The sequence below is a fragment of the Ambystoma mexicanum genome, unplaced genomic scaffold, assembly GCF_040938575.1.
Source record: "Ambystoma mexicanum isolate Mex_15411 unplaced genomic scaffold, UKY_AmexF1_1 Mex_scaf31, whole genome shotgun sequence".
Classification (NCBI taxonomy): Eukaryota; Metazoa; Chordata; class Amphibia; order Caudata; family Ambystomatidae; genus Ambystoma; species Ambystoma mexicanum.
The window spans coordinates 1,262,554-1,406,732 of NW_027182446.1; the positions used below are offsets into that span (position 1 = coordinate 1,262,554).

Below are 144,179 nucleotides of genomic sequence, written 5' to 3' on the forward strand. Positions count from 1 at the left end.
TTGCACTGGATTTAAGGATGATGCAGAAGGATAACTTCCTCCTGGAGCGGGCAAAGGTGTCTGTCCTGTCTGCGTTTGTAGCAATTGCCTAGCGAGGTCCTCTGTTCGCTCCTTGGAAATTATCAGCTCTCTTCTTAGAGAGTTTGTTTCCTGACGAGCTGCATGTACTTCTGCTCTTAGTTCCCCAAGCAACTGGGCTAATTGATCAGTGTCTGAGGTTTCCATTGCGCCTGGGTAGGAGTTTTGCGGTGGGCTTCGCGTTCTGTAACGCTCACCTGATTCCCACGGAGGCGCTGGTCTTGGCAGGAAGGTGTCTGTGACCCGAAAAGTGATGTGCAGGACTTGATTTGCTTCTGGGCCGAACCTCTTCGCACTGTGTGTCGAACTCGAAGAGTGATATTTCTGCAGGTGAAAGAATATGGGGGTTAAAGATCTGGGTTGTTGAATGTCCCTCTCTCTCTCTTCCTAGCTTCTCCGTAGAGCCCCCAGGTCAACGTGCTCACCTTAGATAGGTGAATGCTGGACTCTCCATCTGCGTCTGGTGCAGGGTGCCGTTGCCAGTTCCTTCACTGGTGAAACATAGGCCTCTTGACATCAGAGGATCGCTACCGTCGTTAACTGCACGAGCGGTGAGTTTCCGGACACCTTTTTAGTCCTTATAGTCTTTAGGTGCGTGGGCACGTTAATATAGAACAGGGCTCAGTATAATGCTTTTTCCTATTTGTCTTGCAGGGCTCTTGAGATAGGAGATGGTGTGAAGAGAGCCGAAGTTGGAGCCAGAGCCTTGGAATGAAGCGCTTGGAAATGCGTAAGTAAATGCAAGCGCTCTAACTGTCTCTTTTCCCTTGCAGCTGTGAGTTCGTGCTGAAGAGATGTTGGAAAACGCCAGAGTATTTGCAGGCGTTCAATTGTGGCGAGCGCGATGGACGTGAGTAAATACCTGTCTAATGTCTCTTCGTTTGTCTTTCAGATGCTGGGTTGCAGCGTTGAAGAAATCCGGAATTCGCGGAGTGCTGTTAAGTAATACCAATGCTTTTGTCTTCACAGGCGTAGGTGCAGCGTGAAGAAATGTTCGCTGCCAATGGATCAGGTGAGGAAAGCGATGCGTGTAAAGGTTGCCGTGCTAACCTGTTGTTTCTTGTCTTTGCAGGTGCTGCTGAATACTGGATACAGGAGTGGTAAGTATTGTTCTTGCAGGTTCAGGATCGGAAGGAAGAAAGGCTGGAATAGACTCGGTGAGCGTTCTGCTGAAGATGCAGAATAACGCGAAGCACGTTTGTTCAATCGGGTGTGGTTTAAATAGCCTTGGAGTGATGAGGCGTCTTCCTCCACGGCCCCGCCTAGGTAAGAAAAGAGTTCCAGAAGAGTTCCCGTGTTGTATCCAGGGACTGGAGCTTGCCCCACCCAGGTAAGAAAGTAGTTCCTGTTCACAGAGGATTCCTATGTGGCTGGTAAGTAAGCAGCATTGTCTGCTGCAGGTAAGTCCAACCAAGCATCTTCATACATATTATGAGCCCGGCGCTTCCAGTGCCGGGACCGATGGCTTTGATGAGCCTGGTGCCACCGGCGCCAGGACAAGGTCCAAAAGGTCCCAGTGGGGACCGGCTGGTGCCTAAGATAACGGTTAGGGGCCTGCTTCCAAGGACGTTGGGCTGTTCCTGACTCCTTGGAAGCAGTGATCATGACAGCAACCCCCCTCCCCCCCATCCCTCTCCCCCCCCCTCTCCCCCCCCTCTCCCCCCAGGCCCCTCCCAAGAGTGTCTTCTCCGGGGGTTTTGGCTTGTCGGGGTGATTCAAATGGAATTTCTTGACCAGACGAGGTGCGTGGACATGCTCTGAGGGTTCCCAAGACCTTTCCTGGGGGCCGTATCCTTTCCAATCAACCAGGTAATATAATTTAGATTTGGAGATTTTGGAGTCTAGGATGTTCTTTACTTCGAACTCAAGTTCTCCATCTACTAAAACAGGTTCCGGGAGTTCGGTCAATCGGGTTCCTGGTTGCACTGGTTTTAGTAAGGAGACATGGAATACTGGATGTATTTTCATATGCGAAGGCAATTCCAATTTAACAGACACCGGATTAATTATGGTAGAGATAAGATAGGGTCCAAGGTATCTCGGGATGAAAGTGCGGGGTCCTTTTAGAGGTAGGTGCTTAGTGGATAACCAGACCTGATCTCCCACTGTGTAGAGGGGGTCCTCTTCACGGTGCTGATCTGCTCCTTTCTTAAATTGAGCTTTAGCTCTTTGCAGATGGGCAGTGGCTTCCTTAAAAGCACGAGTGATCTCCGAGTGCAAGTGATCCACAGCAGGTGTTTCGAATTCTTGGGGAGGATCCAGGTTAGAGGTTCTAGGATGGTGTCCGTATAATAGGAAGAAGGGAGTCTTCCCGGTTCCAGAATGTGTCGAATTGTTATAGGCGTATTCAGCGATCCAAAGAATGTCCTTCCAAGGGTTTTCAGTTTTTTGGAGCATGCAACGTAGATATTGCTCTAGAGTTTGATTTGTCCTCTCGGTTTGTCCGTCAGTTTGGGGATGGTGACTGGTAGAAAGTCTCACATCAATTTGGGCTAAACGACAGCAACTTCGCCAAAAGTGGGAGATGAATTGACTTCCCCCTATCGGAGACCAAAACCGAGGGGAAACCGTGTAACCGAACAATGTTTTCTAAGAATTCTCAGGCTAATACTGAAGCTGAAGGTAGGCCCTTCAGGGGAATGAAGTGAGCCATCTTGGAGAATAGATCCACGACTGCTAAAATGGTATTATACCCTGAGCATGGAGGTAAATCCGTGATGAAATCCATGGACAGGGTATGCCATGGACACGGAGGGATGTCTAGTGGGTGTAAGAGACCGGCTGGTTTCTCCTTCTGACTCTTATTCTGGGCACACACACCGCAGGAGATTACAAAGTCTCTAATGTCCTTCTTCCATGATGGCCACCAGAAATGTCTTTTGACCTTTTCCATGGTTTTGGTTATGCCAGGGTGACCCTCCATTAGTGAATCGTGATAACAGGAGATTACCTGTTTTTGTATTTTCTCACTGGGCAAGTACAATCGTCCTCGGAAATATGGTAGGTCTCGGTCAACTGAGAATTCTTTTCCTTTTAATTGCCAATCCTGTAAGTCGGCCGGAGTTAAAAGTGATTTGACTGTAGTCTTAATGTCTTCAAAGGATTGAGCGCTGACCAAGCCCAAAATCCTTTGTTCTGGGATTATGGGTATTGGTTCTGGATTGGTCAAATGTTCATCTATTCCCATCCGGGAGAGGGCATCTGCTTTTCCATTTTTACTGCCTGGTCGATAAGTAATTCTAAAGTCAAACTCAGACAAAAACAGAGCCCAGCGAAGCTGCCTGGAAGACTGAGCTTTGGCTGTCTTCAGATACTGTAAGTTGCGGTGATCAGTCATTACGGTGACTGTGTGTCTGGCACCCAAAAGATAATGCCGCCAGGCTTTAAAAGCCGATCTGATAGCTAAAAGTTCCTTGTCTGTAATTGAATAGTTGATCTCGGGAGCCGAGAATTTGCGGGACCAAAAGGCTACAGGATGTAATTGGTGTGTGACCGGATCCCTTTGTGATAAAACTGCCCCCATAGCAAGACTAGAAGCATCTGTTTCTATGATGTAGGGGAGTTCTGGGCGAGGATGTTTTAGAACAGTTGCAGAAATGAATTTAGTCTTTAAGTCCTGAAAAGCTTGTTCTGCCTCAGTAGACCACTCAAAACGTTTGTTTTTCTTTAACAGAGCGGTGATGGGCTGGACTATTCGAGAGAATTCAGGGATGAATCTGCGGTAAAAGTTAGCGAAGCCTAGCATGCTTTGGACTCCTTTTACAGAGGTTGGTGAAGGCCACTTGATGATTGCATCGACTTTCTTTGAATCCATATGGACTTCGTTAGGTGACAATATGAATCCCAGGAACTCAACTTCAGTTACGTTGAAAACGCATTTTTCGAGCTTAGCAAAAAGGTTATGTTGACGCAATCTCTCGAGGACCTCTCTAACGTGTTTCTGATGTTCTTCTTCAGATGATGAATAGACGAGGATGTCATCAATGTAGACAACAACACACACATCAATGAGTTCTCTAAGGACATCATTCATAAAATACTGGAAGGCGGCAGGAGCGTTGAAAAGTCCAAAGGGCATAACTTGATATTCAAACAGCCCATACTTGGTGCGGAAGGCCGTCTTCCATTCATCGCCATCTTTTATTCGTACCAAATGGTAGGCTCCTCTGAGATCCAACTTTGTATATATACATGCGTCTTTGACTTGGTCCAGGAGTTCAGGGATCAAAGGTAACGGGTATCTGTTTTTAACAGTGATTTGATTCAGGGCGCGGTAATCTATACAAGTCCTAAGGTCTCCTTCCTTTTTTGGAACGAAGAACAAAGCCGAGGAAGCTGGAGATTTTGAAGGACCGATAAACCCGTTAGCTAGGTATGGGTCCAGATATTGTCTGAGGTGAAGATTCTGTGGCTCGGTGAGGGCATAAATGCTACTGCAAGGAGGAGTTGTTCCGGGTATCAGATCTATTTGACAGTCGTAAGACCTATGAGGAGGCAGGGTGTTAGCTTGGTCCTTCTGAAAGACGTCTTGGAATTCCTGGTATTCGGGAGGTAATTTGGGAACCTCAGAAGAGGTTGCTGCCAGTGAAACATCAGGCCGAGGATAACAAGTGGTAAAACATTCTGGAAACTGAACAGTCTTTGCTCGCCTATCGATCTGAGGATTGTGCTTCTCTAACCAAGGGATTCCCAGAATGATCTGGAACTGAGGGGCCTTGATCACATCGAACACTATTTTCTCCCGGTGTTCATCTTGGCTCACTAACGTCACTTCTTGGGTGGCGTGCGTTACTGGTCCGGAGGCTATCTCCGTGCCATCCACTGTAGTAATGACGTCTTTTACTGCCTTAGGGACAAGAGGTAGATTCATCCTTGATACCATTTCAGGGTCCACATAATTACCGATTGCTCCGCTGTCGATGTAAGTTTCAATTGCATGCAAACGATCCGGACGTTCAGGACTAATGAGGACCATAGGCACCACGAATTAACGCTCGGCAAGAGGACCTCTACACTTGTCGGGCTAGGTCGTTTCCCTGCTCAGAATTTGTGGTACAGGTATCTGCGGCTCCTACAGCCTGCGGCTGGTTTCACTGGACAGTCTCGAAGAAAAGTGCCCCGAGTTTCCGCAATAGAGGCATAATTGCAGCTGTCTTCTTCTTTCCCACTCCTTTTGGGTTAAAGGTCCTTTCATGCCCCCTATTTGCATGGGTTCCAAGGTGTCAGCTCCCCTAGTAGAGGTCTGTGGTTTAGAAAACATTCGGGTATCAAATTTGGAACGATCGGCCTTCCTGTTCTGTAATCTGTGGTCCAATTGGACAACTAAGTCAATATAGTCTGAGCAATCTTGTGGAGGATTCACGACTTGAGCTAACACATCCTTGAGCTCTCCACGCAGGCCTCTGTAGAAGAGCGTTATTCTCTTATCCTCAGGCCATTGAGTTTCCACTATAAGTCTGTTGAATGAGGCTATATAAGTCAAGAGGTCTTGATTACCCTGTCGTAACAAAAGAAGTTCATTGTCCAAGGCCTGCCCGTGTGCATGTCTTGCGAACAGTTTCTCCATGCTGGACTGGAAGGCCTGGAAATCATGCAGAACTGGATCATCCTGAGTGACTAAAGGGATCGACCAATCTGCGGCGCTGCCACTGAGATAAGAAAGCACGAAAGCCACCTTGGTCTGATCTGTTGGGAAGGCAGCTGGTCGACATAAGAAGTGTAGGCGGCACTGGTTAATGAACACTGCAAATTTCTTTGGGTCACCAAAAAAGCGTTCGGGCGGAGCCAAGGGCACATTGCCGGGTAGATTGATTTCACTGGATTTAAGGATGATGCAGAAGGATAACTTCCTCCTGGAGCGGGCAAAGGTGTCTGTCCTGTCTGCGTTTGTAGCAATTGCCTAGCGAGGTCCTCTGTTTGCTCCTTGGAAATTATCAGCTCTCTTCTTAGAGAGTTTGTTTCCTGACGAGCTGCATGTACTTCTGCTCTTAGTTCCCCAAGCAACTGGGCTAATTGATCAGTGTCTGAGGTTTCCATTGCGCCTGGGTAGGAGTTTTGCGGTGGGCTTCGCGTTCTGTAACGCTCACCTGATTCCCACAGAGGCGCTGGTCTTGGCAGGAAGGTGTCTGTGACCCGAAAAGTGATGTGCAGGACTCGATTTGCTTCTGGGCCGAACCTCTTCGCACTGTGTGTCGAACTCGAAGAGTGATATTTCTGCAGGTGAAAGAATATGGGGGTTAATGATCTGGGTTGTTGAATGTCCCTCTCTCTCTCTTCCTAGCTTCTCCGTAGAGCCCCCAGGTCAAAGTGCTCACCTTAGATAGGTGAATGCTGGACTCTCCATCTGCGTCTGGTGCAGGGTGCCGTTGCCAGTTCCTTCACTGGTGAAACATAGGCCTCTTGACATCAGAGGATCGCTACCGTCGTTAACTGCACGAGCGGTGAGTTTCCGGACACCTTTTTAGTCCTTATAGTCTTTAGGTGCGTGGGCACGTTAATATAGAACAGGGCTCAGTATAATGCTTTTTCCTATTTGTCTTGCAGGGCTCTTGAGATAGGAGATGGTGTGAAGAGAGCCGAAGTTGGAGCCAGAGCCTTGGAATGAAGCGCTTGGAAATGCGCAAGTAAATGCAAGCGCTCTGTCTCTTTTCCCTTGCAGCTGTGAGTTCGTGCTGAAGAGATGTTGGAAAACGCCAGAGTATTTGCAGGCGTTCAATTGTGGCGAGCGCGATGGACGTGAGTAAATACCTGTCTAATGTCTCTACGTTTGTCTTTCAGATGCTGGGTTGCAGCGTTGAAGAAATCCGGAATTCGCGGAGTGCCGGTAAGTAATAACAATGCTTTTGTCTTCACAGGCGGAGGTGCAGCGTGAAGAAATGTTCGCTGCCGATGGAACAGGTGAGGAAAGCGCTGCGTGTAAAGGTTGCCGTGCTAACCTGTTGTTTCTTGTCTTTGCAGGTGCTGCTGAATACTGGATACAGGAGTGGTAAGTATTGTTCTTGCAGGTTCAGGATCGGAAGGAAGAAAGGCTGGAACAGACTCGGTGAGCGTTCTGCTGCAGATGCAGAATAACGCGAAGCACGTTTGTTCAATCGGGTGTGGTTTAAATAGCCTTGGAGTGATGAGGCATCTTCCTCCACGGCCCCGCCTAGGTAAGAAAAGAGTTCCAGTTCCAGAAGAGTTCCCGTGTTGTATCCAGGGAGTGGAGCTTGCCCCACCCAGGTAAGAAAGTAGTTCCTGTTCACAGAGGATTCCTATGTGGCTGGTAAGTAAGCAGCATGGTCTGCTGCAGGTAAGTCCACCCAAGCATCTTCATACATATTATGAGCCCGGCGCTTCTAGTGCCGGGACCGATGGCTTTGATGAACCTGGTGCCACCGGCGCCAGGACAAGGTCCAAAAGGTCCCAGTGGGGACCGGCTGGTGCCTAAGATAACGGTTAGGGGCCTGCTTCCAAGGACGTTGGGCTGTTCCTGACTCCTTGGAAGCAGTGATCATGACAGGTAGTTCGCGGACATCGGGAGTTACATCCGGGGATTTTTGGGTTCAGAAGTCATGCAAATGAGAATGAACAGTGAAATGATTGGTCAGGAAAGCTTAGTGGGTGTGTTGTGCCAGGAGAGAGTTTCTCAGATGCTCTTTTTGCTGAGAAAACAAAATATAGCTATGGCTGTGTGTTTCAGAAAACAGATTGTTTGGATTTTGGGAGATTCGTGGATACATTGGTTGAAGGTGCATGCAGAAAGCTGTGGAGTAGCTGTAGATCTTGGATTTCCACATGTGGAAGTACACTGGCATGGAGTACATGGAACGAAGTGGTTGGACTTGCTACCTCTCTGTGCTACTTTGGAAACAAAGCAACATCCAGACATAATTGTAATTCATTGTGGAGGGAACAGTTTAGGACATGTGTCTGGAATTTCTTTGCAATTTGCTATGAAAGAAGGACTTGGGAAAGTCATGGACATGTTTCCTAATTCTCAAGTAATATTTTCACGGATTGCGCAGAGACAAATGTGGCTTTGTTCTTCTTTATTTGGTCCACAAATGGAAAAAGCAAGGCGCAATGTTAATAAGGCTGTTTGTGCATTTCTAAGAGATTTTGGCATGTCCTCTTTTTCACAATGAAAATATTATGTTTCGTAGTGCATACATTTTTCGCAGAGATGGAGTCCATGTTACTTATGCTGGCAATCAGATTTTTCTGAGAAATGTACAAAATGCATTGCAACTTTTTTTTAGAAATACAGGATCCATTTTGAAGTAGGTGTTAAGTATTTATAATTTTTGACATACAAACACCTCCCAAAGGCTCTTTTCAGAGCCACCACTTCCTCCCAGAGAAAAATGCAATGGTAACAATGGGGTACACCCCAATTTTTTTAATGTTCACGAACTGTCCGCAGACTTTTAAGAAATACAAAGGGCCCTGCTTTATTTATCTTCACTTCTATTTTTTAACTGTGAAAGGCGGCTCTGAAAAGAGCCTTATTTTTTTTTATTTTTGTATTTCATTTTTATTTTATTTTGGTTTTTTAGACACAACACACTAGGAGAGGAGGGGAAAGGAGGGTTAAGGGGGGACACCAACCACAGGGATAAGAAAGGGCGAGCTGAGAGAGGAAGATGTAGAGTGGGTTTTATTTGGGTAGTGAGCAGGTCTTCTCATGCTCTGAGACGATTGTCTCAAAAGCACTCTGAAGTTGCTCCCCCCTGCAGAGTACTGTGTCACAGTACATACATACAACTGTGACCCTCGAAAGGTAAGGGTCATCAGCATTCTGTATGGCCTGTGAGGCAGCTTGAGGAAGACGCTGTCCCACAGAGGTGGACCTTGTGGTAACAGGATCAGAAACGGAGGATGAAGTAGATGAAATCAACATACTATGTTCTTCGCAAGGTACAACCTTGCAAATAGCCCCAGAGTGAAATGACCTCAGGTGTCGCTTTATGGTCATGGTCCCAAAGCTGTACGAACCGTGCTTCCCGCGACTGAGTATCATTTTGCACTCATTGCAGATAACACGGTTCGCACGAGCCTTAGGACCATTCCCATAAATGGAAAATAACCGCCACACCCAAGACTCACGCCTACTGCGGGTAGTAGGGATTTCCTCTACCTCATTCTCGTCATCCTCTTCTTCCTCCTGTTCCCCTCTTCAGGCCCTTGGGAAGGTGGTGGTGGAGGGGGTGGGGTTGGTGCTGAAGCAGGTGCAGCACCAGGTGGCATTTCTGCAGCCAGGGATGCCATCTCGATGGTGTAATCAGCAAGTTGCTGGAGAAATAGCTGTGCTCTGAAGAATAGCCAGAAACACAATGAGAATAAGCTCTAGGGTGTGGTCCTTCATAGGGGTGCTTGTACGCGGTTCGCAGACATGCGCGCTGTCCGCGGACAGATCGAACACAAAAAAGGGTCCAAAAAGTTTCAAAAGATATGTAGAAACTCAGGATTACTATGTGGGACTTGTGCCATGGTGAGGTTTTATGGAAAAATATTGTGGATTACTCGAAAATGTACTTTTGAATGTTCTGGGACACAAACAGTGTCCACATTCAGAACACGCGATCAGCATGGGTGCGGTCACATGATCCCTTCGCGAACAGGTCCGCGAAGGAAGCTCCTGTCCGCAGGACACCAAATGCACGGACATTGGTTTGCGCATGCGCGCTGATGTTCTGCGGACAGTGTTCGGGTCCTGAATTAATTAAAAGTGCGTCACACATCAAACGAACATTTCTGGACATCATGTATGTTCTAGAACAGTTTAAACTTGCTAGCGAACACTACGGACAGATATAGTGTTCTTTAGGACACTTCCATTTTCGTTTGATTACGAAACTTTTCAGGACATCAATTGGGTTCTTAGAACAGTTTGAACTTGCTAGCGAACAATACGGACAGGTATAGTGTTCTTCAGGACACCTCCACTTTCGTTTATTTATGAACATTTCAGAACACGCGCGCTGTCCGCGGACATCTACATTGTTTTAAAAAAAAATAAAAATAGAAAGTAATTACAACACAATATAAAAATGTAATTTTATTTCACATATATTAATTTATGACAGAGAAGGTGAGGCAGAAACAGAAACAAAAACAGGAGAATTGGGGGTTTCAACATGATTGGTATCAGGTGAAGAAGGGATGGAAGACTCATCAAAACATTTTGGATTATGGAGAGGGTTTGGGGATAATTGACTGGGATATGGTGAGGGGGACAAGTACATGTGGGACAATGGTATGAGGTTTTTGTTTTAAAATGGTCCTCAACAAAAGTTTTCAAATTATTAAAATTGCTCAATAATAAATCATTTTTTTCTTTTAAGCTGCCAAGCGTGTTTTCCATAAGTTTCTTCAGACATATTTTCTATTTTGGTATGCTCTGTACAAAAAGAAATATATATATATGTTAAATATATATAAAATAATAATAATTAAATGGTTTATATTGTAACGTGTGTACCTTAGCTTTACTATTTTCTGACATTTCATCACCTGGGAAGTGCTCCTCTAGCCATTCTACTACTAGACATTTCTGTGAAAAAAAAAATATATATAATATTTTTTTTTAATCTAATACAGAAAGTTTATAATGATATGAGTAAAATGAAGTGCACTTACTATTTCAGGTAAGATATGTTCTGAGGACTCTGTAGGTCTGGTCTTGGTCTTAGTTGTGGAATGTCTGTGAGGTAATTATGTTGGAAGCCTATTTATCTTCTCTGGGTATATTCCATTTTAGAATATATTGTATTTAAATGAGTGGTTAGTGTGGTACATATAGGAGTTACATTTATTATGTATTACTACATATAATATGTATGTGTACTACTTTGTGAATTTTTTAAATGTTATCATGTTGTAATATAACAATTAAACATACCCCCCCATACTTTTTAGGTAGTGGTACTGTTATCCGAATATGTCCACGGACATCAAAAATGTTTGCGACATTACATTCAGTAGAAGTGGTTCAGTATGTTCCATATTACATGTACATAAAGTCAAAGTTACTATTAAGCTTTGCTACTAAAAACCTATGAAATTCAGTGACAAAAACGTTGTTAAAGGGATGTTATGGTTCCAAGTAAAACCGAAAAACCCTTGAAATTCGCCAGTTATGGTAAGCTGCGCAACCATAACTCACGCCATCACCTTGCACTGCTAAGACTAATACCCACAACATCAAAGATGACATCACAAATGTCATTGATGACATCACTGATGACATCACATGTCTGGCACCCTCTTTTTTCCTTTACTGATATATCTAGGCCAGTTACAATCAGGAACTAAAAATTCACTATACTATAATACAAAGTACTATGTTTGTAGACTTATACTACAAATATGTTCTTACAGTAATTCAATTAGGGTCCACTCAAAGCATATGAACCATATACAAGGTAGAAAACACAGACTTGGAAGACAACAATGCTTTCTATGTATGAAGATGATTTGTACGGTTATCAACACTGTGTGTTATAGTTCTGTTGTTTTTTTATTACTGTACTTTCCCTGTATATGCTCTATTTGTATGTGTTATTGTCTGTTTGTGTTTGGTGTGCAGTAATGCAATAATGTAGTAATTGGGTTTTATTCGCTATCTATGACATGTTTCACATTATGCAAAACTCTAATAAGAAAGCAGTTATCATTTCATTATACAACATGGCAAGATTATGAATATTGCACCTTCATTTATGCTGCACACACTGCTTATGTTTCTGCACGAATAGCTTAGTATACTGGATAGAACTTCATAATTGAATGCTATTTATATCAACACATTGCTTAATGCACTAATTAGCTCATGATATTTATTCCAATGATCCTTGACACTTTTTTGTCAATATTACAATAAGAATCCCTTCTACAGAGTTTTCATGCAAAGTAAATGCACATGTGATGTCATCTTTGATGTCCTGGGTGTTAGTCTTAGCACGGTGGGGGCGTGAGTTATGGTTGCTTATCTTACCATAACTGCCGAATTTCTGGGGTTTTTCGGTTTTACTTTGAACCATAACGTCCCTTTAACAAAGTTTTTTCACTGAATTTTATATATATATATATATATACCTTTTTTCAATAGTGATTTAATCTTATACATACAATGTAATAAGCAACTATCACTAAAATCAAATGATCATTTGATGAATATTTTTTCCCAGGTAGACAACAGAGTCATAACCTGTTTCTTTTCCATCTTTGCATATGCCGATATTAATTCGACCACAAATGTGCCATTATTTAACTGCTGCAATTTTGCATATTAGATCGCTATCATATATTGCATTTTACTATTGACACTAGTAAGGTGTTTATGCAGTCGGAGACCATGTCGGCCTGGTGGTACAAGAGGGTTCTGGGCTTCATGGCCTTGTTTATTTTTTATTTATTTATTTTATTTATTTATAAAGCGCAGCCAGGCCCGGAGGCATACGGGCGTGTAAGTTTAGATCTGGTTACAGTTACATTTGAATGCGGTAAGCAAAGGTTACAATGGTTACGGTTACAGATAAGTACAGACATTAGTAATACAGATACATACATACATGTTGCAATGTTCATGGGGCAGGTAATGGAGGCTGCCGATAAAACATAGTATAAAATAGATTAAATTAAATTATTTACAATATGTACAGTAGGCAGTCAGTAATTCAAGGATCTGGGAAGTTTAGGCTATCATTGTGTCCAAGTCGTGTAGCCAACGCTTTGTGTTGCGTTTGAATAGGTTAAAGGAAGGTTCTGACCTAAGGCACGCGGGGAGTGTGTTCCATTATTTCTATGCTTGTACAGGGAAACTAGCTCCACCCGAGTTATGGAGTTTGAATCTTGGTATGGACATGGTGTTTGCTTGAGCTGCTCTGAGTGGTCTTGATGATGTATGTGGTGTGAGTTGGTTGGTGAGGTAGGCTTGTGCAAGGTTGGCCCTGGCTTTGTGTGTGAGGGCCAAGGTTTTGAGGGATATTCTATGCTCTACTGGGAGCCAGTGCAGATTATGTCTAACCTCAGAAATATGCGACTTTTTAGGGATGTTGAGAGCTGCCCTGATGGCATTATTTTGAATTACTTGTAGTTTGTTGATATTTTTGTGGCTCGTGCCTAAATAAAGGGCATTACAATAGTCTACTTTGGACAAGACTAACGCTCTGGCAAGAGTAATGCAATTTGGTGTGGAGATGAACAGCCTTACATTCAGTGATCAATTTGCAGGTGTAAGCGGCTGATGATGCTACTGCATTAGTTTGTTTGGTGAAGGATAAGGTGGCATCAAGGTAGATACCAAGGGTTTTCATGTTGTGTGAAATGGGGATAGGATTACCATCTATGGTGAAAGATTTGAAAGCAGGGGTGAGATTTTTTAGTTTAGCGTGAGTGCCAAGGATGAGCAACTCCGTTTTTTCGTCAAAGTCCATTATGTGCATCCATGCTTGTATTACTGAGCAGATTTCATTGAGGGTTTTGCTGTCTGTTGCATAGTCACCTGAGATAGGAATGAGTATCTGGGTGTCGTCGGCATAGTTAGTATACGTGACACCCTGATAGTCAAGGATATCGATGAGGGGCTTTGTGAACACATTATAGAGCGTCGGGGACACACAAGAGCCTTGCGGGACCCCACAAGGTACCGCTGAAGGTTCAGCTGAATCAGTGGGAGATAAGACCCTCATGGTTCTGTTCACCAAGAAGGAACTGATCCAGGCAGTGGCTGCGTCTGAAAAGTGTGCTGCAGTTTTAAAGTGGTGACAGAGTGTTTGGTGGTTGACCAAATCAAAAGCTGCTGACAGATCAAGCAGTAAGTGGAGTGAAAGTTTACCGTTGTCTTTTAGGATTTGGATCTGGGTAGTGAGATCTATTAATGCAGTTTCCATGCCGTGTCTGGGACGGAAGCCGGATTGCCTGAGTCCCAAGAGATTGTTCGATTCTAGATAAGCCTATTTGAGGTAAGCTGCTCTATCCAGTATTTTTAATAAGGAGGGTACAGTTGTTATTGGCCCATAGTTAGATGGGTTGGCTGGGTCAAGAGATGTTTTTTTGAGTAGAGGAATGACCCAAGCGTCTTTTATGTTATCAGGCACTACTACGGATTTGAAGGAGGCATTGATAAGGTTAGTAATAAATGGTGCCAGGTAATGTGCTGCTGCTTTGATGATCGGGGCAGGGCAGGCGTCACCTTGGCAATTTGATGGCTTGAGTTTCCTGATGATGTTTTCTACTTCCCAAATTGAGAGGGGTGAGAAGCTGAATGGCTTGCAAGTTGACTTAAAGGTGGTGACTTGTTAGGGAGTTGTTTGTAGTCAGGGTCAGTGAGTAACAGCGATTATTTTTATTTTTTATTTTTGCATTGATTTTAGATTGTAAGTAAGCTATTTTATCTAATAAGGCTTTCTGAATGTTAATGCACCATAGTGCATCTGTGCCACATTTGTCAATAGGGGCAATAGGGGATTCTAATTCTCTTAGAATCTTGAAAAGTTCTTTTGTATTGGATTCCGCTTACGTAATGTAGGTGTCTTTTTTAGCGAGTAAGATGGCTATAGCTAGAGGATGCTAAGGCTAGTGCAATCTTGTTGGTTACTGTAGGGCACTTTTTCCAATGTGCTTCTGCAGTTCTCTTAGTTTTGCGTAATTCTCTTAGATACGGCGTGAACCATGTATTCAAGTGATGTTGTGGTTTAGATTTCCGCAATTTTTGGGGGACGATGGTATTCAGTGCTTTAAGAATTGCCTGATTGTACATATCCACTAAGACTGTAGGTTGAGAGTCAGAGTAAATGTTGTTGAGAAGGGGGAGCAATAGCGGTAGGAGTTTATCCGGTGTAATGTCTTTCTTGTTTCTCGTGCTGGTAGCTGGAGCGATGATAGGAGCCGGGTGTTGTGTGTTGGCTTTGATTGAAAAGGTTATTTTATGATGATCCGACCAGATACAACGATCATTAGATAAGAGATCAATAGAGCAGTTGAGGTTAGTGAGCCAGTCCAGTGTTCTTCCTTGTGCGTGCTGGCCTTTCCTCTTGCTCATCTCAAGATGAGGAGAACGCAGATGGCTCTTTGGAGCTCGTGGCATCAAGCAGTGGATCCAGATTCCAAAATAATATTGGTTCCACCTTTCATGAGGACAGACCTCCTGTGGTGGTCGTCTCGCAGAAATCTGTTGATGGGCACTCCTTTTCAGGACCCCTGTCCACTGTTGACTGTCAAGACGGATTCCTCCCTTCTGGGTTGGGGTTTGACATTGGGTCTTCTTCAGGTTTCAGATCTTTGGTCGCCACAGGACAGACCGCTTCATATAAACTATCTGGAGCTCCTGGCGATATTCCTGGCGCTGAAAGTGTTCAAACCAGGCATTGTCAACAAGGTGGTTCGTGTCCTCACGGACAATGCAGTGTCCATGTTCTATATCAACAAGCTGGGGGTACCAGGTCTCCTCCTCTTGTGGATCTTGCCATTCAGATTTGGGAATGGGCCATTCAGCATGGTATCTGGCTAGTAGCAGTACACATCCCGGGGCAGCTGAATATCACTGCAGATGCCCTCAGCTGATGGTCAATTGTCAGCTACAAGTGGGAACCGAACAAAGAGATCCTCTTGGATATTTTTTGCTGTTGGGACACCCCAGAAGTGGGCCTCTTTGCGACTTCTACAAACAGCAAGCATCCCCTGTATGCCTCCAGGAATGGGCTCGGAGCCTCTTCAGTGGGGGTTGCTCTCGAGATTCCATGGCACAACATGAGGGCCTACGCTTTTCCGCCTCTTCCTCTCATCCATCGGGTGCTTTGCAAGCTGAGGAACACGCTGAATTGCTCCCTGCTGTTCATAGCCCGTTGGTGGCTGGCCAGGTTTTGTTTTTTGGAGCTTCAGCATCTGTCGGTGTGCCCGCCACTCAAGCTTCTGCTGGTCCCCTATCTGCTACACCAGAGCGGTCAGCAACTATGGCACCCCGCCCCGCAATCGTTCAGCTTGGCGGCCTGGTGCCCGAGTTCAGATCTTTAGAGCATTTCAATTTGTCCGCGGATAACATGCGCATTATTTTGAAAGCCCTTTATTCTGCTCCCCTCCATGGTGGTGGTGTTTCTTCCAGGGCTTTGAAATCCCCTCATTCTGCTCCCCTCCGTGGTGATGATGGTGATGGTGATGGTGGTGGTGGTGGTGTTGGTTCCAGGGCTTTGAAAGCCCCTCATTCTGCTCCCCTCTGTGGTGGTGGTGTTTCTTCCAGGGCTTTGAAAGCCCCTCATTCTGTTCCCCGTGGTGGTGGTGGTGTTTCTTCCAGGGCTTTGAAAGCCCCTCATTCTGCTCCCCTATGTGTTGGTGGCTTTAGACTGTTGCTTCCAGGGTTTTGAAAGCCCCTCATTCTGCTTCCATCTGTGGTGGTGGTTTTAAAACTGAAGGGGCTTGATGTGCCCTTTCCTTTATGTGGTGGCACCCTGCCACTTAATGCTGGCAGGGACATTGCTTTCAGGCCGCTGGCAGCCAAGCGCTAGCCGTCGGGAGGAACCCTTGCTGCCATTTTTTCATCTGGCCCACACAGCACACGTGGCCCTGGCTTTCACCTTCTCTGGTGTGCCCGGATTGGCCACCGTGTACCCCATTCCCCTCAGGCCACGCTATGGTCCGGGTCGGGTCACAGGACCCGTGGCCCTAGACTGGGGCATTATCTTCACCCACGGCCCCAGGCACAGGCGTTACTCTTCACCCAGGCCGCACCGCACACGTGACCCAGGGCTTTCACCTTCTCTGCTCTGGCCCAGCCCGCAGCCCAGCTCAACCCCTTCAGGTTGCCCAGGGGTAGGGGTGCTCAAGGCTGTGACCCCCAGGGCTACAGCTCTTTCCTTTCTTTCTGTCCTTTTTACATTCACCTTTGGTTTCTCTGCCTTTCAACTGTCACCTTCTAACGGTTCTTCCCTCTTCTGGTAATTCTAGTCCATGTCTCTGTCTGTTGGCCGGGAGGCCTGCTGATTATCCCTCAGCCTCAAGGTTCCATGTGTCTCCACTGGTGGGGACCGTGGTACAGTCGGGTAAGTTCATGTTACACACATACACATTTAATAAAAGCTTTAAAACTCCTTCTAGTGGCTTGTCTTTTGTTATATATTTATTTATTTTTCCATAACCCCCTATCTGTAAGGGCCCCATTTGGGCAAGGGGTTACATTCATCTCATTTTTGAATTATTTTTAAATCCTTTTAAAGATGCACAAAATGAAAATGTAATTTGTCAAAGTTGGCATTTCTTACTGGAGAGAGTATTGCACACTTGCTATTTCTATGCAGAATGGGACTGAAATACCAGCGGTAACTGGCAAATCTATTTAATGACACTAGAGAAGGTTTTGCATGACAGAAGCAAGCAATTGATGGATGCATTATGTGGCCATACATTGACACTGTTTAATACACTGCAGCACTCAAGATCCATGTCTGGGGCAGGCCACTCATCCAGTCCCGTTTTTATTTGCATTCTAATTTTCAGGTTATCTGTAAATGTTCTCCTCACTGCTTACTCCATGAGCCACCTGGGAATGGTTACAAGTGAGGTATGTTTCCCCCTTTGAATGGATCTTCTTATGACGCCCAAAATCCCATCCAAGAGGCTTTTCTAATGTTCATAAAAGTCACAGCTCGGAGAGGAACTTGTCTTCCATTTCATACGCTATTAAAATTTCTCACTAGGAGTGATTGTCTGACAGTGGCAAGGAGCAGACCTCTGAGCAAAGCTGTTCTTGCACTTTGTGCTCTGGTTCAGTTTCTCGGGAACGTGAACCATTTGATGTTTGTACAGGTCAGAGCCCAGAGTGAAGCTTTGCATGCAGTTTGTATGCTGTTTCTCTTCAGTGTGTGATGCCTGTACAGAGAACTGGGACTGAACCCTTTCTTGCACTGGTATGGTTTCACCCATGTATACAGCATCTGATGTGATGACAGCGGAGAGCTCTGAATGCAGCTTCCCTCACTCTCTGGTATGCAGCTTTTGATGCCTGCATAGATTAGAGCTGTATTTGAAGCTTTTCCTGCGCTTTGTGCATTGGTATGGCCTCCCCCCTGTATGGATCCTCTGATGTAATAAGAGATTTGAGCACCAAGTGAAAATGTTCTCACACACTGTGCACTGGTGTGGTACCTGCCCACCCTCCCCCACCCCCATATGCAACATACGAGTCCTGGACAAAGAAGAGCTCTGAGTGAAGGTTTATTCGCACTCCTGTTGGGGCAGACCCCCAATTAATTCTGTCAAAACTGAGTTCCCCACCTGAGGAACAAGTGCACTTTTTGTACGTAAAGCAAGGTTTATTGTAAACATATCCAGGGAGCACTTAGATGGTACTGTAGGACCAAACTAACCCAAGTCTCAGAAAATTACATCAGTTGATATATTTGTATACATTTTAGCAACAGTTGAAACACTCCAAGATATTTTATGACCACCCACCCCTCAAACATGATTGGACAAAACATTTACAAAGTACCACCATCTTTTGCCCAGTTCATTCTTTCTCATTGATCATTGACAATCTTTACTAACATCTTCTGATCATGTTCGAAATCTGCCTTTACTGGGGATTGGTCTGTGGTAGGTCGTGACATCATGGCACAATGAAACATTCACATACAACATTATTCATTACTTGGTAACAACTGGCCTAGAGCCCTTTAACCTTAAGTGTGATTGCACATGGTCAACTTGGATATCTTAGCAATACGAGGAAGGGCTCAACAAACAGGTTCTCTTTGAACTACTGATTGCGATCTCATCTGCCCCAGCATCCCTGTTCCTCTTTAGACATTCTAATTTATGCAACTAATACTCCAACATGTACACCCGCTAGTTTTACCCTGAGAAAACAATTGAACACCGGGCACCCTGGCCTTAGGCCCTATCTTTATTGCTGGCCCAAACTCCTCTGCACAACTTCAATGCAATGGGCAAGATTGCATCTGTTATTTGCGGAACTGTTAAGCCATAAACCATTATGTCCTGCTTGATGGTTGACCTTCTACTGGATTACTTATTCTTCCCCTATCAATCCCCAAGCAGAAGAAATTCAGCTGTGAGTCTTCATCCCAACTCCCCAGTCCTTCAGGGAACTGGGGACTTCCTTCACACTGACCTCAAGTGTAGCACATTCTAATGTAGTGCCAGTTACAGCCGCTGCCCGGGATTATCCGTTCTAAGAGGAATCACTGCTGCTGCCTGGGAATGCACATAACACGCTGTCCCGCCGTGCCTCATAGCAATAATTACCAGCACCTGACACGGAAGGTCAGCTCCCTTATGAACAACGATATGTGCACATGCTGCGTGCGCACATGCTTCCCACAGCATTAAGGAAATTGTAGTTCCTCGCCACCAGAGCAGTCTGGGCCCCAGCGCAAGACACCTCAAGGGCTTGTTAGCCTGCGCTTGGTGGCTCTGGCCACAGGAGACCCTAGATGTTGCCCCAAGTGCCCCCATCCACCTAACAATGGACCAAAATTAGATGTTCCTCAGGTGTTACAAGAAAGGCCACATAAAGGGTAGAGGAACTGCACACACCTCACCAGGCTGGAGGCAACTGCCTGTATGCGTTGTGTCCACAGGTCTAGACGTTATCTGGCAGAGCAGCCACACGTCGAGACATATATGCAATGAAAAGCAAGCAGCTGCAGTTCTCACTTGTGCCAACAGGCACTGTGCTATTGCCCATAAAACATGATCCCGTTGGGCTATGGGTGGTAAATCGAGCACAACCTTTGCTTGATCCCTTTGAGCAAAGTTATTTTTTCAAACAAAACATTAAAGAAGTGGGTTCCATTGTCGGATTATAAGATCTCACAAATTCCCCACTGCGGAAATGCCTCTCTCACCAGAAATCTCGCTGCCAATTTAGCATCAGCATGTACAAAGGGACCAACCTCAAGCCACCAGGAGAATGGACAAGCTACCATGGTTAAATATCTAAAATGACTGCACCGCATGATCATGTCCACGATAGTGATGTGGAGTACCTTGAATGGACCAGAGGGCCTGGGCAAGGCCCCCCATCTTTGACCCCATGGTATTTCTGGGATTGAACTCCTTGCACACTACACAATTCCTTATGAATCTATTTACATGTTCTTGTAAGTTAGGGATAAACCAGTCCTCCTGCATCGCCACTGCGGTTTGTTGTAGAGAAGTATACAATGGGTAGTGCAGAGCCAAAAGAGGCAGCTCTACAGGCATTACTATGTTCCCCGTCACCCCCTGTCTTCACAGCAAATCCGTGTGTTAGAGAACACATCTTTCCTTTTTCCAGAGCTCCTGTTCTTCTATAGGGGCTTCTCTTACATTTCTATAATCTAAAGCACCGGGACTGCAGTATATGAGGCTGGTAACCGAATGTGTTGGGACACGGGTTCCATGTACTGGAAAATGTAAATATGCTGCTTCCTTCACGGCCTTGTCTGCGACATCATTCACAAGAGCTATTGAACCTGTGCGGTTAGTATGGGCAATGTATTTAACTAAACCTATCTCTTCTGGCAAAGTTATTGCTTCAATTAATTGGGATAGCAGCGCAGCATGCTGGACAGGGAAGGTGTCACGCCTCCTAACCCCTCTTCTCTATAATCTTGATATCCGAGCATGGACAGTGGACGTGACATACTCGGAGCCAGAATAAATGGTGACTGCCTTCCCCTTACTAATTGCTAGTGTCTCTATGATTGCCACTAATTCCGCCGCTTGCATAGAGTATGAGAAGGCAACCATCTCTTCAATCTGACCATGTGTTCCCCATCCACAAGACCTATGACAGCTGCACCTGTGCCTCTCACCCATCTCCTGGTTGATGGGTGAAGTCCCAGCAACAAAAATCAACTTGAGCCCCTCCAGGGAATCCTCTTTCACATTCACCCTCTCTTCCTCTTCTCCCTCATACATGGCACAACCATGAACAATGTCTTCAGGCTGCAGTGGCTCGGCTACAAATGTTGAAGGATTCGGGAGGAATCGATGCATTTGACAAATGACCTCATATCCTGAAACACGAATGTGAAAAAATATCAAATGGCTTCTTGTAATTCAGGGTCAATAAAACCAGAGCATTGCTGATTGCAGCCTTGAGTTCCCACAAACAAGTCCCTGTTTCTTCTGACCACTCTATCGGACCATTCTTTTTTTATTGTATTATGTATGGTTCATTTCAAACCTTTCATACATTATCCATACACTTTAAAACTATTTTCATCATCTTCACAACCAAGAATTTCAAAGTTACTCTTCTTTAACATCCACCCGAATAATGTTACATTCTTTTTCAAACAAACAATCCATACAAAAAACAAGAGGTGGTAAAACGCAAACACAGGGATGATTACAAAAGCAGCCTATGGATATCCTAAAGCAGATGGCGCAGATCCTCCAGCCAGTCCCTTTCAATGGAAGATCCGCAGCACCTCTTACACAAATTTATGTATTTGTATGTCTGTGCAGTGTATGTTGTGATGCAGGGTTGGGGGGGTGTCGGGTTTGTATGGGTGTTTGTATTTGTATGTCTGTGCAGTGTATGTTGTGATGCGGGGGTGGGGGGTGTCGGGTCTGCCTGAGTGTTTGTTTTTGTGTGAAAGTGCAGTGTATGTTGTGATGCGGGTGTGGGGGGGTGTCGGGTCTGCCTGAGTGTTTATTTTTTTGTGAAAGTGCAGTGTATGTTGTGATGCGGGTGTGGGGGGGTGTCGGGTCTGCCTGAGTGTTTGTTTTTGTGTGAAAGTGCAGTGTATGTTGAGATGCAGGGGTGTCAGGTCTGACTGAGTGTTTTTGTGTGAAAGTGCAGTCTATGTTGTGATGCGGGTGTGGGGGAGTGTCAGCTCCGCCTGAGTGTTTGTGTGAAAATGCAGTGTATGTTGTGATGCGGGTGTGTCGGGTCTGCCTGAGTGTTTGTTTTTGTGTGAAAGAACAGTGTATGTTGTGATGCGGGTGTGGGGGGGTGTCGGGTCTGCCTGAGTGTTTGTTTTTTGTGTGAAAGTGCAGTGTATGTTGTCATGCGGGGGTGGAGTGGGGGTGGAGGGTCTGCCTGAGTGTTTGTTTTTGTGTGAAAGTGCAGTGTATGTTGTGATTCAGGGGTGGGTTTGGGGGAGGCGGGGTGGATGGTCTTCCTGAGTGTTTGTTTTTGTGTGAAAGTGCAGTGTATGTTGTGATGCGTGGGTGGAGTGGGGGGTGGAGGGTCTGCCTGAGTGTTTGTTTTTGTGTGAAAGTGCAGTGTCTGTTGTGATGCGGGGAGGAGTGTCGGGTCTGCCTGAGTGTTTGTTTTTGTGTGAAAGTGCAGTGAAAGTTGAGATGTGGGGGTGGGGTGTCGGGTCTGCCTGAGTGTTTGTTTTTGTGTGGAAGTGCAGTGTATATTGTGATGCGGGGGTGGGGGGAGTGTCTGGTCTGCCTGAGTGTTTTTTTTGTGTGAAAGTTGGGGGTTTGGTGTTTGGGCCTGTATGGGTGCATAGTGTATTGGTGTATACTTGTGAGTTTGTGTGCTGGGGTGGGGGTTCGGGTCTGTATGGGTGTATGGTGTACACTTATGAGTTTGTGTGCTGAGTGGGTGGTGGGGGGTTCGGGTGTTTATGGGTGCATGGTGTATGCTTCTGAGTTTGTGTGCTGAGTTGGTGGGGTGGGGGGTTTGGGTCTGTATGGGTGCATAGTGTTTTGGTGTACGCTTGTGAGTGTGTATGCTGAGTTGGGGGTTGGAGGTTCGGTCTGCATGGGTGCATGGTGTATGCATGTTAGTCTGTACGCCAGGGTGGGGTTTGGGGTCTGCATGGGTATATATGCATGGTGCATGCTTGGTGGCATGGGGCATAGTGTTTGGTTGGGGGTGGGGGCCATGGGGCATAGAGTTTGGTTTAGGGGTGGGTGACTTGGGGCATAATGTTTGGTTGGGGGAGCGGGCCATGGGGCATAGTGTTTGGTTGGGCAGTGGGGCCCATGGTGCATAGTGTTTGGTTGGGGAGTGGGGGTCATGGAGCATAGTGTTTGGTTGAGGGGTGGGAGCCATGGGGCATAGTGTTTGCTTGGGGGGTGAGGGCCATGGGGCATAGTGTTTGGTTGGGGTGGGGGCCATGGGGCATCGTGTCGCACTCCAAGAGTGAACCCAATAATAAAGCTAAAACAGGCACAGTTAGGAGACGTACATCCTTTGCTTTTTGAGGAAACCTGACTCACCGAAGGCCATACTCCATACATGCTAACCCTCCCGATTTAGGCGGGAGACTCCTGACTTTTTAGTGAGAAATATTGCTTTTTCTCACGTTCTCCCGCCTAAGATAATTCCAGCGCCAATACATTTCTATAAGAAAAACTATGCCTCCCGATTTTCTCTCTCAAAAGTCCCTCTTAGGTGGGCCTGAATGTTGGCATGTATGATACTCCTCTTGGGCAACCCAAACAGCAAAGTATATCAGTCCAAAATAACGGAATGTCCAATCAAGGGTCAATAAAATATATATATAATTTAAACAGACGATATGCAATAACTAAATAGAAATACATGATAACAAGGGAAAATGTGTAGTACAAAATGTAAGTTTGAAATACAAATAAAAATCGTTACACCTCAAAACATATTCTTTTTCCATGTGTTTAATAAAAATTGGGGGTTGAAAAAGCCTTTTTTCCACGCCACGCCCCGCCCCGCCCCGCCCCACCACGCCTATCACCCAACCCACATTTACTTTTCAGCCCACTACAGCCATCATGTCAAAATCAGTTGTGCATTCCTGGCTTAAATGCTGGGACCTGGAGGATGTGGGGCTGTTTCTGTACATGTCCTGGAGAGCAGTGTCTTAAACTCTGGACTTGTGCATTAGATTATATAATGGGTCTCTGAGGCTGAGGTGCTGCCTCTGTGCATGTCCCGGGGAGCAGTGTCTCATAGTCTGGACTTGTGCATTAGATTATATAATGGGTCTCTGAGGCTGTGGTGCTGCCTCTGTGCATGTCCCGGGGAGCAGTGTCTCAGGGTCTGGGTTTGTGCATTAGATAATATAATGGGTCTCTGAGGCTGAGGTGCTGCCTCTGTGCATGTCCTGGGGAGCAGTGTCTCATAGTCTGGACTTGTGCATTAGATTATATAATGGGTCATGAGGCTGTGGGGCTGCCTCTGGGGAGCAGTGTCTCAGGGTCTGGACTTGTGCATTAGATTATATAATGGGTCTCTGAGGCTGTGGGGCTGCCTCTGAGCATGTCGTGATGAGCAGTGTCTCATGCTGTGGGCTTGTGCATTAGATTATATATTGGGGCTCTGAGGCTGAGGTGCTGCCTCTGTGCATGTCCTGGGGAGCGGTGCCCGGTGCCTCAGGGTCTGGGCTTGTGCATTAGATTATATAATGGGTCTCTGAGGCTGTGGGGCTGCCTCTGTGCATGTCCTGGGGAGCAGTGTATTATGCTCGGGGTTTGCGCAGTACCTTGGACATGATTCCGATACAAGGCTCCCATATTTCGGATAAGCTCCTGTTTGTAGGAGTGCGTGTCTGGAGTCTGCACCCCGCCTTCTGCTCAGTTACAGCCCCAGAAACTCCTTCCAGCTGCAGGAAATCCCAGCTGAGAGAGGAAAGGCACATCAGCTCCTGATCAGGTGAGTGATGGGCTGTGCAAGGTGTGCTGTGGGATGGGCTGTACAGGGTGTTCTGTGTGATGGGCTGTGCAGGATTGTGCTGTGTGATGGGCTGTGCAAGGTGCGCTGTGTCATGGGCTGTGCAGGAGTGTGCTGCGTGATGGGTAGTGCTGAGTGTGCTGTGTGATGGGCTGTGCAGATTGTGCTATCGTGATGGGAGGATGTTGGGATACTCACTGGAAGATGAGTGTGCACGGAATTCATCCCAATATCACACACCTAGGGCACGGGTGTGTGATCTCCCCATTGAATAGCACACTTGCCACATTAGGAAACGCTGGGAACTATATTAATCTGTATTTGTTCGTCCAGCCCCCAATCTGGAGGATGGGGTCAATTATCTCCACAACGCGAGGGCATCTCAGGGGGCAAAGTTTGTTTTCCCAAGAAAGGGAGCAGAATAATGTTAATAGGACAAAGGAGGAAAGGGGGTGCTAGAGGCAGGAGGTGGGAGGTATATTGTATTTACATATATATTATCATTGTGACTTTTCACAGACACTCCTATCAGTAGGAAAATCGGACAGGAAAGGTCTTGTCATTTTTTCATACCTGTCAGAAATTGCTATCTGCAGGAAATGTACAAAATACAGATCCATGAAAATTTGACAGTGTAGGACAATCTGACAGCAAAGGTCAAGTCATTTTCTCGGAGTGTGGCGTGGGAGTGTGCAGTCTACTGCAGTCCTCCCTTCATTTCCTGGTTGCATTGTTGTTTTCTGGAGGCGGAGCAACGTCCTTGGCGTAAGCAGAAGGCTGCTTTAAAGTCTACCCCCTCCCTCCCCCCCCTACCGCGGCGCGGACACGGAGTGTGGCGTGGGAGTGTGCAGTCTGCGAAGGCGGTGAAGTCTGCGAAGGGAATGGACACCTTTTAAATGAACGTTGTTTGTTACATGCGGTTCGGCTGAATTGTGAACCTCCCTGGTCCTCTTTCAGCGAACTGTGTGGTTGGAACTGTGTGCCCCCAAGTACTGGAGATACAAAACCAAAGCCAATTGACATTAATGGCATATGGTGCTGCCTGTAGCCATTCTTTTTAAAAGACACCCTTTGGCTGCATTGTGAACATTGTGAACCAGTACCAGTGCTCCAGTGGCATTATGTTGAAAGGACTCTTCTACGCATTTAAAAACGTGCCGAGTGGGGGTCGAGCCTTCTAGTGACTGGTGCTGTGGGCAAAGGGTTAGGGGTGCTGGTATAGTCCCACCACCCTCCTCCATCTCATTACCCACTCTGTGTAGCCCTGCACCACACTGTAAGGTTGGAGCTCCCAATTTATCTGCAGTTGTAAAGTGATGACGCGCAAAGCAACGCTTCGTAGTGCCATCAATCACAATAAGCGTCATTCTACAGGAAATGAAACTAAACATGACTTAACAGAAAATACTAAGCACAATTTGCCCTCACAAGCAGAGGTGACCTTTTTTGGAGCTAAACCTTCCTAATCACCGCGTCACTCATCTATATCACTGGATGAGGTTCAAGAACATTCCCTCACACAGGCAATAGATAATAACAACTCTTTGTTGAAACTGGTGGTTAATTTGAAACGGGCGTCAATGGGTGGTGAACCATTGTTGCCAGGGACAAATAATCTTGAAGATGCCATTGATATTAATCTCTCGACACACCTGACCTGGTGGTTTTTGCATCACATTCCGAATCGGCTAGTACAGACGACTCTGTGAGTGATCGTGATAGTATCAATCGGAGTGACCTCTCTCGGAGCGAACAGACTGATCTTAAGGCTTCCATTGCCCTATTATCGACCAAGATGGACACTCAATCTGATACCCTGGCCCTTATATTGGAGGAACAGCGCCATAGTAAGAAACATATGCTGAAATTAATCTTATCACTTCCTCCATAAAAAATACAGAGCTTCAATTACTTAAGCAGAATTATGGGTAGCCCGCAGGGAGGTAAAAGCAGCCCACCATGTCGCTCAACAAAGATTCCGACTGACAAGAAAGGTCAAAACGATTCAAAAAGATCATTAATCCCCGAGAAGAGTAAGAAAATAAATTCGGTGGACTGGGATTTTGAGGAGGTACATATTCCCCCGCCGACGGAATTAAAAACGGCCCCCACGAACAAGTGCCAACCACACAATCTCCACTTATTCAATGAAAGTTGGAGAGTATAACAAAAATGTCAAAACATACCAAAACCTACGCTATCAAGAGTAGCTGTTGCAATAAGGGGACATTAATTTACAACCGTGCCACAGACGGTATCATACGTCAGACATATTTGAAGGGCCCGTTGAAAATTGGGGGGACAAGACCCTCTGGAATTTTTTTTTCCAGAGAAAGAGATTTCTAAAGAAGGGCATACAACTAGGGTGAAGGATGCCCCCGCTCCGGAATTAGTTTTCACTGAAGATTGGTCAGCTATGACAGAGAGGGTGCAAACTCAAATAAATCACATGACCCCAGAAGCCATGGGTATTAAGATTTCACTGCCTATTATACACCCTAATGCTTTAAAAGATGAGGGCACCTGGATTATTTTGGTGGCGAATGCTCAAACAACTGAAAGTACCTTTCTAAACAGGTCTACCCTTCTGTCTATCTTTAAACAACTGCCTTACCTGGAAGTAATTCAATCAGGCAATATCTTAAAAATGGAGCGTTGGTGGAGTTTGTGTCCCCTCTAATGGTGGCTCTCCTGAAAACACATACTGAGCAGCTGATGTACGCCAGTTACACCCTGATTGCCTGTAGAAAAATGCGAGGTCCTAATCAACGTGAAGAAAAACTACTTTCCGCTGGGGGCAGCCACGTAAATACGCAGTTGACGGAGCATGATGTGCTGAGAGCCTTGCAATCTCAGAGTTCCCAAGCACGTGAAAAAGCACCCACGACTGAATATTGGATACCATCGTGCCCATTTAATGGGGAAAACTGACCATTTGAACTAACATCTTGTTTATCCTGGAATACGCGGTGCATTAAACGTTTTTACATCGATGGCTGTCAAATATTATTTACATATGCTACTCCCTATAAGAAGGGTAGGCTAGCGGGGGCTCAGCAATAGGTGTAAAATCAAATCTGAAATGGACCTGCTTCCTAATGTGATGAAATCTGCAACTATTTGAATGGGTGTCCTGCAGTAGCCTCAAGCCACGTGAAGAAACCCTGGTTATAAATATGTATGACCCTCCTGGTGGTGTGCAAACCTGCAGAATTCAGAATATGGTGTTAGAGGCTATCTCTAATTGGTTTGAGCGAACACCTAATGGTCATGTCTTATTTGTGGGTGATTTTAATAAGAGAGATCTACATTTATTTTAAAATTCTTCAATTAGGAGTCCTAACTCTTGGTCAAGAATCATAGATTTCTTTGAGCTAAAGTTCTTGGAACTGCCTCATGATTCTGATTACGAATTGCAACATACTTGGTCGAATGGAATAGCAACATTTTTTGTCACGTGATGACTGATCCTGAGCTTGGCCTTTTATGTAGTTCTGTTTCTATCACTCACAATAAGTTAAGTGACCATGGTGTACTAAGTTGGACTATGAGGGTCAAAACAAGTTTCCCATCGGTGGGTAAATGCTCCAAGGTTATGGTTAACCATGCGGGCAATAGACTCCGGTGGGTACCTAGTAATATCAAATTTATAAACGGGTTTATATAGCAAAGTTCGTCTGATATGGAGGAGATATTGATTGCACTCGGATGGGATTTGGGAAATATGGTTATTGCCGCAATGCAATTGCCCAGAAATGCAAAGTTTGAAAGTAAAAGGAAAGTTAATGCAAAAAATCCAAACCACTGTGATCACATTATCTCGGAAAGAAGGAAACAATATCGCCAAGATTGTAAGGGGATTAGATCTAATGTCAGTGTTTATCCTCTTCAGAGATCAAAAATATTAATAAATCCGCCCACTAAGTATCGATATTGGCTTAAATTGTATAAATCTTCAATTGGAGGATCTAACTGGTTGAAAGTATTTCAGTGTTTAAAGATGCATAATACGGGCACATTTTGGCGCTGCTATAACTACCGTACGTCAATCTCACCGGTTGAAATAAACCCCATATCTAAGAGGTATGGTTGATATATATCCAAAGCCTTTACTACTCCTTGGAGAACTCTCACAGTGAGACTGGCTGAGACCGGCTGTTCCGTCAATTTCGAGTCCTCGTTTAGTGAGGAAAAGAAATGGAGTATACTGGGCGATGACATCAAGGAGGAGGATTTGGTTTGCCTTCTTGACAAAGTCAAAGCATCTAGGGCCCCCGCCCCTGATGGAATGCCAAACCTCGTTTTTAAGAGTGACAGCAATCTGTGGGCTAGGGTTTTGGGTGTCTTGTTTAAGTACATAGTACAGATGGCGGAGATCCATCATGGTCCTGATTTTTAAAAAAGGCGGAAGATTAGAATCATGAAATTACCGCCTTTTGGCCATGATGGACTCCAGCCAGAAACTGTCTGCCGATATTCTACTGGAGCAAGTGTCTAGTTGGTTGGAAGATAGGAATATCCTGAGTATATTCCAGACGGGTTTCCGAAAGAGATATACTACTATTACAAGTATGGCCACGCTACATTTTCTTATCCATGAAAGCACTAAAGGGGTTGGCAGACTCCATTGTTGCTATGTGGACTTCTCCAATGCTTTCAACTGTGTCTCAATACCTACATTATGGACCAAATTCAAAGAATGGGGTATCAACCCTCAATTGTTGTATTTCATATACAAATAAATCAATTGCTATTCGTTTTAGCTCTGAGGGCCAACATTCTGAATTTGTAGCAACAAATCTTGGCTACAAGCAAGGCTGTGCACTCTGCCCAATTCTATACAATGCTTACACAGCAGATATGGAAATAGCCTTGAAGTACGTACATAATTTCCCACCGAGAATAAATGTCATAGAAGCAGTCAGTGTGCTTTACGCCGATGATATTATCATCTTCGACCAAACAAAAATTGGGTTGCAGCGTACACTGAATGTGTTGTCTATTTATGCCAGGGAAAATTAAATGGTCATTAACAAAATAAAGACCAAGACGATGAGCCTTGGGGGGTCCCATAGAGCTGTAGAGAGATTTAAATGGCAGATGGAGACGACCTTTTTAGAAAGTGCCCAAGAGTTCCTCTACCTGGGTTTTCCTACAATGATTAGACCATCCGCATCATATTATGAGTCCTTTGGAAACCGTGGCTGGACATGAAAAATTACATAGAGCATCGTGGGGGGTGTAATATACAGGGATTTGTAGAGATTTCCGGGCCGAGCATTGCTCCCTCAGTATTGTATGCTCTAGAAGCCCTACCGCTGGCTCATGTCATTTGGCTGGAAAAACTTGAGGCCAAATTATTACGATCAATCAAAACCTTGCTAAAGGAGTACCAGTTGAGGCACAGAGATGTGAATATGTGAATATGTTCTCAGTTGATCAGTCCTCCAATGACTTACTGAAGTTGCTGGGTCAAAAGAGGCAAGGAGACTGTGAAAACCACGTTTAACCTTCACCAAAAGATATTTGTCAGAATTAGTATTATGTTTGGCGGTCTTTGAAACCTGCCCAGATTACGAAAGGGTTATTAAAAGCAAGGCACAGCAAATGGATGAATTGCATACATTGAAAAGATATAGGGAACACTCGCTCCAAAGGTTTCAGGGCGCAGTACCACATAGCTACCTAACCAAATGCTGTAGCCCAGAGTTGAGGCGTTTCACAATGCAGCTCCGTCTTAATATCTTGCAGACTAAAGAATATGTTAGTCACCGGCAAAGTGTTATAGCACAGGATGAACTTTGCAGGGGCTGTAATTTGGTGCCAGAGACCTCTGGACCCATATTGACCTCCTGTCCGGCTTTAATGGGGATACTACTAGAAAAGGGGATCTGGCAGATATGTCAGTTCATTGGAAAGCATTAGGGGAGATCAATGTTGAGCCACATTGCTGGGGGCGCAGTCAGTAGTGATACATTCTGCAGCCTTTTTCATCTGGAAATTGGTTTTGAATCTAAAAATTGATGAATAAGCACATGTCACACTTAACATGAATCTTTAAGGATGATGAAATGTACTTATGATTCTCGGTTATTATTAGAGTGTTTAATGAGTGTATGTCTGTTATATTGTAATTTTAGCTGTCGTGTTTTTACGGTAATCGTAAATGTATTTGTTTTTTTTAAGCAATGTGGATGCATTGTAGATGTTTCACTGTATAACTTGAGAATAGGTGATCTTTTTAAATGTGCTTAAAGTCTAAAAAATTAACTAGTGCACAATACATTTTTTTTTAAGTCATTTTCTCCGACCTATCAGAAATTCCTACCTGCAGGCAGATGTACAAAATACAGAGGTAGGAAAATTTGACAGTGTAGGAAAACCTGACAGCAAAGGTCTCTGCATTTTTTCCTACCCATCAGAAATTCCCACCTGCAGGAAAATGTAAAAAATACTGAGGTAGGAAAATTGGACAGGGTAGGAAAATATGACAGCAAAGGCCTGGGATAGAGAGTGGCATCGCTGGACCCACATGGGCATCCACTAATTAGAGGTGGGTGCTCTACCAGAGAGTTGTGCCCAATCGTAGACTACCAGGGACATCAATGAGGGTCCTGACATCTTCCAGAGGCTATATTTACCAGCGAGAATGGCAGCCATTGAACCCCTGACACAGACTGGGACCCCGAGCTCACAGACCCGTCATGGACGAACTATGGTGGCTCCATGTGAAAAAAGTGGGTGGGGCTTAAACCTTATTTTTACTCCAGTATATCATCCCCAGATGGATGCACTAGTTGAGCATTTTAATAAGACTCTCAAAAACAGTCCTCCAAAAGTTTGTGGAAGCCGATGAAAGGGACTGCGATATAATAATACCGTGGGCTCTCTTTGCATTAAGAAAAGCTTCCCAGTCCCTACGTTTCTCGCTATTTGAACTTCTATATGGACGTGAACCAAGGGACGTACTAGATATGCTTAGAGCGACCTGGGAAGAGAGGGAGGAAGCCGCATTACTTTTATCTCAGACAGCACAGAACATAAAGGAAGATAAGAAAATTGTTCGAGATCAAGTCCATTCCCACTTAGCCAAGAATATCGAAAGGCCATGCATGACCTGAAAACAGCTACTCGCTCCCTTTCCATAGGACAGAAAGTATTAGTGTTGCTCCCTACAAAACTGAAAATAAAATGCTGTACTGCGGCATGGTCCATACAAGGTCTTAGAACAGACTGGCCCATGTAATTGTAGGGCATCTAACCCAGATAGAAGACTCAATCTACCATATTTATAGTAAGCACGAGGTGTGTCAGCGGAATCAAAACTCAAGTTAAGGAGGAAACCGGCAAAGAGTCAGGGAGAGGGGCTCCTAAATTCAGAATCACAGATCAAACCACGCAAAAAAGAAAATAATTAGAAAACATAAATATTTTATTTAAATTTCATTTGTTTAAAACATAACATATTAAATCTTGTTTCGAGCTCATATCTAAATAGCAGCATTTTGTTGGTGAATAAAGTGCATAATCAAACAAAGTGCTTGTATAAAAACAAGACTGATAATTCACTCAGTGCTGGCTTCATGTTACCGAGCTGTCTGGACATCAAACCGGTTGAAGGCATCATCCGACTGATGGTCGGAGGCTGCGGCCACGTTTGACAATATAGGAAAAACCACAATTATTTAGACAAGGCAACAATGGTTCATTCTAACGCAAAAACTAAACAGGAGTGCCATACGTCGACTACTAAACTGTCATGACCTACTATATGCACTAGGTCTGACATGTAAACAGGAAATAGTTTCGATGGTGCAGAGCATCTAAGCTGTTTCACAGTCGATGCCCATCTTCTTCAGGACGGCGCACTCCCATCAGAATATTTGCCACTAGAAATTTAAATATATATAATATATATATAGGGCAATAATGCATTCGGCTATAAAGGTTTGTGCAAGCTAAATCCACAGTTTTGCCTAAAACATCGGAAAAAAGGAGTCAAGAAAAAAGACAAAAAAACAGTCAAACAAACCCGTAAATTATTATATCACAGACTAAAAAACTGAATCAATGACCAAAAAATAAATTATAATAAAAATGATCTGTGAATAACGAACAGGATGCCCGCCTCCCTCTGGAATTGTCCGGAAAACATCCTCCATACTTGAGAAAGGGAGAAAGAAGGTTTGACAATTAAATTATCGAATTTACCATCATCTCAACCTTAAGGCTGGTCGCTTTTTCACGAATGTAGATCCTGTGAAATGGATGAGGACCAACACAGCAAGTTCTCTACCAAGTAGAACTGCAGAAAACGAAAACAGGAACACGTTATAATAAAAGAGGGGTAGTGAATAACTAATAACCACTCCAAAAGACAGGGGTACACCATCAAGTGGCAGTCCTTCCCAATATGACAGTTAAATCAAGAAATAGTGCTCATCTGAGTAAAAGTGGACAGAAAGCAATGGAATTCAGTCTCAATGTTGTCTCGCGAACGACAATTGGCAATTAGGCGTCTGGAAAGGTGTATCCTACCAGGGCATAGTAATGTTCAACATTGTGTAATTTAACACGCTAATAGCTGTAATAGTATAAATAAACAGTGTAAGCAACCGATGTTTAGGGTTATCGACCAGCCCAATTGTAATTAAGTTATATTCCACAATGTTGCAAAAATTAGTTAAAGCAGTGAGACCACTGCAGCAACCACGAGAATTGCGGCATTTAAGAAACGCAGTAAAAAGAAGCAGCAACGGTTTCCCGATTATTGAGAAAGCATAGAGTACCACTAAAGTGTAGCCTGTAAAATGGTATCAAGCGTCTCAGCATGTAGCCGAGGTCGCTGCGGCCCATGTTGGGCTAAGCCAAAAGCGGCTGCCGGCAGGCGCAAGTTGCAAAAGCCACTGCAGCCGTGCCTGAGACTCAGCGTAAAGCTGAGCGCCTGTCCAATGCTTGAACAAACGCCCCCAGTGCCCCGGTTCTCATCATATAACTGAGCGCCTTGCAAGCACTAGAGGAACACCCCTGACATCCAGACTCACCGTAAGTATATTCGCCCGTAGTCCTGCATGCAAACTCTGCACTGGGGCCTGAACGGATCTCCCGCGAGACATCGGATGGAAACATTTAAATGAGCAAATGGGTGGGTCCTGACGTCCTGCGTCATATGTTTTTGCAGGGTTGCGGGTTTGCTTGTTTGCTGACGCGAGACGGGCCGATACCGGGCGCAGGAAGTCGCCAACTTTTATTGGGAAAGAGTGCCCTATCCAATACTACATAGTCTTGAGCCACAAGCCAGATTAGGTGAAAAAATAATAATTGCATCACCAACTCAGGGCGCAAGAACAGGGCCATAAACTATAAGAAATTGGACCCGACACATGAGTTAAGTGCAATCGCAAATTATGAATGGATATTGAGCGCCCAAACCTACAGTATTGCAGTGTGTCTGTAAATGCTGACAACTCAAAGCTAAAGAGAAAAGGAAAAAGCAACTGAAATTGAATGAAAATAAAATAGCAATGTACAAATATGTTGTATTTACAAACTACTGGAAGAGTGAACCCATCCAGAAATACAGTGTGTCTAGACTAGACGAATAGTGCAACCAAAAAGGTGGAGCAGAACAAGAAATTCAGTAAATGTGAATATAAATAAGAACGACAATAGATTTCTAATAGAAAAAAACTAGAAACAAAGTAGTCTAGCTGCGGAAGAAATTCTTCTAAATTTAAGCAAATGTAGAGGCAGTGGCAGCCCACTCTTCCTGTGAGTTCAGGCCCACTTTATGACTTTGAGTATTATAGATCCACCAGTTTTCACGAGTGGACAGTCTATTAGCCGAGGTGTGAGGATCAAAGACTCTTACGTGTTCCACAGCCCACCAACGTAAATCATCACAGCCGTGATGATGTTCTAAGAAGTGGAGTGCAAGGGGAGATGTAAGGTTGCCTGTGCGAATCCTAGACTTGTGTTCAGAAATTCTGAGTTTCACAGGTCTAGACGTCTTGCCAATATAGGTCTTATTGCAGGGACATGTAATCACATATATAACATTCTTGGAGTTACATGTTGTATGGTCCCTAAGGTTCCATACCCTGTTGTTAATATTCACAGTGGTGGTAGCTGTAGTTGACCCGCAGTGGCAACAATACCCACATGGAAAATGACCATGGACTTTGTTCATACCCCACATTTCAGTGATGGTTTTGGGTCCTGTTGGAAATGAGGACCTATCAGCCTTAGAAAGCCAGCTCTTGAGATTTTTACCTTTTCTTAAAGCAAACATGGGAGGAGTCAAATCTGAATGGTTCAACTGCAAAAGATGCCAATGCTTGCTAATTGCTTTCTTAATGACCGAATGATGGGTGTTATAAATCATTGCACAAACCATTCTTGACTGATTTGATTTGTCACGAGTATTCTTAGCTAAGAGAATCTCACGATGCTGGTGGCGTGCCCTCTTGCGGGATTGACGCAATATATGATGTGGATATCCTCGATCGACAAGTCTGCTTTCGATAATGTCGGCCTATTTGGAAAAGTCTTTTTTGTCCGTACAATTACGCCTTGCCCTTAAAAATTGGCCATAGGGAATGCTGACTCTTAAAGATTGGGGGTGGAAGCTTTCAAAGTGAAGGATGGTATTTCTGTCCGTGGTCTTATGATATAGATCTACTGCAATTGCCCCATCCTTAACTTTCAACAAAAGGTCCAAAAAGGGTATTGACATATTGTCAACAGTCATGGTGAAGCGAAGATGATCGTTCAATGAATTCATCCATGTAAGAAAAGTTTCATGATTACCCAAAGTTTTGTCTTCGGTAGAAGATAATAGATTGAAGGTAAGGGTTGGATTCATCGCAGATGGAAACCTTCTCAAAAGCCCACATAAATAGAGTGGCATAGTTTGGAGCAAATGAGGTTCCCATGGCGGTCCCCTTGATTTGTAAAAAGAAATCCTGCTTGAACCGAAAGTAGTTCTTTGTAAGTTCAATTTCTAAGAGGTCAATGAGGAATTCAGTAGGGACCTGCTGTGGGTCGCTTCTCATGTCCAAAAAGAATTTTATGATGGGAAGAGATTCTGACTGTGGAATGTTGGACTATAACGACCCCACGTCTAAAGTGATGAATAAGTTGGTGGCAATGTTGAAAGGTAGGCCCTCTAAATGTACAATGGCATCCGTTGTATCTGCCAAGTAGGTGGGAGTATCGGCAGCAAGAGGTTTGAGAAAGAAATCGAGATACTTGTCCAAAGGCTCTAAAATAGAGCTGCAATTCCTGGTGGATTCAATCTATCCTTGTGGATTTTAGGAAGGATATAGAAGAGTGGAGCTCTAGTGCCTTTAATGGTAAGTTATTGAAATTCCTTAGGGCTCAAAATGTTGATATCACGTGCCCGTGTAGCCAGGGAAAGGATCTCATCCTGTATGCTATCTGTCGGGTCTCCTCTGAGTTTCAGATAGAAAGAGGTATTATTAAGTTGTCTCATCACCTCAGAGTCATAGTACGTAGAGTCACAGACAACCACCCCTCCCCCTTTGTCAGCCTGCTTAATAATGATAGAAGAATCTTCTTTGAGTTTTTTAAGACATTCCCATTCCCTCTTAGAGAAATTGTATGACCTGTTGTGTTTGGCATCAGTAGGAATGGAAAAGATAGAGTGGAAATCCCTGAGTACTGACTGTTCAAAAATAACAGTTTCAGGAGAAACCATTTGGGAAGTCGGTGTAAATGTGGACTTCAAATGGAATGGAGTGTTGTTCTCTTCTAGCATCTCAGAATTACTTGTACCGAAGTAGTCTTTTAGGCGGACCTTCCAAAAAAGTTCCGGAGTTCTATTTCTAGGTCCATGTGACTAGGATTCTTCATAGGAATGAATGAAAAGCCCTTTTCTAAGATGTCAGTTTCCTGTGTAGAAAGAATGCGTTTGGAAATGTTATAGACGGCTGAAAAATTATTGTTAGGAGTGTTCACCGCCGGTAAGCCTTCCTCCTGGTTTGGAATACATTTTCTATGGGCAGAGGCCCTAGATCGGTTGGAGGAAAAGGAAGATTAGGTGGAGGGAACCCAGAATATGGGCCCTGAGGGACATACATGAGCATCTGAAGATATTGTTGAAATTGCCAATTTTGGCGTCCTCTTCGCCCCCTGTATTGGCCTCTATTCAATCTAACATATTAACATCTCAAAAGAATGGAAGGAAGATCCGGTAGAGACTTCTTTGGTAGTGATGGCCAGTCTGTTAACTGAGGAAGGGGAGAAACATAATCTAATACCATCTGACCGTCCTGTAGCCCAACATCATAACATCCATCCCACACTTTCTCGTCATCAAATCATAACACTTAAATCATCATTGAATCATCATTAAAATGTGTAACGTTTCCAATTTCATAAAAGAATAAGATCTTCCCCAGGATTTAGCTGCGCTCTGGAGCCATTTGCTCCTCACTTAAACGTTCTTTTAGAGCACGCAGAAAAGTTGTTAAAGCAAATAACACTGATTTGTTTGATCCGTCAAACATAGCTTTCCACCAGTCTTCCGCACTCAGTGATTGATGTTTGTTGATCATAGGACCGAAGATAGTTGTTCATTGGGGCTGGAGTGCAGGACAGGAAAGCGTTACATGTTTTAGCGTCTCCTTAGTTGCTCCACAAAGACGACATGTAAGATCTATGTTGGCAAACTGAGTCCAGGAACTTAGACGTTCCTTGGTTGCCAATGAGATGAGCTTAAATTGCATGTATAATAATCTTGCTTGTTGATCTGGAAAGCGATTTAAATAGGCTTGGAGCTGGCCATATGCTCTTGCTTTGCCAGGGACCTCATTCATTAGTTTTGATTTGGATCTTAAGTTACATGTATTAATCCAGTCTGTTCTCCAAAGCTTCCTCTTGGCCAGATCTGGATTTTCTATCAAAGTTTGTAAAGTAATTTTGGAAACTTTCATCACATCAAGACATTGGGCGTTCCATTTAAAAGGGATAGTATACTCCTTTGCCGTATCTAACTTGTGCAGTATTTGAAATTGTGGCACTGGAACCGGTAACGCTGTTTTTCTGAACAGGTTTAACAGGTTCCAGCATACTCTTGCTTGAATTGAGATGAGGCCCAGTTCGTAACATATGCAAACCGTTAATATTCCCTTAGGCAGATAAAGCACTCGAGTCCAAAATATGTTTTTGAGTGTGTTCCACAACTCGTAAGAACAACCAAAAGCATTCTCTGCACCGTAAATCAGTGCCAGCACCACCTTTTGTTTGAAAAAAGTGACAGTTTGCTTCAATGAGAAGTTACCATATTTTTTATTGATCATTGCAGCTTGGCATGCCAGCTGTCGACATTTGCTCTTCGTGCTCTCAATCCAAGGGGCATCGTTTCTACTAGCCCTGATCCTCATACCTAAATAGGTGGCGTTGTTTACAATCTTAAGAGCATCTTTGTCAAGGTGGCAGTTGAATTTTCTCCTTTTTCCACTGTTCCCAGTCAGTTTCTCCATCACCAATATTTCACATTTTTATTTGTTGATGCAGAGACCATTAGATGTTATATAGGTTTCAAGAATAGCGAGTTTTTCGCTGAAGCCCTATAGGGGTCAGATCTAAAAGAATAAGTTCATCTGCATAAACTAGATAGTCAATGTGGGAATCGTGAATTTTCAGTGGAAAAGTGTCAGCTCCGTTGAATACACCATTGACGTCGGATATAAACAAGTTGAAAGTAATGGCTGCCAAAGGGCATCCCTGTTTGACGCCTTTGTGTGTACTAATTGGCGTGGGTAACTTGCCTTTGGAGTCTAGTCTGATCCTTATTGAGGTGTCTGCGTGTAGCTCCCTGATTGCGTCCAACAAGCTGGGGGGACAGTTCCACTTGCTCAGTTTTTCCCACATCAGGTCTCGATTAATACTGTCAAAAGCCTGAGAAAGGTCAATTAGAGCCAAATAGACCTTGGTGTCAGTTCTTAATGCTTCCATCTTTAGCAACTTCAACAGTAGCAGGTTGAGTCCACACCCAACTCCCTTTACAAACCCTGCTTGTCTTGGGTCTACGTGATTGGTTTCCATAGACCATTTTAGCAGTTTCTTTTGTAGGAGAGTGTGTAAACCTTTCCTAACACGTCGAGAAGTGCTATAGGTCTGTAGTTTTTTGGATTGGTTCTGTCGCCCTTTTTAAAAATTGGGACCACCACGGCACTCTTCCACGATTTTGGAGTGGCACAGCTTTTAACAATTCTATCGAATAAGATTACACAAAAGTCTGCCCACAAGTCTGGGTTACGTTTGATGGTGTTGTTTGTGAGGCCGTCTGGGCCAGGTGCTCTTGAGTCACGCACGTTTTTAATTGCGTGTAGAATGTCTTCTCTCTGGAACACCAAGTCCCAGTGGTTCATAGCCGGGGCGTTCCAATCCTTGCTCCCTACATCCTTACGGAAAAGGTTTGTGTAGCACAGCACCCACTCAGCTTCTGGGACTGAATTGGCCTGTAAAGCATGTTGGGGAGCCAAGTTGTTATTTATTTATCAGTCTCCAGTAGTCAGAGGAGTTTTTATTTTCCAGTTCAGAATTGTTCTGTAACATATCAGCCTTATGCGCTTTGATCCAGTTCTTATATTTCTGCTTGATCACTCTTTTGCAGACATAAAAGGTGGTGTTATCGAGGCCTGCTAGCTTTCTTAGGTCGAGCCTCATTGTTCTTTTTCGCTGCAAAATTTGTAAGTCAAATTTATGTTTTGGAACAAACTCTTTGTTTTTGTTCATCAAATTGAGTCAGAAGGTGTTGATATTCAGGTGTATCTGGCTCTTGTTGAAAATCCGATGTAATATGAGTTACCTCAGCATCTCGAAGGTTTAGACGAATCCTGCTAGCTCCAGTGTTCACCACGTATGGAAATGTTATATATTTTAATGATGATTTAAGTGTTATGATTTGATGACGAGAAAGTGCGGGATGGAAAAATGTGTTTTATGTTGTATTCATTCACCTTTTTTTGGCTTTGGCTTGGGTTCTTTTAAAGGTTTGAATAAACCAATAAAAAAAACTAAAACAAAAGAAAATAACATCCACAACCTCTTGAACAAATTCCTAGATGTTTTCAATGAGGAACCAGGAAGGGTTAAGGTTTTCTTTCCCTGCATCCGTACCTCCTGTGATTAATCCTATGGACCCCTCACTAACCCCCTGCCTAAAGTCTCCTCCCAGGTGGCCAGGGAAAGACAGATGCTTCCTGATCCTGGCCTTGACGGTGGTGCTCTGCGGGAGGATCACCTGGAAGGAGACAAGGCTCAGGGTGGTGAGGCCATTCCATGGCATGAGACACAGTATTTGTCTCCCAATGGGAAGAACCTTTTACAAATACCAAGGCATGTAATGGCTTATTGTTGTTGTCATTTGTCTGATCCACAAATTAAACATCTTAATGTGGGTAAAGCTAATGTGAAATCCCTAAACACCTTAAGAAATGAAAGCCAGTCTGAGACGGATAATGTTAAAAAATCATCCTAACTCCAGAGGTACAGTGAAAGGAAATCTGTAAATAATGGCTTAAATTAACTGCCTTGCACTTAGCAAGTACATTCTTGTGATGTTTCCTTAAATACACTTAATAGAAATGAACTTAAGTTCTAAAGTGGAAAGCTTGTTAAGGCAAACGACCCACACCTGAGGGAGGCAGAGGGGCTTAAAAGGCCCCTTCAGGTGCACAAGCATTGGGAGGAGCAACAGCAGTATCAGAAGGAATCTGAAGGAGGTACGTTGTTGGCAGTCACAGCAGAGGTTGGAGTAAAGAGAGGGCGCTGAGACCATTGCAGTACAGAGTTCAGCTGCTGGTCCTGAGAGGGTCCTTTTCTCCCTAAATCTGAAGGGCAGAGGTGTTGATGCAGAAAGTGTGCAGGAATTAGGCTTTTCCTCATCTGAACCAAATTGCATAGACTGCAGAGAAGGAAGTGTGCAGGAGACTGTTGCTGGGGGCTGGTATGCACCTGGGGTTCTCAGGAGCAAACCGAGCTCTGTGTCTGTGTGATGGGAATGAAGGCAACATCAATGAGGAAGTGTGTCCATTCTTGAGAAGCCACAGCAATGGAAGTCCTGCAGCATGCAAAAGGATGAATTGAGAAGGAAGAAGCCGGTGAGTGTTACTGAGCGCTCCAATCCCTTTTGCGTAATAAGGGCAGGCAAAAGTAACAAGAGAGAATCACTCGGTGCGAGTGAAATTGCTGTTAACCTTACTGTTGATTGTCGGACAATGGAGTGCAACAAAGGTAACACTCGCGTATGAGTGAAACTGCTTTGCTCATGTTATTGGAATATCGAACTGAAGAAATAACCTAAATACTAATCGCGCATACCTAAAAGTGATTCTAAAGTGAAAGCAGAATCCTTTAGAAGCATCAGAAATGTTGAATCAGTTAAGCCCAACTGAGCAAACTTTAAGGTTGTGAGTTTCATTGAACATACACGTATTGCCCAAAGCCATTAGTGATACAAGCATTGCCCAAAGCCAAGAGACTAACATCAAGGCATATCATTAAATGAGTATAACCAATAGGTAGAAAAGGGGAAAATGTAATGTTTCCAAAGATGAAGTTTGTTGACTTATGAATGTTTCATGACATTTAAAGTTATTATTACATCTCACATTGCGAAAGCCAGAAGGAGGAAAGTCAAAGTCATATCTTTAATGGTACTTGGTTACTGGAATACAAGCATGGCAAAGAGACTGCCCTTCTGGAAGGTGAATGTTCAGAAGAAGATTTCCTTGCTTGCATTGACGTGTTGAAGAGCAATAATGTAAAACTTGTCTTTTCTGAAAATTTTTTGAAAGTCCTAAAAATGAAAACTGCTGAAGCTGTAGATCTAGAACTTCAGAAGCACTGTTGGTTGTGTAAAACAGTCGGGAAAGGGAGTAAACCCATGCAGTGGATCTTTGTAGAAGTAGACCTGGTGTGAGAGTACTATGAAGTTATCCTGACAGATATACAAACTGTGATTTGTGGTGTTAAAAGGAGAGCTAAGAGTAGCTGATATCAAGAAACTGCGTTTCTTTGAATCTTATATGTTGTGGCAAATCATCCTGACCAAGAATATCATTGATGCTATTTGATGGACTGAAAATATCTATTCGAGGGAGAAGAGGAATCTTTACGTTGTTGAACATTGGATTAGTGGAACTTTCTTTTGACAAGTTGAAGGTGCAAAGAACTGTGTTGGAACTTTGTTACAAACCCAGATGTCCTTGTCCTTTTTGTTGAACAGTGAACTGAATCCAACGGAAAGCCTGGGGAAGGGGAATTCACCCATGTTATAAAGAGAGGCTGTGATTACGTTACAAATACAATTGTTGTTGTTGTGAATTGCCATATATTTTCTTGTGTATTTTATGTGCAAGTGTGAGGGCCAGATATCCCTTGTTTGAATGTTTCCTTTAGTTTATTTCAGGCAGGGAAATCCTCGTCAGGGTAGGAATAGTGAGGTGTTTATTGACATTTATAATTTAATAAAATGGCATTTATTGATAAATCATCTAATGTTGCCCGCCTCAAATTTTGACCCTTAAGACCTTATAGGAAAAGTGGTGAATCTAAAATCATACGGGATCCCAGAAACTAGAAAAGAAGTAATCCTGAAGGAAGTGGAGAAGATGCTAGCAGCCAACATTATAGAGCCCTCTCCGAGTCTGTGATCCTCGCCAATAGTCTTGGTAGCTAAGCCTGATCAATCATGGAGATTCTGTATTGATTTTCAAAAACTAAACGCTGTGTCCCAGTTCGATAACTATCCCATGCCCAGGATAGATGACCTGATTCATTGACAGGGCGCAGCCGTTTATATTTCCACGACTGATCTCCTCTGAGCCCTGAATACAAGGAAAAGACTGCATTCTCCACCTCTGTGAGATTATTTAAATATAAGGTACTTCCGTATAGCCTTCATGGTGCACCAGCACCCTTCCAAAGGATAACGGATTGTGTACTAAGACCATATTCTAGTTTCTGTGGGGCATATATAGATGATATCATCATCCCCACTTAAACCTAGGAGGAGCATATGACACACCTGTATAAAATCAACAAAGCCCCAATGGGCTGGTTTGGCTGCCAGCCCAAAGAAGTGTCACTTAGCCCAATCCACCGAGAAGTATCTGGGCTTCTTTGTGGGCAATGGGTTCTTTAAGGGCTTTCTTTGGGCTGGTAGGATACGCTTTATTCCCAATACATTGGGAAATGCGGAACCTGAGAAGATAAAGTGGGGTAAGAAAGAACAAGGCTGTTTTGATAGTCTTAAAACCATACTATGTCGTGAGCCCGCTGTTAAGGTCCCTAACTCTATTAAAGCAAGGCATAAAATAAGCAGTGTCGCAGAGCAATTTGCTATGCAATTTTGTAGGTTTGCTAATTAAATTAGCACTTGTGTAGCAAAGGTAGCTATTTAAGTTACCCTGTTCAATGAAAGCACAGCTCACCCTGCATTCCTTTCTTGCCTTCAGAGCTCTCTCCACCCTATTTTCTCTGTTCACTGCAAGTTCAAAGGGGCTAATGAAGAGAGAGTGCAGCAGTAATCACCCCCTTCACTCATGTGCCAAAAGGCCTGTGTGGGAGTGCTACGCACATTTTAGTTTTCAAATAATTGCAAACCAGAAATAATCGGGATAATACTGTCATTAAGCTAACTGTATCCTGTCTGGCAAAGACCAGGTTGTGTTTTTTTAAAAAAAAAAATGTTTAAAGGCTTTCAATTCCTTTTCTAAAAATGTAATGGGTTACATAATGCATAATTACGATATTGCTACTGTAAAACACTGCATTGGCTCCATGTTTTACAGTGAAGTGTACCTACATCTCAGTGTCAACTAGATTTCATTTTGTTGGGGAAGATGCATCATATTGACAAGTGGACACTTTTGAAAATGTACATGAACACGCGGCCACAGGCTTTGATGGCAAACCTAGTCCTGTGGCCTGCTGGTTACATACATCTTGCAACTGGTGCTCAACCCATGAGCTGATCCCATACTCCTTGACATTCTATCTTACCGTGTTAGTTTATACCCGCTACCCTGAAAGTGAGATGGCTGCAAACTACAATATTCTGCCTAGTTCGCCCAGTTCTCTGCCTGCTATGCCATTCACTCTTAGTTTTTTACATAATGAATACACAAAGCTAACTTGATATTTACTTAAAGTAGCAATCAATAGGTTCATCCAGTCTGTACATCTACAGACCCACTGCAAAACTGTACACTGTAGTTGGCCTCCAGAGCTCAGTTTGCTCTATGATTATGATTGCATTATATAGTTGCACCTGCAGTGGAGAGAGTTGGCCAAACTGTTCTAAAGAGTCTTTTTATCATATCTATTTATTTGTGTCCATTCATGCAGCTAACCTTTTTACAGAGACTCATCCAGGGCTCGCAAATTATTTTCGCCCACTCGCATATGCTGGTAGATTTTAAGAAGGGCCAGTACCCTTTTTAGGGGATGTTGGAAACTTTTATTTAAACTTTACTTAGTTTGCAGTAAATGTCAAATAAACGTTTCACTGTGCATGGGTGGCAGCAGTGTGCCAAACTAAAGTGGGTTTGTGGTGGCATGCACCATTTTACAGAAAGAATTTGCAAGGCCTGACTTATCTCACTAATGTCTTACTTCAGCGGTATACAAAACAAAACTGCTGTATTGTTATTTTATATCTTGGGTACAAGTATCTTCTGGTGGCATTAAAAACATTAGTACAAAATTGATAATCAAATGGGTGTGTTTGCTAATCAAGAAAAATTTGATGAGCAAATTCTGCTAATCAATTTATGAAAACTAAATTATGCCTCGTAAAGATGTTATACTCCTAACTGACTCCTCCCAGGTGGGCCTGGGAGCAGTGCTTTCACAGACCTAGGAGGGAATAGAGCATTCAGTGATGTATATTAGTAGAACATTGTTTCCTCGGGAACAAAACTATGGACCCATTCAGCTAGAGGCCCTGGTGATAAAGTGGGCAATGGGACATCTAAAACATTACCTCACTGGCAGGAAGTTTACCTTAATCACAGATCAATCGCCCTTTACGTGGATTAATTTGAGGACACATAAGAATCCTTGGATCATGCGCTGGATTTTCGATTTGCAACCTTTTTGATTTAGCGTGAAACATTGCAAAGGTAAGGAACAGGGTAATGTGGATTTCTTGTCCTTATTTCCTTTACCCGATGGAGAAGCCAGCTGCACGAGGGGAAGGGTATGCAAGGAATCTGAGTGTATTGTCACTGCTTCCATGGGGGAAGCCCCTTCCCATGAGGCCGGGGAGGTGAGGCTGCTACCCGACATTCCCCTAGGGTAATACTCAGCAGGTGGATCGCATGGGGGATGAAACCTTTCATGGGCCAGGGACTATCACCTTGGGAGAATGCATTATTCCCCTCCTTTGTTTATGTCCCTTCCTTCTTTTCCCCCCACTCAGGACCCTGTGGTCCCCCACACGTCCATTTGTGTAGAGTTGAGGAAACCAAGTGCCAGGAACATGCTGAGATGAGGAAGAGTGCTACTGGACTCAATAATTATTATCAGTTCAGTACTGTGACAAGGAGGAAGGACGGAGCAATATGGAATGCCTGTGGGAACCATAATATGCAGACTAGTGGCCGGAGACTGCCTATTGGAAACTCATCATACAAATTAGAAGGACTAGATTATTGCTCAAACCTGTCCCGGAGGAAGGGAGAGCAAAGGTTGAATGCTGCAGACAGAGAGAGATGCAGGGAAGCTGCAGACCGGGATGGCTGTGAAACAGAGACGCCGTCCCGGAGGGTGCTGCCAAGAACCAGCAGACCATGAGAAGTCAAAGGGATGGCAAGTACGCAGAAGCCGAAGGAGAACCGTGCAGCCTGACTCGCTGAAGCCAATGTAGAGACGTGAACAGCAGCGGGAGCGGAGTGAGGAAGATCGAGAGGTTTCCATGGAGCGGAAACCAAGAAACAAGGTACGGGTGCTGCTTGGGTCCTTGGGAGGGGCTGGGAACCAAATGAGGGAGACATAAGAAGGGTCATGGACTTGATACAAACTGAAGCTGGTAAGACATGGCTCAAGGACCCTAATAGAAATATAAGGACAGAGCCCTCCACCACATCCATAGACATTTGGCAGGAGAGTGAACCAAGCATCCTGGAAGACCAATAGAAAGGGGTCTGGGACCCAAGTGAATCACAGAGGCAAAATCTATATAAGGGGGACACGGACCCCGAGATTGTCCAAAGGGAAGTAAGTCAAAACTATATTTGGTGGGAGAAACCATAACCGTTGGCAGCAGAGTATACAAGATCTGTTCAGGTGGACCTTAGCTGAAGCAAGAGAACCTGTGAAGGCAATACACCAGGGTCGGGGACCCATATGAAGTTGGGCAAGGCTCACAACAGCCAGGCATATGTGTCAGGGACCCCTAGAAGAGCAAGGGAACATCTAGTCCAGGGGCCTAGACCCAGAGTGAATTGGAGACAACCCAGAGGAATCTGGAAACCAGGTGAAAGAGAAAGAAAAGTGCAAGAGACGGAAATCAGGGGTGGAGATCCCATTTCCAAAGGAAGAGACATTTCCTGGAATTCTGAGTTATCCAGCCAAGCCAGTTGGATAGTGCACCAGACTTGACCCTACAATCCTAAGGCTTGTGAAAGGTACAATAATGTCTGAGCAGTTTGAAGTTTGAAGAGAAACCGGGGAAAAGGATAGGAGGTAGGGTAGCATTCCCCTAATAGTGTGAACCGATGACCAGAGGGGAGGGAGTCATCTCCTGGTTGACCAAAGAAAATTTGAAGTCTGTCGGACCGCCCTAGTGGGGCAACTAAGGTGGACAAGAAACACTGAAGCATCAGTGAACTGTGTTCTGAGAAATTATTTGGAACTGATTTTTTTTTCGAGTGAGAAAGAAGGCTATTTGTGGGAAGGGAGACCTTTCCTAAACACATTGAACTTTTGGAAGACCCACCTTTTCTTTAGTTCAGTTTAGAGTGTACGGGAAGGAAATAGATTTTGGCACAGGAGGGTGAACCGTTTTACTTTGGACTGACATGCTGACTGAGTCATTAGTGTATTAGTTGATGTACGGAAACCCCTCTTAGTGATAGGGCATGATAGGATTTTCTTTTCCTTTTGTTACTTGAATAAAAGTATTTGCCAACAAATATGCCACCACTGTGTTAGGCTCGTGCTTCTGCACCCTTACAGCTGTAGGGGAGACATGGTATCACAAGTAGGACACTGACACAAAATATACAATTTGTAAAACCTTTATTAACTTTGTGGGGTTTGGAAAAACTCCTACTTTGCCCTATAATTACAACGGGAGTCATCTCAACCATCAAATAATGAAGAACAAAGTCGTGTCTGTCAAATCAAAAAGGCCTATGCTAACAAAACCTAATGCCTAACCTATCTCATGTACAAAACATTGTGTAAAGGATAAATGTGTATGAAAGGAAAATCTGTGTTTGACAAAGTATAAATGCATGTGAATTTGCTTGCCTTTCACGATTAGAAAGCAAAGAATAAGGCAGTCTCCATACGCAGGATGACACACTCTGGCTCGGGCTGTAACTCTGAAACAGTTTGGAACATGGATCGAGGCCACCTGGCCTTCTACATCAAAGGATCTGATTCCAGTCTTCCCATGTTCACACCGGTCCCTCAAGGAAAACAAAAGTTTCACGTTGGTCCCCCTCTGCCGGGCTCAGACCTCTTCAAAGAAAACACAGTTCAACGAAGGTCCCCTCTGCTGGGGTCAGACCTTTCACAGTTTAACAATAATTTGCTGGGGTTCCCTTCCCCAAATCTTTTACCTTTTGGGTCTCCCTCAGTCAGACTCAAACCACTTTTCGGATGTTGAAGACTTTGGAATGTGCAGGGCTTACCTTTAAGGCCACCGCAGGACCACTTCCACTTAGAATTCAATGTCCAGCTTTTCCTCTCCCCTTCTCTCTGGGTTCTGTTCGTTCACTTCCCCATGCTTTTTACAGTTCAGGTCACCCTCAGTTGGGCTCAGGCTGCTTTTCGGGTGTCAAAGGTTTTCAAATGTGCAGGGCTTCCTTTACAGACCACCACAAGACCACTTTGACTTAGAATTCAATGTTCAGCTTTCCCTCTCCCCTTCTATCAGGGTTCACTTCATTCACTTCTCCATTTACCGTTAATTTACTTTTATCACATCAGACAATGCACCTTTCACTGAGATTTTCAAATGGGCTACTCCTTATCACCAGACCACTCAGTTACTCAGTATCATTAATTCCACAGCTATCTTTACTTTAAAGTTCATTCGCAGGTCTGCCTTTCCTAGCCTCTCAACCACATGCATTCAGCCTTCACTTGTGATATACTGTTACAAACTTCATTCTTTCTTGGTACACACATGTCTCTCAGGTTGCTTGCCAACTGACCGGCTGTGTGTGGTTCTTTATTGCTTTTTCGATATCCAATTCACAAGTCAAGGTTCGTACCACAGGCTTGGCCTCTCTTCCCCAGCTCTGTTGGTCACCCGGGAGGGTCGCTGACATCCTTGAAACACTCTGCAGTCTTCGATATTGGGATATGGCTTTCTCCACATGTCCTTCACCGCCCTGAGGAGGCAACGACTTCCTGAAGGGAAGTCTTGAGGTTCCTGATCCGCTACTCTCGTCCCTAGGTCCGTCAGTCTGCTCCAGTAGGTTTGCCTTTCCCCCAGAAGTTCTGCTCGTACTGGTGTTCCACCTTGCTCAGAGTGGCTCTCTAGGTTCTGCCTTTTATCCGTGTCAGTAGAGCTAATTGGAATCAGGTGTATGTATTTGAAGTCAAGTGCCTGACTTTGCCTGACCCAATAGTGGGACATGTCCAGTACGATGTGCACGGTCTAGTTTACATCCATTTAACCTTGCAGTCAATGGGGTATATTACTATAAATGGTCAGTGGCAGCAGAGTCTTTGTTCAAAGGTAAGTGATTGGCATTACACCATTCACAGGTGTTCTAGCCTCTCAAATCTTCAAGACTACAATTAAAACATCCAAAACCTGACTCTCCAGGACGTGCAAGTGCTGTCCAAAAACAAACAAATGAAAGTTACCAAATGAAAGTTACATTTGCAATTGAAATAGAAACTCAGCAAAACCTCTCCCTGTGATAATCCAGATAGGTATTTAACGTTATGGTTCTTCCAACATCTAGGCACTGTGATTATCATACACCAGTCGATACTTAGTTAACCGACCTCTGAAGAATGTTAGCAAATAAGATAGCTCAGCCGGTTGAACAGTCGTTGCTGCGATCTGTGCATGATCTGTAGGTTGCAGGTTCGAATTCCGACAAGGCCAACTCAGCTTTTCATCCTTTCAAGGTCGATAAACGAGTACCGACTTCGGTTTGGTGATAATTGTGATAAATATGTTCTATGTACATCGATTTGCCAAAAGTGCTATATGAATTACCATTTAACCATGAGATTAGATATAGAATTTAGCATTGAGTCCTTGCCTCTCTGCACTGTTGTATCTTAACATTGGCATACCATTAGGTAGTAATAGTTTCAGGAAACAAGGATTTCATTAAACATCAAAAGACAATTCTGCTATCAAACCTCAAAACACACAACACAATTCATGCTTGCTTTAGTATGTAATTGGCTAGGTGTTTGTGTTTTCAACATTTAAATATATACAGGAGAGATCAAATGTCCAGACCTTGCAGAAAACTGCTGCATAGTAGGGATTTCCATACAGTTTTTGCACACGTCGACTGGATGTCACATACATTTTACTCTCTTGCAAAGGAGAAAAGTCATTTTTACTCTCTTAAAATCACATTTACTCTCAAAGTTTAAAAATAGGGAGTAAAACACTCCCACCTCAAAATCTTATCTGGAGCACTGCCTGTGTGTATTAAAGGAAAATCAGTGTTTGACAAAGAATAAATGTGTCTGAATCAGCTCTCATCCCCACGTTTAGACAGCACGGAATAAGGCAGTCTCTATGGGCAGGATGACACACTCTGGCTCGGGCTGTAACACTGAAACAGTTTGGAACGTGAATCGAGGCCCGGCTGGCCTTCCACGTCAAAGGCTCTGCTTCTTGTCTTCCCAACAAAACAAAACATTTACACCGGCCCCCCTCTGTCGGGCTCAGACATCTTCAAAGAAAACACAAGTTCAACATCGGTCCCCCTCTGCCAGCCTCAGACCACTACAAAGAAAACACACATCAACGTTGGTCCTCCTACGCTGTGCTCAGACCTTTCACAGTTTAACAATACTTTGTTGGGGCTCCCTTCCCCAAGTCTTTTAGCCTTTGGGTCTCCCTCAGTCAGACTCAAACCACTTTTCGGATGTCGAAGACTTTTGAATGTGCAGGGCTTACCTTTAAGGCCACCGCAGGACCACTTTGACTTAGAATTCAATGTCCAGCTTTTCCTCTCCCCTTCTCCCTGGGTTCTGTTCGTTCACTTTCACTTTTACAGTTCGTTCACTTTTATCACCTTAGACAGTGCACCTTTCACTGAGACTTTCAAATGGGCCACTCCTTTTTGCCAGACCACTCTGTGTTAGTACCTGATGTTGGTTTCCACTGGTTTCTCCAGGCCGGGATAGGGTGAAAGTACTGGAAACTGAGAGTCTAGAACCCAAAGGTTCTGTTAGAACACTATCGGGTCCCCAGTCTGATGTGTGATCCAGAGCAGTCAACAGTGAGCAGCTTACCCATAGGTACCTGGCTTGGATAGGTTGACCTATAACAGAAAGGTTAGATTTAGAACTCTGTTCTATATATTATCCGGTTCCATGTCATTTCATCGCGGGATGTTTTTTCGCTGGGTCCCCCCCCCATTTTCTAAAAAATGTGATGGTTTTTTTCTAAAACAAATTTGCGGTAAAAAACCCAGTGAAAAAAATGTCCGCGACGAAAGGACGTCGTACCGTCTTATCCTCCCCTTCCTCAACTAGCCCTTAAGTAATATACTTACTGTATTAGTTTGTGGATCTAGCTTAGGAAGATTGGACGAAAAAGGAATCATAGGCATGAATCACTTGGAGAGGGGAGTATGGCATAGGAAGGTAACAACAAGGTAACTCTATTAGGTATGAAGAAAAGAAATGTCTCTCTGAGAACTAGGCAAAGTTCTCTGAACTGTCCCTATCTAGTGTTACTTGAATAACCCAGGATTGAGAGTGGGATCTGGATCTGGCATAGATCATGAAGAAAGGTACTCAGTGAGGACCGTAAGGAAAAGAGTCGACTTGAGAAGTTGATTGGACACCCTTTTTTCTTGTGCGTCCGATCTTTATAATTGCGACCCGGAAGTACTTCAGGGTCTTCTGGGTCATGAGTGGGGCTTTGGCATGGGAGAACTGTGAATCTGGCGCTGTCCCCATTTCTGCCATCTTGGGTACAGGCGCCAGGTCTTAGCATGCTGCAGTTGCTTCGTGTCTGTGCCCCTTCGGGGAAGAGTTCACCATCCGCTCTCCAGGACAACCATGATGTCTCCCAAAACCGGGAGTTAGGAGCCGGGCACAGGTGGGCCTTTGTCACATTCTGTCTGGGCCACTGCAGTGATTTCAGACCCAAGGTGGGGGTGTTCCTAACACTCCGAAACTCAGTATCGTTAATTCCACAGTTATCTTTACTTTAAAGTTCATTCGCAGGTCTGCCTTTCCTTGCGTCTCAACCACCACACGTGCAGCCTTCACGTGTGATATATTGTTGCAAACGTCACTCTTTCTTAGCACACAGAGGTCTCTCAGGTCGCTTGCCAACTCACCGGCTGTGTGCGGTTCTTTATTTCTTTTCCGATATCCAATTCACGAGTCAAGGTTAGTACCAAAGGTTTGGCCTCTCCTCCCCAACTCTGTCATTGGCCCAGGAGGGTCGCTGGTGTCTTTGAAACACTCTGCAGTCTTCGATATTGGGATCTGGCTTTCTCCACGTGTCTTTTGCGGCCCTGTGGAGGCAACAACCTAATGTTGGGAAATCTTGGGGTTTTGGACCTGCTGCTCTAGTCCCTTGCTCCATTGTTCTGCTCCAGTAGGTTTGCCTTCGCCCCAGAAGTTCTGCTTGTGCTTGTGTTCCACCTTGCTCAAAGTATGTCTCTGGGTTCCACCTTTTATCCTTGTAAGGAGAGCTAATTGGAATCAGGTGTATGTATTTGAAGTCAAGTGCCTGATTTGCCTGATCCGATTAGCGGGACATGTCCAGAGTTGGTTTTGTTACTCTGTCACCCTCTTCCTCGGCCTAGTGATTGTGCAGGAGGGGGCGGGGGAGCTGGGACATCAGTTCCTAAAGAATTGGAAGGGTTGGATGTACAAAAAAGGGTGGAATACTGCGTCTCACCATCGGCTGCCGCACCCCTCCTTCCCAAAGACCTCTCACCCAGGTGATCCTCACACACTGGTCCGCCCCCAGGGTCTGGATCCAAAGGCGATGGCTGTGCCCTGGCTACCTGAGAGAGAGATCCCCGGGAACTAGTGGGTGAGACACCCTGTGGTTTCTCACACAGCAGACACAACTGGAGGGACCAAAAAAGAAGATATGCCCTCAACCAAACTCCTTTCAATCTCCTCTGTGCTGGGTACGCTTTTATAGCCTAGCCTATCCTCTTCCAAGGGAAGGGAGTGTAGACTTCTCCCGGCTCTGAGTTTTCTCTCTTGTCACAGGCTCCCCTTGGCCAGTTTCTGGCAAATCTATACTGGGGCGGCTTTAAGAAGTCATTTAGACCTGCCCCTTTTCAATCTCTATTGTGGGGTGGCAGCAATGTGCTCAGGCTTCTCTTTTCCCTTGTGGCTTTCTTCATATTCTGGTGAGGTTTGTTTTCAGTTGGGTTTTGGGTGAATTTCTGTGTCTCCACTGCTCCCCTGCAATCCTTTCTTCCTCTCAGTTCATTTTTCCTTGCCCCACCATTCCCCCTGGGCTCTGTATTGGGTTGTTGGGCTGGGTGTTGGGTGTTTTCAGCCCTTTTTGGCATGAAAAATCCTAGTTCATCATTCTATGTATGGTTTCGATTCCACTCGGCTCATTCCAGTCTTTCTTTTTGGTTGTGCCCAGGTGCATTCTGGGAGTTGCAATTCTTAAAATGACAAAAGAGATCTATGACAAATCCAGGGAGTTTCTCACCTCTCCCCAATGGGGAGGTGGGCAAGGTGGCATTGTGACTAAGGACCTCATTATGAGGTTGCAGTAACCCCATAACACTGAATCCGGTGCCTGACTCCCGGTGCCACTGGGACATTACAAGTACCGGCAGTGCAGGAAGTCGGGCACCCCGTTTTGTAAGTCCCCATTCCCGTGGAGTCTGATAGGGGACATTGAAACACTGGCACCGTTGATTACGGTGCTGGTGCTTCTGTGACAAGTCTGCCTGCAGGAGCTGTTGTGCCTGGCAGGGTCAGACCTGCCGGGCACTACGGCCCCTGCAGCCAGACTTGTAGTGTGGTGGTCCGTAAACAAGGGTGCCGGTAAGATTACCGGCAGCCTTGTTTCCAGACAGCCACACTCGTACTGAGGCCCTAAATGTATTTTATTACCATCTAAAAACCTCTTCCATCCCTAGTCCTCGGATCTTGGCCCTATTCTACAAAAGAAACTGTCCAATGGTGCTCGTCAGTGAGGTTGTTGCAAGCAATGAAGTCCTTTGTCTGAAAGCCTATGTTAAATTAGATTCTATCCCTACCACTTACAACAAAACATATAATTCAACCAAAGATACACTCAGGGCCTCAGCCGTTGCACGTGAATGGTGGTTGGTTTCTGACTCCCACACAGGCATGTGGTCTTTAGTAGGGATCACTGCATCCTGTAATGCACAGTTAATGCAGTGCTCAGAATGTATTTTCAAGTGCTCTCTCTCCAGCACAGCTCAGTCAGGTTCCATGAGTGCTTTCATCTGGTTCTAGTCCTTTTCCACCACTCTTGGAGAGAGTTCTGGGTATCGTCTACTAGGATGGTTCTGACCGTTCTCGTCCCCAATTTAGTTTTTAAATGGTACCCTGTCTTGGGTTTTGTTTTCTTGCACCCGCCCTTGGAGTCTGGTGTCTCTCTTCTGCTTTGAGGTTCTGTCTCTCTCACTCGAGTCGGGATCTTCACCCCTTATCCTGCTTTGGGATTTCACTCACCCCGCCTTGGAGCTGTGCTTCTCTCACCCTACCTTATGGCTAAATTCTGTCACCCCACCTTGGGATCTTGTCTCGCTCACCCCACCGTAGGGTTGTTATTCTCTCACCCTATCTTGTGGTCTTGTCTCGCTCACCCTGCCTTGGAGTCTGGATTCTCTCGCCTCACTTTGGGGGTCATCCTCATCTCACCCTGCCTTGGAGTCTGTGTTTGCTTACCCCGTCTTGGGGTCTGATTCAACCTCCCCTCTCCCAGTTCCCCCGGACCAACCGCATACCTTTACTTACGTGGCAGTGCTCCTCGGGAGAATTGGGGAGTTCTGTCTCCATGATTCCGCTTGTGCAACGTGTTCCTGCTGCTCCACATCGGGTAGAGCTGGCCGGCAGGCTGTCTGTGTGACTCCAGTAGCGGCTTCTTGGCATGCTTGGGGTTCAGCGGTTTGTCCTTCTCTCAGCTGTGCCTTCCCGGCTTTTAGTAATATCACATTACTCAATTATCAGACATATATACAGTCACCTTTAGGTTTGTAGGAATGGATAAAACAGCTCAGACAACTAAAAGAAGGTAAGGAGTGATGCAGTAGAATGAAACTAGCCAAAAAAATGATGCCCTAACTTTATATTTATTTATTTATTTATTTATCTATACAGCGCTCATGATAGGCCCGCAGGCATGGGAGAGCTAAAAACAGAAAAGGCAAACAATCCAGTCATATTGCCAGAGTTTTGTGCAGCATTAGGAAAGGACCTCTGAGAGACCATAGTAAATCTAACTTTGTGCACAGACAGAAGTGAAGAGTTGTTAAGTGAAAAGGCTGTCAGACAGATACGCTGGACTTGTGCCATATACGCACCTGTGTGTTATAGAAAGTAGGCGAAAGGTAATTCTTGAGGCTACGGGAAGCCAATGCAAGGCTTTCCTGGTCTCAGAGATGTGATCCCTCCTATGAAGGCCCTGAACATCTTGCACCGCATTATACTGCACTGTCTACAGTTGGGCAATTTCCCCTTTACCATGGCCATACAGGAGACGAGAACAATAATCTAGTTTAGCTCCCACTATATCCCTTGCAATAGTAGTTCGATTATCGTGACTCAAGAACGGTGACAGCTGTGCTAGTAGTTTGAGACAATATGAGGACGATGAGACAGGACTGCTCACATGCGCCCTCAAATTAAGCTCCTGATACAAGATTACACCCATTGTTTTATCCCTAGGAAGTGAAGCAATCATACAACCAACCAGTTTAAATTCACCAAACTCTGAACCAAGCTTTCCAAGTTGGGCACTCGTACCTGTAATCATCAGCTCGGTTTTGATGTTGTTGAGTGAGAAAACCGAGTTGATGACTTCGGTGTCTTTGGTGTCTTTGATGTAATCGCCAGTCAATGGTATAAGACACTGACTATCATCTCCTTAATTAGTATAAAGTAGCTGTGGCAGTCCACTCCACTCTATGCTGCTGAGACCTGAGTCTCTCTACTGTTCCTGTTCTTTTTGAGGGAGGACCCATAAAATCTGCCAGATTCCGCAGCGCGGCCGTCATGTTAGCTGCTGAGTTAGCGCAGTCTCTGGCAGTCCGTGGACAGGACTGGCAGATCCCCTCCCAATGGCGGCTGGGAGCCTTGAAGAACCTCTTCTATCGCCTCAGGGCAGGGACGACGAGGAGAGGCCCTGGATGAGAAGTTCCAGGCAGGGCCATCCCAGACTCGACCCTCCATGCACCCCCTCGGCCTGCTCCTCCTCAAGAACACGCTTTTTACCGGTGCAGGGGCCTTGTAAAGACTTTGCACTTCAGCAGAAACTGCACACATTCCAAATCGCCCAAACAGCCGAGTCATCAGGGGAGCGTTCATCTGAACTTCCTCAGAAATTCCCCCAATCAGAGGAAGCTGTGACATCCTGGGAGGACTCAACCTTAAATCATAACACTTCGTAGAAGAACCCAGAAACGGACGCCATGCGAGTGTGTGAGCCAGCGCCGGAGCATCCCATTCCCGGCAAGCACCCAGTGCAGCCCACCGAAGGGTGGACTGCGAGGGACATGCCTGCGGGTTCTTGGGTCGCGGACACTAGAGCCTTGCAAAATGAAAGCCAACGTTATTCATCTAACATTTTGCCACCTACCTCGATCATTGCGGCGCAGGCGACAAAGAGCGCGATCCGGTCCCCTGGTCTGTCTGACCAGGCTGGATCCCCCAGCGGCCGTGGGGGAGCAGGCATGTTCACGCCGTCCGCCCCACGGCTCCAGGAGATCGGGTGGGAACCCCCTCCGGGCCCGCCACATCATCAGAGCAGAGGGAAGTGCGGACTCTGATCCACGCGGCCGAGAGCGAGGCTCGGCTTTCGCATGGGGGCGGTGGCGAGGAGCTCTCTGGAGGCGGGTCCTTGCTACCGGTTGGAGGAAGAGCGGGGCTTGGATCCCGTCCAGAAAACACTAACTAGGAAGTATCAGTCCTGGAAGAAATACGTGCTTATCCCCCGGCATCCACCTTGATTTCTTCAACACCACCCCAGAAGAAAAATAAAACCAGAAACGGGGGAAGAAGCACCCAAAAAATACAACTAAAAAATAAAAGACCAGCACGTCCACCAGTCCAAAAACAAAAGGGACCTTCCGTGAAGGTCCTGTCAAAATCATCAATATGTAACTCCTTGAAAGAATACTTTGCCAGTCAAGGCAAAAGAAAATACAACGTGTTAGCAGAACTAACGATGCAGAAATGTTGGACGCCACCACAGACCCCCCAGTTGGCCCTAAAGCTTGAAAAAACCCTTTTATGCTAAATAAGGGGCCCTCAATAGAAACAGGATCTTTCATGGAAACGCCCCTGCTGCCAGGAAACCATCCCCCAAGACCCCACATTGCCACCCCTCCTCCGACCCAGAAAGCCACTTCTGTCGATTCTTTAGAAGTCCCACTGAGACCCAGTAAATCTCCAGCTAAAGCCTCTCCTATTGCCCTGCCGTCTTTTTCTGCAGCAAACCCAATTGACCCTGAGCACATGGGACACCCATTCCCCGTCAAAAAACCAGTTCCGAGAGACCACCAAAAAAACTCCACAATGTTGGAATCAACAGACTTACCAGCCCAGGAGGAGAACGCCCCACTGCATTTGACACCATCAAAAATCCACCCGTCCCAGGGCCTTCTCCTTCTTCAACGGCCAAGGACCAGCGGCCTCTGAAGAACCCAGCACAAGTGCCCCACCTACAGGTCTCTCTGCAAGCTGCACCTCGAAGAAAAAGCAGAGCCGGAGAACAAGTCGACGACGCTCAGAAAGACACTCTGACAAAAAAATTCGATTTAACAACATTGATGTCTGCTATAATAATTGCGCTTGCCCCTTCGGAAAACTGTACGAGGCCATAAACGATATGTTGAAGGACCAAACCACGCTAATTGCAATGACCCACACCAAATTGACCTACTTGGAGGGGTACATTACAGCCAAAGAAAAAGTAGACAGCAAACTGTAAAATGAAATCATGGCTGCTCCCTCATGGATCGGCCTCGAGCAATTGTCATCAAAGACTCAACAGACCTTGCCACACAAACAGACTTTAGCTTTTCCAAAGAAAACCGACTGATGCCCCAAAAACAAGTGGCTGAAAAATCGAACCCTAGTGGAAATATTTTTGACCTGCATAAAAAACAACAAAAAAAACGGCAAAATAAGGAAAAGACCGACCCAATTCACCTATTTACGTTCGTAGGGTGCCAAAAGGGGGCCATCAAATCCTGCTCACAACAAAAGGGGACGAAAGCTGGTCCCCCGCAAATCCTGATAAACCCAAACCAGGGCTCTACTCAGGCGGATTTATCACCTAACGCCAAGATAGCCGAGAACCCAAAAAACGTTTTACGAATAGTGAAAGCAGCAGAACAAATTGACCTAACAGCAGGAAATGGGGCCGTTCCATCTTTTGGAAAGATGGACCTCTCAAAAAAAGCCACTGAGAACTGTGGCTCACCCAGGTCTCCGACGCAGTGTTCCCGCCTCGCCAGGAACCCCTCACAGTCCTCTGCACGACAATCACCGATCACCGCAGAGGATTTTATGAGAGACGAAAACTTCATGAACATTACTCTTCACATATCACCACCGTGTGCCTCCCAGCACTAGAACTGGGAAAACGGGAGAAAAACTCAGACCACCAAATCCAATCGCGCAGATTCTACAGTCTCTAAAAAACGCAGGAGGCACAGGGATAACAGACAAGTCGAGAATCGTGAAAATAATTCTAGCTATCCGAGAGGCCCAGAATCTCTTACAACCCGCCCTTCAACGCCAAAAAGGCATTACAAAGGCACGGATCTATCCAACAGAGACAAAGAAGAGCGCAGAGAAAGACGCACTCCGGACAGGCGGACGAGAGAAACTCAGCCACAGAAGCAGAGTAGCCCCCACAGGGCAAAGGCTACCACACAAAAAATCATGTCAGCGTCGCCTAACACTGACAAACATTTTCAAGTTAGAACAGATCCCACAAAATTCTATGGCAATAACCCTGAATAGGGGAACAGTCCTAAAAGTCCTGAAACACGCCAGAGATTTTAAAGACCTGATGACGGACGACCTAATCTTAGTCGAGCCATACCACAAAGACCAAAAGGCGAAGACCTACTTACATGTCAGAGCGAACGTCCTAGGCAGGAGGACCAAAGAAGGCGAGGCAGACCTCCTCAGAAGGGGCTACTATGTCACAGAGATGACAAGAACAACAGGTGAGCAAACAACCCAAATTCGGGACAGACATCCTTCGGCCCAGAAGCCCCATTACAGGTCAAAAACAGAGGCCAACAAGTGGAATTTATCTCACGCCCACAAACCAGGCATTCACCAAACGCAGGCTACCACTGATAATCAATTCCAGACCGAGTTCGCAAACAGGAAAGCCACCAATAATCCTTTGAGTTTGCCAAGAGTAAGCAAAGATGTTCAAAAGAACAACGCCAGTCCCGGTTTGTACCGGGTCGCCGCAACGAGAGGCCAGAGTCCTCTCTGATAAGGACCATCAAGCTCCCGCGCATTTGGAACCCGTATCTTCTCGCAATAACTCGTCAACATTTGCACCAATTAAACAACTTTTGGCGTGGCTTCCGAAAGCCCCGGCGAATCTAAAGAGCAAATAGCAACTAACATCACCTAGTAAAACTACGAGGAAAATCGCAGACCCTACAAAACTAAATGGATTTTACATGGAGAAGATTCAAACTGTGGATCTCAAAATGATGTCCTTGAATACCAGAGGACACACTCACCTAACAAGAGCAGGAGATGTCAACCTGGGAGACTTCGACATTATACCACCACAAGAAACATGGCTCCTCGACACCCTGTCAGGGAGAATTCTCTGTAAAGGCTAATTTCCCAAACCTAGTGAGTCCCCCAGCAGCTTTGCTGGATTTTTGGGGTTTATTTTTTTCTCCTGCTAAGAGTGAGACTCTTTTACTCCCACTCTTAGACATGATTTGAGGTGTTCCTTTGACTTGGTATGTGTTTAATGGGCTATGGGGTCTTTTACTCCATAGGGCTTCATGTGTTTTTGATATGTGTGTTACACAGCACCTTCCGTGCAGTAACACAGGGGTGTTCTAGAGACTCCCCAACATAGACTCCATACCCTGGGACTGACTACTGTCTCCCAGGGCATGTAAAGTCACCATTGGCTTTACTAGTCCCAAATTGGGAACAGAACCAGTACAAACCATCATATTGTGGACGTACTGGTAGGGGCAATTTGATTGCCCCTGGGTCTGTTGTTCGAGGGGGCACTGTCCAGTCCCCCCCTGATCGAGTTTTGGCTGGTGGCAGAGGAAACTACTTCTTATATTCAACCGCAAATATATTCCTATGGTTTTTTCCCATTGTTCGAGGCTAATACTTTTTAACATAGCCTCAAACATACCGCCGGGTTATCTTTTTAATATTAATTCACTGGTTGGTATTTTTTGCCAGAACTCGGTTCTAAAATGGCATTTGTGTTCACTCCTGTGACTCCAACCCAAAGTTGAGCCCTTTGTTCCACTTTTGGCGGGCTTCTACACAGAAGCCCTCCAAAGTGGTGCCACTCTGTCTGGGTAACACAGGGGGTGTGGGAGGGGGATTAGGCACCCTGGACTGAGTTGCCTCGGCAACTCAAGTCACACTCTTGTGTGATTGGCCCAGTGGTGAGCCGCCCGGCTCACCACTTAGCATGTTTGAGTGACAGCTGGGACTGATGAATGGGGGTTTTCTGCATAAAAGCAGGGCTTTGGGGACTGGAACTTCAGAAGTCGCCACAGGACCTAAAGAATCCGAAGAGAGAGAAGCTGAGCCGACCTGCCACGACGACATCACCGGTGAAGCCCTGCTGAATCGCCTCACCACTTCCCGACGACAGAGAAGATCTTCATTCCGGAGAGTCTTCTTCCTTTGACTGGTGGGGATAACCAGTTTGCCCTCTTTTCGCCTTCCTGCATCATCCCGTGGTCGAATCGCTTGTGCCAACCACCCCGGCGGCCGGATAGCCACGTTTGACCACTACCGCGAATCAAAGGGTAGTACCTTTAACCGGAGAACTCCGCGGCTGGTTTCTTCCCTGGCAGTGCAACGACCTTCAACTTTCCTCCACGTCGAGACCTCCTCTTCCTCTGGACGAAACACCGACTTGCACCCGCTGTCAGGAACAACTTCCCCTGCTGGAGCGTTCTCACCATTTCAGGTACTGTGTCCCGCCTGGTCTCCCTTGCAACAAACTGTTCGCGGTGACCGGTAAATCCTCGACTCCTAACCTGGGTTGGCCTGGTGCCTGTTAACTAACTTTCTAAGAACTGATCCAACTCTTTTTGAACCATTTGCAAAGACTCTTAAGCATAACTCCACTGTGTGATCTTGGGCACATTTCGCCTGGCTCTCTCCCAGAGTTGGCCTGGCCTATGAACTTCCTTGCTCCTCAGCAGACTCTGCCTTCCTGGCTTACTGTGGATCTTTTAAAAAGTGTTGATCTTGTGTGCTCTCTTAATTCTGCTTTTCCCTCCATTTTTTTAATAACTTATTGGAGAGCCATCTTTGGCTAAGCGCTCACCTCTGTCTGCAAATAAGTGGTGTTTTAACTAAGACGTGACCTATAAGTAATCAGGGTGTATATATATTAATAGTGACTGTGTTTTGAACTTGCTTGCCATATTAGTGCTAGAGTATTTTACAAGTGTGTCTTTAAATAAATAATTATATACTTTTATACCAAAGCTCTGGTCAGTGTTTGCTTGTGTTACTGTATCTCTGTACCTATTATGTATGCTCTGTATACTGCCTAACTCTTCTTGAGAGAAGTCTGACTGCTCAGCCACAGCTACCAGGTAAATCTGGGTGGTACAGACTGCTACCAATTGGGTTTACTGCCAACCACCTGTAGTCCTAAGCCTTTTGCAGTGGTCCCTAGGGGAACTGCACAGGTTTCTGCCTAACACACCCCAGTAATAGACGGCTTTTCTGTAGTGGTCTCTCCAGCAATTAAAGGACAACTGGGCCGCCCTTAGGCTGGACTCTTAGTGGCAGTCCAATCAGAGCCATTTAGCAGTACTAGTGAAGTGGGAGAGACCTGTCGCTCGCACCCAAACCACGAAGATCTCCTGGCTCGCTATAATAACAACCTATTGGAATCCTCAGGCCATTTCGGACAAGAAATTCTTAAACATCATTGAAACAGAGATTGACGGAATTATTGCAGACCAGGACGAACATCTAATAATAATAAGTGGAGACTTAAACGCTAAATGTCAGAGGGGAGTTTCAAGCACCGATCCACCACGCCATAAACTCCAGGTAGAATCTCGCGTACAATTATGGCAATCGCTCATGGACAATCGCTCGTGCCATATTCAGACATGGGAAAGATGCTCCCAAAAAGGGACAATTGACTATATTTTCACATCAGAATCAATGCTCAGCCTGATCACATCCTTCAAGGTCATACGGACCGAGGCCAGCGACCACAACATCCTTAAAATTGGGTGGCACACTGAGAGCAGTCTGAGACTCCATATGCCCGAAGAAATTGAAACAACCGCGCAAGGAAATCGCCTTAGATTAACAGTGGAAAGAATCAGAGAACTTTCAAAAAACTACGCCACTCAACTCTCCAGGAAGGAGAGAGGATTTACATCCCCAACTGACTACCAACCTCTATTAATACCGTACCATTCAAATTCACAGAAAAAAACAAGGGGAAATCAACAACCCCTTCACGAGTACGATAAGGAGCTGGTGATGAAACGGCGAAACCTGAGGAAATTGAAGAGACAGGCTGCAAACACCAATTCTGATATTCTAAAGAAAGCTTATTTAGATTAACAAAAAAGTACAAATCCTGGTTAAGATTCCATCGATGTTCTCTATATCAGCAAGACTCCAAGGAAATGTTGAGAAAGCTAGCAGACAAAAACTCCGGAGCATTTTGGCAATTGATCAAAAAGATTGGCAGTGCACCGACTCTCACAGTGTTAAACAGTGTCTCGGAGGAAAGCTGGAAATCCAATTTCATCAGCATATTTCAGCCCCTCCTGTCAAAGTTGATCACCATTCAAGAGGATCCTGAAGTAATCAATTGGGAAGATTTCTCAAATACAGACGACATTGAGATGGCCATAAGGAGATTAAAATCCTCCAGAGCTCCAGGCCCTGACGTAATCACCAATATAGATCTGAAAAATCATCCGGCAGAATGGGCCACGTTCATCAGCCAAGTCTTTAAAAACTGCTGCCTTTCAAGATCGATTCCAAGGTCCTGGACCTCCTCCGTGGTCGCTCCAATTTACAAAAAAGGAGATAGGGTGGTGCCTGGCAACTACCGCCCCATTGCGCTGCTGGACACGATCGGAAAGATCTATGGCTCATTTCTTTTAAGGAGTTTGCAAAAATGGGCAAAAACCACTCCATGCAATGACCCTTTCTAAGCGGGATTTATGAAAAACTCCGGAACGACAGTCAACATAATGATTCTCAGTATCATAAAAAACAAACTCATGACAGGGACAGGAAAGGTGTTCTTGGCGTTCATAGATCTCACTCAGGCATTTGACCAAATAGACTGAGAGATGCTATGGTCTAAACTGGACCACTGGAGCTGTCCGAGAGAAAAACTCGAGCCAATCAAGGCCTTGCAAACCGCAACCACCATGAGAGTCAAGCTAAATCAAGAAGGTCTGTTATCTGAGGAAATTCCAATGCACAGAGGGGTAAAGCAGGGCTGCCCGCTTGCCCCGGCCCTGTTTATTTCATTTTTGGGCGACTACAAAGAGGGCGACAGCGTCATAAGATCCTTCCCGCCCAAATTTGGTCCGACAGCAGTGGCCCGCCTACTATACGCAGACGACATTATTCTTCTTGATCAGACTGCAATTGGCCTCCAGAGACAACTGGACAACTTGGCCAAATATATATCAAAAAACAACTTGGAGATAAACAAAGAGAAAACGAAAATCTTGATTCTAGACAAACCATCAAAAAAGAAGGCAAAGAACCTAGGCTGGCACATCGAAAACTTGAACATCGAAGTAGTTAAAGACTTTAAATACTTGGGCGTGATGGTGGACAGCTCAAAAGGTGAGATAACGATGCAAAAACACCTGTGGGAAAAGACACAAAAACTTACCACGCAGGCCCGTATAATAGACAGGAAATATTCGCTGTTACCAGTATTAAAGTTATACAAGGGGAAAGTTGTGCCGAGTCTGGTGTATGGCAGTGAAGCAATGCCAATGATCCCCTCGACAATATGGCGAAAACTGGAGGGTTATTTTTGGCGCAAGGTCCTTCAATTTCCCAATTCAACGTCCATCTCGGCAATTCAAAGAGAATTTGGTTTACTCTCTCTGAAAGCAGCAAACGAAGCTGGAGAAATGGCTTTGTTCAGAAAAGTGATAATGTCTGAATCTCCCCCACTGTACAACATGATAAAAATGGAAATGAAGGTCGGAAGCTGCAAGGCGTAAACAACATGGGCCACCAAACAGAGATCTCTTTTGACCGACATTGCATGCTCTGAAGAGGCTCTGATTCAGAATCCAACAAAAGTTAAATGTAAAATGGACCAGGTAGATTGGATCGAAACACAAGCCTTAGCTGAGAAAAACAAGCTATTGACCCATTTACCTTTTCAGACTCAAAAATTGCACTTCACTGCCCAAATCCTTAAAAGGTTCCCGATAAAGCTTTGAGACTCACCTTTCTAAGGTCACGTCTAAACGTACTCCGACAAACGAAATTCGGGCTGTAAGGGGCCTATCGACAACAAATCATTGCTGCCTATGCAAAAACGAATCTGAAACCGAATCGGTGAAACACCTCCTGATGAGCTGTCCATCGACCATCAAATGGAGAAGAGCTTATCTTGGACCCCTAATTGAATCAAGCATCCTTTATGAAGAAGAATTATGGTGGAGTTGACTTTTGAGTGGTACAAAGACATCCTGGCCCCTAGCAACTGCAAACATTTTAAGGGCTGCTCTTGACGAATGTACTAAACAAACTATTGATTAACTCGGCCTGGGCCCGGTCATCTAGAAACTGTGAAAAAAGTAAATCTCTACGGAACAAGGCAACAAGACATAAGAAACAAGAAACAAAACACGACATCAAAGAACTTTGCGAAATCATTGATTTGATAAAGGCAAATAATAAAAAAATAAAATTAGTATAAAGTACCTCATTAGAATCAAGCAGATCAAGAAAGTGTGGCAGAGTGAAGATATTAAAAAATGTAGGTGACAAGCAGGAGTCACCAAGAAATCGTGGGCCCAAAGTCCCCCAAGAAAGCCCTAGCCGAGAGGTCACATAGAAATGACTCGAACCATCCGGCTGTCGCAGGAGAAAAACCAGCAGAAAATAACAGGCTAGATTGAGAAACTAATTATCAACTATGTGGAAACGCTGTCGACAAAGCTAGGAGCATAAGAAGTGCAGTGCCACCTCTCTCAAAAACCTGAAGCATATTTGCCTTCAAATACAACAGGGCGGATTCAGTACTATACGCACTGTGAAAACCGGACTGTCATCGTCGCAAGAGCTTATTGCTGGACAGAACATCCTGTATTTCAATATAGGTCACCCTATCCAGAATGTTGAACAAAAACGTAGTGTTAGTAATAGGCCAATAATTCAAAGGGATGTTTGTATCAAGTGTTGCTTTTTTAAGTAAGGGTGATATCCATGCCTGCTTAATACATGGTGGAACAAAACCTTTTCTAAGGAGGAATTAATACATTTCACAATCAAAGGAATAGATTGTGAAGCACAGTCCTTAACAATCATAGCAGGACGGCATCTCCCTTACAATAAGTGGGCTAAATCTGTTGCAAAATGACTAGGTCCTCAGATTCCGTACCCATCCTAAACTCGAAAACAGGAGCGATAATCTCAGAGCTTAAAGAAGCAATATTTGGTTGCAACCCCTCACACACGGTAGTTTTGCTCACAAAATCATCCGCTATTTGCACCGGCTTATGATCCGGCGGAACGGAATTAGTGGTGCTATTACCGTTACTGCCACTTTTAAGGTTTACCGCCAGACTTGTGATGAGCCCTGTAGTGTTTTCTCTAAGAGCGGTGGTGTTCAGAGCAAATTTGCATGGTATTAACATTTTTCGAAACACGACCCGTTCTTCTCATTTCATATCTTAGAACACTTTTTAGGAAATACAGCAGTAGATGTGGTTTAAGCTACTATTGCTGGAACACAGAGTTTTGCCAGTCATGCCCCAGTGTCAAGATTGCAGTTATCTGAAGCATATGTCCAAGTTCTTAATAAATGACTCTCTTTTGTCCTCACACTGTTTCCCCCCAAGTTTATGATTGAAAAAGAGATTTGACAATTCATGAGAAAGATTAGATTACACGCGTTCTTTGACAACGACACAGAAAAAACAGGTCACCTTTCAGTCACAGGACTGCAGAGTAATTCATCCTTTTTACCAGCCACTAAAGTAATGCCCAAAGAAGTACTCACCTTTGAATCCATTAGCCTCAAATGGTTGGATGACATCTTGGCAGACAAAAAACATGCCAAATTCAATCTCACAAATGACCAGTACTTGGCACTCTGATCTTTAGAACAATAGAAGTCCGTCATTATAAAGCCAGCCGACAAGGGAGGAGGGATTGTGATATAGGATGTAGAACAGTACATGAGGAAGCTTACCAAAAAGCTTCAGAAAACCACTCTTAAATTAACCGAGCCAGCATATGTTGAAGGTCATCTTAGTTCCGAAGTATTTACATACCTAAATGAAAAGAATCCAAAAGTACCAGCTTTTTATCTGGTGCTCAAAATCCATAACTCCTTGGAGTCACCACCAGGAAGACCTATTGTCTCTGCTTGCAGGACAGTACTGAAACCAGTGTCAAAATATATAGATTTCTTTGCCAAACCTTTGTCAGCAGAGGGTGCTTTATATCTCAAAGATACAAAAGAAGATATTCAACTCATAGAGGGATTTACTTTTGGTTTGGACACAGACTGGTAAATTACATTAGACATAGAGTCAGTATATACTAACTTTCACCAAGACCAAGGACTCTACTCTATGTACTAGAAGTATCTAGACACTACAGCCAGACCACAGTAGGTGCCAACTGATGTCCTCTTCAATCTAGCAGAAGTTGGCCTCAAACGTAATTACTTCATCTTCAGAAACAAGTTTTTGCAGCAAACCAAAGAAACATCTATGGTGGCGATATTTGCCCCAAGCGTGGCCAATTTGTTTGTCACTGTCTTTGAGGCAAGGCACATTTGGTCTCCTAATAACCCAATATCTGGTACATATCAAACTGTATTGAAGATACATCGCTGATGTCCTTATCTGGACGGGTATCCAGATCCAACTCGCAGAATTTGGCCGGTGTATGAACACCCTGGACTAACTTAAGGTTTACACAAACTAAGAGTCAATTCTCCATTTCTTACCTAGACCTGCTCATTAAAGCAGACCGGGGACAACTAGCGGTAAATTTATACTGCAAGCCCACTGATAGGAACACCATCCTACATCACCACAGCCAACATCCTCAAAGTTTGAAAACTAAAATCCCATTTAGTCAGTTTCTCAGAGTGAGACATAATTGCAGCAGTCTCTCCAATTTTCACAAAGAAGCAGAGATTATCACACAACGCATGCAAGCAAGGGGCTATGTGCTGAATCGATAATGATTCCTTCCAGAAACCTGCCCTGGGGCCAGGAAAGGGCAGGGAAGGGCAGACGCGTTCTGATCCCGACCCCGGGGGTGGTATTCTACAGGAGGATCACATGGGGAGGGAAACAGGTCAGGCCAAATGGGAAACCCCCTTGTTCAATTTTCCCTGTAATCCCACATTATTGATGGGGTACTGCCATGTAGACAGAGTAGGAAAGCCTAACTTTATTGTTTGGAACTACGAATCCCATAATACCAAAAGTACTGGGACGAAGAAGAGTGCTGCAGAGCAGTGTTAGAACCAAGGTTAGTCATTCGGGCTGAATGCCCCACACCTCAGGAAGGCTGAGAGACTTAAAAGCTCCCAGCAGGTGCAGCTTGGACGAAGGAACTGTAACTGTGGTGGAGGTCGGAATAGTAGACAGAACTGGAACTGTGGCTGGAGTTCGTGCAGAAAGCAGAAGACAGGGTGCTGGCAATTTAAGCAGAAGTAGGAAATCCGGGAAAACCAAAGAGATGCGGGACTTGAAACAAGCAGATTTCAACTGCCTGTCCTGAGAGGGTCTTGTTCTCCCAAAATCTGAAGTGCAGAGACTGCGCAGCAGGAGATGTGCTGGGAGGTTGTCGTTCCCCATGTTAGCTTGATTCCCATGATTGACGGACATAATTGCACCCGTCTCGCCGATTTTCACATAGAAGCAGAGATTATCATGCAACGTATGTGAGCAAGGGGCTATGTGATGAATCGATAATGATTCCTTCCAGAAACCTGCCCTGGGACCCTTCTCATGTGGCCAGGGAAGGGCAGACACTTTCTGATCTGCACTGATGAAGTGCAGATGCTGCACAGCCGAAGACGTGCTGGCAGGCTGTCATTCCCCATGTGAGCCTGATTCCCATGATTGCTGGGCATATCCCATAACAGAGATCGAAGCGAGGAGCTGTGTTTGAGTCGCATGTCTGAGGAGTGAGAGGGGCTCCTAAACTAAGTGGCTGGACCGAGGCAGCCTTCAGTGTGGAAGGGTGCGGGTCCTGGAAGAGATAGAAGTAGTAGAAGTTGTGCCCGAAGTTGTAGAATTGGGGCAATTAGCAGAAGTTCATATCAGAAGCCGGTTAGTCAAACCGGGCGTTCTGATCTCCTGCGCCAGCACTGCCTGCAACAGTATCCGGTTCAAACCTTCACTCGTGCATAAGGTAAAGCGAGCTTAGGCGTGAGTTCAAATCTTTTTCTTTAATGTTTTTTTTGCATTTTCAATAAATATGGAACATCCCCCTTTCATTCCCCTGCCACAACGACCCCCCTCTTGAACAAATGGACAGCTGACCCCTCACCAAAAGTTCCCCCCATGCGTCTTCAAGCCAGTTCCAGCATCCACAGTCTTTGTGGGCAAAGTGCCTTTCGAGAGTCTTTGCGAAGAAAGGATAAGACTACATCCGAGTCCTGGCCAAACATTTGCGAATTCCCCTGCACAGAGTATGTCCCTTGTTCCACGGCAACAATTTTCCAAATTTTATCTTTTCCCTCTTGTTCCGTGGGTATAGCCTTGTTTTTTCATTTCTGTACCACTGGCAGCAATGCCGCTATACTGAGGATAATGTAAGCCTTCCTCTGAGCCTTAGTCAGCATTCTCTCCATGGCTCCCCCCTATCCCCAGCATGGTCTCCCCAGATTCCTGTGAGCCTGCATCCCATAAATCCCTGATATTGCACTCTTTAAAGGATCCCAGATGGGCTGTAATTTCCCACATGACCACAATATATGATCCCAGGATCCAAGCTCATCACACCCTCTCCAGCACCCATAACGGATCACCGGATAGCATTTGTGCAGTCTTTCGGGGTGAAGTGCCACTACACCATGAACTTAATCCACATTTCCCTGATCAGCACCGCCCTCGTCAACTTCAGTATATTCCCCCACAATCGATCCCATTGGTCCCCTTCTAATGCGTGTCCCAGGGTGGCTTCCCACTGTTGCATATATGGCCACTTCGCCACCACTAGTGGATTGGAGAATATCTTATAGAGTGCTGCTACCACTGTTAGTCGTTACATATTTCTCAAAGGGGATGAGATCTCTGGTCGCAGCCTTCATGACCACCGGATTAATAAGCCAATCCCGTAATTGAGTGTACCTAAATCTCTCCCCCTCCCCCAATTCAATGTTTTGTTTGCACTGTAGGTAATTCTTGATATCTTAACCCTCCACCAGGGCCATCAGCTAAACCAGGGAATCCCACACCTCCCCCACCAGCGCTGTGATCCTACTCCTATACATATTCTTAGGCCTGTCTGCCCTAAGGCACCAACGCACTTGTCTAGGGACTTCCCCACTACTGCTCTATCCATCTGCCTCCATATCTTGCCCTGATCATATTTAAACCACTCAAAAACCACCCAGATCTGGGCCGCCAAATAATAGAGATGAAAGTTCAGTACCCCCAGACTTCCCCCTACACTACAGAACGAATGAACACCCTCAGGAACTTGGAAAGGCGTAATGCCAGTGTACACTACAGAATTAATGAACACCCTCAGGAACCTGGGAAGGTGTAATGCCAGAGTACACTACAGAATAAATGAACACCCTCGGGAACTCGGGAAGGTGCAATGCCAGGGTGCACTACAGAACGAATGAACACCCTCAGGAACTCGGGAAGGCATGATTCCAGCGTACATTACAGAATGAATGAACACCCTCAGGAACTATAAATGGCGCAATGCCAGCGTACACTACAGAACGAATGAACACCCTCAGGAACTCAGGAAGGCGTGATTCCAGTGTACGCTACAGAACGAGTGAACACCCTCAGGAACTCAGGAAGGCGCGATTCCAACGTACACTACAGAATGAATGAATGAACACCCTCAGGAACTATGAATGGCACAATGCCAGCATACACTACAGAACGAATGAACACCCTCAAGAACTCAGGAAGGCACCATGCCAGCGTACACTACAGAATGAATGAACACCCTCAGGAACTCAGAAAGGCACAATGCCAGCATACACTACAGAATGAATGAACACCCTCAGGAACTATGAATGGCGCAATGCCAGCGTACAGTACAGAACGAATGAACACCCTCAAGAACTCAGGAAGGCACAATGCCAGCATACACTACAGAATGAATGAACACCCTCAGGAACTAAGAAAGGCGCAAAGCCAGCGTACACTATAGAATGAATGAACACCCTCAAGAACGCAGGAAGGCACAATGCCAGCGTACACTACAGAATGAATGAACACCCTCAGGAACTATGAATGGTGTAATGCCAGCGTACACTACAGAATGAATGAACACCCTTACGAACTGGGAAAGGAGCAATGCCAGCGTGCACTAAAAAATGAATGAACAACCTCAGGAACGCAGAAAGGCGCAATGCCAGCGTACACTACAGAATGAATGAACACCCTCAGGAACTATGAATGGCTCAATGCCAGCTTACACTACAGAATGAACACCCTCAAGAACTGGGAAAGGCACAATGACAGCGTACACTACAGAATGAATGAACACCCTCAGGAACTCAGAAAGGCGCAATGCCCGCGCATACTACAGAATGAATGAACACCCTCAGGAACTCGGAAAGGCACGATGCCAGCATACACTACAGAATGAATGAACACCCTTAGGTACTCTGAAAGGCGTGATGCCAGCATATACTACAGAATGAAGTAACACCCTTAGGTACTCGGGAAGGCACAATGCCAGCGTACACTACAGAATGAATGAACACCCTCAGGAACTCGGAAAGGCGCAGTGCCAGTGCCCAGGACACTACAGAATGAATGAACACCCTCAGGAACTGGGAAAGGCCAAAGGCCAGCATACACTACAGAGTGAATGAACACCTTCTGGAACTCGGGAAGGCGCATTGCCAGCATACACTACAGAACAAATGAGCACCCTCAGGAACTCAGGAAGGCATAATGCCAGCGTACACTACAGAATGAATGAACACCCTCAGGAACTAAGGAAGGCGTAATGCCAGCGTACACTACAGAATGAATGAACATCCTCAGGAACTCGGAAAGGTGCAGTGCCAGCGCCCAGGACACTACCGAACGAATGAACACCCTCAGAAACTCGAGAAGGCGTAATGCCAGCACACACTACAGAATGAATGAACACCTTCAGGAACTCGGGAAGGCGTAATGCCACCGTACACTACAGAATGAATGAACACCCTCAGGAACTCGGGAAGGCGTAATGCCAGCATACACTACAGAATGAATGAACACCCTCAGGAACTCGGGAAGGCGCAATGCCAGCGTACACTACAGAACGAATGAACATCCTCAGGAACTCTTGAAGGCGCAATGCCAGCGTACACTACAGAATGATTGAACGCCCTCATGGAACTTGGGGAAGGCGCAATGCCAGCGAACACTACACAATTAATGAACACCCTCAGGAATGAATGAACACCCTCAGGAACTTGGGAAAGGCGCAATGCCAGCTTACGTTGGTACATCATTTTACAGAAAAATGCCATTCAGCAGACAGTCTGCCAGGGTGTGTTCTAATTCCAACACAGCCATTGCCGCAGCGCTGGCCAAAAGCGGGCCCTTCTGGATACACTCTTTGAGGTCCTATCCAGAGTGCCTCGAGGAGCATGAGGAAGAAGCCTTGAGGAGAATGAGTAAGGGGCATCCGTAATGTAAGAGGCTCGATAAGCTTCCACTGCCGCAGGACCCTCCCTTTCACTCTGGGAACATTGCTAATGCGCCTTGAGGTGCACGATGGCAGGCTCCAGGCACTGTTCACTATTGTAAATGGAGCATTCAGTACTTGGTAAACACGCATGTGCCACCATGACCAGAAGGGCTGTTATTTTCACGCAATATTGCATTAGCCCCGGGGCAGAAAGCAGTGGAGAGCATGTTATAGGTGGCCAGAGAGAGCCGACTACACCACCCATGAGTCTGCAGTATAAATAGACTCGTGGGGCAGCGCCAGCACGGCAGAGTGAATCGCGAAGGGCACTACTCAGGTGAGCAGGGGGTCCCTAAGCACAGGGGACATTCAAGAGCACACGCTTTTAAGATTTAAAGTGTGATCCTTCTCGCCAGATGCAGCTTCCAGCTCTCAGTGACAGCGCACAGGACCCCCCATCACTCTGACAGCACCCAGGTAGGATCTGCAGGGGGGCATGAACAGGTAAAGACTATCACAGGCCCAGCATAAGCAGCAAAGACAATGCATAATCGGTACATTCATTGTAATATACAATGCATTTACTCCATCGGCCCATTTATGAGGTTTCTGAGCCTGCTGGGGCTCGGCCCCGGCTAGCCCTGGCCCACTTAACGCACTGCCATCAGGGTTCACTTACATTACCAATAAGATTGTTCTCTTTACAGGGTTGACCGTCGGTCCAATCATCAGCTTGTAGACAGCAGGAAAGACAGTGGGCCTCATTACACGGTAGGCGGTAGGGACATACCGTTACCAGTAAGGGATTACCGGTATCGGTAAATCCCCTCCCCAATCACGAACCGGACATACCGCTATTAGCGGCACCGCAAAGTACGGTGGCACTATTAGCGGCAAGTCCGTGAGCGCACGGCCCCTCAGACCGGAAATAGCGGCATAGCGCTAATATCACGGCATCACGAGCCATGCGTACATGGCAATACCGGCATGTAGTAGACCCAAAGAACCCTTACCGGCAAGGCGCTAATACCGGCATCGCGAACCACACGTCAAAAGAGCACAGCAGAGTTCCCACCTGCCACAGGTGGACAAAATCAGCACAGGTGGAGGCAATGGAGACTGGCAGCACAAAAGAGCACACCACACCCCTCCCCACACCCATTCCCACACCAAGATGGATGCAATACTAGCAGCATTACATGGGCTAGAGGACATGATTGCAGTGCAGCAGCTACAACAACAGGCAGCACAGAGGAGACGCAGGAGGAGGAGGAGGAGGGCAAGACAGGCGCAGCAAGCACCACCAGTGCACCTAGTGATACCACAGAGGCAGCCACCAATTCCCAGGATCAGAGCCAGTCCAGTCAACCTAACCCCTGAGCAGATACACACCCTGTACCGTCTGGACTGGGATACCATCACCACCATAGTAGACATGATATACAACGACATTGTGAATCTCATTGACATCCGTACTGCCATCCCCCCTCTACTGAAGGTAGTAACAGTGCTCCACTTCTTGGCCACAGGCACCTACCAGCATACGGTAGGTCAGATGCATGGCATATCACAACCAGTATTCTCACGCACACTGAACCAGGTGCTCGATGCCCTCCTGCAGCACACAAGTCAACACATATACATGCCACGGACTGCCCAGGAGATCTCCAACACCAAAGTTGGCTTCCATTCACTGGCAGGCATCCCAAGTTGCATCGGGGCCATCGACTGTACCCATGTAGAACTGGTGGTCCCACATGCCAATGAGGTAGTGTACCGTAACAGAAAGCAATACCACTCCATCAACGTCCAAATGGTATGTGACTCCAATAAGATCATCACACATTGCTGTGCCCAATATCCCGGTTCAACCCATGATGCAATGGTCCTGCAGAACTCGACAATACCACGATACATGGAGCGACATGCTGGACAACGTTCGTGGCTACTTGGTGAGTAGCAGGCAGACCACATGTCAGTGTGATGTGGATTGTGAGTGGGGGGGGAGATGCATACTCCAACTGGGCGTGAATGGGGGGGGGGAGATGCATACTCCAACTGGGCGTGAATGGGGGAGCGGGGGGGAGATGCATACTCCAACTGGGCGTGAATGGGGGGGGGGAGATGCATACTCCAACTGGCCGTGAATGGGGGGGGGGGGAGATGCATACTCCAACTGGGCGCGAACTGGTGTCATGAGAAGAATGGACATACATATTTGCATCACTGTACAGTGAGGCAGCCCACAATGGACCCAGAGACAAAACCACATGCTGGAAGTGAGTGCCACGGCAAACATATCAATCCATTGTGCCAAACAGGCCACTCCAAACAACATGCACACCGCACAACACACCATTCCCCCCATTACACAAATCAGCAACATGCATATCAAAATCACAACTGAAATGTACGCTGAACAACATCAGAAATGGTCCGCGCACATGAGTGCATACAAATGGATCCCCTGTAGCCATTGTGGTGAGGCACACCCGTACTCCACCACAGAATTGCCATCAAACAGCATGGGGACATCAACTAAGGAATGGCAGTGTACTAGCAGTGTGGCACTAACGTTGCCAGGGCCAGGAAACACAAATCACCTAAACTCTGGCGGGACATGGCAATCCCTGCTGTATGCATGCATGGTGCATGTCCACTTGCAAGGACCACCTCACCTTCCCACATTGCAGTTACTCTGATTGCCATGCGTGCTTGGATCAGTGGATGTCGTTGAATATGCAATGTTTGTTTGTGTGATATGTGCACGCTCCACATTATGTAGACACTTACACATACCCATTGTTGCACCCATGCAGGTGATGCAGGTTATCCCCTGAAGAGGTGGCTCCTTACCCCTGTGCGGAACCCACAGAACAGGCACGAAGAGGACTACAATCATGCACACACCCGTACCCGCGTGGTGATCGAGCAGACATTCGGCCTATTGAAGGAACGCTTCCGGTGCCTCAGCAGGTCGGGCGGGGCACTCCTGTACGGGCATGAGAAGGTGGCCAAGATCACCATGGCATGTGTCATGCTTCACAATATGTGTATCAGACGGAATGTGCCAATGCCCCCTGACATAGAACTGCGACCACCGTCTGAGGATGATGACGGGGATGAGGATGGAGGAGAGGGGGCTGCAGGTCATGCAGGTGGCGATGCCCATGAGGGACATGCTGTGCGGCAACACCTGATAGACCATTGTTTCTGATGCACATGGATTAGGAGGGTGCAATTGGTGTTCAGCTCAGGGCACGGGGTGTATGGAGGACATAAACACAGTGCACCCTTCAACAATAAAGCACACATACACAATGATCAATGTCCAGTCATGTGATTATCCATGCCATTACGTGTGTATTGAGCATTATGACATTCATACGTGCATGTACCCTCCACCCCAACAACCCTCACCCCCCCCACAACTCCCCCAAACACCCTCACCCCCCTCCCCCCACAACTCCCCCAAACACCCTCACCCCCCTCCCCCCACAACTCCACCGAACACCCTCACCCCCCTCCCCCCACAACTCCACCGAACACCCTCACCCCCCTTCCCCCCACAACTCCACCGAACATGGTGTGCACATCAGTGCTGCATTAGTTCCCAAGTGTCAACAGGGACAGGCTGGCCCTACTTCCCTCCTCCACTACCACCATTGGGGGGTTGTGAGTCTGACCGCCGCAAGGACCGGCTGGACCTGCGCAGGATGGTTGTCTGGTCGGAGCTAGTAGACGAGGGGGTGGCTGGTTGATCTGCTCCCTGTGAGTGACGCATGCTCTCCATCGCCTCAGCAATGCGCGTTAGGACCTGCCTCACAGCGGCCATCTCGTCACATAGGCGCGTCGTGTTGCTGTCCATGGCAGCTTTCATGTCCCTTGACAACACCCGGATCTCCTCCCTGGTCGAGGCAGCCTCGCTCACTTGCCGGGCAACCAGGGCATTGAGCTCCTCCTGGCGCTGGCGTATCAGGCTCATGGTGTCGTCTGCGGCCCTGCCCCTGTTACTCCTCGGCGCAGCTTGCTGCATGTGGCCGACATCAGGTGAGCTCGCCACGGGACTGAATGACCCATCCATTGCATCTCCGGCATGCACCTCATGGATGCTGCCATTGGATGTGTTGCATGGGCTGTGGAGTGGGGACAGCTGGGTGCTGGGTGTACGCTGCCCTTCCGGTGTCGGACATGGGTTGTCCACATCACTCATAGGTGCCGTGGCTGCTGCTTCCCCGACGGAGCTATTGGCTGCGGACGGCGTGCCTTCTGGCACTGGCTCCTGAGTGGTGGGGGTGGGTGGTGGGGGTGCTGCCACAGTGTCGGATGGCATTTCGACCCTTGGTGTGATCGTTGCGTGGGTGGCTTTTGAACGCTGGGCCACTCCAGATATGCCAGTGCCCCTCGATGTACTGGGCCTGGTGCCTGCATCCTTTCCCTTAGCCTGCTTTTTGGGTGGTGGGGCCTGCGTTGCAGAGTCCAGCTCCTCACTGTCAGATTGTGACCCTGTGGGGGAGCAAGACAGGGATAACATCAGTGATGGGTCAACGTGCATCATGCATATGTTGTTGTTGCTGCAGTTCTTTGGATTTGGACATCTAGTTTGGGCCTGCAGGTTGTTGGCCAGATGGGTGGGTCATCCGGACATGTGTCTGGGTGACACGTGTGTGAGGTGCTGCATGCATGTGGTTGTGTGGGGATGTGCAGGGCATATATGCAGGGTTGTGTACATGTGTGTGTGATGACCCCATCCATTAGCTGATTCCCAATTCACATTTGGGGGAGGGACTCATGCTTGGCATTGCTGTGTTTTGCGTGGTCACTCACCTCCGTCTGATGTTGTTGCCACACCACACTCCATTCGGCCCACTCCCTCGATGGATTCTATGCCAATGGTGCTGGCACATGTCTCCTCCCACTCCTGCATCTTCATCTTGGATCCACCTCCGCCTCCTGTGCCCATGGCCAGATTCCTGTTGGCCGATAAAATGCTGCGTACACGGAGGCGCAGATCATCCCACCGCTTGCGCACGTCCTTTACGGTGCGGGGGGTGGAGCCCACCGCACTGACTTTCTGCGCCACCTCAGCCCAGATTTCCTTTTTTCTCAGGAGTGCCGGGCGCCGCATGTCGCTAGCGAACACTACGTCTGCATTTGCAGCCAGGGTGTCTGCCAGCATTTTCAATTCCTCGTTTGAGAAGCGTTCTTTGCGCTGGCGCGCATCGGCTTTCTTTAGGGCCTTGGGCATTGTTTGTTCTTGTGGGATGTGGTTGTGCCAGTCGTGGTGTTGCTGCAGGTCCTGAGTGCAGGGGATGGCAATGGATTGTGTTTTTAAAGATGGCCGCCGGGCTCTTTCCCGTTCCGGTGCGATGACGCTATTTCCAGTTCTGGTGTTTTACGGTGACCGCTAATAGCAGTGACCGCTAACAGCGGTGACCGCTAATAGCGTGCAGCATGAGGGCGGAGGTGCTATCAGCACTTTGGTCGGAGCCGGTAAGGTGCTTTTGCGCCATGGCGGTAGGGTCATTTACCGGCATGGCCCTATGCGCGTGTCCGCTAACTCGTAATGGAACGCTATTAGCGGTCTCCTACGATGGCGGACACGCTAATAGCGCCATGACGGTAAATCACATTTTTTAGCGCCTACCGTGTAATGAGGCCCAGTGACTTTCTTTTTTAAAAAAATTTATTTTGATTTAATTGCATTACAATGTTTACAAAATAAATAAATCCGACCAAAATGATAGTTCATTTGTTCTTTCTAGGTTAAGACTGGAAGATTTGTTTTCAACTGGAGGGCTACTTTTACAGGTTCAGCCTCTTCAAGAAAACAGAAACTCTGATGGCCAATAGAACCCATAGACTTTCTAGGTCTAGGGTGCAATAGTTCTTCAATGGGTCAGCCAAGAAACGGTGTCTATTTGCCGTTAGGCCGGAGCATTCAAGGATCACATATTTGGTAGTTTCTACCGTGTCCAGTACTCCACAAAAGCGACAATTATTTCAGGTGGATTGATTTCTAATTAACAGAATTTCATTTGTTTTTAATTGATTCAGTCTGAACCTTAAAAAGGTACTTCTTAGCCGTTTGTCTGGAAACTTGCGGAGGTATCCAGGCACCTCGTCTAGTTTTATCGGCGTGTTGGGTAAGTTGGCTGTGAACGAGTAGTTATTTGCAACTTCCAGAGTGTTTATCCAGTCTGCTTCAAGACATATTTTTTGGATACCCGGTTTGGATTTTGTATCAATGTGTAGTGACTTTCTACAGGATCTCTACAGTTCGTGATTCAATGTCCCCACCCAGACCCACAAGGGTAACCCCAAAACACCAGGTACTTTCTTGAAGCATTAGTAGAGCAGCATAGCAGCATGTGTCGACATGGAGTATACAGCTATGACCTTATATATATATATATATATATATATATATATATATATATATATATATATATATATATATATATATAATGGTAATGTATGTTTTTTTAATTGTAGCACAGAGGAAGACCAGCCCTGAAGAAGACAACCTTTTGTCGATACTAGCCAGCGGCCACTATTGAAATTGTCATTTGATCTGAGTGTAGATAGCCAAGTGTCCACAGGTTTAGCTCGTAGGCACTTTGCACTTTCCCACAGGCCCTCAGCACTTTACTCAAGGGCCCCAGGAATGGTCCGCACCAGGCCTAGTACCTGCAGCTGTACATTGTACAGCACCAACGTCCTAGTACTCTTAGGACCGCGTGATAAGCTATAAAATCACGAGCAATGCAGGTTCACACAATGGGTAACATAGGCCCCACAGGGGCCATTACAGTGTCCGAGCACCCATGTGCTTTTATGATTTTGGAAATGTAAGCTCTGAATTGTTCATGTATTGTTAGTGTGATGTGTGTCTCCTTATTGTCATGAATGTTGGTCATAACAGCACAGTTCCAGGGGTGATGATGTGCCTGATTACTCTTGACTATGTCTGGAATTCAGCAACTGATTAAACATTGCACTTTGATCAGAATAAAGTTAGAGAAATCCTTCTTAGTCTTCTTCTCCTTGGGGAAACTCATGCCTTGTCCAGGCAGGGCCCATATAGGCCAACAAGTGTAGGTAGTAGCAGTTCTTTGCAACCTCATGATATTCATTGCTCACTAGAATCCTCACTTCTAGCCATACAGCTTTTCTGTGTGGTTTTTACAAGTCTCCCTGTCCCGTGTGGGAATACAGGGACTCGCAGAGTTGGTTACACACAGTCACGCCCCTCTGGGCAGGTGCCATGTAGTGGTTGGTGATGTTTGCCAGAGGTACTACTACAGTGGCTTCAGTCATGTCCCCCATTGTCATCATCTGTTCCTTCCATAGGATGCCTCCTGCTAGTGTGTCTATGCTGGGGACCTCCATCAGGACCACCAGAGTGGCAGCTCCTTTCAGCATGAAGCCGCTTCCCACAGGGATGGTGACAGACTGTCCTTTGGGTATGGTGGTTTCAGTCATGTCCCCCATTGTCATCATCTGTACCTTCCGTAGGATGCCTCGTGCTAGTGTGTCCATGCAGGGTACCTCCACCAGGACCAGAAGAGTGGCAGCTCCTTCCACCATGAAGCTGCTTCCCGCAGGGATGGTGACAGACTGGCCTTTGGGAATGGTGGCTTCAGTCATGTCCCCCATTGTCATCTGCAGTACCTTCCCTAGGATGCTTCGTGCTAGTGTGTCCATGCTGGGGGCCTCGACCAGGACCACCAGAATGGCAGCTCCTTCCACCATGAAGACACTTCTCGCAGGGATGGTGACAGACTGTCCTTTGGGAATGGTGGTTTCAGTCATGACCCCCACTGTCATCAGCAGTACATTCCTTAAGATGCCTCCTGCTAGTGTGTCCATGATGGCAGCCTCCACCAGGACCACCAGAATGGCAGCGAGTGGCAGCTCCTTCCACCATGAAGCTGCTACCCACAGGGATGGTGACAGACTGTCCTTTGGGAATAGTGGCTTTAGTCATGTCCCTTACTCATCAGCAGTATCTTCTCTAGGATGCATTCGGCTAGTGTGTCCATGCTGGGGGCCTCCACCAGGACCATCAGACTGGCAGCTCATTCCATCATGAAGCCGCTTCCTGCAGGGGTGGTGACAGACTGTCCTTTGGGAATGATGGATTTAGTCATGTCCCCCACTCTCATCAGCAGTACCTTCCGTAGGATGCCTCCTGCTAGTGTGTCCATGCTGGGGGCCTCCACCAGGACCAACAGAGTGGCAGCTCCTTCCACCATGAAGCTGCTTCATGCAGGGGTGGTGACAGACGGTCCTTTGGGAATGGTGGCTTCCGTCATGTCCCCCATTGTCATCATCTGTGCCTTCCGTAGGATGCCTCCTGCTAGTGTGCCCATGCTGGGGGCCTCCACCAGGACCACCAGAATGGCAGCGAGTGGCAGCTCCTTTCACCATGAAGCCGCTACCCGCAGGGGTGGTGACAGACTGTCCTTTGGGAATAGTGCCTTTCGTCATGTCCCTCCCTCATCAGCAGTATCTTCTCTAGGATGCCTCCTGCTAGTGTGTCCATGCTGGGGGCCTCCACCAGGACCACCAGTATGGCAGCGAGTGGCAGCTCCTTTTACCTGAAGCCACTTCCCGCAGGGATGGTGACAGACTGTCCTTTGGGATTGGTGGCTTGAGTCATGTCCCCCACCGTCATCAGCAGTACCTTCCGTAGGATGCCTCCTGCTAGTGGGTCCATGCTGAGGACCTCCACTGGGACCACCAGAGTGGCAGCTCCTTACACCATGAAGCCGCATCCCGCAGGGATGGTGACAGACTGTCCTTTGGAAATGGTGACTTCAGTCATGTCCCCCACTCTCATCAGCAGTACCTTCTGTAGGATGCCTCCTGCTAGTTTGTCCATGCTGGGAGCCTCCACCAGGACCACTAGAGTGGCATCCAATTCCACCATGAAGCTGCTTACCGCAGGGGTCGTGACAGACTGTCCTTTGGGAATGGTGGCTTCAGTCATGTCTCCCATTGTCATCATCTGTTCCTTCCATAGGATGCCTCCTGCTAGTGTGTCCATGCTGGGGGCCTCCAACAGGACCACCAGAGTAGCAGCTCCTTCCACCATGAAGCCACTTCCCGCAGGGATGGTGACAGACTGTCCTTTGGGAATGGTGGCTTTAGTCATGTCCCCCACTCTCATCAGCAGTGCCTTCCGTAGGATGCCTCGTACTAGTGTGTCCATACCTGGGGCCTCCACCAGGGCCACCAGAGTGGCAGCTCCTTCCACCATGAAGCCGCTTCCTTCAGGGGTGGTGACAGAATGTCCTTTGGGAATGGTGGCTTCAGTCATGTCCCCCATTGTCATCATCTGTACCTACCGTAGGATGCCTCCTGCTAGTGTGTCCATGCTGGGGGCCTCCACCATGACCACCAGAGTGGTTGCAAGTGTCTGCTTTTTCCACCATGAAGCCGCTTCACGCAGGGGTGGTGACAGACTGTCCTTTGGGAATAGTGGCTTTAGTCATGTCCCTCCCTCATCAGCAGTATCTTCTCTAGGATGCCTCCTGCTAATGTGTCCATGCTGGGGACTTCGACCAGGACGACCAGAATGGCAGCGAGTGGCAGCTCCTTTTACCATGAAGCCACTTCCCGCAGGGATGGTGACAGACTGTCCTTTGGGTTGGTCGCTTGAGTCATGTCCCCCACTGTCATCAGCAGTACCTTCCATAGGATGCCTCCTGCTAGTGTGTCCATGCTGGGGGCCTCCACTGGGACCACCAGAGTGGCAGCTCCTTCCATCATGAAGCTGCATCCCGCAGGGATGGTGACAGACTGTCCTTTGGGAATGGTGACTTCAGTCATGTCCCCCACTCTCATCAGCAGTACCTTCTGTAGGATGCCTCCTGCTAGTTTGTCCATGCTGGGAGCCTCCACCAGGACCACTAGAGTGGCATCTAATTCCACCATGAAGCTGCTTACCGCAGGGGTGGTGACAGACTGTCCTTTGGGAATGGTGGCTTTAGTCATGTCCCCCACTCTCATCAGCAGTACCTTCCCTAAAATGCCTCCTGCTAGCGTGTCCATGCTGGGTGCCTCCACCAGGACCACCAGAGTTGCAACCGCTTCCACCATGAAGCCGCTTACCGTAGGGGTGGTGACAGACTGTCCTTTGGGAATGGTGGCTTCAGTCATGTCTCCCATTGTCATCATCTGTTCCTTCCATAGGATGCCTCCTGCTAGTGTGTCCATGCTGGGGGCCTCCAACAGGACCACCAGAGTAGCAGCTCCTTCCACCATGAAGCCACTTCCCGCAGGGATGGTGACAGACTGTCCTTTGGGAATGGTGGCTTTAGTCATGTCCCCCACTCTCATCAGCAGTGCCTTCCGTAGGATGCCTCGTACTAGTGTGTCCACACCTGGGGCCTCCACCAGGGCCACCAGAGTGGCAGCTCCTTCCACCATGAAGCCGCTTCCTTCAGGGGTGGTGACAGAATGTCCTTTGGGAATGGTGGCTTTAGTCATGTCCCCCATTCTCATCAGCAGTACCTTCCCTAAAATGTCTCCTGCTAGTGTGTCCATGCTGGGTGCCTTCACCAGCAGAAGCACTCATCCAGTAGATGAGCTGGGGAGGTGTCTAACTTAGCTTTTGATGGCTGTGCCAACACTTTCTTTACACAAGAGGCTGCTGATGAGCAGGTCAGCAGCACCTCACTGCTGGGGCACTTTGCAGTTTAAGAGCAGTTAAGAACTAGAGCAAGCAGTGTGACCTGCCCTCTGATGCACACTACTGCACTGTTTATACCCCACAGAGGCTGATGCAGGGACACCCCAGCACTTGTGATCTCTGCATTAGCACCAGATGAACCAGAGCAAGCAGTGTGACCTGCCCTCTGATGTACACTACTGCACTGTTTATACCCCACAGGGGGCTGATGCAGGGACACCCCAGCACTTGTGATCTCTGCATTAGCACCAGATGAACCAGAGCAAGCAGTGTGACCTGCCCTCTGATGTACACTACTGCACTGTTTATACCCCACAGGGGGCTGATGCAGGGACACCCCAGCACTTGTGATCTCTGCATTAGCACCAGATGAACCAGAGCGAGCAGTGTGACCTGCCCTCCGATGCACACTACTGCACTGTGTATACCCCACAGGGGACTGATGCAGGGGCACCCCAGCGCTTGTGATCTCTGCATTAGCACCAGATGAACCAGAGCAAGCAGTGTGACCTGCCCTCTGATGCACACTACTGCACTGTTTATACCCCACAGGGGGCTGATGCAGGGACACCCCAGCACTTGTGATCTCTGCATTAGCACCAGATGAACCAGAGCGAGCAGTGTGACCTGCCCTCTGATGCACACTGCTGCACTGTTTATACCCCACAGGGGGCTGATGCAGGGACACCCCAGCACTTGTGATCTCTGCATTAGCACCAGATGAACCAGAGCGAGCAGTGTGACCTGCCCTCTGATGCACACTGCTGCACTGTTTATACCCCACAGGGGGCTGATGCAGGGACACCCCAGCACTTGTGATCTCTGCATTAGCACCAGATGAACCAGAGCGAGCAGTGTGACCTGCCCTCCGATGCACACTGCTGCACTGTTTATACCCCACAGGGGGCTGATGCAGGGACACCCCAGCACTTGTGATCTCTGCATTAGCACCAGATGAACCAGAGCGAGCAGTGTGACCTGCCCTCCGATGCACACTGCTGCACTGTGTATACCCCACAGGGGGCTGATGCAAGGACACCCCAGCACTTGTGATCTCTGCATTAGCACCAGATGAACCAGAGCGAGCAGTGTGACCTGCCCTCCGATGCACACTGCTGCACTGTTTATACCCCACAGGAGGCTGATGCAGGGACACCCCAGCACTTGTGATCTCTGCATTAGCACCAGATGAACCAGAGCAAGCAGTGTGACCTGCCCTCCGATGCACACTGCTGCACTGTTTATACCCCACAGGGGGCTGATGCAAGGACACCCCAACACTTGTGATCTCTGCATTAGCACCAGATGAACCAGAGCAAGCAGTGTGACCTGCCCTCCGATGCACACTGCTGCACTGTTTATACCCCACAGGGGCTGATGCAGGGACACCCTAGCACTTGTGATCTCTGCATTAGCACCTGATGAACCAGAGCAAGCAGTGTGACCTGCCCTCCGATGCACACTGCTGCACTGTTTATACCCCACAGGGGACTGTGCAGGGGCACCCCAGCACTTCTGATCTCTGCAGGAGCACCGGATGAACCAGAGCAAGCAGTGTGACCTGCCCTCTGATGCACACTACTGCACTGTTTATACCCCACAGGGGGCTGATGCAGGGACACCCCAGCACTTGTGATCTCTGCATTAGCACCAGATGAACCAGAGCAAGCAGTGTGACCTGCCCTCTGATGCACACTACTGCACTGTTTATACTCCACAGGGGGCTGATGCAGGGACACCCCAGCACTTCTGATCTCTGCATTAGCACCAGATGAACCAGAGCGAGCAGTGTGACCTGCCCTCTGATGCACACTACTGCACTGTTTATACTCCACAGGGGGCTGATGCAGGGACACCCCAGCACTTGTGATCTCTGCATTAGCACTGGATGAACCAGAGCAAGCAGTGTGACCTGCCCTCTGATGGACACTACTGCACTGTTTATACCCCACACCAGCACTTGTGATCTCTGCATTAGCACCAGATGAACCAGAGAAACAGTATAACTCTGCATGCAATGATGCACTCCACACTTTCCTCTTGCACCCCAAAGGGTGGTGAGTAATAGGCAGGCAGTGCCCCCAATATCTGAAACAACCTGAGGAACACATTGGACGACTGACATTGAGTGCAATCAACATGGTGTATTCAGTCACTTAGCCCCAAACAGAATTTGCCAAACAAGAAAAATACTTCCCCTGCATTCTAGCCAATAGCACCACATGCCTTGACCTCCTCTTTAGGGGTACCCCTCACCCTATGAGTCAGCAAGGTAGTTGCTCGCCCCGGCATCTGTATTCACCTTGCGTGACCCAGGTTCAAATCCCATTGGTGCTGACTCAGCATTTAACCCTTCCCGGTTTCTTTCCATGGAGTACCTTAACATTGGGAAATAGCATCTGTTATTACAGCGTTTGGAACCCGGAATGAAGCGCTATATATAATGTGATAGCAATGTTAGCTATTATATTTCACCTACTGTAAGATTTGGCTAACAGTCTGAAAGCCCCCCTCCCCCTTCTTAACTCTTGCACTCACAGGCCATTATTTCTCGTTTACAGGTGCGCAGCAGTGATAACTGCAACATCCCTTGCAGAAGAAGTACAGCACTACGAGTCGCCAGAGGGAGAGTGATCAGACATCACGCTAAGCTCGATGCATCGGAGCACCCATTCTGCACTGCATCTTTGCTCTGAACCTGCATCCCTGCTCACATCAGATGAGCTGTACTGAGAACAGACTAATACAAGTGTGCTGAGTTCAAGAAGGCATCACCCAAAGCTCACACTTGTACAGATATCACAGCATCCTGCTGGCAAAATGGCACAGTGTACTGGGCATGAGAAAAGCTTCAGTCATGGCTCCCATCTGTCCAGGAAGCAGATGTTGCAGATGGGGAAGAAACCACACCAGGGTAGTGAGCGTGAAAAAAGCTTCACTCTAAGCTCTCATCTGTTAGCACACCAGGGAATCCATACCGGGAGGAAACAGTACCAGTGCACGGAGTGCAATACAAGCTTCAGGCATTGCTCTTCCCTTTCCAGGCATCAGAGGTTACATACAGGAGAGAAACCATACCAGTGCACAGAGTGCAATAAAAGCTTCACTCGGAGCTCTCATCTGTTATCACATCAGAGGATCCATACTGGAGCAAAGCCATACCAGTGCACAGAGTGTGGGAAAAGCTTCACTCTGAGTTCTAATCTGTTATCACATCAGAGGATTCATACTGGGGGCAAAACATACCAGTGCACGGAGTGCAATAAAACCTTCAGGCATTGCTCTTCTCTTTCCAGGCATCAGAGGCTGCATACAGGAGAGAAACCATACAAGTGCACAGAGTGTGAGAAAAGCTTCACTCTGAGTTCTAATCTGTTATCACATCAGAGGCTGCATACAGGAGAGAAACCGTACCAGTGCACGGAGTGTGATAAGAGCTTCAATCGGAGCTCTCAACTATTATCACATCAGAGGATCCATACTGGAGAGAAACCATATCAGTGCACGGTGTGCCAAAAAAGCTTCAATCAGAGCTCTCATCTGTCCAGTCATCAGATGTTGCATACTGGGGTGAAACCATACCAGTGCACGGAGTGCAAGAAAAGCTTCAGGCATAGCTGTCATCTGTCCAGGCATCAGATGTTGCATACAGGAGTGAAACCATACCAGTGCACAGAGTGCAAGAAAAGCTTCAGGCATAGCTGTAATCTGTCCAGGCACCAGAGGCTGCATACAGGAGAGAAAATTTACCAGTGCACAGAGTGCAAGGAAAGCTTTGGGAATTGCTTTTCTCTTTCTATTCATCAGATGTTGCATACAGGAGAGAAACCGTACCAGTGCACAGAGTGCAAGAAGAGCTTCAATCAGAGCTCTCATCTGTCCAGGCATCAGATGCTGCATACAGGAGAGAAACCGAACCAGTGCACAGAGTGTGAGAAAAGCTTCACTCTGAGTTCTAATTTGTTATCACATCAGAGGATCCATATTGGAGTGAAGCCATACCAGTGCACGGAGTGCGAGAAGAGCTTCCATCGGAGCTCTCAGCTGTTATCACATCAGAGGATCCATACAGGAGTGAAGCCATACCAGTGCACGGAGTGCGAGAAGAGCTTCAATCAGAGCTCTCATCTGTCCAGGCATCAGATGTTGCATACCGGAGAGAAACCATACCAGTGCACGGAGTGCAAGAAAAGCTTCAGGCTTCGCTGTCATCTGTCCAGGCATCAGATGTTGCATACAGGAGAGAAACCATACCAGTGCACAGAGTGTAAGAAAAGCTTCAGGCATAGCTGTAATCTGGCCAGGCACCAGAGGCTGCATACAGGAGAGAAACCATACCAGTGCACGGAGTGCAAGAAAAGCTTCATGCATAACTTTTCTCTTTCCATCCATCAGAGGCTGCATACAGGCGAGAAACCGTACCAGTGCACGGCATGCAAGAAGAGCTTCAATCAGAGCTCTCATCTGTTATCACATCAGAAGATACATACTAGAGGGAAGCCATACCAGTGCACGGAGTGCATGAAAAGCTTCAGTCATAGCTCTTCTCTTTCCAGGCATCAGATGTTGTATACAGTAGAGAAACCATACCAGTGCATAGAGTGTGAGAAAAGCTTCAATCAGAGCTCTCATCTGTACAGGCATCAGTTGTGGCATAAACGAGAGAAGCCATGCCAGTGCACAGAGTCTGAGGAAAGATTCATACAGAGGGGGGAGTGTGTTATCATATCAGAGGATACAAACTGGGAAGAAACCATACCAGTGGACAGACCAGAGTGTTTGAAAATCTTCCCTCAGAGCTCTCGTCTGTTATCACATGAGATGCTGCATACTGGGGGGACGGGACCATACCAGTGCACAGAGTGCGAGGAAAGCTTCACTCAGAGCTGTCATCTGGCATCACATCAGAGGATCCATACTGGAGTGAAGCCACACCAGTGCACGGAGTGCGAGAAGAGCTTCCATCAGAGCTCACATCTGTACAGACATCAGATGTTGCATACAGAAGAGAAACCATGCCAATGTACGTAGTGTGGGAAAAGCTTCAGTACTAGTTCTCTCTCCAGTCGTCAGATGCAGCAAACTGGGGAGGAACTGTAATCGTGCACAAAATGCATGCAAAGATTTACTCTGGGCTCTGACATGCTCAGACCTCAAATGGTCTATGATGGCGGGAAACTGAACCAGTGCACAAGATAACCTTTGCTCAGAAGTCTGCTTTGTGCACTGTCAGATGATCCATTGAAATGAGACACTCTGAGCTATGAGGTGGGATATGGGCCATCATCAGAAGATCCATTCAGGGGTGATCAATACCTGACTTGTTAAAGACAGAGGTCACATGTGGCTCATGGGGAAAGCATTGAGGATAACATGTACAGAGAGCCTGAAAGATTGTAATACAATAGAAACCTGGACTGGGTGAGCAGCACGCCCCTGACATGGATCTTGGTTGCTGCAGTGCATGTGTTAAACCATATATTTATGTGTACAGGTAAAGCATTCATATATTGCTTCATCGTGTCATGAAGAACCTTTGCTTATGTCATTGAATTGAGTTGCAAATTACAGCTGATAGCCCAGCCTCATGCTGCATAGAAATGTCAATGTTAAGTGTGAAATACCTTTCTCCAGTACAGAAAGGCCAACTTTGAAAGATCCCAACATTATTTTTTGTTTGTTTAAAAGGTTTAGGATAACATAAAGTCCCACATCTCGATTTCATGCCTGTATAATTGTAAATCCTCTAAGAAGCAACATTAATTATCCTATTCTAAAAGTACTTCTTATCTTTAAGAGATAAAGAGAGTGTCATGCCACTTACCAGTGGTCCCGTGTGTTGACTGGGGGCTCGCAGGGTCCCACCCTGGTTCTTGTATCTGCAATGGTGGGTTTTCCACAACAGTTCCAACAGAGAACCAGCGTTTCATTCCTAGCCTGCCTCCTCCGTCTGCCAGTGTACCTGTGGAGCCCTTTTTTGGTTGTGCCCACATGTAAAATGCCCGACAATAAGATCTTGCAGCATTTACGGTTATTGCATTGCCGAAAGTCCAGACAAGCCTGTTGGGCCTTCTTCTTTTTCCCAATTTGACCTCAAAGTGATTTACATCCCTTGTAAATGGAATCAGAAAGCTGATGCCCTGTCACATTCTTTGGAGTCTGTACTAGTGATACAAGAGAACGAAACGTTGGTTTTCTCCCCAAAACACTTCATGTGTCAGGTACAACCATACCTGCAGACCTTCCTACAAGAAACAGCAACAGACCCATGGAAGCCTGATCTTCTACAAATGTCTGATGTTACCGAAAGGAATGGATTGCTGTTCTTTCGGGGTCGGCTTTTCATACCGACGACGGCTCTTCGTTCTCTGGTATAACACAGTTTCTATGATGCCAAGATGAGTGGACACTGTGGGGTGAAGGCCACACAAGAATTAATAGCCCAACAGTTTTGCGGGCCAGGATAGGCAGGCCAAGTACACGCCTATGTGAGTACTTGTCCGGTTTATCACCAGAATAAGACCAGCCGAAACGTCCATTTTGATTACTATAACCCAACGAAATTCCACTGTTTCCCTGGCACACTTTTGCCATGAATTACATCATTGAACTTCCTGCATCCAACGGCCACACTATCATGGTGGTGGTAGACTGCTTTACAAAGACCACACACTTCATACCGCTGGTGTCTGTTCCTACTGCAACCCAGACAGCACAGGTGTTTTTACACAAAGTCTATTGTCTGCATGCACAAGAAGATACTGTCTGGCCGTAGCTCTCAGTTTCTTTCCAACTTCTGGATTCAATTGTGCAAACAACTAGGTATGCGGTGGGCATTAAGCTCTGGCTATCATCCCCAAACCAACGGGTAGACTGAGCGCACCAACCAGACCCTGGAGCAGTATCTGCGATGCTATGCAAACACCACCCAAGACAATTGGTACTTGTAATGGATATGGCAGAAGTCGCATCCAATGATGCCATACATTCAACCACCGGCCTGAGTCCCTTCTACTGCTCCACCGGGCAACATCCGAAACTACATCCTCTACAGGCAGTAATGCCCAGTCCCATTGGGGCTACGGACATTGTGGTGGCCCGGATTCAGGAGAAACATCTAAAGGCCATGGTGGCCTTGGCAGATGCATAGAATCACATGAGTGTACAGGCAGACAGGAGATGTACACCAGAGCCCTTGTTTCAGGTGGGAGACCAGGTTTGGCTTTCCTTTAAGAATTTGCCAGTCAGGAATCTCCACACTAAGCTGGCTCCCAGATTTTTTGGTCCATTTAAGATCATCAAACGAGTGTCCTCAGTTGCTTTCCGCCTACTATTACCCACGGTCTGGCGGGTGCATCCGTTCTTTCGTGCATATGATATGATAAGGCATTTACAACGCGCAAAACACTTTTAAATCACTCTCAAAGGATATCCATGGCCGTTCCTGCAGTGTGTCCTGGAATTTGAGGTACACGAGAACTGTGACTCGCAAATCCGGCATGGAGTGCTTCAATTTCTGGTTGATTGGAAGGGCTATCCTGCCAGAGATCGCTCTTGGGAGCCTTGTTCCAATGTCCATGCACCATGCCTGGTCCACAAGTTGTTCTGCAGGTACCCCGGGGAAGCCCAGGGCTCCGTGTCTTCCTTGGAGGGGGCATAGTATCATGCCACTTACCTGCCATCCCGTGTGGCGACTAGGGGCTCGCAAGGTCCCATCCTGGTGCATGTTTCCACAATGGGTTTTTTCTGCAATGGTACCCTGCAGTGTTCCGCTTATTGGGGCGCTGCCATCATCTCGCACTGCGCATGCGCTGACAACCGTGGTCGTCGATCCGCGCATGCGCAGTACTGAGGGTTATACGGTTGCGTCCGGCTGCCCTTCAAGTCTTGCTTTTGCACTGCAGCACTATTTCAGGAACTGAGCCGGTTGACTCTGCATGTATCGAAGCTTTTCCCGGTTTTGTTCGTTTGCCACACTTTTACGCTCCTTGTGTTCCTTGTTTTGCCTAGCCCTGCTTGGATCCTGCCTTTTGCCTTGCCCTGCTTGTCTCCTGCCTCTTCCCTTTCCTTCATGCTCCCTCTTGATTCCTGGCCAGCCCTCTTTCCCCTTTGCTCTAACTGCCTGTCTCAATCCTCTTATTCTGCCTGTTCCAAGTTTGTCCTGGGGATCCCTCTTGCCTGCCAGGACAGTCTTTTGTCTGGTTATCTATCTGCCTGGTGTACCCATGTAGCCTTGTTACGCTCACCTGATAGCCACGGGGGCGCCACACAACACCAGATGAGAGGCTGTGCACTATCATGGACCCCTTCAGCTTGTTTGTATGTTGGCTGGTGGACAGATCCTATGACAGGAGAATGGAGGTTAGTGACCGAGTCTGTGATGGAGACCCCCTCCTCCCACTGATCAAACCCCTTCCCTTGGAGGTTCTGCCTCACCTTGGTTTCTTGTATGTTGAGCTCTCCATCCTGCCTCTCTGTGTAGGGGTGCGTGGCAGCTGGGGGCTTTCAGTGGGCCTAGTTACGTCACTGGTCCGGTGCCCCTTGTGTAGGGTTCAGTCCGGCTGTGACAGCGACTCTGTTTATCTACGTATAGAGTTCAGGTACGTATTTTAATTCTGTTCCTTCTCCTGTCCTTTTGATGTTGCTTAAAGTCTCTTTCTGTCTTCCACAGGTGTATTGATTGCGGAGCTGCTGCGCCGGATGAATAATGCTGAGGTAAGTGGTTTAGCATGAAGCGCCACGCGGCTCAATGTGACTTAGTTGCTAACCTGCCTTTCCTTCTTTCTCACCTTTTTCAGGATGCAGTGCGCTGACGATCCGGAGTGAAGTAAACCAACGACCGGTTATTCAGGTGAGTGAATTTTGGTGTTTTTAGCTTGTCACCTTTGCAGGAAGCGTCGCGCGATGTAGAACCAGTTGCTCGCCGAGTGTGGGTTATTAATCTGCTGTCCTTTGATCTTGCAGGTTGCGGAGCACTCCAGGGATGGGGAAACCATCGAGCGTTCATGGAGATGCGGATGAATGTAGGAACTGCTACTCACAGGTAAGCTCCCTTTGGTAATGCTGTTCTTGTTCTTGCAGGCTGCGAAGCACTCCAGAGATGGCGAGACCGCCGAGCGCTGGTGGAAGTGCGGATGGAAGTATCACTGGTAAGCTTCCTTTAATGCTGCTCTTGTTCTTGCAGGTTCTCGATCGTATCAAGGTTGATTACTCCAGATGTAAGCCACCGGAAGAAGCTGATGAGCTAGAACTGGACACGGTGTGCGTTACGCTGCACGAGTGCAGAATAATGTGAAGCGTGATTCCTAGTTCAGGCGTGGCTTATAGAGCCAGCCCAACCTGAAGATCGACCACACCCAAAACACTAGACTGCCAAGTTCAGTTCTTGGGGCTGAGTTGAAATAAGGGCCGCCATGTTGGATTAAGGTCCCAAGTGGTGCTTGCTTCCTTCTGAGTAAGGGGCCTGGCGCCAAAGGCGCCAGGACTGACTCCATGTCTTCTGCTGGTGGGTCTTTACGGCCCTTGGAGTCTTTTGGGGGGGTGTAGCCTCACTGCTGTCATGGGGCTGTCGCCTCTGAGGTGGTCCGGGGTAGAGATTGTGACAGCACTCCCCATAAGACCCCTCTCAAGACATTCCTTCTGGCCAGCCTAGGTTTGGTTGGATGATCTTGATGGAAACATTTAGGCAAGTGTGGTGCATGAAGGTGCTCGCTCGGCTCCCATGTCCTGTCTTGAGGGCCATACCTATTCCATTCCACTAAGTAATATAACTTGGACCTGGTGATTTTTGAGTCTAGGTTGTCCTTAACTTCGAATTCAGGCTCACCATGAACCAATATCGGATTTGGTGGTGTCTTAACCTGGGTTCCAGGTTGAACTGGCTTTAGAAGTGAGACATGGAACACCGGATTAATCTGCATGTTCGGTGGTAAGGCTAGTTTTACCGCCACAGGGTTTATGATAGCCTTGATAGTATAAGGTCCTAGGTGTTACACTACGGCCTGCATTTAGGGGGGCTCCTGGGTTTGTGTCTTCACATAATAAGGTCAAACCCAGGTTTTGCAGGCGTCGCATTACACTTCACCGCGGCATAAGGAATGTCGCGGCTCCATTCCTGAACCGCTGGCGGTTTTCCTGGAGGAAAAAACTTGGTTCATTTTTGCGGACTACAACTCCCATGATTCCTAGACACCAGGTGTAGTCCTGTGTAGGCAGACACCTGAGCCTCGTTTTCGCTGGGTCAGTCCTCCTTTCTGATATAGTGAATGGCAGCTCAGTGAACGCTGCTTCTGTTTGTAGTTGCTACCGGCGCTATTCTGACCTCTGTGTCAAACTTCCTTTTTCAAAGTAACTTTTGTGTACCAAACCCTGCTTTTCGTACGGACTACTTTTGGATTCAATTCTGTTCAACTTTGCTTCGTGTGTACCAAACCCTGCCTTTCAAGTACGGACTGCTTTGGGATTCGATTCTGTTCAACTTTGCTTCGTGTGTACCAAACCCTGCCTTTCAAGTACGGACTGCTTTTTGATTCGATTCTGTTCAACTTTGCTTCGTGTGTACCAAACCCTGCCTTTCAAGTACGGACTGCTTTTGGATTCGATTCTGTTCAACTTTGCTCCGTGTGTAGCAGACCCTGCTCATTGTACAGACTGCCTTTGGATTTTCTGATTTTCAACTCATTGGTTCCTGTGTTCCAAACCCTGCACCGCTTCCCTGAACTGTTCTTGGATTACAAGCATCAACCCCTCGAGCTGATTGTCTCCAGCGATCCTTTGCCCTGTTTATTCCTCTCCATTACCTGGACTTCCTACCTTTCAGTGCACATTGGGATGCTCTGCTGAAGTGCACCATCCCGTCCCTAGTGCGCTCCTCGAGTCGCCCGGGCAAAAGCTACCCTACTAACATTCCTTTTTTTTTATTTTATACTTTTGTTGTTTCCCTCTTGGATTTTCGTCATTCCTATGCTCCAACAGTGGTAAGAGAAAGGCATCATCTTACTTATCTCCAGTTCTTTAAAGGGTTCATTATCTGATTCTGATCTCTGTTCCTAGGGGGGTGGCTGTGATCCAGTTCCTGTTTTTTCAGTATAGGATAGTAGGGAGAGACTTAAAGGTAATTGTAGTAGATTATTAATAATTAGGAAAGTGCTCTAAATCCTTGGTGACTCACCACTATTACTTTCTTTACAGCTGGGTCCGTGGCGGTGCAGTTCTCCCCGCTCTTTTATATGATCAGTTTCTCTGTTAGTAAATACAGTACTACAGAGGGTCATATCGCAGAAAAGGTCTTTATTTCCCTCGCAGAGAGGAGGCTTGGTTGGAGGCCCCAACCAGGCTCCTTCAAGCAAGTCCCTGAGAAAGCCAGGCATCCTGTCTTTTGGCACTCTCCGTCCGGTGAGTAACAAAAACAGAAGCCATGGAAGAAGATGATCCCCTTAACACTTTAGTCCGTTTAGTGTCTGAATTACGGAATGATATGACTGCAGCACACCATGCTCTGCATCAGAGGATTGATGATATCCAGAGGTTTCCAACTCTGCAATCTTTGGGTGTTAATGTGTCTGACCCTCCTGCCTCCGGCTCTGAAGCCTCTACGGCGGCTGCTTCTGGCTTTTCCGCAGCACCGGTTCTTATGGCCACTCAATTTCCATTGGTTCCTCCAGAAAGGTACACTGGGGACCCAAAACAGTATCGAACTTTCATTAACCAATGTAAATTACACTTTCTTTGCCGTCCTACGGCTTTTCCTAATTCCACCACTAAGGCCGCCTTTATTCTGTCGCATCTAGGGGGAACAGCAGCTGCCTGGGCTAACCCTCTTCTTGAATCAAATAGCTATGTATTATATGATTGTGATGCTCTCATCTCAGCCCTGAATAGGGTATTTGATACACGGTATAAATCCCAGGCTACGGATCTAGAATTCCTAAACCTACGCCAGGGTTCTTCATCTGTATTTTTATATCTTACTCGTTTCAATCAACTAGCCGCTGAAACAGACTGGCCAGAGGAGAAAAAGTCAGCTGTATTTTACAAAGGTCTGTCTGAGGAGTTAAAGGATGCCCTGGCTACAGTCCCGGTGGTTCCTACCACATTTGGTGAACTGTTGGATTTGGTCTTACAAATAGATGCCAGAAGCGCCGAAAGATGGGGCGAACGTAGGACACCTACGCAGGCTACTCCTCTTCCAGATGCCACTAGTTCACCTGCCTCCATCCCAGAACCTATGCAGGTAGGGGCTGTGAGGGGGCCTTTAACACCCGCACAACGTGAGTACAGACTTTCTCACAATTTATACATGTACAGCGGATCGGCCGAACACCAATTAAAAGAATGCCCTAAGAAACCCGTCAAGAAGGCGGGAAACGCCAGAACCCGGTGATAGGTGGAGTCCCTGCACCGGGGGTACTCTCTTTGGACTCCCATGGTATAAATTCCGCTCCCGTCAGTTTGCCAGTTGTTTTTACTACGACATCTGACAGCTCTTTCTCTTCTTTGGCCATCATTGATTCTGGGGCAACCGGAAATTACATGGATTATGATTACGCAGCCAGTAATAATATTCCGGTATCCATCAAGGCACACCCGGAAACCGTTCATGCGGTAGACGGCACCTCCTTGATTTCTGGGCTGGTAACCCATAATACGTCTCTGGTACGGATGCAAACAGAAGAGGGGCATGTAGAATCTATTTCCTTCGATTTAATCAAGGCCCCTCAATTCCGAGTCATTTTAGGCATCCCCTGGTTGCAACATCATAATCCTGCTATTGATTGGGCCAAAAAAGTCGTTCAATTCCCTATGTAATGAAAAGTGTTTTCAGAATACAGTGTATGTCCTGAATCATCTTGTCAAGCTTTAGTAGCCTCTCTGGCGTTAATAGGGGCCATATCTGCTGTTTCTGATAACCCGATAGCTACAGAATATCAGTCTTTCCAGGATGTGTTTGATGAAGGGGGTGCTGATCATTTGCCACCGCATAAACCATATGACTGCCCCATCGATCTCGTGCCTGGTGCCAAGATTCCTGCCGGCAGGATCTATTCACTTACCTTGCCAGAAGACAAGATATTAAAGGAGTACATAGATAAGGCCTTACAAACTGGTTTTATTAGACCATCCAAATCTCCAGCGGCATCTCCCCTCTTTTTTGTCCCTAAGAAAAAGGGCGATCTTCGCCCTTGTATTGATTACTGGGCACTCAATGCCATTACAGTAAAAAACCAATACCCTCTTCCATTGATATCGGTCTTATTAGATCAGCTGGGTTCCTCAGTGATATTCACTAAGTTAGACCTACGGGGTGCGTATAATCTCGTCCATATCAGAGAGGGGGGACGAGTGGAAAACGGCCTTCAAGACACGTTATGGCCTGTTCGAATATCCCGTCATGCCATTTGGCTTATGTAATGCCCCAGTCACGTTTCAGGCATTTATGAATGATGTGTTCCATGACTGCCTGGATCAATTTGTCATCGTCTATTTAGACGACATATTGATCTACTCGACCTCTACTGATTCACAGAGAGAACATGTGCATTTTGTCTTGCAGACGTTAAGAGAAAACCATCTTTTTGTTAAAGCGGAAAAATGCGTCTTTAATGCCACAGAGGTGGAATTCCTTGGTTACGACCTTACAAATCATGGAACTAGAATGAGCCGTTCTAAAGTCAAGGCGATTCTGCACTGGCCTGTTCCATCTTCCATCAAAGCCTTGCAATCCTTTTTAGGTTTCTCAAACTTCTATAGACATTTCATCCATTAATTCTCCGCCATTTCCGCTCTCTTGACTGCCTTAACTAGTTCCAAAAAGCCCTACCGTTGGTCTTCCGATGCACAATCGGCTTTCGACGCCCTGAAGGCATCATTTTCTACAGCCCCGGTGTTACAACACCCTAATCCGCTCCTTCCGTTTTTTGTGGAAGCTGACGCCTCTGGAGTGGCAATTGGAGCAGTACTGTCACAACGGTGTCCGGACTCAGGGGAGATACATCCAGTTGCATATTTCTCAAGAAAACTTACCCAGTATGAACGCAACTACCCGATCACCGAACGGGAACTCCTGGCCATCAAAGATGCCTTCTCTGAATGGCGCCATCATCTACTTGGTGCGCGTCATCCGGTAACAGTCTTTTCAGACCATAGAAGTCTCCTAGCCTTTAGGTCGATGAAGTGTCTTACCGCCCGACAAGCACGCTGGCATCTTTTTTTCTCTCAATGCGATTTCACTATTACTTACCGTCCGGCGCGTCTCAACACTGGTGCTGATGCTCTGTCTCGTCTGTCTTTGGGTCCTTGTGATGCTCCACTGGAACGGCCCCTTTTGCTACTTTGTCAAGTTGTCTGTGGATGCACCGTCCAACCCTCATTGCGGTCTCTGATTTCTGATTGGGTGTCCTCCCATTCTGATGATTGTAGGGACCTTCAGTTGGACATTATACATGGCATGCCTTACATCCAAGGCCGTTTATTCATCCCTCCGGGACAGGCTCATCTTCGAGCATTAGCTTGGGCTCATGATTCTTTGATTGCAGGCCATCCGGGACAACAAAATACCTTTGAGGCTCTGCGTCGTTGGGCCTGGTGGCCTCGTATGTCTCGGGACATGATAGACTACCTGGCTACCTGTTCGATTTGCTCACAATGTAAAGTATCCCGTTCTAAACCTGTGGGTCTTTTACAGCCACTTCCAGTTCCACACAAGCCTTGGTATATGTTGTCTATGGACTTTATTGTTGAATTACCGCCTGTTGACGATTTTGACACGATCTGGGTTGTCATTGACTATTTCACCAAGATGTCTCTGTTCATTCCCTGTAAAGGACTGCCTTCGGCACCTGTTCTGGATTCTCTTTTTCTGAGTAATGTTTTCTGTTTCTTTGGACTTCCTTCTATTCTGATATCTGATCGTGGACCTCAGTTCACTTCACGTTTTTGGAGAGCCCTGACAACTTCTCTCCACATCGATGACCGTTTCAGTTCGGCCTATCACCCTCAAACGGATGGGCAGACGGAGAGGGCCAATGCCACGCTTGAACAGTACCTCCGTTGTCTTTGCCTACGGTTCCAGTCTACCTGGTTGACTATGCTTCCGTCCGCTGAATTTGCTTATAATAACTCACTGCATTCGGCTTCGGGCGTCTCTCCTTTTTTTGCTCTCTACGGACAACATCCGCGTACATTGCCTTTTGACCCTTCGCTGCCTTTGGACAACCCGTATGCGTGATCTTTGTACTGTCCGTAGGTCTGTCCGGACCCACCTCTTGCGTGCCCGAGCCAGAGCCAAGAAATGTGCGGATCGCCACAGGGTCCCTGCTCCGGAGTATCGACGCGGTATGAAAGTCTGGTTGTCAACTCGCAACTTGCGGATTCCGGGGAAGTGTATGCTCCTTCCTAGGTACGTGGGACCTTTTCCGATCGCCAAGGTTATTAATCCTGTGGCTATGCGTCTTTCTCTACCCTCCTCATGGAAATTGCATCCTGTTTTCCGTGTATGCCTTCTCAAACCTTGTCCTTTATCTACCCGTCTGCCTCGTCGCCCCCCTCCGGTCCGAGTGGTGGGTGGTAGTGAGTATGAAGTTGCTGCTATTCTGGACTACACACTGCGTAGGGGCCGTCCCTTCTATTTGATTGACTGGAAGGGATATGGTCTGGAGGATAGGACCTGGGAACCTCTGGTTAATATCCACGCTCCTGCCAAGCTACGCCGCTTTCATGCCAGCAGGGGGTTGGAGCCGCCTTTGGGGGTGGATGCTGTTACACTACGGCCTGCATTTAAGGGGGCTCCCATGTTTGTGTCTTCACATAATAAGGTCAAACCCAGGTTTTGCAGGCGTCGCACTACACTTCACCGCGGCATAAGGAATATCGCGGCTCCATTCCTGAACCGCTGGCGGTTTTCCTGGAGGAAAAAACTTGGTTCACTTTTGCGGACTACAACTCCCATGATTCCTAGACACCAGGTGTAGTCCTGTGTCGGCAGACACCTGAGCCTTGTTTTCGCCGGGTCACTCCTCCTTTCTGATATAGTGAATGGCAGCTCACTGAACGCTGCTTCTGTTTGTAGTTGCTACCGGCGCTATTCTGACCTCCGTGTCAAACTTCCTTTTTCAAAGTAACTTTTGTGTACCAAACCCTGCTTTTCATGTACGGACTGCTTTTGGATTCGATTCTGTTCAACTTGGCTTCGTGTGTACCAAACCCTGCCTTTCAAGTACGGACTGCTTTGGGATTCAATTCTGTTCAACTTTGCTTCGTGTGTACCAAACCCTGCCTTTCAAGTACGGACTGCTTTTGGATTCGATTCTGTTCAACTTTGCTTTGTGTGTACCAAACCCTGCCTTTCAAGTACGGACTGCTTTTGGATTTGAGTCTGTTCAACTTTGCTCCGTGTGTAGCAGACCCTGCTCATTGTACGGACTGCCTTTTGATTTTCTGATTTTCAACTCATTGGTTCCTGTGTTCCAAACCCTGCACCACGACCCTGAACTGTTCTTGGATTACAAGCATCAACCCCTCGAGCTGATTGTCTCCAGCGATCCTTTGCCCTGTTTATTCCTCTCCATTACCTGGACTTCCTACCTTTCAGTGCACATTGGACGCTCTGCTGAAGTGCACCATCCCGTCCCTAGTGCGCTCCCGGTGTCGCCCGGGCAAAAGCTACCCTACTAACATTCCCTTTTTTTTATTTTATACTTTCGTTGTTTCCCTCTTGGATTTTCGTCATTCCTATGCTCCAACAGTGGTAAGAGAAAGACATCATCTTACTTATCTCCAGTTCTTTAAAGGGTTCATTATCTGATTCTGATCTCTGTTCCTAGGGGGGTGGCTGTGATCCAATTCCTGTTTTTTCAGTATAGGATAGTAGGGAGAGACTTAAAGGTAATTGTAGTAGATTATTAATAATTAGGAAAGTGCTCTAAATCCTTGGTGACTCACCACTATTACTTTCTTTACAGCTGGGTCCGTGGCGGTGCAGTTCTCCCTGCTCTTTTATGTGATCAGTTTCTCTGTTAGTAAATACAGTACTACAGAGGGTCATATCGCAGAAAAGGTCTTTATTTTCCTCGCAGAGAGGAGGGTTGGTTGGAGGCCCCAACCAGGCTCCTTCAAGCAAGTCCCTGAGAAATCCAGGCATCCTGTCTTTTGGCACTCTCCCTCCGGTGAGTAACACTAGGTACCTGGGATGGAACGTTTGAGATCCTCTGATTGGTACGTGCCGAGATGCTAACCAGACTTCATCTCCAATTCGGTAGACTGGGGCTCTTTGTCGATGTTGGTCAGAGAACTTTTTCTGTCTTTCTTTGGCTTGAATCAGGTGTTCTGCCGCCCTTTTGAAAGTCTGGGTAATAGTTGTATGTAGGGTCTGTACCGCTGGCATTTCCAAGGTTGTGGGGATGTCCAACTCCAAAGTATGTGGATGTCTTCCATACATGGTATAAAATGGACTTGCCCAGTGCTGGAGTGTAATGAATTTTTATAGGCATATTCGGCTATCCAGAACACATCTTTCCAACCTCCTTCCATTTGATGTAACATGCACCATAGATATTGTCTCAAGTCTGATTCGTCCGTTCCATTTGACCATCAGTTTGTGGATGGTGACTGGTGGATAGACGGATATCAATTTGGGCCATTGCACAGATCTTCCTCCAGAAATTAGACACAAACTGGCTGCCTTGGTCTGAAATCAGGACGGAGGGGAATCTGTGTAGTCACACGATTTGTTCCAAAAATATCTTTGCCAGACTGGATGCATTTGGTAGACCCTTAAGCAGTATAAAATGGGCCATCTTTGAAAAGTGGTCAACTACCACTAAAATAGTGTTGAATCCCTGGCAGGGGGGTAGGTCGGTGATAAAATCGAGGGAGAGTGTATGCCAAGGCGCAGGTGGAATTTCCAAGGGCTGAAGGAGACCCGCAGGTCTTTGCTTTAGGGATTTATTCTGTGCACAGATGCCACATGATAGGATAAACTGTATAATGTCCTTGCGCCAGTTTGGCCACCAATAATGTCTTTTTACTTTGGCTAAAGTTTTAGCAATCCCTGGGTGTCCCTCCATCAGGGAATCGTGGTAACCTGGGACGACTCATTCTTGAAGTACCTTTGTTGGTAGATACAAACGTTCCCTGAAATACGGGAGCTGATCCTTGATTGTGCGATGTTCGTTTTGAGTGGCCCACTCCTGTAATGCCTCAGTGCTCATTAGGAGCCGAATTTCCTTTTCAAGTTCGTCCAAGGATACTGTGGCGGTGAGACCTAGCAACTTGTCATCTGGTATGATGGCTACGGGATCTGGGGTCGTGTATGCGTTTTCATCGACTCCCATGCGGGATAAGGCGTCTGCCTTTCCGTTCCGAACTCCTGGTCGAAAGGTGATTATGTAATCGTATTCTGCGAAGAATAAAGCCCACCTGAGTTGAAGTGATGATTGAGCATTTGCCGACTTGAGGTATTGAAGGTTCCGGTGGTTGGTAATTATAGTGATGGTATGTCTGGCACCCAAAAGGTAATGTCGTCAAGTCTTAAAGGATGCCTTGATCGCTAGGAGTTCTTTGTCTGTTATTGCATAATTAAGTTCAGGTGCGGAGAACTTACGCGACCAAAAAGCCACGGAATGTAATTGGCCGGTCCCGGGATCCCTCTGGGAGAGAAACACCCCCATTGCCATGCTGAAGGCGTCCGTTTCCACTATATACGGGAGGTCCTGCCGGGGGTGTCGCAACAATGGGGCTGAGGTAAACCTCCTCTTAAGTTCCAGAAAGACTTTTTCTGCCTCTTCCGTCCATTGGAAACGCTTGTTATTTTTTCGTAATAAGGAAGTAAAGTGATCGGATGTACAATCTGCGAGAAACCCAGAATGAATCTGCGGTAAAAGTTTGCAAAACCAAGCATACTTTGGACACCTTTAATCGAAGATGGAGACGGCCAATTAAGAATGCCTTCTACCTTGTGCATATCCATTCGGACGCCTCTGGGAGTGAGGACGAAACCAAAGAACTCGACTTCGGTGGCATGGAAGGAGCATTTCTCATGTTTTGTGTATAGCTGGTGGTGTCAGAGTTTTGCAAGGACGGAGCGAACGTGCCTAACATGATGCTGTTTGGACGAGGAATACACTAAGATATCATCAATGTGAACTAGGGCACATACGTGAATCAACTCCCGCAGTACATCGTTCATGAAGTATTGGAATGCGGGGGGAGCGTTGCAAAGCCCAAAGGGCATCACCTGATATTCGTACCGTCCATACTTGATATGAAAGGTAGTTTTCCATTTGTCTCCTTTCTTTAACCGCACGAGATGGTATCCCCTCAGGAGGTCCAATTTGGTGTGTATTTGGGCATCTTTTACTTGGTCCAGAAGTTCCGGGATTAGGGGTAAGAGGAAGCGGTTTTTTACTGTTACTTGATTAAGTGCGCAGTAATCGATGCACGTTCTCAGGTCCCCCTCCTTTTTGGGTACAAGGAATAGCGGTGAGGCTGCTGGGAATTTGGACGGGCGGATGAATCCGTTGGCCAGATATTGGTCCAGGTATGACTTCAGATGGAGATTTTCTAGCTCTGTGAGTGCATAAATGCGACTACATGGGATTTGCGCACCGGGTACTAGGTCGATCTGACAGTCATATGGCCTGTGAGGGGGTAGAGTGTTGGCCTGTTCCTTTTGGAACACATTTTGGAAGTCTAGGTATTCTCGTGGCAGCGTACACGTTACGCCTAGAACCGCTGCCGCTTTACCTTGAGCTGGCGTGGAAGGGTCGGACATTGGCGTTTCTACTTGGTAGCAGGCATGGACACAGTCTTGAGAGAAGGTCAGTTTCTTTGCACGCCAATCGATGCTAGGATTGTGAGCCACTAACCACTGCATCCCCAAAATCACCTGAAACTGAGGGGCCTTGATAAGGTCAAAGGCTATGGTTTCCCTATGTCCATCTTGGCACAGAAGGATCAATTCCGCTGTGCGCTGAGTGACAGGACCCAAAGCTATCTCCGTGCCATCAACGGTGGTAACCTTATCAGTTGTCGTTTTTTTTTTTTTTTTTTTATTTGTGTATATTCAAAAGAATTTTACAAAAAGGACCGAAGCAGTAAATTGCGCGATAACTAGCCAGGGTGGGACCCTGTGGCTGTTGTCATTTTCATCGTCTGTTCCAATATTTTCACAGTTGCCAGGAGCCAGGTTATTTTGTCTCCGCTGATCAGTCTATTCCACCAGGTGTCGTCGTCCCACCCTCGATCCTCCACAATTAGAAGATTCAAGTAAGCCCCTCTCAGGTTCTGGTTTTTCGGGCATGACAGAAGCAAATGTCTGATGGATTCGGTTTTATTTTCACATAAGCGACAAGCGCTCGTATCAGATAAACCTCTGATCTTGCGAATTTCGTTTGTGGCCACCAAGTTCATCCTTATCCTTAGAAGGGCATTCCGAGCCCCCCTATTGGGGAATTTTTGAAGGTACTTCATTGGCTCGTTGAGCTTACAGAATGTTGGAGGCAAGTTCTGGAGAAGTTTGTTGTTTGAAGCAGACTCCTGGGTTTGAATCCAGTCAAGCTCTTTCAATTTTTTGAACACTCTAGTTGGATGTGAGGTAAGGTCAGCTTCCAAGCAGACGACTGAGTTGAGTAAAGCCAAGTTTGCTTCTTTCCATACTGCCAGCATTTGCAACTTGCCAGAGTTTAACTCCTTATTTAGGAGACCGAAAATATCATCACTCCCATCCATGATGCATTTTCGGTACAGTCTCAGGGAACTAATGTCAACTGTTGTCTTTAGAGACACTAGGCTCAGTTCTCTCCGGATAGCAGCTATGGACTTTGATTTTGGAAGGGACAGGACCCCTTTCCAAAACACACTTTCCAGTTTCTGCCAGATTTTACTTGGAATCAGAGGCATGGCTTCGGCTCCGTAAGTGATGGAGGGGATGACTTTCTTTCTGTAGAATTCGATCACAGGGATACAAGAAAATTTACCGAATTTTGTGTCAATCGCCTTTCCTTGAGATGTCAACTTCTTTATTCTAAGTTGAAGGTTTGCCTGCGTTGAACTTTCTTGTTTGGTGCTGTCTATCAGGACTCCAAGGTATTTGTATACTGTTACTTTCTCGATCACGTAGTCTTCCAGATACCATTTGAAGTTGTCTGCGTTTTTTTTCTGGCCGGACTCCAGGGACAAGATTTTGGTTTTTTCTTTGTTTATTTTTAAGTTGTTCTCAGACAAGTAACGCAGGAGGTTTGATAATTGCCTCTGGAGGCCAATCTGGGTCTGGTCGAGTAGGATGAGGTCGTCAGCATACAATAGGTGGCTTATTTTTGCTGTGGACAGGGAAGGCGGAAAAGTCCTTGACGGATCTTCTGAGATGCCATAATCACCAATATAGGCCAGAAACAGTGCTGGAGCTAGGGGGCAGCCTTGTTTCACCCCTCGACCCGTCTGGATTTCAGATGACAAGTTGCCCATTTGTGACAATTGGACCCTGAGGGTGGTTTCTGAGTGGAGAGCCTTGATTGGTTGCAGAATCTCCTGAGGGCACCCCCGGCCTTCGAGTTTGTACCAGAGGCGCTGCCTGTCGACCAAGTCAAAGGCTTGGGAGAGATCGACAAAGGCCGCAAAGATCCTTGGTTTGCCCTCCAAGACCTTGCTTTTCAGTACACTGATGGTAAGTATGTTAGCCGCTGTTCCCACATTTCTTTTAAAGCCCGTTTGAAACCTGTCATTACAAGGGGCTGACTTTGACCAGGCATCAAATCTTTTTAAAAGAAGGCTCCCGTAGACTTTCCCAATGCAGTCCAAAAGGGCTATAGGGCGGTAATTTAGTGGATCGGTGATGTCACCTTTCTTGTAAATTGGGACGATAACCGCCCTCGTCCATGATGGAGGGAGCGATTTCTGGGCGGCACACTGCGCGAAGATAGCCCGGATAAGTGGTGCCCATTCGTCTGTGTTTTTTTTCAAGTCTAAGTTTGAAATTCCACCCGGGCCCGTCGCTCTGGAGTTCTTCAGGTTTTTAATTTGATCTCTGATTTCCGCCAGGTCGTCCAATTTCAACCAGTTTCTGTTTTTCGATTTTGAATCAGGCAGGCTTGTGGAGAGTGGAGCTTGAAAGAGGGACGAGAAGTGACTGCACCATTTTGCTTCCGCCGTGGCGTTGATGGTCGTGTTGTTTAGAGAAGGTGTTAAAGTTTTTAGCTGAGACCAGAAATCTTTTGCTTTATTTCCGCAGAGTGTTTTTAGCATGGATTCAGCGTCCTGCTGGTACAAGTTGTGGCGGTGGTTTTTTACCCAGTTTGTGTAGGCCTTTGTTTCTGACTTTAGTTGGTCTTGATTTTGTGGGAGGGACCCAAGCCGCCGTTTCAGTCTGCGCAGTTCACGCCTCTTTGCAACCAGTGTTGCATCAAAGGAATGTCTCGGAACATTAAGTGATGGGGCCGACGTTTTTGATTTGGCCCTATATTGTAGAAGAAGAGGTACGTAGTCCAAAGAATCTTTTCTGCCAGAACGTAGCCGCAAAGCATATTTTGCAGACAAATCTGAGACTGATTTCGTTGTCAGGTTCAAGCGATTGCCTCGTGAATTTGAGGCAACCCCTACCACATACGGTGCCGGTGGATTAAAATGGGATTGCAGAGACATGGCGAGCTGGTTATGGTCGCTCGCTTTAGTTTTGCGAACCTCAAAGTCTTTTACCTTCGAAAGAAGGTAGCGCGAGGCAAAAATGTAGTCAATAGTGGCGTGGTGAACACCTTGCTCCCAAGTGGGTGGACGGTCAGCGTTGGGGAAAACTGAGTCCAAATTTTCTATTTTTCTTGATGCCATCAGTGTTGACCACAGGCTCCCTCTTTTTGCGGCGGGATTCGAAGAAGAAGATTTGCCCAACTTTGTGCGGTGGTCCGAGCAGTGGGCGTTTAGGTCACCGCAAATGATGATCGAAGGGACCTGATTGGAAGCTTGGATTTCATCTACTAGATTTTCCATTGTCGCTAAGTATGACTGTTGGTTTATAGCTGCTGGGTTCCAGTAGGTGTTGATAATTGCGGTTTGAGAGTGCCCGCAATTTGGTTGATCCGCCCAGTCAAATATTACTGCCAGGATTGAAAGGTTGGAAAGGAGGGTGGCCTTGATCTTCAGACCCCTCCCCTGCCGGTAGGCGATGAGAAGACCCGATGTCGGGCGGCCCATTAATCCTTTATTTGCTGGTGCCAAAATGACGTCGTAGCCGTCCAGAGCAGGCAATTTCTCGAGCCATGTCTCTTGTAGGCAAATGATATCAAAAGCAGCCAGGTTTGCATCGCTCAGCATTGTTAGGTGCAAATGACCACGGCTGTTCCAAGAGCAGAGACGGAGGGGGGGTGGAGTTGGGTCGGCAGTCGAAGTGACCGAAAGCCCTCTTGGCCGACCTGCGCATTGCTATTTTTTCTTGAGTGTGAGAGCCTTTGGGAGCCAGGCCCACAAGCTCTGAGGTTTGTCTTTTGGCTGATTGATGCTGTCCGAGAGGTCTTTGTTAGCTGAACAATGTGTGGCATTACTCAGAACAGTGGAAGTATCGGGTATAGATGTCACCTTTCCGACTGTCGATTTAGCCGAGTAAGGCCCCTTGCAGTCAAAGGTTTTCTTTATACCCAGCGGTTCAGATTTTCGGTTTGAAGACGCGTTGATGGAAGCTGGGGGCTTCTGAATGTGGCTTTCAGAAACTTGCTTGGGATCGGAGTGACTTTTCCTTTCACTCCTGTTTTCGTTGTCACAACCTTTGACGTTTCGTCTCAAATTACACCCTCGGTCTCCCGATTGGTGAGAGTGAGATTTCTGATTTTGGTTTTCCAAAATGAAACCAAGGAATGCCAAATCCTCTTCAGCTCGAACGATTTCCTTTTTTGCGCTTGTTGAGGCAAGGTAAATATAGGCTTTTGCTCGAAGTTTGAGTGGTAAGGGTCCACTAACTGTAGGTCAGACGATTTAATTCCATGTAGAGCTGGTACGAGGCTGAACAATGCAAGTAATCCTCTTCTATTTAGGATTATGTCGTCTTTGTTTCCGGGATGCTGGACCAGCTTAATAGGAGACGCTCTTACGTGTAAATTGGCTTTTCGGTATTGTTCGGTTTGTGAGGAAAAGTGAGAATTTGGGTGTTTCCCTCTGTCATTTGTTTTTCCACTCGAATGTTTGGAGCTTTGTGACGTGGAATGCCAGTCGCAAACCCAGGCGCCAACCTTTTTTCTCGCGCTTGTGGTATGCCAGGGATCCGCCTTGTGCGCTCTTGGACCCCGGGGGACACAAATGACAGAACTCGAAAGTTAGGGGAACTAGGGAGCTTGTGTCTGGACCCCTGATGTATTTTCTTCCTGCAATCTTCCAGGGTGCTGAACTTTGGGGATGATTCGTCTTCTGATGAATCTTCAATAGTGTTCATGTCAGCCAAAGCGCCCTGAACCACTGGCGAAACAGCAGCGCGAAGCCCCCGTGCTTTCTTTCCTTCCTTCAGTTGTTGCTGGGCTTGAGGATCATCAAGATGCTGAGAGAGGTTCATCATGTCCACCTCTGCCAGAAATTCCTCCGTTGAACGGGAAGAGGCTTTGTTCAGGTTTTGTGTAACCGGTGGTAGAACCGAAATTTGAGCCGTACTTTCAGTTGCCTCTGTTCTCAGGATTGGAGTAAAGATCCGCAGGGTAGCTTGTTTATCTTTTTTGTTTATTTTTTGGACCACACCTCTTTGTGGGTGGAGGTCTGGTCTCGTTGGAGAGAACATCGAATATGCACATTCATCTGTTCCCCCCGGAAAATGTTGGAGAGGAGGCAGTGACGGTGTGTTAATCTATTTACAACCGCAGTAGTAGGCCTTTGAATAGCCCAGGTGGAGGCTATGGTAGGAGGTTGTACCAGCGTATTTTTGACCACCTGCCCCGACTTCCATCTGATTTTCTGAGTGAACTTCTGCGAAAGCCTTGTTTCCTTTAACTGCGTCTGATTTTAGGCTTGACAATTTGCCATCGAGGGCGGTGATGTAGCCTTCTAAAAAGGTTAATTTTGAATACATCTTTGCTTGAATCGAGGTATGGTCTTTTAAGGACTCATTTATCCCCTCGTAGAGTTTAATAAACGGATTTAGCGTTATGGTGACCGCTGACATAATTGGTAGAATGTCCCTCTTGTTTTGCGAGGGAGAGTCCGTTTGGTATACTGGTTGATGCGTGAGGCCTTTCGGGTTTGGAGTTGTTGTTTGACTCTCATTTAAAAGTCTTCTTACTACAGGAGAGGATGCTAGATCTAAGGATCCACGTCTGATTCTGTCCGAGTGAGTCGGTTTATTTTGAAGGTCGGCCAACAGGCTGTCCTGATACAGACGGGATTGCTGCCTTATGTCGGCAGATGCTTGGCATGGCGCTTGCGGTGTAGTTTCAAGCATCCGAGCCTTTGAAGGTGCCACCACCCTTTGGTCTAAGGCTGTTGAAGGGTGAATGGAATGGGGCCGCCTTGGGCTTGAGCGTCCCGGCGGGTCTTTGTTGGTCTGCTTGTTTGAATGAGTAGAACCATGTACCGTGCCGAGTGTATTTGTTTGGTTGACCAGGACTGGTTTTCCCGTGAGGACCAAAGGAGACTTTTCACTATAATTTGTCGGTGTAGTTTGGGTGACTGCGCCCTTGTCAGTTGGATCAGCTGATAAGACTTCACCAGGCAGGTCAAGAAACGGTTCCTTCGGGGATTGGGCCCGCGGCAGCCGAGTTGGAGAGATTTGAGCCGTTTGCGGCTTTGAGGCGTCTTTCATCTTTGGCAGCTGATCTGGCGCCGGGGACCTTTTCCTTGTTTTTTCTGGGGGTTGACACGTTTTAACTGCTTCCAAGATTTCCTCATCGGTGAGGTCCACTTGTCTGCTCCGCGAATCCGGAGCGAAGGCGTGGAAAAAGTCTGTAACTAGACTTGCCACTGAGGGCTTTATGGACTCAGGATTCCATGGTTTTTTAACGGAGTGGCCGCTAGGTTTAGTTTTGTTCGACGCTAGACTTGTAAAGATTTTATTTTGTGTTTTTTGCTTCAGCAGGCCTTTTCTTCTGAGAAGACGAGGTTTTCTAGAATCAGATGCCTCCATCTCCTTCCAGCGACGTTTTTTTGGATTTAAAGTTTCTGTGCAGGAGGAAGGGCTCATATCCGCAAGCGGAAGTAAAATGTGATCGAGTTGTTTGACAATTTGAGTTCCCTCGCCCCTCTGGTCCGCCGGAAGGCGGGGGCAGGTTTCCGCCAGGAGAATAGGGGCTGGCGAGTCCGAGCCCAAGTGGACTTGTGCCTCAATTTGTATCAGAGAGTTGGCGACAGTAATTTGAGGACTTTGTTCAGTTCTCAGTTCTCTGTTTTCCCTCTGACCCACGAGGAGGGGCGATGGTGGTGTTTGCTTTGCCGGGGGCGGGGGAAGAAGTCCACTCCCCCCACTACTCTCCGCACTCGATGCTTCAGTGGGGGCCACCTCCTTGGTGTCTTCAAGCTCCTCCCCCTGAATGGGGTCCGATTTACGGGCGGCTGAAGGGCACTTTGCAGGCTCCCCCCCCGCTCACGGCCCTCGGTCCTCCCTCCGGAGGTATCCCAGGCTCGGAGCTGTGAGGGAGGAATCCGCGGATGCAGAAGTGACAACGGGAGTCGCTGCGCCACCGGACCTGGAGGTGAATGGGGGGCTGCGGCGCGCTGTGTGTCATCGCGCTGAATTACTGTGTTAGCCTGACTTCCTCGCGCCATTGTGGCGGGGATTTTTCTTGCGGCTGGATCTTTGTTTTCTTTACTTTCGGCCCGCCGCCGAGGGGGGACTTGAGATTGTAGTTGGCAGTGTGAAGAATCCGAGGTTAAGAGGCTCATGACGCCTCGAGGGTGAAGGTGTTGTTTTTGGGCAATTCGGGGCCGAGCACTTCTAAGCAAACGGCCCTCCTCAAGATCCATAGAGTCTGGCACGGTAGCAGAGGCAATGTCCAAAAGTGGCGAAGTTTCAGAGACGGCCGCCATGGCAGCCATGCACAGACTGCCAGAGACTGCACACTCGCAGCCACACTCCGCGGTCCGCTCCGCGGAATGAAGGGTTCTTGTAGGTACAGGAGGGTAGTAGCACCACCCACAGCAACCGTAGAAACAGTAGAGAGACTGCCAGAGACTGCACACTCGCAGCCACACTCTGCGGTCCGCTCCAGGGAATGAAGGGTTCTTGTAGGTACAGGAGGGTAGTAGCACCACCCACAGCAACCGTAGAAACAGTAGAGAGACTGCCAGAGACTGCACACTCGCAGCCACACTCTGCCGTTTTTTGACAAAGGGGAAGCCCCATCCTTGTTGCCAGATTTTGAGCCATGTACTTACCAACAGCTCCGCTGTCAATATAAGCCTCCACGGCATGCATCCAAGACGGTTGTTGGTGACTGATCAATATCACAGGCAGGGCAAGGTGCAAGGTCTGTGGTTCTTCCTTTTCGCTCGACAAATGGACCTCTACGTTTGCCGGGCCTGGAAGTTTTCCGACTCATGATCCCCTCCTTCTTTTTCAGTAGCTATGACCACTCTCCTAGGTAGCTTCACTGGGCATTCCCTAAGTATAGGGATAGTTGCTGTTGCCTTCTTTTGTCTCTTTCAGCTTTGGTTAGTGGACTGCGCACCCCTCCACCCCCCGATTTGCATGGGCTCTGAAGTGTTTTCTGATGCATGTGGATTATTCTCCTTAGGACGTACATACATAGTACGGTTATCAGTTCTGGCCCGGTCCGTCTTTCGATCTTGCAGCCTGTGGTCGAGCTGTACAACGAGGTTAATAAATTCAGCGCAGTCTCTTGGAGGGTCTATCACCTGGTCTAGGACATCTTTCAATTCTCCCCGTAACCCTCGATGGAATAACGTGGTTCTTTTCTCTTCCGCCTACCCGGTTTCAACAATAAGTCTGTTAAAGGTGGCGATGTATGTCAGCTAATCTTGGCTTCCCTGGATCATCCTGTTTCACTAGCGGTATGGACCAATCTGCGGCACTACCACTCAAATACGACAGAACAAAGGAACCCGTGGCTGGTCATTCGGAAAGGCTCTGGGTCTGCAAAGGAAATGGAGGCGGCACTGGTTCATGAACACTGTGTATCTTTTCGGATCCCTGCTGAAACGTTCTGGAGGGGCCAAAGTAACGGCCCCAGGGAGGACTACTTGTACTGAATTGACTAATGTGGCTGAAACCGATGGAACAGTTCCTGGCAATGGAGCCTGACCAGCTTGTGTTTGGAGTAATTTCCTGGCTAATTCATCGGTGCAATCCTTAGCGACTATCAACTCCCTCCTAAGGGCATTGGTTTCTTGCCGGGCGGAGTGTACTTCAGCCCGTAATTCCCCCAGTAACTGGGCTAATTGGTCAGTTTCTGATGATTCCATGGCACTCAGGTGGATGTTTAAATGTGGTTTTTGCGTTCTGTTACGCTCACCTGATATCCACGAGGGCGCCACACGACACCGGATGGGAGGCTGTGCACTATCCTGGACCCCTTCTGCTTGTTTGTATGTTGGCTGGTGGACAGATCCTATGACAGGAGAATGGAGGTTAGGTACCGAGACTGTGATGGAGACCCCCACCTCCCACTGATCAAACCCCTTCCCTTGGAGGTTCTGCCTCACCTTGGTTTCTTGTATGTTGAGCTCTCTGTCCTGCGTCTCTCAGCAGGGGCAGGTGGCAGTTGGGGGCTTTCAGTGGACCTAGTTACATCACTGGTCCGGTGCCCCTTGTGTCGGGTCCAGTCCGGCTGTGACACCGACTCTGTTTATCTGCTTATAGAGTTCAGGTAAGTCTTTTAATTCTGTTCCTTCTCCTGTCCTTTTGATGTTGCTTAAAGTCTCTTTCTGTCTTCCACAGGAGTATTGATTGTGGAGCTGCTGCGCCGGATGAATAATGCTGAGGTAAGTGGTTTAGCTCTAAGCGCCGGGTGGCTCAATGTGACTTAGTTGCTAACCTGCCTTTCCTTCTTTCTCGCCTTTTTCAGGATGCAGTGCGCTGACGATCCAGAGTGAAGTAAACCAACGACCGGTTATTCAGGTGAGTGAATTTTGGTGTTTTAGCTTGTCACCTTTGCAGGAAGCGTCGCGCGATGTAGAACCTGTGCAAAACCGTCGAGAGTTGATGGAGATGCGGATGAACGTAGGAACTGCTACTCACAGGTAAGCTCCCTTTGGTAATGCTGTTCTTGTTCTTGCAGGCTGCGAAGCACTCCAGAGATGGCGAGACCGCCGAGCACTGATGGAAGTGCAGATGGAAGTATCACAGGTAAGCTTCCTTTAATGCTGTTCTTGTTCTTGCAGGTTCCTGATGGTATCAAGGTTGATGATTCCAGATGTAAGCCGCCGGAAGAAGCTGATGAGCTGGAGCTGGATACGGTGAGCGTTAAGCTACAGGAGTGCAGAATAACGCAAAGCGTGAATCCTAGTTCGGGTGTGTGGCTTATATAGCCAGCCCCACCTGATGATTGACCACACCCAAAACACTAGACTTCCAAGTTCAGTTCTTGGGGCTGAGTTGAAATAAGGACCTCCATGTTGGATTAAGGTCCCAAGTGGTGCTTGCTTCCTTCTGAGTAATGAGCTTGGCGCCAAAGGCGCCAGGACTGACTCCATGTCCTCTGCTGGTGGGTTTTTAAGGCCTTTGGAGCATTTTGTGGGGGGGTGTAGCCTCACTGCTGTCAGGGGGCTGTTGCCTCTGAGGTGGTCAGGGGTAGAGATCGTGACAGCCTGCCTCCTCCATCTGCTGATGCACCTGTGGAGCCCTTTTTGGTTGTGCCCACCATTTTCCTCCGGCTCAACCCAAGTGACCGTCTGCCTACTTGCACCAATTTATTCGCTGAGACCTGCCCTGTCAGTGCTTGCATTGTTCCAATGCCATGCAAATCAAGGAAGCGCTGTCCCGTGATTTTGGGAGTCGACTCAGCACTGACCCCTCTTCCTGAATTAGGGTAGAGTGTTGGGTTAGTTCCTTGCTCTACATCAACTTCTCAAGTCCCCCCTTGTCAGTCTGGCTTCAAGATCCAAGCAAGAGGCCCAGCGAACAGGTACGCAGCACCAGAGTGAGGCTCAGTATAACAGAGAGTAACACGGAATTGAAGAGTCATTAATATATGAACAATTCTTGAATTAGCTTCAACTCACCATTGAGAACTTCAATACTCCAGAACAACCTCCCTGTGATGTGCCTTATTATTATTATTATTATTTTTTTAAAAATTTTTATTATAACGTGCCTTAGATTTCAGGAAAGGCCAGGCATTTTCCACTTCTGGAGGGCACCGAAAAGACTTTGGCAGGACAAAGTGGTGCTTTTTCCGAGGCCAACAAAGCACATTAAAGCAATAAACTCAAATTACTTAGGCTGGGCTTGCTGGGCTTGCTGGGCTTGCTGGGCTTGCTGAGCTTACCTTACAGCTGAGCAATGAGGTAGGGAATGAGCAATGGTCTTGCTTTGGCAGGGATGGGCTTTCCTTGATAATGAGGGCCTGCTTTGATAGGCACAGGCTGGCATTAATAAGACTGGGATTCCCTTAACTCTGCTGGACTTCCCATGGTACCGTTGTAGAGATGGACCTGACGTGATAGAACTGGGCTTCCCTTGTTAGGACTGGACTTTCCATAGCAGAGATGTAGGGATGGTCTTGCCTTGATATGGCTGGGCCTGGATTTGTATGGATTGTCTTGCCTTGATATGACTGGACTTGCTGTAATAGAGATTCCTCAATGAGGCAGTCCCTGCATTGATAAGGCTAGGCTTTACCTTGATAGGGCTACAGTCACCAATAGGGCTCAGCTTGCCTTGATGGGGCTGGGCTAGCCTTATAAGTGTTGGGATTGCCTTGATAGGGCTAAGCCCATCTTAGTAGGGCTCAGCTTCCCTTTATAGAGCTGAGATTGCCTTAATAAAGCTGGGCTCACCTTGCTGTAGCTGAGCTTGCCTTAATAGTGCTGAACATGCCCTGATATGGCTGTGCTTGCCTGGACAGGGCTACGGTCACCTAATGGGGCTCAGCTTGCCTTGATGGGGCTGGGCTTGCCTTGATATGGCTGGTTTCACTTTAGTAAACCTGGGCTCACCTTGCTAGGGAGAGCCAGCTTTCATAGGGCTTGGCTTGTCTTAACTCTTCTGAGCTTGCCTTAATAGTACTGAGCTAGCATTACAAGTGTTGAGCTTACCTTAGTAGGGATTGAGGAATGGGCTTGCCTTGATATAAATGGCCTTTCCTTGATAAGGATGGGTTTTCCTTGATGGGCTGTGCTTGCCTTATCAGGAATGGGCTTGCATTCATAGGGCTGGGCTTTCCATGGCAGGAATGTAGGGATGTGCTTGAGAGGATAGGGCTGGACCCACTGTAATATGGCTGAGCTTGCCCCGATAGGGCTTGGTTTGCCTTGATAGGGATGGGCTTGCATTCATAGGGCTTGTCTTGTCTTAATTATTCCAAGCCTGCTTTAATAGGACTGAGCTGGCATTATAAGGGTTGGGCTTGCCTTATCAGGAATGGGCTTGCATTAATAGGACTGGGCTTTCCATGTCAGGGATGTAGGGATGGGCTTGAGATGATATGGCTGGGCTTGCTGTAATAGGGCTGATCTTCCCTTAATATGGCTGAGCTTGCCCTGATAGGGCTTGGTTTGCCTTGATAGGGATGAGCTTGCCTTCATAGGGCTTGGTTTGTCTTAATTATTCCGACCTTGTCTCAATAGGTCTGAGCTAGCATTATAAGGATTCGGCTTGCCTTGATAGGGATTGAGTTAATAAGGATGGGTTTTCCATATTAGGGCTGTGCTTGCCTTATTAGGAATGGGCTTGCATTAATAGGGTTGGGCTTCCCTTGATAGGGTTGAGCATTCCATGGCACAGATGCAGGAACGTGCTTCATACGGTTGGGCTTAGATGTGTATGGATTGTCTGCCTTGATATGCCTGGCCTCTCTGTAATAGGGCAGATCTTCCCTTAATATGGCTGAGATTGACTTATTAGGAATGGGCTTCCATTAATAGGGCTGTGCTTCCCTTGATAGGGCTGAGCTTGCCCTGCTTGTGCTGGGCTCGCCCTGATATGGCTGGGCTTGTCTTGATAGGGCTAAGCTTGCTGTCATATGACTTGACTCACCGTAATAGGGCAGAGCGTGACTAAATAGGGCAAGGTTTGTCTTAATAGATCTGAACTTGGTCTGATTGGGCTGGGCCCACCTTGATAAGGCTGGGCTTGCCTGAATAGGTCTGGGCTTGCCTTGTTTTAGGGCTTAGCTTGCCTTTATATCACTGGATTCAATTTAATAAAGCTGGGCTCCCCTTGCTGGGGCTGATCTTGCCCTGCTTGTGCTGGGCTCGTCCTGATATGGCTGGACTTGTCTTGATAGGGCTAAGCTTGCTGTGATATGACTTGACTCACCGTAAAAGGGCAGAGCGTGACTTAAAAGGGCAAGGCTTGTCTTAATAGATCTGTACTTGGTTTGCTAGGTCTGGATTCACTTTGATAGGCCTGGGCTATCCCGTATAGGTCCGGGCTTGCCGTAATATGACTTGGCTTCACTTGAATCGTCCTGCATAGGATCCTGTGACGATTAGGATTACCCTAAAAGGGATCCCTGTGAGGATTCTGACTGATGCCTAGGTGGGATTCCTATGAAGATTCTGGTTTCTTCCTGGGAGAGATAACTGGAAAGATTCTCATCGTTCCCTGGGATTGATGTCTGTAAGAACTCTGATTTCTCTGTACAAGGCATCCCAGCAAGGATTCTAATTGGGTCTTGGCCTGAAAGCCCAAATGGGACTCAGCGGTGCTGCAAACACCATTTGTTGGAGCGCACACAGCACTGAATGAATGTTTGCCCGCTTGCTGCTAGTTCCACTAATGTGCCCCACAAGACACTGGGGTAGCCCTCACACTGAACGGAACCCCGTCTGAGTTTCCATCGGAGAGCCAGGTGAAGGGCAGTTTAGCCAAGCTTTAAACCTGCTTGCCTGGCTCGCCCTCCTGCCGCCACTTAGAAAGGCTGCCACATTAAGCATGGCACTGTGACCACACGTACCTTTCCAAGACCCCCACCATCGAGCCTCAAACTATGAGTATTACAGACCCAACTAGAAATCACATCCTTTCTTTATTTTTTAAATCAAGCCCCATCTATTTTATTACAATGTGGGCCACCACAAGTCTGGTATTTAATATTTGGCCATAACCAGACAACGGTATTACTCTTTTGGTCTTGACCAGCCTATAATTTGAATGTGTTGCTGTAAGTGGCCTATTGAATTGCACTGCTGATCAGTAGGGCCTACTATTTGAGCTTCGTGGTTTGACCCACTGAACTCTCCTTTGAACGCGCATCTCATGCACAGTACCCTCGCCCTATCCTTTACATGGGGATTCAATGCCCTTTCCACTCATGGTTCCTTCCATTGTTATTGCTCCCCCTCCTCAAGGTCCTTTCCCATCCCTCTACTCACTCAGCAAAGCCCTCTGCCCACTTCAGAATCAAGCACGGTTCCCCACGCACATCCAGGGAACAGGTGCTTAGGAAACACTCTCTCTGGACTCTGAACAAGCTCTGCCCCTTTCACCCACTTCATCTTTCACTACCCAGCCTGCCTCACCCTAGGCACACACCATTATGCCCACCGTCCACTCTTGGGAACGCCCAGTTACTGTGTAAGAAGACCTCTTTCCTCACTTTCCTCACTGACTTGTTTGACTCCTACCCCCACCCCCCATATCTCTCTTATGGGAATAATGGTCCCCACTCCCATTTTCCGTTTCACTCCTGCTGATAAAGGAGGAGGCGGGGTACCCATTATGATGAACCGGCCCTGCCCACCTGCCCTTCTCCCCACACTATGACGTCCTCCCCTCTAGCCCCCCCGCCCCCACCAGTCTGGGGCTAACCTGCTGGGATTTGATTGTATAATAGTTTACTGTCATGTTTAAAACCCCTGTTTATCAGCATTCAGTTCATATTTCATTTCCAGTCAACGTTTAATAGTATCCAGCAGTGGTAGAACTGTACCAGAAAAGTCATGGAACTCTGACCCGGGCCGGGCAGAACATGCCACCCATTATCAAGGGTTGTGCTGCCTCACAGCCAATGGAACGGAAACAGATTTCAGTTTAGCTGTAACTGCTATTAGTAGGTAAAGTGGAGAAATGTGCTTTAACTTCACAAAGAGTTTTGGAATGGTGAAAATGGGTGCAAAAAGTAGTAAGACTGTTAACACTAAAATATAAAAGTAGTTTTATGTATTTTATTTTTTACATTTGTAGAGCGCACTGCAGCCCATGGGCATCGAGTAGTGGAACTCCACTCCCGACCGTTCCGCTCACTTAGGCCACTGCTATCCAGAATGCTTTCATTTACCGTTGGCAATAGGTTAAATGATTCTCATCGGTGAGATGTGAACCAATTAGCCCTACTGAACTCTAAACTTGTGCTGGTTCAAGTGTAACTGGTCAATGGATCGTGCGTTATGTACAAATGCGTGACTAGACTGACCCCTAGTTCTAAACTAAACTGAGATTTACAGCCTATCAGCAATCCTGAATCTGCCTTAATCTGCCCAGCATTAAAAGTAAGGGTGTTCAAATAATGTGCTGTCTGCACTCGCTGTTTCAAATAACTTGTGTTTGGAGCTTTGAGCTTTTTTTATAAGGAACGTACCCTGAACTACAGTGATTAGCTATCTTGGGGTGACTGTTGGGCAGAGCGAACGCCCTTTGAACCGCCTTTCTATCTATAACAACACTCCAGGACACTGAAGCGACGTGCCAGCGACACACGCAATGCACGTCGCGGTCAGGCGTATTTGCAGATCAGCGTCTGGTGCAGGAAGATAACTTGGGATGTGAACTTGTTACAATGGAACATAGAATTAATCAGTAGCCTGGAGATTCCATGTTGCTCTGTGCCTTGGAAACAGCCGAAGCCACCCACCAAGAACCACTGTGGAGGATCACCAGGGCAGGCCAACAGAAGATCTACAGGGCAATCAATATGGACAGGGCCGGTAAGAGTTGCTCAAAGATGAACCACTGCGGAGGATCACCAGGGCATGCCCACAGAAGATCTACAAGGCAATCAATATGGACAGGTCCGGTAAGAGTTGCCCAAAGATGAACCACTGCAGAGGATCACCAGGGCATGCCCACAGAAGATCTACAAGGCAATCAATATGGACAGGTCCGGTAAGAGTTGCTCAAAGATGAACCACTGCGGAGGATCACCAGGGCATGCCCACAGAAGATCTACAAGGCAATCAATATGGACAGGTCCGGTAAGAGTTGCTCAAAGATGAACCACTGCGGAGGATCACCAGGGCATGCCCACAGAAGATCTACAAGGCAATCAATATGGACAGGGTCGGTAAGAGTTGCCCAAAGTCAATGAATGTGTTTGCCGTCAGAGAGAACCTTAACCCTATAGTTCAGGATGATCGTTCAGTATTGGTGGCTGAGCTGGAGGCGTCTTTACCTTGGAAGTAAAACAATAAAACATATTGTGTCTACACTTTTACCGGTGACGAGGCAGCAATCGTGTACATCGACTGGTGAACCAGTGGGATCCTCCAGCCAGAGTGACCAACAGCAAGCTCATGGTATCCCAAGCTCTGGTTCTCTCTAGGTTGGACTATTGTAACTGCCTCTTTCTAAATCTACCTGCCTCTACTCTCCGCCATCTGCAACCAATCCAGAACAGGACTGCGTGACTTGTCCTTGGCCTAAAGCCCTGGGACCATATCTCTGCAGCTCTGAAATCTCTCCATTGGCTCCCAGTGGATGAAAGGATTAAATTCAAAACCCTCTACATTGTCCACAAGGCTTTCTGAGGCCTGGGTCCAAAATACCTTAGCTATCCCTCCGCAAATACCTCCCCTCTCAAGCTCGTTGCTCCTCTACCTCCAGCTCCCTTAGGGTCAGTCGTTCTTCAAAGAAACGAGCTGGGGGTAGATATCTGTCTTTGGCTGGGGCCTCCCTCTGGAACAGCCTCCCCGCCACTCTAAAACTTGAGGAGAACCATCTCCCGTTCCAGAAGCACTTCAAGACCTTCCTCTTTTCTTCTGCCTTCGCTTCCCCTCTCCCCAGCTGATCTGTTCTCACTTGGCACCGTGCACCTGACCACCCTCTGTCCTCCGGACCCAGGTACCTGCTCACCCTGCCACCCTACCGCACTGCCTCCGGGCCACCCCTTGCAGTGGGGTCTGTATCTGTACCCATACAGCCCCCTCTTTTTTCTTCCTGCACTTATCAGACCTACCCTGTCTGCTGCCTTAAACCTAGCACTTGCAAATTGCTGGCTGCACTAAAACTGTTTGTTGCCTTTATTATTTATTTATTGTTATTTATCTGTTTCTCCTCTGCTTCGCACATTCCACTTCTCCTCCCTTCCATGCACTATTCCCCTCCCTCTCCTTCATGTACTTGCGCGTTCTCAATGTCACTGGGCCTAGTAAGAGCGCTGTTTTGTTCTCCCCTGTTCCCCACCCTTGCCTTGTCACGATCTGAAACACTTGTGTACGAGCGCGATAGAAATAAAATATCAATATCAATATCAATGAATATTGAAGAATGTCTTGTTTTGGACTCAGCTTTTGGTTATTCTGATTCAATCCACCTCCTATGCATTAGCTGACAGTAGCATGGTGCATCTCTGTTAGGCAGAAACCTGTGCATTTCCCTCTGGGACCACTGCAAAAGATTTAGGACTACAGGTGTTTGGCAGTAAACCCACTTGGTAGCAGTCTGTACCACACAGATTCACTTGGTAGCTGTAGCTGAGCAGTCAGGCTTCCCTCAAGAAGAGTTAGGCAGTATACAGAGTATTCACAATAGGTCAAGAGAACACAATAGAACAAGTAAACACTGACCAGGGCTTGGTGTAAAAGAGATATAATTAATTATTTAAAACCACATCTAGAAAAACACACAGGCACTAAAAGTAAGCAATTCAAAAACACGGTCATTAAAGATATACACTCCCTTAAAAGAATATTAGACAAGTCTTAAGTAAAGCCCCACTTATTTTCAGACAGCGGTGAGCGCTTAACGTAGATGGCAGTCTAATCATTCGTTTTAAAAAGGGAGAGAAAAGCAGAGGAATAAATTGAAACAGATCCCAACACTTTTTCACAAACACAAGAAGAGAGGAAGGCAAAGTAACGCCGTGAATTCAGAGTCAGTAGGCCGGATCCGCTTTAAGAGAATCAAAACGAAATGTGTCCAAGGTCACACGGTTGCAGTGCACAAAAGTCTTGTAACGGTTCAAAAAGGAGTTGGACCAAAGAAAGGAACTAGTTAGAGGGTCAAGGTGGCCACCCCAGTCCAGAAGGTTAAGGGGTTATTATTACCTTGTAGCAATCTTTAGAAAGGGAGGCTTGGTGGACACAGTACCTTAAAGTGGTGAGAAGACTCCAGCGGGGGCAGTTGTTCCTGGCAGCGGATGCAAGTCGGTGCTTCATCCTGGGAAAGAGAAGATCTCGTTGGGGAGGAAGACAGGAGTCCGTTGCACTGCCAGGGAAGAAACCAGCCGCAGAGTTTCTCAGGTAAAAGGAGCGGTCCTGTAATTCGCGGTCCAGTAGTAAGTGGCTATCCGGTTGCCGGGGTGCTTGGCACGGGCAATTCGACCACAAACCGGTCTGGGGTGCGAAGAGAAGAAGGTAAACTGGTTGTCCCCACCAGTCAGGGGAAAAAGCCTCTCCAGCCGGGAGATCTTCTCTGTTGTCGGGAAGTGGTGATTCGGTTCCGCAGGGCTCCACCGGTGGTGTCATCGTGGTAGGTCGGCTCAGCTTCTCCCTTGTCGGATTCTCAGGTCCTGTGGCGACTTCTGAAGTTCCAGTCCCCAAAGCCCTGCTTTTATGCAGCATACCCCCATTCACTCAGCCTAGCTGTCAATCAAACATGCTAAGTGGTGAGCCGGCCGGCTCACCACTTGGGCCAATCACACAAGAGTGCGACTTGAGTTACCAAGGTAACTCAGTCAAGGGTGTCTAAACCCCCTCCCACACCCCCTTTGGTAACCAGACAGAGTGGCACCACTTTTGGAGGCTTCTGTGGAGAAGCCCACCAAAAAGTGGAACAAAGGGCTCGACTTGGGTTGGAGTCACAGAAGAGAACACAAACGCCATTTTAGAATCGAGTCCTGGCAAAAAATACCAACCTGCGAATTAATATTAATTAAATAAACTGGCGGTATGTTCGAGGCTATGAGAATTAAATAATTAAAGTTGGTAGCCTCGAACAATGGGAAAATCCCATACGGAAATATTCACGGTCGAATATAAAAAGTAGTTTCCACTGCCACCAGCCAAAACTCGATCAGGGGGGACGGAGACGTGGCCCCTCGACTAACAGACCCCGGGGCAATCAAATTGCCCCGACCAGTATGTCCACAATATGATGGTTTGTACTGGTTTCTGTTAATAATTTGGGACTAGTAAAGCCAATGGTGACTTTACATGCCCTGGGAGACAGTAGTCAGTCCCAGGGTATGGAGTCTATGGTGGGGTGTCACTATGACACCCCTGTGTTACTGCACGGAGGGTGCTGTGTAACACCCATAGTAAAAACACATGAGACCCTATGGAGTAAAGGACCCCATAGCCCATAAAACACATCAACAGTCAAAGGAACACCATAAATCATGTCCAAGAGTGGGGGAAAAATAGTCTCACTCTTGGCAGGAGAAAAAATCAAACTCCAGAAATCCAGCAAAGCTGCTGGGGGACTCACTAGGTTAGGAAATTCAGCCTAAAGAGAGAATTCTCCCTAACACTTGTTCCCCCCAGACTAAGGGACAGGAGGATTTAATCCACTCCTGGATGAATCTCATACCTCTAGTCGATGACATACATCCTAGAGAGACCATTAGAATTTTGGTGGTGACACCCTGACCTGTGCTCAATGGTGAAATCAAACCCTTGCAGGCAGATTGACCATCTCAATAGTTTTGGGTTTTCCCCTTTCATTTGCATTAACCATCTCAAGGGTTGGTGGTCAGTCTGAATGACAAAGTAGAACCATACAAGTATGCCCTAAACTTCTTCAGAGCCCACATAATAGCAAAACACTTGCGTTCAATGGTTGCCCACCTTGTTTCAGGATCCTTCAGTTTTCTACTGATGAAGCAAATGGGGTGCTCCCTACCTTTCCCATCCAGTTGACTGAGGACTGCACCTATTCCTACATATGAAGAATCTGTTTGCACAATGAAAGTTTGGTGCTAGTCAGGAGCTCTGAGTACTGGGGCTTGGCAAAGAGCCTTTTTCAGGGTTTCAAAGGCCTGATTGCATTCCTCATTCCATCTAACCTTTTTAGGGAATTTAGGAGAGGAGATGACATTCAGTGGATAAGCTATGGACCCATAGTTCTCAATGAAATTCCTGTAATACCCAGTGAGACCTAAGAAGGCTCTCACCTGGGTCTGAGTAGTAGGTGTTGTCCAATTTTGCACAGCTTCAATCTTACTGGGCAAAGGCCTTATTTCTCCACCTCCTACCTCGTGTCCAAGGTAGACCACTTTACCCTGTCCAATCTGGCATTTACTTGCCTTTATGGTCAGATTGGCCTTTCCAAGAGCCTGCAAAACATATCTCAGGTGGTCCACATGTTCTTCCCAGGAATTGCTGAACACTGCTATGTCATCCAAGTATGCCATGCAGAAGTCCTCCATCCCATTCAGAACCTGGTTTACCATCCTTTGAAATGTAGCAGGTGCATTTTTCAATCCAAAAGTCATAACCTTAAACTGGTATAAGCTAACTGGGGTAGAAAATGCAGTTTTCTCCTTGGCATGGTCTGTCAGGGCTATTTGCCAATAGCCTGACGTCAAGTCAAATGTACTGACGAACTTAGCTGCACCAAGTCTATCCAACAACTCATCTGTCCTTGGCAAAGGGTGGGCATCAGTCTTAGTGACTGCATTAAGAGCTCTGTAATCCACACAGAATCTAAGTTCTTTAGATCCTGCCTTTGGTACTAACACAACTGGGCTAGACCATGGACTAGTAGAGGGCTCTATTACCCCGAGATCAAGCATCTTGTTGACCTCACCTTTGATGTGGGTTCTTACATTTTCTGACATTCGATATCCTCTGCTTTTGACTGGCAGAGAGTCACCAGTGAGTATGTCATGCTGTCCCCAAGGGTTCAAGCCTGGTGAAAGTGAGAACAGAGAGGCAAATTGATTTAACATAGATTTGCACTCTTCCTGTTGCTCAGGTGTCAGATTTGAAGAGAGATTTACTCCATCAATCTTTTCGTCTAAAGGTAAGCCTCTGAGGAGATCAGGAAGAGCTTCACTCTCTTCTTCTTCCTCTGATGATGCTAGAAGCAAAGCTCCTACATCAGGTCTAGAGACACACGCGTTTAGTCTGTTGGTGTGGAAGACTGTTGGAGCCTCCTTGGGGTTACCCAAGTCCACCAGATAGTTGACCTCTCCAAGTTTACCCACAACCTTGAAGGGTCCCATCCATTTGTCTTGCTAGGCCCTCTGCCTTGTTGGAATCATAACGAGAACTAGCTGGTCTTGAGTAAACTCAACCATGTTAGCCTTTTGGTCATGCCAGTGCTTGACCAATGCTTGTCCAGCTTTCAAGTTATCACTTGCTTCTGCCATCATTTGTGACATTCTCCTTCGGAGACCTATCACATAGTCAGTCACTCTGACTGGCTTGGGGGAATGAGCACTCTCCAACCCCTCCTTGATCAGGGCCAATGGACCTCTGACCGGATGACCATAAAGAAGTTCAAAGGGAGAATAACCTACTCCCTCCTGAGGGACTTCTCTATAAGCAAAGAGAAGGCATGGCAGTAGAAGGTCCCACCTTCTTTTAAGGGCGTCCTCTAAAGCACCTATCATGCTCTTCATGGTTCTGTTGAACCTTTCAACCAGTCCATTTGTCTGAGGGTGGTATGCGGTTGAGAACTTGTAAGTAACTCCGCAGGTTTTCCACATGGCTTTCATGTAGTGGGACATAAAATTTGACCTCCTGTCAGAGATTTCTTCCTTAGGAAACCCAACCACGGTAAAAATACCAAGGAGGGCCTTAGCCACAGCCAGAGCTGTAACAGTCCTCATAGGAATTGCCTCATGGTACCTAGTAGCATGGTCTACTACAACAAGTATAAACCTGTTGCCTGAGGAGGTTGGAGGATCAAGGGGACCAACAATGTCAATCCCTACACTCTCAAATGGGACTCCCACAACTGGGAGAGGCACTAAAGGTGCCACATTCTTGGAGCCAACCTTAACAGAAGTCTGGCAGGTGTGGCAGCTCCTGCAGTATTTGTCTACTTCAGCCCCCATCTTTGGCCAATAGAAGTAGAGTGAGAGCCTTTCCTTAGTCTTCTTGAAACTCAAGTGACCAGCCAAAGGAATCTCATGGGCTAACTGTAAGAATTGTGGTCTGTTCTCTTGGGGTACTACAAGTCGTTTGTTGTCCCCAGGTGCAGACTCGGTTGGTTCACTGTAGAAGAGGCCATCTTCCCAGTGTAACCTATATTTCCCAGGCTCTTGCCCTACAGCCTGAGCATCTGCCTGGTGGCAAAGACCTTCCAGAGTTGAACATTCTCTCTGTCCCTTACTGAAGTCTGCCCTGTTGGGTCCACCTTCTGCCAGTAAAGACTGCAGCTCAGGATGGTCAACAGGATCCAGATCTCCAATGAGTTCCTGGCCTTTCACTAGCTCTTCTTCAGAGTCTAGTTCAACCACACAGGTTTGTACCTCCCTCTCAGTCTCATCTGGAGCGGGAGTTACTGGTGTAACTTTGGACAACCTAGGGGAAGTCCTTGTTGTCTGCACCGGAGTGCTGGCTGTGAGGTTCTTCTTAGAAGTTTTAGGTTTCCCTTTTTCTTCTAGTTTCTTAGAGACAGCAGCTGACATCTCCAGTGGAGCAGGAGTGATCTCTTTCTTCATCATCTCCTTGGGAGTACCACTCAGGGTTCTCTCCCTTGCAGGTCTGGTGAGCTCCTGTAACCTTTTACTAGGAGGTCTGGGGGGACGTGACACTACTCCAAGAGTTTTCAAGTCATTACCCAGCAGAACCCTTCCTGGCACCTCACTTTGTATGCTGACAGCTATCTTCACAGTCATGTCATTACACTGGATGAGAACTCGTAATTGGGGAAGCATCTGCACAGGCCCTCCAGCTAACTTGGTGAGGCGTTTGGGTGCCTTAGCAACATCCTCAGCCTGAAAAAATGATTTGTCCACCACAGTTATGCTGGCCCCAGTGTCCCTAATGGCAGGAGTCTCCTGACCATTCACCTGGACGCTGTCCTTATAATACTCTTTAGTATTATCTGGGATAGAATTATAGACATCTAAGTTCTGTTGTTCCCACAGATCCAGAGACACTAAAGAAACACTGGCTGGGACGCCAATGGGTTCATCAGCCAGTAATAGAAAGTTTCCACTTGCCATTTGTACTTCCTCCTCTGGAGCGAAGGCTAAGGAGACAAGCTGGACCCCTGAAGGTTTACCCTTACATCTGGGATCTCCTTTCACATGGTCAGTAGAGCCACAAACAAAGCATTTACCAAATGCTTTCTGGAATGGTGGCTGGTTCTGACCTCCTTCTGGTTTGGCACCAGGAGGTACACTAGCCTGATTTGGTTTCCCTGGTGGCTTACCCTTTGGGTTCTGTTTGGGGCCCTCTTTGGAATTGGAATGATTAGAATTCTCTTTGGAGTCCTTCTTTGGCTGTTTCCCCTCATCCTTTTTCTGAGTAGCCCCAGAATCCTTTTGAGTGGCCCTGTTGGCAACCCACAAGTCAGCAGCCTTTGCTAACTTCCTGGAATCTAATTCCTTTGAATCAGCCAAGTGCTGTCTGAGCTCAGGAGAGCAGGCATCATAAATTCACTCCAACATTACAAGATTCTTCATTCCTTCATAAGTGTTAACTCTGTAACCCTTAATCCATCCCTCTAAATGTTTCAACCTTTCACTCACCCAAGTAGCCCAAGGGGTCCCATCATGCTTTTTGTGGGTCCTAAACCTCTTAAGGTAGTGGGAAGGGGTCTTCCCAAATCTAGCTATCAAAGCAAGTTTCACACATTCATAATCCTTCTTATCCACCTCCCCAACTCCATTACCACATCAGTTGCAACAGGGGGAAGCCTAGAGACCAACCAGGGAAGTAACTCATTCCCTGTGATGTCCTGGAGCCCATGATTATACTCAAACATTTTTAACCAATCCAACACATCCAACCTAGGTTCATACATACCCACTAATTCCTTAGGCATCCAGGGTCTTTTGGGACTGGAACTCCTAGAAGAACCAGAGGAGAGAGAAGCATTTTCCACAGACAACTTTTTCATTTCTAGTTCATGATTAAGCTCTATTTCTCTGAGTCTTAACTCAGCTTGCTTCTGCTCAGCCTGGGCATTCATTCTTCTGAACTCTAGCTCTTGGTTTCTTTCAGACTGAGCAACAAAATGTTTGTACTCTAATTCAAGTTAAAAATAAGCAGGATTACATGTGGGACCTGGTATAGACCCAGTAGGTACAGTAGGTAAGGCAGACAGAGGCTCAGAGTGGCTAACTTCATTAGGTTCACTTTCCTCTTCTGACTCATTATCAAGACTTTGATTCAGATCAATACCATCACTGTTTTCTACATTTGCTAGGGGGGAGGGGGTGGCAGATTCCTCTGTACCACCCAGACTTTGGTTTTCTAACAATCTTTCTATAAGTTCAATTTTCTTGCCCTTCTCAGAGAGATTCTTATGTCTACACAATACTTTAAAGCAATCAGCAGTTTTGGCAGACAATGATTCTAGGGTATAACTCTCCATAGCAGACATAGGGCCTCATTCCGAGTATGGCGGTAAGGGATAGCGGCCACCGGTAACGAGACCGGTGGCGGTGATCCCTTACCGCCATACTCCGAGTTCCCTTTGCGCCCTCGCCCTTAACGCTTGCTTTGAGCAGGTGTTAAAGTCGAGGGCGCAAAGGGGCCTCCAAGCCAATAACGGCGACCGTAATGAACGGTCACCGTTATTTGCATCTTCCCCATTCCCATTGAGCCCTATGGGGGCTCATTTGGGAATGGGGAAGAGCCTTGGTGAATGGGGAATTACCGCCCCGCCAACCTTGGAATGGGGCGGTAATCCGCCATCCACCAAGGCGCTGCCGGTCCGGGTACGGCGTCAACCAAGGCGTTAATAGCGCCATTGGTTAGCGCCGTACTCGGAATGAGGCCCATAGTTAGAAAATCAGCTTTTTAGTGCTAAGCTCTGTGGTTAGTTGTCCTAAAGTGTTCAAGAAGCACTCTAAAGTGTATACTCAATACAAATCCCACCACTGTACACCAGTGTTAGGCAGAAACCTGTGCAGTTCACTCGTGGGATCACTGCAAAAGATTTAGGACTCCAGGTGTTTGGCAGTAAACCCACTTGGTAGCAGCCTGTACCACACAGATTCACTTGGTAGCTGTGGCTGAGCAGTCAGACTTCCCTCAAGAAGAGTTAGGCAGTATACAGAGTTTTCACAATAGGTCAAGAGAACACAATAGAACAAGTAAACACTGACATGGGCATGGTGTAAAAGAGATATCATTATTTATTTAAAACCACATCTATAAAAACACACAGGCACTAATAGTAAGCAATTCAAAAACACGGACTCTAAAAGATATACACTCCCTTAAAAGAATATGAGACAAGTCTTAAGTAAAGCCCCACTTATTTTCAGACAGCGGTGAGCGCTTAACGCAGATGGCACTCTAATCATTCGTTTTAAAAAGGGAGAGAAAAGCAGAGGAATAAATTGAAACAGATCCCAACACTTTTTCACGAACACAACAAGAGAGGAAGGTAAAGTAACACCGTGAATTCAGAGTCAGTAGGCCGGATCCGCTTTAAGAGGATCAAAACGAAATGTGTCCAAGGTCACACGGTTGCAGTGCACAAAAGTCTTGTAACGGTTCAAAAAGGAGTTGGACCAAAGAAAGAGACCAGTTAGAGGGTCAAGGCGGCCAGCCCAGTCCAGAAGGTTAAGGGGTTATTATTACCTTGTAACAATCTTTAGAACGGGAGGCCTGGCGGACACGGTACCTTAAAGTGGTGAGAATACTCCAGCGGGGGCAGTTGTTCCTGGCAGCCGATGCAAGTCGGTGCTTCGTCCGGGGAAGAGAAGATCTCGTTGGGGAGGAAGACAGGAGTCTGTTGCACTGCCAGGGAAGAAACCAGCCGTGGAGTTTCTCAGGTAAAAGGAGTGGTCCTGTAATTCGCGGTCCAGTGGTAAGTGGCTATCCGGTTGCCGGGGTGTTTGGCACGGGCAATTCGACCACAAACCAGTCTGGGGTGCGAAGAGAAGAAGGTAAACTGGTTGTGCCCACAAGTCAGGGGAAGAAGCCTCTCCAGCCGGGACATCTTCTCTGTCGTCGGGAAGTGGTGAGTCGGTTCCGCAGGGCTCCACCGGTGGTGTCGTTGTGGTAGGTCGGCTCAGCTTCTCCCTCGTCAGATTCTCAGGTCCTGTGGCGACTTCTGAAGTTCCAGTCCCCAAAGCCCTGCTTTTATGCAGCATACCCCCATTCACTCAGCCTAGCTGTCAATCAAACATGCTAAGTGGTGAGCCGGCCGGCTCACCACTTGGGCCAATCACACAAGAGTGCGACTTGAGTTACCAAGGTAACTCAGTCCAGGGTGCCTAAACCCCCTCCCACACCTCCTGTGGTACCCAGACAGAGTGGCACCACTTTTGGAGGCTTCTGTGGAGAAGCCCGCCAAAAAGTGGAACAAAGGACTCGACTTGGGTTGGAGTCACAAAAGAGAACACAAACGCCATTTTAGAATCGAGTCCTGGCAAAAAATACCAACCGGCAAATTAATATTAATTAAATAAACGGGCGGTATGTTCGAGGCTATGAGAATTAAATAATTAAAGTTGGTAGCCTCGAACAATGGGAAAATCCCATAGGGAAATATTCACGGTTGAATATAAAAAGTAGTTTCCACTGCCACCAGCCAAAACTCGATCAGGGGGGACGGAGACGTGCCCCCTCGACTAACAGACCCCGAGGCAATCGAATTGCCCTGACCAGTACGTCCACAATATGATGGTTTGTACTGGTTTCTGTTAATAATTTGGGACTAGTAAAGCCAATGGTGACTTTACATGCCCTGGGAGACAGTAGTCAGTCCCAGGGTATGGAGTCTATGGTGGGGTGTCACTATGACACCCCTGTGTTACTGCACGGAGGGCGCTGTGTAACGCACATAGTAAAAACACATGAGACCCTATGGAGTAAAGGACCCCATAGCCCATAAAACACATAAACAGTCAAAGGAACACCATAAATCATGTCCAAGAGTGGGAGAAAAATAGTCTCACTCTTGGCAGGAGAAGAAAACAAACCCCAAAAATCCAGCAAAGCTGCTGGGGGACTCACTAGGTTAGGAAGTTCAGCCTACAGAGAGAATTCTCCCTAACAATCTCACACTGAGTTGTCCCCATTGTGGGACACCCAAAAGGATTTTAGTGCCTTCTATTGATCTATATGACTGCCCTCACTTACTATTACCCCTATCCTCGTCACCTGATGTCATCGACAGCAGTACAGAACCTACTAGCAATGACGATGAGTCTGCGGGACATGTTGCAGTGCAGGAGGAGGAGGAGGAGGAAGGGGGTTTATTTGATATTAGCCACTCTATCCTAACAATTCATGGAAGTTGGACTTCTGCAGACATGTTTGGTGTGCTTGAAAATGTACTGACCACTGGTGACAAAATGTGATTACCTGACAGAGGAACTAGCCTTGCAAGAAGAAAAGCTTAAGGGAATAGGGCGGCATTGTGAATCTATAGATACTAAATGCCTTGTCCACTCTACTGGAAAAGTATGCTTATTCCACCACTGACACTCTAGCTCTGGTTAATGCTTAAGGGGATAGGACCGCATTGTGAATCTATAGATACTGAATGCTTTGCCCACTCTATTGGAAAAGTATGCTCATTCCACCACTCACACTCTAACTCTGGATAATGCTTAAGTGGATATGACGGCATTGTGAATCTATAGATACTAAATGCCTTGCCCACTCTACTGGAAAATTATGCTTATTCCACCACTGACACTCTAGCTCTGAATAATGCTTAAGGGGATAAGGACAGCATTGTGAATCTTTAAATACTAAATGCCTTGCCCACTCTATTGGAAAAGTATGCTCTTTCCACCACTGGCACTCTAGCTCTGGTTAATGCTTAAGTGGATATGACGGCATTGTGAATCTATAGATACTAAATGCCTTGTCAACTCTACTGAAAATGTATGCTCATTCCACCACTGACACTCTAGCTCTGGTTAATCCTTAAGGGGATAGGACGGAATTGTGAGTCTATAGATACTGAATGCCTTGCCCACTCTACTTGAAAATTATGCTCATTCCACCACTTACACTCTAGCTCTGGTTAATGTTTAAAGGGATAGGACGGCATTGTGAGTCTATAGATACTGAATGCCTTGTCCACTCTACTGGAAAAGTATGCTCATTCTACCACTGGCACTCTAGCTCTGGTTAATGCTTAAGTGGATATGACGGCATTGTGAATCTATAGATACTAAATGCGTTGTCCACTCTACTGAAAATGTATGCTCATTCCACCACTGACACTCTAGCTCTGGTTAATCCTTAAGGGGATAGGACGGAATTGTGAGTCTATAGATACTGAATGCCTTGCCCACTCTACTGGAAAATTATGCTCATTCCACCACTTACACTCTAGCTCTGGTTAATGTTTAAAGGGATAGGACGGCATTGTGAGTCTATAGATACTGAATGCCTTGTCCACTCTACTGGAAAAGTATGCTCATTCTACCACTGGCACTCTAGCTCTGGTTAATGCTTAAGCGGATAGGATGGCATTATGAGTCTATAGATACTGAATGCCTTGCCCACTCTACTGGAAAAGTATGCTCATTCCACCACTGACACTCTAGCTCTGGTTATTGCTTAAGGGGATAGGGTGGCATTGTGAATTTAGAGATACCAAATGCCTTGCCCAATCTACTGGAAAACTATGCTCATTCCACCACTGACACTCTAGCTCTGGTTAATGCTTCATCAGATAGGACGGCATTGTGAATCTATAGATACTAAATGCCTTGCCCACTCTACTGGAAAATTATGCTCATTCCACCACTTACACTCTAGCTCTGGTTAATGTTTAAAGGGATAGGACGGCATTGTGAGTCTATAGATACTGAATGCCTTGTCCACTCTACTGGAAAAGTATGCTCATTCTACCACTGGCACTCTAGCTCTGGTTAATGCTTAAGCGGATAGGATGGCATTATGAGTCTATAGATACTGAATGCCTTGCCCACTCTACTGGAAAAGTATGCTCATTCCACCACTGACACTCTAGCTCTGGTTATTGCTTAAGGGGATAGGGTGGCATTGTGAATTTAGAGATACCAAATGCCTTGCCCAATCTACTGGAAAACTATGCTCATTCCACCACTGACACTCTAGCTCTGGTTAATGCTTCATCAGATAGGACGGCATTGTGAATCTATAGATACTAAATGCCTTGCCCACTCTACTGGAAAAGTATGCTCATTCCACAACTGACACTCTAACTCTGGTTAATGCTTAAGGCGACAGGACGGAATTGTGAGTCTATAGATAATAAATGCCTTGCCCACTCTACTGGAAAAGTATGCTCATTCCACCAATGACACTCTAGCTCTGGATAATGCTTAAGGGGATAGGACGCCATTGTGAATCTATAGATACTAAATGCCTTGCCCACTCTACTGGAAAAGTATGCTCTTTCCACCACTGGCACTCTAGCTCTGGTTAAAGCTTAAGGGAATAGGACGGCATTGTGAATCTATAGATACCAAATGCCTTGTCCACTCTACTGGAAAAGTATGCTCATTCCACCACTGACACTCTAGCTCTGGTTAATGCTTAAGGGGATAGGGTGGCATTGTGAATCTATAGATACTAAATGCCTTGCCCACTCTACTGGAAAAGTAAGCTCTTTCCACCACTGGCACTCTAGCTCTGGTTAATGCTTAAGGGGATAGGACGCCATTGTGAATCTATAGATACTAAATGCCTTGTCCACTCTGCTGGAAAAGTATGCTCATTCCACCACTCACACTCTAGCTCTGGATAATGCTTAAGGGGATAGGACTCCATTGTGAGTCTCTAGATACTAAATGCCTTGCCCACTCTACTGGAAAAGTATTCTCATTCCACCACTGGCAATCTAACTCTGGTTAATGCTAAAGGGGATAGGCAGCATTGTGAATCTATAGATACTAAATGCCTTGCCCACTCTACTGGAAAAGTATGCTCTTTCCACCACTGACACTCTAGCTCTGGTTAATTCTTCATCAGATAGGACGGCATTGTGAATCTATAGATACTAAATGCCTTGCCCACTCTACTGGAAAAGTATGCTCATTCCACCACTGACACTCTAGCTCTGGTTAATTCTTAAGGGGATAGGACAGAATTGTGAAGCTATAGATACTAAATGCCTTGTCCACTCTACTGGAAAAGTATGCTCATTCCACCACTGACATTCTAGCTCTGGATAATGCTTAAGGGGATAGGACGGCATTGTGAATCTATACATACTGAATGCCTCGTCGACCCTATTGGAAAAGTATGCTCATTCCACTACTGACACTATTTGTTTTGTTGATAAAACATTTCATTGGTTTTGGTCAAAACATAACATACAAACAAAAAACAAAGAAAGGCACCTTAGATAAGGTAGCTGGGTCTTTTGGTCTTAATTGGTTACAATTTGCATAGCAGTCTCAGATGGCTCACAGACTCGTAAAATGACATTGTCAGTTAAACTCTACCCACACCACAGGCACGCATCAGTGGGCGTCTTCCCATTTTTGCCAGATCTTATTCGCCTTCTCCGGACACCCCCTTGCCTTGTACACTCTGCGCTCCATTGCAACACAGATATCCACATCAGTAGTCCATTGTTCGTGATCTGGTGTTGCGGGGGAGCCCCATAGTTGTGCTATGTTCCTTTTGATCAGAGCAACAGTGGTGGATAGAAACAGTTTCTCATAACATGATAGATCACCCTCCTCTTCTATCCCCAACAATAGGAGTTTCGGGTCTCTAAGGATCGTCCTATTCATGACCTTTGACAACTCATTGCAGCACCCCTGCCAGTACTGCTGGATGTGAGTGCAGACCCACAGGATATGGAAGAAGGATCCCTCCTCCGTTTTACAGCGCAGACCTTTTGGGTCAGTACTCTTGCCCCATTTGAATAGTGCCACCCTTGCGTAATATATCCGGTGTAATATTTTTAGCTGGATTAGTCTGAGTCTAGATGATATGGCTATCTACCTGGGGAACATTAATGCACTGACCCACTCTTCTGGCACTACTGACACTCTAGCTCTGGTTAATGCTTAAGGGGATACGACGGCATTGTGAATCTATGGATACTGAGAGGGTAATTCATAGAATTTCACACAAAAGTGGCGCACGCGGCTGGCGCACAGTGTGCGCGTGCGAATGTCTGCGCCAGCCGCGTGCGCTAAAATCGATATTCGCGCACAGCGTATTCATGGATTTCAGGCTCCCAAACCAGCCGTGGCACAGAGTATCGCAGCGACCCTGCAGCAGCGCCAGTAACGCCCCCAAGAACGCCCTCGCGCAAGGAAAAGACTTCAAAATCGCAAAATCATCGCAAAGGGCTGCGCTAACCCTGGACCAGTTAACAGGGCTGCCAAACAAGGAATGCAAAGCGTGTAACGTTCATATCAGGGGTACGCGGGAAGTTTTACACGCGATTAGCCAGGGTATGTGTATTACAGTGGTACGCGGGAAGTTTTACACGCGATTAGCCAGGGTATGTGTATTACAGGGATACGCGTGAAGTTTCACACGCGATTAGCCAGGGTACGTGTATTACAGGGGTACGCGTGAAGTTTTACATGGGTACGTGTATTACGGGGGTGCGCGGGAATTATCACACGTGATTTGTCTGGGTACGTGTATTACAGGGGTGCGCGGGAATTATCACACACGATTAGGCTGGGTGGGTCCTCACAGGTGTTCCCTGTACACCCTCCACGGCCCCTGCAGGCAGCCCACAAAACAGGGGTTTACCCTGCACACCTGCTCATGTCCCCCAGAACCCCCACCCCCCAGCAGTCATCGGTACCCTCCACCAGGCCCCCACACATGTCCCCCAGCAGAGCAGGGACACCCTCCACCAGGCCCCCACTCATGTCCCCCAGCACTGAGGGGCACCCTCCACAAGGCCCCCACTCATGTCTCCCACCCCCCAGCACTGAGGGGCACCCTCCACCAGGCCCCCACTCATGTCCCCCAGCACTGAGGGGCACCCTCCACCAGGCCCCCACTCATGTCTTCCAGCACTGAGGGGTACCCTCCACCAGGCCCCCACTCATGTCTCCCACCCCCCAGCACTGAGGGGCACCCTCCACCAGGCCCCCACTCATGTCCCCCAGCACTGAGGGGCACCCTCCACCAGGCCCCCACTCATGTCTCCCACCCCCCAGCACTGAGGGGAACCCTCCACCAGGCCCCCACTCATGTCCCCCAGCACTGAGGGGCACCCTCCACCAGGCCCCCACTCATGTCCCCCAGCACTGAGGGGCACCCTCCAACAGGCCCCCACTCATGTCTCCCACCCCCCAGCACTGAGTGGCACCCTCCACCAGGCCCCCACTCATGTCCCCCAGCACTGAGGGGCACCCTCCACCAGGCCCCCACTCATGTCCCCAAGCACTGAGGGGCACCCTCCACCAGGCCCCCACTCATGTCTCCCACCCACCCCCACCCCCCAGCACTGAGGGGCACCCTCCACCAGGCCCCCACTCATGTCCCCCAGCACTGAGGGGCACCCTCCACCAGGCCCCCACTCATGTCTCCCACCCACCCCCACCCCAGCACTGAGGGGCACCCTCCACCAGGCCCCCACTCATGTCCCCCAGCACTGAGGGACACCCTCCACCAGGCCCCCACTCATGTCTCCCACCCCCCAGCACTGAGGGGCACCCTCCACCAGGCCCCCACTCATGTCCCCCAGCACTGAGGGGCACCCTCCACCAGGCCCCCACTCATGTCCCCCAGCACTGAGGGGCAGCCTCCACCAGGCCCCCACTCATGTCTCCCACCCCCCAGCACTGAGGGGCACGCTCCACCAGGCCCCCACTCATGTCCCCCAGCACTGAGGGGCACCCTCCACCAGGCCCCCACTCATGTCTCCCACCCCCCAGCATTGAGGGGCACCTTCCACCAGGCCCCCACTCATGTCCCCCAGCACTGAGGGGCACCCTCCACCAGGCCCCCACACATGTACCCCTGCCCACAGTCCCTGACAATCCTCAAGCATGGGCCTAATGGCCAGCCACCACTGCCCAAAGACACAACCATGTTTTACATGTGCCCATGATACTACTCCAATTGAAACAACGTAAATGGACACATGTGTCTCACACACAATGGTTGCAAGTGAACCTGAAAACCCATATCATGGCATGCATGAAAACAATGAGATGAAACCACACAATGAAGAATTAAAAAAACAAAATAATGTATTAAAAACAACATTCATGGCAATAAAAATTAAACCAAAAACACAAGTAAAAATAACAGATAATAAACCTGGCTGTCCCTTTTCTACTTAAAATCAATAAATGATAATACAAAAAAATGTCTTCCTAAGTTCCAGTCCATAAAAAGAAAATGAAGGTAAAAAAAAAAAGAAAACCATTGCTCCATGGGAAAAAATATTCATAGTAAGAAAACAATCCAAAATCAAAGTCCAACTATGTACAAAGTATTCAGGGTCCATCATCCCAACATAAGAAATGAAACCTAAAAAAAAAACTATCTAAAATGGAACTATATACAAAAGGTGGAGCAGTGTCCGTCGACTCCAAATAAAAACAAACAATAAAGGAAACCTATCACTAAATAACTATATACAATGGCAGCGGGCCAGTCCAGCGGCTCACTCAGTGGTGTTCCGGGCCAGGGCATCATCGAACTCCTCGTCTATGTCCCGGAGGCGGTCCTGTTCCATGGCCCTGAGGGTCCGCAGGGACGCCGACATGTTCACCTCCAACTCCCTGCGGATTGCCTCGAGGCACTCGGCCCGCCTCAGGGCCCTCCGCATGGAGTTCTCCGCCCTGACCATCGTGAGCCGCGCCTCTTCCGCCCCCGCCGCCGCTCCGCATCTATGGCGTGGCCCAACCGCTGCCACACGGAAGACACTTCCCGTCCAGGGTCCTCCTGCCCTCCGGCCGATGCCTGCCCCTCTGATGTTGAAGGCCCCGAGCTACCGTGGCTCCCACCTACAGCCTCCTGCTGCTGCAGCTGCTGCTGTCCATGTGCCCTGTCCAATGGTGCCTGCACATCCTCCTCCAGCTGGGGTGCAGTTGTTGATGTGGCCACCCCTGCTGGACCTCCGACTCCCGACTGTGGCAGGGATCTGTTGTCCACCAGCCTGGCCGCACGGTCAGAGGCAGCTCCACAGGGCACCCAGGTGACACATGGGTGGGAAGATGGCATGGAGGACGACTGGGGCATAGGGGGTTCTGTGTAGGAGGGGGTCGGAACAAGGTCCAGGAAACGGAGGAATCCAGCCCTGGTGAGCTGTCCCAGTGGGTCAACGTGGTCAATGAGCCATGCGAGAAGACGTGCAGACTCATCATGAAAAGATTGCAGGTCAGCTCGCATGGCCCGTTGACGCAACGCCACCCCACCCTGGACAGGCTCAACCTGGTGCAGGATAGCCACATCCGCAGGGAGAGGAAGACCAGGTGTTGTAAGCCAATCCCCTCCCTGAGAACGGGTCTGGAGGTAGGCATCTCCGCTGGTGCAAGATGATGCAGTGACAGGAGCAGGGACAGGATTGCACACAGGCACCTCCGCGGCGGCCTGTGCTGCCTCCTGTCCCTGATCCTGCACTGCACCATTAGCACCAGTGGAATCCCCACCTCCAGACCCCGCCTCTGTCGCTTGCACGGCCTCCTCCTCCACCAAACCCCCCACCAACCTGGATGACTCCGTGCCATCTTCCTCTGTTGGGCCCTGTGGGGTCCCAGCTGCCCCTTCGGCTGCCGAGGAGTCCAACTCCAACCTCCGCCTCTTGGACCTCCCCTCGGCAGCTGCGGCCTGGGATACGGCACCGGTCTCCTCACTCCCCGACGAGATCAGAACCAGGGAGGGGAGCCAGGCCTTGCGTCTCCGGCTGGTGGTACGGCCCCTGCCGCTGTGCTCCACAGCACCTTCTCCACCCTCTTCATCAGTTGACGCTGCAGACAGGGAGAAAGAAAACACAGGCATCAGGGCACTGTACAATGGACTCATACACACATGACAGTTATACATGAGTGGCATTGGTAAACCTCACACATGGCATCACAATCCCCAACACACATGTCATTTCAACTTGCACACATGAGCCATACTACAGCCATATTGCAACAGCCAGCACCATCCATTCACATACAACAGCATGAGCAGCCAAAGGTCATCCACACATCACATGCAACACAGGGAGTGCACTACACATGCACACACACCACCAAACTTGCATGCATGTGTACACCTCCGCCAACTGTAGCAGTGTTCAGATCGCCATCCATGTCACACCTGACAATCAGTCCTCCACATCCTGTGCCATGCAAGCAAACACACACAAGCACCATCCATGTGTCACACATGAGACCCCTCGCATGAGTCACCCTCACGGCCCTGTACACCCCCCCTACTTGGCCACATATAAATACATGTTCAACCTGCACACTCCTGGCACACCACCACACGCACAGCTTACAATCAGTATGCATGTACACTTACCGCTCGACCCCAGACGGGTCTGCATCTCAAGGACCTGGACGTGGAGCGCTGGGGATATGCGTTCCAGGACCCTCATCTGATCTTCCGACAAGTGGCCCTGGCGCCCCTTAGCATCCGCTGCCTTCATGAGGCGCCGGGCCTTGTTGAGGGTCCTGGACCTGAAGTCCTCCCAGCGCTTCCTGACACGTTTGTAGTCGCGGACTGCCACCTCCTCTGCGTTGATGGCAGTCACGATGTCCATCCAGATCCGAGTCCGTCCTTCCTTGTCGGCCGCAACCTTCCAAAGAGGGCATCATACTGCCCCAGGACATGCTCCACCAGGGCACCAACTTTGGTGGCAGTGAAGCTGGTGCCCCTCTGCCTCCTTGGCCGGGGGTTGCCACTGGTGCCAGATGTTGCAGTGCCCGACATGGCAACCCCAGAGGCAGGAGTGGGTGGGCAACTGGGTCCTGGGGCTGGGCTGTGGAGCGATGGAAAAGCAGTCGGGAGTCTTCTGTTCCAGCAGGGGTGGTCACAGCAACAGCACCCCTGGCTGATGTGCAGGCAGCAAATGGCAGGGCACGTGGGCAGCAGGCAGTCAGGCAGCAGCAGATGGCAGGTGGGAGCGTGCTCAGGGCTCTGGGGGGCAGTAATTCGGCCTTCTGGGCAGGAGCATGGTCTTCCGTGTGTGAACGCGTGGCCAGCTTGATACGGAGTGATTTGGCATGTGAAAATCCTGCACGTCTGCGTGTAATTCGAGGAAAGGCCCTTAGCGCGTGAGTGTTACGCTCACCTGACTCCCACGGAGGCGCTGGCCAGGATCGTGCTGCTGTGACCTCTTCTAAGGTGTTGCGCGGGGCTCAGAAGATGGACTGGACCGGACTCCCAACTCCTGCTTGTCCGGCTTGCAAAAGTATCCTTCTGTAGGCGAGAATAAGGGATTAACTGTCTGCGGGGAATGCTACCAGCCTCCCCCTTTCCCCTCTCACCCTCCTCGAAACCCTTCTGTGATTCCCGTGGCGTCTCACCTTAGGGTCTTGAAGGGCGAGCTCTCCTCCCTGCTTCTGATGCAGGGGCGCGTTGGTATCCAGTTACTTCACTGGATTCTTGGTTTTATGAGAACCAAACTTGCTTTGCTTCCAGGTAAGTTCCTTGAAAGTTTCCCCTTTTGTCCTTGCATCAATATGCTAATGTCAATGTCTTTTTCCCCATAGGGGCCGGGGTATGGAATGCCGGGGAAAAGGCACCGACCCGAGATGCGAGGTGCAATCTCTGTAGAAATCAGGTAAGTCTTGATGAGCGTTTTTGGGTAATGTCTTTTCATTCGCTCATTGACGCTAATGTCTTTTTCCCCATAGGGGCCGGGGTCCGGAAACGCCTGGATGCGGCGCGGACCCGAAATGAAGAGGGAATGACCCAACAGGTAAGTCTTAACATGGAGGTTTAGGTTTCCTCATTCCCTTCTCTCTCTCACCTTTGCTCTTGTCTTTTTCTCCCTAGGCGTGGAAGCGTGGGTGCGAATCCGGGTGATTGCTGCTGAACATGGAGGCGCCCTGTGAAGGTGAGTGGAATGCGGCGCTGCGGCGTTCGATGCGATGTGCTTTTAAATTAAGTGTCTTCCTTTGCAGGATCGTCGGCGAGCTGACTCCGGAATGCGGATCTTGCAGGTTAAGTCTTTTCCTTCTCCTATTCTCTCTTTCTCTTCCTTTGTAGGTGATCAGGATGCTGGCAGGCGTGGCAGAAGTCCGAATGCAGGAGCAAACACAGTGAGCGTCCAGCTGCTAGATGCAGAACAACGCGAAGCATGTGCTGCTCTTCGGGTGTGGTTTAAATAGCCTGTAAAGTAGTTCCAGGTATGTATCCTTCCACTCAGGTATGTATTCTTCCTCAGACCACACCCGAGTGATAAAGTAGTCCAAAAGATAAAGTAGTCCCATTCAGTCCTCAAGAGGGCCTGGATGTAGCAGCACGGTCTGCTTCAGGTAAGTGCACATTAAAACACTTACACACATGTCTTGCTTTATGAGCCTGGCGCCTAAGGCGCCAGGACTGGGGTCCAGAATGAGCCTGGCGCTAAAGGCGCCAGGACTGCGTCCAAAAGGCCCCAACTTGGGCCAGCTGAGACGTCCTTGGGGAAAATGATGTCTGCCTCTGGGGTTGCTGGGCTGGGCCTGGCTCCTTGGAGGTAGGCATCATGACAGTGAGCGCGTCAGCACACGTCTGTACATTTATTGGCCCAAAGGCCACCAGTGTATGCGCGTCTATGAAGGCACGTGCACTTTGAATATGGCGCACGTCTGAAATGTTGCGTGTTAAAAAAATGAAAGACACGTCCGAATGTCAAAGCGTGTAATATGTGGAAATGGCCCTAGCGTGTACACGCGGAAGTGACAAAGCATGTAATTGGTGGAAATGGCCCTAGCGCGAACACGCAGAAGTGACAAAGCGTGTAATATGTGGAAATGGCCCTAGCGCGTACACGCGGAAGTGACAAAGCGTGTAATTGGTGGAAATGGCCCTAGCGCGAACACGCGGAAGTGACAAAGCGTGTAATTGGTGGAAATGGCCCTAGCGCGAACACGCGGAAGTGACAAAGCGTCTAATTGGAGGAAATGCCCTAGCGCGTACATGCGGAAGTGACGCTGGACGTGTGGGCCTGCATAAAATGTACGTGTAGAACACCATTTCCTTGTACGTGCTTTTCGTGGAGAGCGAGTGGGTGAAATCTGCACTTCTTGTCGTTTCACACGCAATTTACTTCACGGCGTTTCAAGTTCATACTCACTGTTACCTCTGACAGCTTTTTCTCTTTTTTCTCTTTTTCTGGTTTTCCTGGGCCTGTTCCCTCAAACAGCTTTCCCTTCTACTGTTGTCCTGTCTCCTCAGACAGCGTACATTTTTTCCTTTGGCAGGGGTGTTGCCAACGTGCACACGCGCTTCTTTTTCACGCTCTTTTTCCTGGCAGACGGTGAGTCACGCACGTATCTAACATCTGTGCTTGCCCCGTGTGTAGCCTACCCCTTCAGAGGTCAGTCTAGGCTACGTGTGACACGCATACGTTAATTCTTGTGTTACTGGGTGCCACAGCGTAGTGCAGGTTCATTTTTCCACACACGTGGTCTAGGAGGGGTTGCGTACACGTTATCTCCCTTTTTTGGGCTTCCTGTGCGTTGCATGACCCGTCATCCTTCCCCAGGGGTGAAATCCAGCCTTGCCAGAGCACTAGGGTACGATTACCATCTGGTACCCAACCCCTTTTACCCCCAAATTGCCCAGGAAAATAGTCTACAGCCACTCCCATACGCACATTAACATCAGTGCCATGGTTGGGAGGCGAGGAATCCGTAAGGGTGGCAAAGGTGGACCAGCCACAAGTGGTGGCCGTGGTGGATCCAGTAGGGGACGTGGTTGTTACTTCCAGGGTGACCCTGTCCCCCCATGTGTGGAGGACCAGTCAAGGGCATCCATAATCACCCCCCCGTTCCCCCTGGTTGAGGGTGATGTGGCTGACACCATCCATGCTCAGCCCTTGTTGGACCAGCCCATTGTGGCACCAGACATGGCTGACTCCATGGCTGACTTCCAGGTCAGCAGGCCTATGACATGTGCGCTGGTGCACGTTGATGTCATCAGGCCACGTGGATCAGGGGCAGCAAGGTCATCAGCTGCCCCAAGTAGGCAGGGTGGAGAGCCTGCAGGGGCAGCTGCGGCTCCATCCACCCCAGCACTCACACACCCAGCCAGGACAGTGTCGGTCCTAGTCCATCCTGCTGACATTCCCCCTGACACCATTACACTTGAGCCAATGCCTGCACCAACTCCCATGCTGAGTGTGCAATCCCACACTCCTGATACAGAGTCCACCAGGACTCCTGCCCCTAGTGTCCAGAGCGGCGTAGGACACTCAGGATTCCCACCACCTTCCAAGCGGAAGAGGAAGAGTGCTCGTCCGGCACAGGCTGATGCCCCAGACATGGCTACACAGTCAGGCCCGTCGAGGAAGCCCAACTTCACGGATGCCGAACTGAATGCACTTGTCGAGTATGTGTCCGCACATGATAACGAAATGGTCATTGTAGCAGGATCCAAGACCACACTTGCACAACGCCAGGCACACTGGCAGACCGTTGCGGACATCGTAAGTGCCCTTGGAATCGTGTGGCGCACAGCCAATGATTGCTATAAGCGTTGGAATGACCTAAAGCGCAGGGCAAAGAGTGAGCTGGCCTCAAGTCATGCCGCAACTCTAGTGACTGGAGGTGGGTCTCCAGTAGAAGACATGGAACTCACTCCACATGAGTCAGTCGCTGGGACCTATGTCACGGAGGAACAGATCCAAGGCGTGGGAGATCTGCCAGATTATGAGACATTGTCCGGTGAGTGCACATGCATGTGTGTGTCATCCATGTGCATGGTGTGTGTGTGAGGGCTTCAGTTTGTGTGCCAGGTGAGGGTGTGTGTGCCTGAGTTGTTTGGGTCACCCATGTGATTCATCCAATACATTCAGCGCAGCAGCATTTGGCCATAGCAGTATCCCTTCTGCCAACAGTAGACATCTAGCCCAACAACACGCCAGTTGCCATTGAAGTGTCACCTTGACACAACATTGTTGCTTATTTTTCTCTGTTCATTCAGGCTGATAGTTTGCATTCCACCACTATTACTAGGCATTTCTCTGTCCTATAGTCACATGTCTGACATGGCTATGGTAAAGTGGAGTGACTTTGTTCCCTGGATATCATTTGTTCAGACATGTCGCTGTGCAATATGACCATTTTGGACTGCCAGCTCCAGGCGAAAAATCAGTCCTGTTTGAATAAGAAAAGCTATTACATGCGGGAACTGGACTGAATGAATAAGTGCTGCCCCCCTCTCCATCTTCACTCAATAGCAATGGTACATGCCATTGGTGTGATGGCATGTGTATTTCACCTGGCAATCACAGGCCAATGTCTGATGCCACTGCTAGGCAGCATGCAGCAAATGTGTTGATCTTCCATCTTGGTGTCATCAATGTGTGCCATTTGCCTCCCCTTCATACGCAGTGAGGGTGCCTGCATGGGAGGGTTTAAGTCATGTGGGACATGTGTCAATCAATTGCTGGTTCTGTTGCTTCTCAGCCCTAATTGTGTGCCATAGTGCTAATGGCTGTTTCCATTTCTTTTCTTTCATGTCTTTGCAGGGGATGACACACTTGATACAGCTGGGGTTGTGGAGAGGGTGCAGACCCAGGAGGGGTCTCAGGCCCGACCGACCACCAGTGAGGGACGTGGTGTGGTGGTGGGTGAAAACCCACATCTGCTGCAGGTTGTGCTTTCAAGGGGTGTCTCTGCCTGCACCTCCCCCAAGCTGTATTCAGGTGTCGATTCGGATGATGAGACCTATGTGGCGTCGCAGGTGAGTGTTCCTGGGAGGGATTCTCTTCTGTCCGACCCACCTGCACCAGGGGTAGTACCCTCAATGGGGATGTCAGTGTTGGCAGGTCCGCCTTTGGTGGTTACGGATGCAGGGTCACACTCTGCAACATCTGATCCTGTTCCTGGGCCAGCAGATCAGAGGGGGAATGCAGTCCTGCAGCCTCAGGCAGTGCCGGCACAGCAAGGTGCAGTTCGCCTTGCCCCAGACAGGTGTGGTGTCCGCCGACGTGGTGGCCGTACGCCACCTGGCAATACCGCATGGGAGCAATCCATATACGGTATGGCAACCCAACAGGCAGCATCATCAGAGATGATGGCTCCGGCCATGGATAGGGTGGCCACTTCCATTGTCCCCCCAGAAAGGCTGATGGAGCGACTGCAGCAGGCAACAGACTCCATCTGCCAGTCACACAGGGAGGACATGTTGGCGTCCAACAGGGACACGCGGGCGGCACTGGCGACTCTGCAGGATGCCATTTCCATAGAGTCCCAGGGCCACAGGGAAGCCCTGAGGGTGGAACTCAGTCAGATTAGGACGACCCTTGTTGAGCTTGAGGCTTCAACACACAGAAGGACAGAAGAGCAGCTGGAGCGTCTCACACGTACGCTCTCAGCTGAGATGCAGGCAACTCGGGCGGAGGTCCGGTCATCCCGTGAGTTGTTGCATGGGGACCTCCGCACAATTATCCTCCAGAACCAGACCTTCCACACTCGCATGCTTGCTGCCATGGAGGAGCAGACTAGGGCTTTGCGTGGGCTGCCTCCCATAGTGCCACCACCTCCTGATGCAGCTGCAGAGTCTGAGGAGAGCGACCACAGTGATTCTCTCACAATAGGGTAGCCGTGTCGGCCACGAGCCCATTGAGGTGTTTTTTTTCCCCAGAATCCACACAGGTGGGTTCTGGTGTGCATCCTGACCTCGGACCTCCTGGGTGGCCTCCCCCACCCCCCTGGCCCATTCATGGCCATTTTTGATTTTTATTTTTTCTTTTTTTTTTTTTTTAATTTTCTTTCCATTTTTTTTTTACAGTGTAGCTCCTGTGGGCATCCGCTGTATTGTGGCTGGGCACATGCAGGCTTGTCCTGATTTTGGGTTAGATGCTTGGGTTTGTGAGACACACACCCCTCCTGCTTCCCGTTTCCATGGGCTTGCAAAGGGTGTGCCCAAGTGACATTGACTTACATGGTGACGTTGGACTCCCACTACATGTGTGGGTAGTCTAGTCAATACTGTGTATACATTCCTAGTGCATATTGCTGTTGTGTTGTACGCTGCATGTTGCATAGATGTGTAACTCAGCATCCATGTCTACCTCCTAATTTGCAGGTCCTTTCCTCATGTCTACACAAGGCCCTGTACTTTGGAGATGGAGTCCATGTTGGCAGCAGTGCACCTACAACTCTACATGGCGGCAACACTGTACAGTTGGAAGTGGTGGGAGTGCAGGTGCAGGCATTTCCAGGTGGTGAGACTACTAATTTCTTAAATGCGTAATGTCATGTTAATGGTAGTTTTGAGGGTCAGCAGCTGATAAGTGTTATTGCTAAATACCTGCTCAAGTGTGTTTTTGATCCTGCATTACTGTGGGCATTTCAGGTGTTGCGAGTTTCAATTAGGGACACTGGACTTTGTGACACTTGTGTCATG

General features: G+C 47.4%; 1 protein-coding gene across 1 annotated transcript; it reads left to right on the plus strand.

The window, feature by feature from the left end:
- Nucleotides 1-24,356: 24,356 nt before the first annotated feature.
- Nucleotides 24,357-88,139, plus strand: LOC138557990 (zinc finger protein 850-like). Its single transcript, XM_069642642.1, has 2 exons — nucleotides 24,357-24,655; nucleotides 84,878-88,139. The coding sequence occupies exon 2, from the start codon at nucleotides 85,137-85,139 to the stop codon at nucleotides 87,345-87,347; it is 2,211 nt and encodes a 736-aa protein (XP_069498743.1). The 5' UTR covers nucleotides 24,357-24,655; nucleotides 84,878-85,136; the 3' UTR covers nucleotides 87,348-88,139.
- Nucleotides 88,140-144,179: the final 56,040 nt, after the last annotated feature.

Coding starts and splice junctions, on each gene's coding strand:
- LOC138557990 (XM_069642642.1), top strand. CDS start 85,137: ATGGCACAGTGTACTGGGCATGAGAAAAGCTTCAGTCATGGCTCCCAT.